The 116909-nt window shown below is 46.7% G+C and overlaps 2 protein-coding genes across 4 annotated transcripts; both read right to left on the bottom strand.

The window, feature by feature from the left end:
* Positions 1-4233: 4233 nt before the first annotated feature.
* NAA10 (N-alpha-acetyltransferase 10, NatA catalytic subunit) lies at positions 4234-18791 on the bottom strand. 2 transcript variants are annotated; one of them, XM_073590785.1, is made up of 8 exons: positions 18634-18791; positions 17081-17179; positions 16375-16433; positions 14306-14351; positions 13679-13794; positions 13468-13512; positions 11575-11659; positions 4234-4633 (listed from the first exon to the last, which is right to left on the bottom strand). In XM_073590785.1, exons 1-8 carry the CDS (start codon positions 18652-18654, stop codon positions 4394-4396), a joined length of 711 nt encoding a protein of 236 aa, XP_073446886.1. In that variant the 5' UTR covers positions 18655-18791; the 3' UTR covers positions 4234-4393. The 2 variants fall into 2 exon arrangements, with proteins under 2 accessions (XP_073446886.1, XP_073446885.1); XM_073590784.1 differs by lacking the exon at positions 18634-18791 and adding an exon at positions 18575-18619.
* A 3130-nt stretch (positions 18792-21921) lies between these two features.
* Positions 21922-76629, bottom strand: RENBP (renin binding protein). Of its 2 annotated transcripts, XM_073590788.1 has the most exons (11): positions 76610-76629; positions 47255-47412; positions 45370-45445; positions 44423-44498; positions 43215-43387; positions 40129-40353; positions 39227-39308; positions 38978-39153; positions 35506-35637; positions 24386-24473; positions 21922-22300 (listed from the first exon to the last, which is right to left on the bottom strand). In XM_073590788.1, the coding sequence occupies exons 2-11, from the start codon at positions 47356-47358 to the stop codon at positions 22209-22211; spliced, it is 1224 nt and encodes a 407-aa protein (XP_073446889.1). In that variant the 5' UTR covers positions 47359-47412; positions 76610-76629; the 3' UTR covers positions 21922-22208. The 2 variants fall into 2 exon arrangements, with proteins under 2 accessions (XP_073446889.1, XP_073446888.1); XM_073590787.1 differs by lacking the exon at positions 76610-76629 and having other exon boundaries at positions 47255-47495.
* Between the last annotated feature and the right edge of the window lie 40280 nt (positions 76630-116909).

The following is a 116909-nucleotide window of genomic DNA, read 5'->3' on the forward strand; positions in this document are numbered from 1 at the left end:
CGAACTGAATCAACACTTATTGATAAATATGGTCGAATTGTTGTCTGCTCCTGGAATGGTCTCCATGGGGGTGGGGGAGGGGAAGGTTGGGGGGGGGGGGGGGTTATTTACTGGAAAAATGTAAAACTAGTATGGATATTTGACATGTGATATCTGTATCTAATGTTTTTTGCATTTAATAAAAATGTATCTGATTTAAAAAAAATTAAAAGAACTGGACTGTTGCTCAGTGGTCCAAGGTGTTTTCAGATAAAAGTAAATTTTGCATTTCATGTGGAAATCAAGGTCCCAGAGTCTGGAGGAAGAGCGGAGAGGCCACAATCCAAGCTGCTTGAGGCCTAGTGTGAAGTTTCCACAATCAGTGATGGTTTGGGAAGCCATGTCATCTGCTGGTGTAGGTCCACTGTGTTTTATCAAGACCAAAGTCAGCGCAGCCGTCTACCAGCAAATTTTAGAGCACTTCATGTTTCCCTCTGCCGACAAGCTTTTTGGAGATGGAAATGTCATTCTCCAGCAGGACTTGGCCCCTGTCCACACTGCCAAAAGTACCGATACCTGGTTTACAAACAACAGTGTCACTGTGCTTGATTGGCCAACAAACTCGCCTGACCTTAATCCCATAGAGAATCTATGGCATATTGTCAAGAGGAAGATGAGAGACACCAGACCCAACAATGCAGACAAGCTGAAGGCTGCTATCAAAGCAACCTGGGCTTCCATAACCCCTCAGCAGTGCCACAGGCTGATCGCCTCCATGCTATGCCGCACTGATGCAGTAATTGAAGAAAAAGGAGCCCCGGCCAAGTATTGAGTGCATTTACTGAACATACGTATCAGTAGGCCAACATTTCAGGTTTTAAAATCATTTTTTCAAGCTGGTGTTATAAAGTATTCTAATTTACTGAGATAAAGACTTTTGGGTTTTCATTGGCTGTAAGCCCTAATCATCAACATTAACAGAAATAGAGACTTGAAATAGATCGCTCTATTTGTAATGCCTCTATTATATGAGGTTCACTTTTTGTATTGAAGAACTGAAATAAATTAACTTTATGATATTAGAATTTTGTGATAGATATAATTTATATATACACATACATATACAGTGCCTTGTGAAAGTATTCGGCCCCCTGGAACTTTTCAACCTTTTCCCACATATCATGCTTCAAACATAAGGATGCCAAATGTACATTTTTGGTGAAAAATCATCAACAAGTGGGACACAATTGTGAAGCTGAACGAAATTTATTGGTTATTTTAAATTTTTGTGGAAATTCAAATACTGAAAAGTGGGGCGTGCAATTTTATTTGGCCGCTTTACTTTCAGTGCAGCAAACTCACTCCAGAAGTTCATTGTGGATCTCTGAATGATCCAATGTTGTCCTAAATGACTAATGATGATAAATATAATCCACCTGTGTGTAATCAAGTCTCCGTATAAATGCACCTGCTCTGTGAAAGTCTCAGGGTTCTGTTGGAAGCATTGAGAGCATCATGAAGACCAAGGAACACAACAGGCAGGTCCGTGATACTGTTGTGGAGAAGTTTAAAGCCGGATTTGCATACAAAATGATTTCCAAAACTTTAAACATCCCAAGGAGCACTGTGCAAGCGATCATATTGAAATGGAAGGAGTATCATACCACTGCAAATCTACCAAGACCCGGCCGTCCCTCTAAACTTTCATCTCAAACAAGGAGAAGACTGACCAGAGATGCAGCCAAGAGGCCCATGATCACTCTGGATGAACTGCAGAGATCTACAGCTGAGGTGGGACAGTGTCTATAGGACAACAATCAGTCGTACACTGCACAAATCTGGCCTTTATGGAAGACTGGCAAGAAAGCCACTTCTCAAAGATATCCATAAAAAGTGTTGTTTAAAGTTTGCAACAAGCCACCTGGTAGACGCACCAAACATGTGGAAGAAGGTGCTCTGGTCACATGAAACCAAAATCAAACTTTTTTGCAACAATGCCAAACGATATGTTTGGTGTAAAGGCAACAAAGCTCATCACCCTGAACACACCATCCCCACTGTCAAACATGGTGGTGGCAGCATCATGGTTTGGGCCTGCTTTTCTTCAGCAGGGACAGGGAAGATGGTTAAAATTGATGGGAAAATGGATGGAGCCAAATACAGGACCATTCTTGAAGAAAACCTGTTGGGAGTCTGCAAAAGACTTGAGACTGGGACGGAGATTTGTCTTCCAACAAGACAATGATCCCTAACATAAAGCAAAATCTACAATGGAATGGATCACAAATAAACGTATCCAGGTGTTAGAATGGCCAAGTCAAAGTCCAGACCTGAATCCAATCGAGAATCTGTGGAAAGAGCTGAAAACTGCTGTTCACAAACAATCTCCATCAAACCTCACTGAGATCGAGCTGTTTGCCAAGGAAGAATGGGCAAGAATTTCAGTCTCTCGATGTACAAAACTGATAAGAGACATACTTCAAGCGACTGGCAGCTGTAATCGCAGGAAAAGGTGGCACCACAAAGTATTAAGTTAAAGGGGCTGAATAATATTGCACGCCCCACTTTTCAGTTTTTCAATTTCCACAAAAATGTAAAATAACCAATAAATTTCGTTCAACTTCACAATTGTGTCCCACTTGTTGATTTTTCACCAAAAATTTACATTTGGTATCTTGATATTTGACGCATGGTATGTGGGAAAAGGTTGAAAAGTTCCAGGGGGCCGAATACTTTCTCAAGGCACTGTATATATTTTGTGGTGTGCTTCAGTCTTGTCCGATTCACAGATTTAACAGAACTAGTGCAAGTAAATGTAGGTGGCTCCTGCACTTCTCGGCTATGCAATTTGCAGGCTTGACTTGCCCATGTGAACGCAACCTTACAAATCCGTCCTTCATGTCTGTGCTCTGCACATGTTTTTTACATACAGTATAACACATCATATTATAATCTAGAGGGCTGTTCATGTGTCAAGAGAGGGGGTTGGTCCGGACCGATTGTCCACAAGAAAAAAAAAACAATATAAGGAAACTTGTCCATTTTTTTTTTTTAATCTCATTTGCAGATCAATCTCCCCCATCAAAGTGAATGGGGATCTGAAAGAAAATGAATAGTGTGTGTCACCGGGCATTTTTTACTATTAAAACGGGAAACTTTTTTTTTTTCTGCATGAGAACAGATGCCACAGTGATGGCAAAAATTGACACGTGGATGAAAATCGGATCCAACATACTGATGCTTTTATTGTATGCAGTCAAAAAAAAACAAAACAAAAACAATGTCTGAATGAGGCTTTAAAGGGAACCTGTTCATGCTGCCTGACCTACGGCCCGCATGAACCAGAGACATTGCAACCAAGTATAATTTACCCTAAAATGCCGCACCAGCCCAGACTATAGGGAGGTCCTCCCCTGACCCTAGTCAGCTTCTCCCCACTAGAAATGATTGACAGGGGTCTCCTTATGTGTGTACATTCATGGGGGGAGCTGACAGGGAGAAATGTGCAGAGTAAAGATACTGGCGACTATGGGTCCTGACGTCAATAGCCGCAGCGTTGCACAAACGTGTTTTGGCCGCCGTTAAGTTTCAGCCTAAAGGGGTTTTCCAACCATATTTTTACCAATCCCCATGCACCATTGTGCCGTCTCTTTCCCGATCTCCCTGAGCTCTTTGTAGTGATGATGTATTGACACAATAAAAGCCAGTGACTGGCTGCAGCGGTAATGTCGTTATCAGAGGGGCACAGGAGCAGCAATGCATTAGTATTTCTCCTTTTGTATTTTTTCATACTATTGTAAGTAAAAAAAAAAAAAATCATGGGGGTATTAACTTTTAACATTTACTGACCTATATTTACGTGTCTTTATGCACGCGTTAATATTTAAAGGGGCACTTCACTTTTCTACAAATTTCTACTGCTTACATGAACGATTGTGTAAATGCTTCTATTTTCCGACTTTTAGCGGCACAATGTTTTCTCCTCCGTTCACACCTAAAGCTAAATTCTAGATCTGCCAATTTCCCTGTAACTGGCAGCCACGTGTCTGACAGCACGCAGGAGCTGATCTGCTGTTTCTAAGGGCGACCCAAAGCCATTGATCAGACTGGACAGTTATGAAACCGCTCGAAAGCAAAATAAAACTAAATGCTCAAATCTTAAGCAGATGTATAAAAGTGGCGTTACCCTTAAATTCTCCGTACGAAAACCGAATCTGGAAACTGGCGCTATTCAGTAACTGTGACGTTATCAGATCAGAGATTTTAATATCCTTTAATATTTACAGATCTGTCTTGGTTTCAAGTCAATTATGTTCACGTTATGTAGAGATGGGAAGAAACGAAACGTAGAAGCAGAGTCAGAGCAGGAAGTAAACTGCAGGTAGGTGGGAGCCCCAATGTGCAGACGATGCTCTTAGGAGGCAGAGTCCGAAGCCTCGGAGCTGTCCTTCACGTCAGTACTCTCTGTGGCCTCGCTGACATCTTTGCTGTCGCCGCTGTCCTCGGTGCCCTCACGCTTGCCGGCGTTGCTCAGACACTTCTCATCGCGGCAGCAGTCGCCCACGTGCCCCGATCGATTGTCGGATTTATTTTGTATGGAGCTCAGCGGCTGCGGCCGACTTCTATCCTTCAGCTCCATCTGTTTCCTCAGTTGCTGTAAAGACAGAAAATGATGACGATTCATCGACTATCTGCTACATACAGAGACATCTAATGGCCTCAAGTCTAAGCATCCTCGCCCCCACAATGTATTACCCGGACCACCATTGAGTTCAAAGGTCGCTGTATGATGCAGCATCTCATTTTACTTAGTATGTGATGACATATCCCAGGATCGCTTAACGATTACTAGGGGTCCAACCTTCACATTTACTTGGAGGTTCAGTTTCCCTACACAGTCGGTGGCTGTAGGAGGTTCAACACTGCTTTCAGAATCCGTGGGGGTCCCAAAGGTCAGACCCACAGTGAATATTTGAAATGCCATCACTTACGACGGTGAAAAGCCGGATTACTTACCGGTAATGCTCTTTTAATAAGTCCACAACAGCACCCACTGGAGGTATCGGATCCGCCCCACTTGGAACAGGAAACCCTACAGGAAGATAAAAAGGGGCGGTCCGCCTTTCCTCCTCAGTTTTGTATTTCAGAGTACCAGGAGGACCGCCAAAGGTTAGGCAATGTCTTTGCTTTTCTAAATTTTACTTATTCATCCTTAGCAGATACACTATTATTGCTATCTTAGCAGGGAGGGAAGTGAGCGGGTGCTGTTGTGGACTCATTAAAAGAGCATTACCGGTAAGTAATCCGGCTTTTTACCCTTCGCCACAACAGCACCCACTGGAGGGATTCCAGAGACCATCACCTGGGTGGGACCACTGTGCCAAGGACAGTCCTGCCAAAGTTTAGGTCAGAAGTTGATGAAAGGTCAAGTCTATAGTGATTATAGAAGGTAGAAGGGGTTGACCAAATTGCTGCCTTACATATGGCTTCAATTGGAACGTCTCCCCTCTCGGCCCAGGAGGTTGCCACTGCTCTGGTGGAATGTGCTCTGATGTTCTCCGGAGGCTCTTCATTTTTCGCGGAGTAGGCTAAGTGAATGGCATGCCTGATCCATCGGGAAATGGTGCTCTTCGTGACTTTTTTACAGCCCTGAAAAGATATGAACAGAGCCCTACACTGCCTCCAGCTCCTGGACCTCTCAATATATTTTAGGACAGTTCTTCTAACGTCCAAGGTGTGGAATTTCTCCAAAGAAGGTCGGGAGAAGTATCTCTTGAGATCTATGGAACCTTGTTGATACCGTAGGCAGGTATGAGGGGTCTATTTTTAATATTAACCTATCCTGGTATATCTGAAAAAAGGGTGGGTCTATGGATAGGGCTTGGATATCACTCACTCTCCTAGCCGACGTTAGTGCCACTAAGAGGGCCGTTTTGAGTGACAAGCATTTCAGGGATATCGTGTCTATCAGCTCGAAGGGTTCTTCCATAAGAGCGTCTAAGACCAGATTTAAGTCCCATGCAGGGATTGCAGGTATGTGAACCGGAGTTATCCGTTCGCAAGATGTAATGAATCGTGATATCCACTTATTTCCTGCTATATTATGGCCGTACAGTGCGCCTAATGCGGACACTTGGACTTTCAGCGTGTTTACTGCCAGGCCCAAGTCCTTCCCTTTCTGTAAAAATTCCAAGATAGGAACTATCGGAACTTCTGTGGTATGAGGCGCTGTATGAAACTGCAGGAATTTTTTCCATATCCTTGTATAAATTTGGGTAGTGGACTGCTTCCTGCTCTGTAGGAGCATAGCAATTAGTGTTTCAGAAAACCCTCTCGATCTTAGTAGCTGCCTTTCAAATTCCACGCCGTCAAGTGTAAGCTGTCCACTTGGGGTGGAAAAAAGGGCCTTGGGAGAGTAGGTTGGGAATCAAAGGGAGGACCCAAGGATCTGTCACCGACATAATTCGTAGCCATGAGAACCACGGTCTCTTGGGCCAGAATGGTGCTATCAAAATTACTCTCGCCTTCTCCTCTCTGATCTTCCGAATGACCTGTGGTAGAATTATCGGAGGGAAGGCATATGCCAGGTTGAACTTCCATGAGGCCTGGAGGGCGTCCAGTATGTCTGGATGATCTGATGGGGACAGGGAGGCAAACGCTTTTATTTGTCTGTTTTCTTTTGTGGCAAAGAGGTCCACCTGAGGTTGCCCCCATAGAGTTACTATGTCCTTGAAGATTCGGCGATTGAGGCACCACTCCCCTTGCCGAAGTGTGTGTCGGCTTAAGAAGTCTGCCTCCTGGTTGTTCTCTCCCCTGATATGGAGGGCCGAGAGGGACAAGAAATAACTTTCGGCTAAGTTTAAGATTCTTGCCGCAGAAGACATCAGAGTCTCTGATCGAGTACCTCCCTGCCTGTTTATGTAGGCCACTGTAGTGGTGTTGTCCGATAAGATCCTGACATACTTCCGTTGGAGCTGTGGAAGAAAATAGTGTAGAGCATAATATACCGCTGTCAGTTCTTTTAGATTAGACGAGTAGCCTAGTTCATCTCCATTCCACCTTCCTTGACAAAAGCTATTCCCCATATGGGCTCCCCAGCCGTGGGGGCTGGCATCGGTGGTTAGGATACAAGATGGTAGTATGACCCATGGGACTCCTGTGGACAGATGGTTATCATCTAGCCACCATTCTAGAGAAGCCAAGACCTCCTGTGACAAGGTTATCTTGCTCTCGAGGTGACTACTATGTCGCCTGTCCTCTTGGAGGATCTGATGCTGCAGTGTGCGGACGTGATAATGGGCCCACCAGACTGCCGGGGCACAGGAAATGAGTGGCCCCAATAGCGACATTGCCCCTCTCAGAGACATACGTGGTTTACTTATGGCTGCCTCCACCCTCTCTTTTGTGAGTGTAATTTTTATCTGAGGGAGTAGACATCTCTGGGTTGTGGAGTGTAACTGGAACCCTAAGAAAATCTGAAGGGAATGCGGAACGAGTCTGGACTTCTGGAAGTTGATGATCCAGCCTAGATCCTGCAAAGATGAGACCGCGTCAGCCACACGTCTGGTACACTGGGTGACCGAGTTCCCGATAATTAAGAAGTCATCCAGATAAGGCACAATTAGAGTGTCTTTCTGACGAAGATAGGCCATCACCTCTGCCATCACTTTGGTGAAGATTCTTGGCGCCGTAGAGAGGCCGAAAGGCATGGCCGTATACTGAAAATGACGGATCTTGCCTTCGAATACCACCGCGACCCTTAGGTACCTTTGGTATTTATCATGAATAGGAAGATGATAGTGAGCATCCTTCAAGTCAATCCCCGCCATTACACAGTTTGGAAAGAGAAGTTTTATGGTGGATCTGATTGATTCCATTTTAAACTTATAATTTTTTATAAACGTATTAAGCTTCCTCAAATTTATAATTGTCCTAAACGTACCACCTGGTTTGGAAATTAAAAATAAAGGAGAGTAGAACCCTCTACCTTCCTGTCCCTCTGGGACCTCTACTAAAACCCCCTTGGATAGTAGGCTCCAAATTTCTACTTTGAGGGCCTTTTGTTGTACTATAGAGTTAAGGCGGGTTATGATAAAGAAATCATAAGGGATTTGAAGGAATTCTATTTTCATTCCCTCTTTAATTAAACTTAGGATCCATGGACTCGAAGTTATTTGTTCCCATTTTGAAGAAAAAAATTTTATTCTACCCCCTACTGGGAGGACTGATTTTTTAGTATTTATTTTCCTTTCTGAATGTTGAACCTCTAAACATGCTACCCTTTTGCTTTTCTTCCTTTGTGGGCCATCTATCTATCCGCTTGTCTCCTTCTTCCAAACGGTCGCCTTTTAAAGGTTCTCCCTCGCACGGGGTTACGCAAATCTTAATTTTGATTACGCGTCCCCCTTCCAGTTCTTCATCCATAGTGCCCGCCTGGCGTTGTTTACAAGACCAGCTGATCTCGCTGCCAGCCACAGAGTGTCTGCTGATGCATCGGCCATGAAGGCTGCCACCCCTCTAATTAAAGGAATAGCGGCCCGTAGTTTTTCCCTAGACACCTTCTGCTCGATTTGTTGATCCAATTGGTCCAACCACACGAGCATAGACCTGGCGGTGCATGTGCTGGCTACTGCTGGCTTAAAAATGCCTGTGGTGGACTCCCAAGTCCTTTTTAATGATGACTCCGCTTTACGGTCTAGCAGGTCCGCCAATAAGCCTGCGTCCTCTACTGGAATAGTAGACTGCTTCGAGGTAGAGGCTTTGGAACTTTGGTCCATTTTAATAGCTCATCATTGCTAAATGGATACTTCCTCTTTGAGGCCGATGGGAGAAAACTTCTTTGATCGTGTTTTTCCCACTCTCTCTTTATTAGGGCCTTAACTGCCGGTATTAATGGAAACGCTCTCCTTTTCTTTTCTGCCAACCTCGCAAACATTATTTCTTGTGCGGTTTGGGCGCCCCTTGTTTCCTCACACCCCATAGTGTTCCTCACACCTCATAGTGTTCCTCACGGATTTGACTAAGTTATCCACACTATCCAGGGGAAAACAAGATCGTCCCTCAATGTCTGATGATGACGATGATGCGAGTGAAGAATCAGAGATTATCCCCTGTTCTTCCTCTGACTCTGAGGGTCACCTGTTTTTTGCTCCTAGCTTCTGAGGGAGTACTAGTACGGGTGATAGCCTGTATTTCCTCCCTAATTATGGCCCGAATGTCCTTTGAAGACACTTCCGCTGGGGATGACATGGCTTCCTGCCGCTAAGCTGCGGCGCTTGTTTAAATAGATCTTTTTTTTTTTCCTCCCGGAAGTCGCTCCTCCTCCCCGGGTTCACCACGCATGCGCCGTTGCGCTCCTCAGCCATCATGCCCCGGAAGTTCACTCATTACTTCCGGGGCCTAGGAGCATCTGCGCCGGCGCTTTTGTATGCGACCCGCGCTTCTCCCGACGCTGCCACCACCGCTGCCTCTCTCTTTTTCCTTTTTTTTTCTTCGCGCCACTGGTGCACTTACCGCTTCCCGCAGCGATGGCTCCTGCGTGCTTGGTGCCACCTGGCGCGCCCCTAGGTGAGACCGGGCAGCCCTTCCCGGACCCGGTCATCACCTCTAGCCATCAGACGAGTGGGGAGCCGTCTAACGGAGTCTCCCCCGACGGCCCCTGCCGTTCTCATGGACACCGCGCAGTCGGCGTGCATATGGCCCAGGTACGTCTTCCTGAAGGATCAATCCTGAGGTTCCCTGGGAACAGGAAACCAAAACTGAGGAGGAAAGGCGGACCACCCCTTTTTACCTTCCTGTAGGGTTTCCTGTTCCAAGTGGGGCGGATCCGATACCTCCAGTGGGTGCTGTTGTGGCGAAGGGTAAAAAGAGAATTTTTGGTAGTCACTGTAAAATCTTTCTCGAAGCTTTCATTGAGGGATACAGGAAACCATAAACGTCTGCTGCCACCTGGAGGATGACACTTAAAATACTTGTTAAAGGGGTTTTCTGGGTCTGTCGTGAAAATCTGCAGTTACTCTATGTGACTGCAGACTTCCGAATTCCCACATCGCATGCTGTCAGGATTCTTCAGTGCTGGGAAGTCACAGTGATCGCAAGTATATTGCATACTCTCAGCCAGATTTCGACTAGAAGTGCACGTCTAGTTAGAATGTGGCCAGGAATATGCAGATGGCATACTTGCAGTCACATGACAGTTTTATTCAGGCGCCAAAGAATCCTGACAAAGTTTGTTGTGTGGATTCACAAGTCTGAAGTCACAGATTTGGTGCAAACCTGGACAACCCTTTTAAGAAAAGAGTCAACTCCTCCCCAACAGGCTACACCTAGCTTACCAACACTCAGCTAGTCAGTTTAGTTTAGTCATAAAGCCGCTCCGCTTTTCCTGTGTCTCCGAATGAAGTGTCTGTGACAATGAGAAAAAGATCTCTTCTTTGAGGTTTTAACACACCTTCTCATATGCTTGCACCTAGGACAGGTGATTACTTCCCATTAAATGGGCAATCTTGTCTCCTATCGTCATGAACACACCGCTCCTCTGCCTCCTGGCTTCTTTCTGTCCCAGGAAAGGGGGGGGGATGCTCCTGTTGATGGACAGTTTGGACCAGCAGAATGAGAGGCAGTGGAGCGGTGTGGTCCTGATGACGGACAGTTCGGACCAGCGGCATGAGAGCAATGTGCTCCCAATGATGGACAGTTTGAGTCAGCGGCATGAGAGGCAGGAGAGAGGTGTGCTCCTGATGACGGACAAATAGGACCAGCGATGTGCTCGCGATGATGGACAGTTTGGACCAGCGGCATGAAAGGCAGGGGAGCAGTGTGCACCCGATGGACAGTTCGGGCCAGCAGCATGTGGAGCATGGAGTGGTGTCCTCCTGATGATGGACAGTTCGGGCCAGCAGCACGGTTAGGCATAGGTCTAAGTTGTGCACTCTCAGGAGCAGCATTGGAGAAGCGCAAGGATATGACAGCTGGCCAGATTGAACTCTCTCCTTGTCTAGGAAAGTGGCCACCTCTGATATCAGACTGAAGTGGTGGCCAGTAACCTAGGAGGAACGAGCAGTAAAATTAAAAATCCCTCCTTTCTTGAGAACAGAAAGGATTTTTAAGTACAGTTAAATTGTCAAACTATTTGTTTTTAGAAGCATTTTGCAATTTTACCCATTTAACAGGATGAGACAACCCCAACTATTATTTACAGACAGAATGAACATCTACAAAGTAACTGTGTAAATATGCTGCATTACTTATCTTCAGCTGCATTAATAATTCTGAAGGCTTCAGAGCTAAAATCTCACAGCATTCCTTACTACTTGAATGGTAATTTGTCCCATGGAGAGTCTTTACACCGGGCGTTGCATCGTTATCTGATATAGGAGCAATGAGCAGCCCCTAGGTAAAGTTGCTAGGGATGAGTCTGATGGCAATGACATTCAGCAGAATTATGAATACAGCTCTTGACTAGGATACGGGGTAATAGTCACACTGTATTGGATGCCAACACACGTGTCTCATGATAGCAATTCAAGGCTCTAGTGCTGAAAGCCCTGATGTACAATTCTACATGCCATACTCTGACGGACCCCACCGCCTCACCTCTTCAGCCATCTGGGTCAGATCCCGCTTCATGGCGTACGCATCTTCACCATCAGCGTAATACTTTGGCTCCACTTCACTGATTCTGTACAGAAATACAGACACTGGGTGAATTGCATAAAAAGCCTCCAGAAGACGAAATCTCCAGGAAACAGCCTCTGCGCACTATTACAATGGACCACGTGTAATAATACAACTCCCCTGTGGAGGGGGTCATTGTCATTCTTGGGATTGGCAGGGTCCCAGTGGTAAGACCAACACTGACATCACATTGTTGGCATACCCCAGGTATATCTCCAGAGTGTCAAAGCTGAAAAAAAAGAAATGAACGGGTTTTGGCCTTTTTCAATCGGCTGAAATGGGAAACGCAAGCTTGTCCTGTTCTACAGCTGTAAAAAAGGGCTGAAGGGGTCTTCAAATTTTGGAAAACTCATCTCCCAGCTGCAATCCATTAAGAAAAAAAAGAAAGCAAATAATCATTGCCTTACCCACCCTCACCAGGTCCAGCAATGTTGCCCTCAGTGTGTTATTGTAAACCAGTGAGCTCACGGGCTCCACTCAAGTAGGTGGCACGAGTCTCTCAGAGCTGCTGAAATCAATGACTGGCTGCAGCGCTGTGGACATGATTTCTTCACTGTAGACCCAGACTCAGTGCTGGACCCAGGGAGGAAGAATACAGAAAAAATATATACAGTAGATTTAAAGAAATAAAAAAATTACAGCTGGCGGACATGTTTTCTGAACCTGGAAAACTCTTTTAGGCTGTGTGCTCACGATGCGATTTTTAAGCGTTTTTGCCGCGATTTTCGGCGCAAAAACGTTTAAAAATCTTGTACCAGACGCCCCCCATGCATTCCTATGGCATTCCGCACATGCTGTGCTAATGCTGTGCTTTTTTCCACGGCGGAATCGCATTGCGGAAAAAATCGCAGCATGCTCATTCTTTTGTGCGGAATCGCAAAGAATTGCCGCGATTCCGCACCCATAGGAATACATGAGAATCGCTTACTTCCCGCATGTGGCTATGACCACCATGCGGGAAGTTAAGCGTCTCATGTGCGGTTGGTACCCACGGTGTGGAGGAGAGGAGACTGTCCTCCAGGCCCTGGGTACCATACCCCTGTAAAAAAAATAATAAAAAATAAAAAATCGGGGTATATTTACCTTCCGACGTCCCGCGCTGCATTCCCGGGCCTCAGCGTTCCCAGTAATGCCTTGCGGCAAGATCCTGTGATGACGTAGTCTCGCGAGATCGCTATAGTAACGCGAGACCAACGTCATCACAGGTCTCGCAAGGCATCACTGGGAACGCTGATGCCCGGGATGGCAGCGCGGGACATCGGAAGGTAAATATACCCCGATTTTTTATTTTTTTTAGCATTTTTCACATTCTATCTTTTACTATTGATGCCGCATAGGCAGCCTCAATAGTAAAAAGCTGGTCACACTTGTCAAACACTGTTTGACGAGTGTGACCAACCTGTCAATCACTTTCCAAGCGATGCTTCAAATCGCTTGGAAAGTGCTTGAGAAAATCGCGGCAAAATCGCAAACAGAATCGCGGTGAAATCGCGTGGAAAAAAACGCGCAATTTCTGGGAAGGAGTCCGATTTTCATTGTGCGTTTTAAAACGCTACGTGGGCACATAGCCTTAAGCCACTTTTCATACAGATTTGAACTGGGGACTTGGAAGAATCCGCTCCTGTGGCGGTTTCACCTCCATCATTCAATATGGGAAGATTGTTTTTTGCTATTTTTAACAAACTACATGCAGGGATTGGGGGGGGGTGCATTGGTGTGTATAATATATATATAAATAATATTATACACACACACACCAAATATATACATATACACACATTTCAATTACGATAACAACAAACAACTACTTACTGGAAGTTCAATGTGTTGGAATATAAATGTAGAGCTGCTCGATTGCTGTAAAGCGAAATCACAAAGAGATGAAATGGGAACAAATCCCCCCAGACTCCGACTCGTATACACCAATAATTTTCAATTGGCTTTGGCGGTTTTTTCCAGACAACACCCCCCACTGATAGTTTCTTTGGAGGTGAAGAAATCACAAAAATCCCCAGTATGTTACCTTTTCCGCACATGTAAAGACACATATTTGGCGTTGAAATTTTCGATCATTGCTCTGGAAGCCTGGTCCATTAGCTTCTGAGCCAGGCCGAGTCTTCTGTGTGAGCGCTTAACAGCCTGGGCAAAGGCAACCACTGATTAGGACATCCATCCCATACAACCGAGGGGATGTCCACCACTGGGATATTGATGACCAGCTATAAGGGTATGTCCACACAAGAGTTTATTTCACATGGATTTTGAAGCAGATCCGCATCAAAGAACATTCCGTGAAGTGTGTTTTTATGTGGATCCGTTTCTACTTAGATTCTATGTGAACAGTCAGTAAGAACAGCTTGGTTCAGTGCAGTCTGCAGTGTCCGTCCTTGGGTACTGCGACTAAGCTTCTACTGTAATGCATAGGTGCTGAGATGCAGTACCCGACACATGGTATGCAGCTACACTGTTCCGGCTCAGTACACTGATTATTTCCAGCTGCAAACAGCTGATTGGAGGGGATGATGGCCCCACACCAATCTGAAGCGTATTCCCTTATCCCTTAGATAGATCATCAATATACAAGTGGTGGCCAAACCCCTTTAAATCTCAGACTAATGTGCAGACATGACTAACACAAAGGTTCACTTACTAATGAGGTGATATGGCCGTGAGGGACATCATCTGGATCTTCCTCCCTGCACAAGAGAAGAGATAAAGCATCAGGATTTTTTTTTTTTTTTTTTCAGATTCAGGTCTAGAATCTATATCCCAATATAAAATTACAGCTAAAGGGATCCTCTCATCAAGATCTCAGAGCGAGGGACCTCATTGGTAGCAACAGTGTACTGCATCCAAAAAAAGTAGATGCCTTTATGAGAAGAGTTTGGAAGCAGTGATGTGCAGTGGCACCCCATTCACTGACTATGTGTCTGGAGAAGACAGAAGAGCGCAGTACCCAGCTATCTCAGTCAGTCCGCAGTGGTGCTCCATTCACTACTATGAGTCTGGAGCAGAAAGAAGAGCGCAGTACCCAGCTATCTCCCTCAGTCCACAGTGGCACTCCATTCACTGACTATCAGTCTGGCGAAGATAGAAGAGCGCAGTACCCAGCTATCTCCATCAGTACGCAGTGGCACTCCATTCACTGACTGTGAGTCTGGCGAAGATAGAAGAGCGCAGTACCCAGCTATCTCCCTCAGTCCACAGTGGCACTCCATTCACTGACTATCAGTCTGGCAACGATAGAAGAGTGCAGTACCCAGCTATCTCCCTCAGTCCACAGTGGCACTCCATTCACTGACTATGAGTCTGGCAACGATAGAAGAACGCAGTACCTAGCGATCTCCATCAGTCCGCAGTGGCACTCCATTCACTGACTAGGAGTCTGGCGAAGATAGAAGAGCGCAGTACCCAGCTATCTCCATCAGTACGCAGTGGCACTCCATTCACTGACAGTGAGTCTGGCGAAGATAGAAGAGCGCAGTACCCAGCTATCTCCATCAGTACGCAGTGGCACTCCATTCACTGACTATCAGTCTGGCAATGATAGAAGAGCGCAGTACCCAGCTATCTCCCTCAGTCCACAGTGGCACGCCATTCACTGACTATCAGTCTGGCAAAGATAGAAGAGCGCAGTACCCAGCTATCTCCATCAGTACGCAGTGGCACTCCATTCACTGACTGTGAGTCTGGCGAAGATAGAAGAGCGCAGTACCCAGCTATCTCCCTCAGTCCACAGTGGCACTCCATTCACTGACTATCAGTCTGGCAACGATAGAAGAGTGCAGTACCCAGCTATCTCCATCAGTACGCAGTGGCACTCCATTCACTGACTATGAGTCTGGCGAAGATAGAAGAGTGCAGTACCCAGCTATCTCCATCAGTACGCAGTGGCACTCCATTCACTGACTATGAGTCTGGCAAAGATAGAAGAGTGCAGTAGCCAGCTATCTCCCTCAGTCCACAGTGGCACTCCATTCACTGACTATCAGTCTGGCGAAGATAGAGGAGTGCAGTACCCAGCTATCTCCCTCAGTCCACAGTAGCACTCCATTCACTGACTAGGAGTCTGTCGAAGATAGAAGAGCGCAGTACCCAGCTATCTCCCTCAGTCCACAGTGGCGCTCCATTCACTGACTATCAGTCTGGCAACGATAGAAGAGCGCAGTACCCAGCTATCTCCATCAGTACGCAGTGGCACTCCATTCACTGACTATCAGTCTGGCGAAGATAGAGGAGCGCAGTACCCAGCTATCTCCCTCAGTCCACAGTGGCACTCCATTCACTGACTAGGAGTCTGGCGAAGATAGAAGAGCGCAGTACCTAGCTATCTCCATCAGTCCGCAGTGGCGCTCCATTCACTGACTGAGTCTGGAGCAGATAGAAGAGCTCAGTACTCCATCACTTCCATATACATTAATAAAGCAAGGGATTTGTGACAGTCACTCTATTCAAACTTGTCTAAAAAAGGGCTTTGGTCCCCTGTTCTGGTGATTAGTGGGGCGCCGCAGCATACTTTCATCGCCTCTCCTGTCGCTTAGTTGATAACTATAGGTGTGTTTTCAGTTTTGAAAAAGTTCTGTTCACCAGATGCAGTTTCTTTTTTATTTTTAACCCTGTGCTTTTCTCACCCTTCCGAGACAAAAAAAAAAAACCCTTTAAACGATAAAAGCAAAAATGATCACAACTCCATGTGTAATATTGCCAGATAAAACTCACATTTTTGCCAGGACATAGCCGACAATTTTTCCATTTTCATCCTCTGCGATGTACGACAACTGCGAGGGGAGAAGAATGAAAGAAACCTTATGAGTACCAAGAATTAAATCTGCAAACACTGGTGACACAAGGCTCTGTATAGATGAGATGCTTTACTATCCCCCCCCCCCACCTACCAGGCCCGAGTCTCACCTTATAGAAGGACACGTTCTATAAAGGACAATCGTCCAAACTTTTTTTTTCTTAATTTTTTTGCCATTATACAAAGGTATTTAATGTCGGGAAAACCTGGACACAAAGGTGAGTTTTCCCTCTAGTTTTCCAGTGTTGAAAACATGACTTTCAGGCATAGTCAGAAAACCCATAAGCCTATTTACATGGGGCTGATTCCTCCCTATAATTGACTGACTATATCCATAGCTTCATTACTGTCTACGGGGCTTCTGAGCTTGGCTTTTTCCATTAGTCCCCTGTTGGGGATAAAAATGCCCTGTTCTGTCGATCGCTGTGGGTCCTAGCGGTTGGACCCTCGCCAATCAGTTCCAGAACCATCTACCAGCCGCCTACATGGAACAACATTGCACACGACAAAGAAAGTGCTGCTTGTGTGCAGCGTTATTTATTGGAAGGGTCTGGTCCCGTGCCCTTCCATCAGCAACCATAGGGAAGATGCTCATGAGGGCACCGCCGTCTGCACAACACGCACCTGCGGCCAGGACAGTCCGTGGTAGAAGTAGTATTTCATCTGATAGTTCTCCGGCAGGCACAGCAGATTGCAGTGCTGCATATTCATCAGGTCCTCGGGCTGCGGAAAAAGGAGGGCAAAAAAAATTAGTGATGGAAAGAGGGACCACAAGTACCATAGTGAGCGATACGGACCCTCCATATGGACCCCTACATCCATCATCATGGCAGCGTTCCCTGCAGATCACGAAACCAGGAATATTGCATGAAATTTTCAGAAAGTCTCGTCATTAATTTAAACCTATCGAAGACTGAAGCGTTTTCATTCTTCACCATCTGAGTCAGTGAATTGGAGCACCGCCGGTTCTGCAGCTCGGCTTCTATTCAGATGAACGGGACCAGAGAACGGCCACTACAATGTATACATCGGGGGCAGCAGGCAATTTATCAGTGGATGTGTGGGTGTCATACCCCCAATACCTGATACTGTGATACTGAGGTAGGCCATCAATAATAAAGTGGTGGACGACTCCTTTAATGATCCGACCTCAACATCCACAGATCCTGAGAATTGAGGGGCTTCAGTACTGTGCTGCGACCCCTTTCACAGGCGGCCGCTGTGCAGAGAACAACGAAGGGTCCGCAGTGCCAAATTGTCATGGCAGCCCCTTCGTTCTCAGGACGGTAGAGCAAACGCAATTACCCCTTTAAGGGACTGTGCACACGGAGGCGACTGGCGAATCCTGATGTCTGCGCTCCGGTCACCCCGATATTTCAAGAATTTACTGTTTGTTAATTTGTCAAGAACGGCCGCAAACTTTAACACTTTTATTTTGCTTACAGCTCGTTGCCTAGGAGACAGACCACCGCTACTAGACGGGCAGCATTTACTCCCTCTTTTCTATGGAGCTTGTAAGCGCTGGTCTGACCCTAACCAGGAGCACGGAGTTCCCCCTAATCTTCAGGGCGGTGCTTACAAGCTAGGCAGAAGCGGTGGTCGGTCTCCTCGGCAACCAGATGTAAACAACAGAGAAGTGATAATATCTCAAGAACAGCTGCATATTTAAATAAGCAATAAATAGCAAAAGTGCTGGTATTTCTGAGCTCTATCCACAGACTATAAGGGGAGGGCACTGGTATACGTGATGTCAGGCATCGCACGCGCCTAAAAATGAAGGGGCGCTCGGCACAGGATCACACGACTACTCTGCAGAGCGATTCCCCCTGCACTGGTCATTGTGGAATTGCACTTCATGCAATTGCCTGCTGAGCTGCAAATATGGTGACGTCAGCACAGCCCACAGTGCATGCCGGGAATCAGCCATTGATTCTTCCCCTGTCCGCCTATAACGCCATCTAGGGGTGACTACAAATGCCAAAACGCCCTTCCCATCACAACACCCAGCGCAGAGCAATGCATCAGGGGAGATTCAGCCATAACCCCCTCACCCCAACTAGATATAATACATATTCACACGCTCGGTAAGTGACAGTGATTTATTCCGAAAGAACCCACGTCTCCCGGCTGATCCCCAGCACCCTGCATGGGAAATACACCCCGAATTCGCCGGTTACCCGTGCGTTCCGGATATTCATGGCGCAGGTCTCGGAGTCACACGTTCTTTTTCGCGCAGGCGCAGAAGCGATTTAGCCGTACAACGCCGAACAACCAATCACAAACCAGTTGCCATGAGCGGAAGCCAATCAGATAGCGAGGAGTGTAGGCCCATGCTGTCAGGAGACTGAGCCAATCAATGCTGCCGTTACCATGATTGACTCTTGGATCAACCAATGAATCTTGTGTTAGAGGGCCTAGCATGTTGATTGACTTATCAGTTAGACAAGGGTTGGTTGTACTAGCACTTAGCTGGTATTATTGATCACTCAGCAGGGGCAAGATTCCAGCTTTGAGGAGAATTTACTGATTTTTTTTATTTTTATTATTTTTTTTAAAGCATATATTTGGGGATAAGTTACATTTTTTAATTATTTTTAATGCATGTATTTGGGGAAAAAAAATATAATTTTTGCCGTTGAGTTTCATTAAAAATTTTGCATGGTTTTATCTTTTACCGGCTTTGTGTCAATACACATTCAACTGTGGTCATAAATCAGCAGAGAGGAGCTCAGAAAAAGGCATTAAAGTCTTAGTAAGGAGCTCGCTGATAGATCCTCAGTTGACTCATTCAGCAGCCGGCCATAGACAGTGCAACACAGCAGCTATAGGAGGCAATCAGTGCAACATGTCTCATAAAACCCAATTGCAAACTATTTTTTAACCCCGTTTACATGTATTTAAGTATAAATATAGTTACAAAAAGTGAGCGACCTCTTCCCATTGGAGCCAATCCGTTTTTTTTCTCCCCTTCTTATTTGTCCTTCGCTGTTGTTTTTTGAGGTTTTGGAAGATTCCCTTCACTATAATATGTAACGTACTGAAATTGGGGGAAAAAACAGGAGGAATTTGGGCGGTTGGATTTTTTTCCTTTTCAGTGCTAATTAATTTTCTATTTTGATCAGATCTTTAATGACGTTATTAATTTCTTTATTTTTTCAAATCTTTCGATTTTTATTAGTGTTTTGTTTTTACCTTTTCACGACCTTGGGATTTTTGTGTTTTCGTTTCTTGCTCCCCCCTTCTTTCCAGAGCCATAACGTTTTTATTTCTCCATCACTATGGCCACGTGGGGGCTTGATTTTTGCGGGGCGAGTTGTATTTTTGAACAACACCATTGATTTTACCATATAATATACTGGAAAACGGGGAAAAAATTTCAAGTGCGGGGAAATTGCAAAACAAAGTGCAAGTCTACATTTTTTTTACTAGATTCACTAAATGCTAGATCTGACCTTCCATTATGATTCTCCAGGTCATTACGAGTTCACAGACACCAAACATGCCTAGGTTCTTTATTTAAGTTATGAAAACAAAATCCAAATTTTGTAAATAAAAAAAAAAAGCATGGAGCTGATGTTTTTATTGATACCATTTTAGTGTAGATGAGATGTTTTGATCGCCTGTTATTGCAATGTTGCGGCTGTCAAAAAATACATAATTTTGGAGTATTGATTTTTTTTCCTAGTTGCGCCATTTACCGATCATATTATTATTTTTTTTTTAATATCTTGATAGATCGGGCGATTCAAAACGCGGCGATGCCAAATGTGTTTATTTTTTATTTTGTTTTATTATTTTATGTTGAATGGGGCAAAAGGGGGTGATTTGAACTTAGATTTTTTTAAATGTTAATATTTTTAGAAACTTTTTTCCCTACGTTTTGCTTGCTTCAGTAGTTTCATCTGATCGCTTGTGCGACACATAGCAGGGCTTCAGCTCTGCTATGTGTAGTCAAAATCATCGGGGTTCTTAGGAGGTTTGCAATGGCAAGCAAGGGGGTCTTCTGCAGACCCTCCAGTTATGTAAAGTCAAGCCATAGGCGCCCCGCAATCATGCGACAGGGGCACGGATGGGCAGGGTTTTTGACGGGCTCTTGTTAAATTCCACTTTCCAACACTGACAGTGGCATTTAACAGATTAACAGTCACGGGTGGACCTATACATCATAGGTCGTGAAGGGGTTAAATCTTTTTTTTTTTTTCACTTTACAGTCTAATTTTCTTCTTTTCTCCCCAGTAGGAGACTTGACCCTGAGACTGACCACTTTTTACATCAGTACTGTAGTATACAGCAGTCTCCTATGATGTCCAGCCTGCGGGTGGGCTTAGTACCTACCAACATGATGGCGATGAGGGCTTTCACCATACTCCCGGCTACTATGGCAATCCTTTTGTACGCCCCTTATGATCACGCATTGGGGGGTGACGGGTGCCCAGATGGCTGCGCTACAACCTAAAATGTCATTGATTGGAATCGACAGCGGTATTAAGAGGTCGTCCACTACTTTATCACTGATGACCAATCCTTAGTATAAGACCTAGGTGATAACTTTGGGTTTTGATGCTGGAACCTCCAATCACAAGATCCGGCTCTGAAAAGTCCTACCAGAATAGAACTTTATTTATTCTCTATGGGAACAGTGGGAAGAAAAAAAAAAGACAAGTACTGTGCCCAGCAATGCCATAGAGTTCGAATGGAAAGTGGTGGCCCTCCTGCGTTTCGCCTTTCCTTCCTCACGGGGCTTTTTAGATCCTTGCTCTCAGGACCAATGAAGGCCCCATCGCCGATCTGCAAGTTGTCCCTTTATAGGTGATAAGTTGTAATGATGGGAATACATTTTTTTTTACATATTCCTTGGATAAATTTTGAGGATCCGATTAATCATTTTCGTTCTTCTTTAAGTTACTTTTCTGTGTTTTTTTTATCCTGTAGGGTTTGCTGACTTTTCATGAAACTTATGCAAAATCAAAAACGCTCTTTCATTTTTTTACCTTTTAACCAGATTATTGACTCCTGAGAGCAAAAAAGTCACACATTCTGCTAAAATGTCACAAAATTTGCACTGGAATATAGCTGGCGTCTATAATATTACTCCAGTGGGGGGAGGGGAGACTGGAATACATTTACGTCAACTTTTTAAAAAGTTACAATTGATGAATAGGTCGAAAACATCAGGAAACTCCAAACCTCGCCCTCAATGACAAAGATATAAATATAAACGTGTATAAAGACTGGACCCCACATATCACAAGATCGTCCATTTATCATGCACAGGGCAGCTCTTATACATTAATGGAGCGGAACAGTAATAAAACTGATCCAGTGTACTACATGGTGCTGTGGTGTCAGTGGATTGGTGGGGCTACTGGGTGCTGGACCCCCATTGATCTGATATTGATGACCTACACTTATCACATTTTTTGGACATATCACAAATATACAATGAAATAATTGAGACGATTCCCTTTTTTATGTAAAGTTTTTAATTTTTTATTGTGTATTTAGTTGAACTTTTTGATGTGGAGCTGTACAGGGGACATTCACACCTCTCCTGAGATCTCCCAAAAAAATATCTCTTGGTAAATCACACGACTACTCAAGACATGGTGCGCCAGGTAGACTACTTCATAAGAAGCCGACAACTAAAAGACTCATCAGTAGCAAACCTACTTGCTGATGATTTCTGCATAGTATTCTAGACAATTAGGTCTTATTCAATCAATTTAAGGTAAATGAAGAAGTTGGTGAAGACTCATTTTGGGTTTGCTCCATTGTCTTCCTCTTCTATGAGCTTCGTCAGCATCTCCTCGCACATGTACAGACATCGAGGGACATGGAAACAACCTGCAAGAAAAATTAAAAAAAAAAGGAAAAACTGCTGTCAATTCCATGGAGAAAAATCAACATCTTCCTGAGGTGGCGAGGATCAGCATATGTTTCTCTATCAGTATCTCTGAAATTTTTAGGATGAGGCATTTATTTGTCCTCCTGAAATAGCAGAAATTTTGGCACCAAAAAGACGGCATAAAATACCAGTGTTTTTTGATCCATAGTTTTCCCTATTCATTTGGAAAGGTGAAAAACATTGCAAAACTGCTAAAAGAATGGACATGCGCTGCAAGGAAAAGATAAGCAGCGTGTGCATGAGGTTTCAGGAATTTCATACAATTACAGAATCAGCAAAAATGCTGCATTGTTTTGCTGCAAAATGAAAATTGACCTAAGGTTCATATTACTAGGATCCCACTGAGCATATCACTGCAAGAAGCTCCTCCAAGGCACTGCTGATGGAAGGCACCTAAAGAGAAGCTGTCACCTGGTATTTGCCAATACATCTGCGAGCAGCATAAGACAAGGGATTCCAGTGATGTGTCACTTACTTGGCTGCTTGCTGCAGTTTTGAGAAAATCACTTTTATCTTCTGCAGATGTAGCAGCGCTCTGAATGCGGAGCTCTTTATAATCTCACCCATACCACTGATTGGAAGCTTTCTGCCTACGCACAGTGTGCCAATCAGTGGTGGGGGGCGGGACTGGACTACCTGACAGCAGGTTACTAGTCCTCTAGTGATGATCTCTTCCTGATAAAATCATTATTTTATCAAAACTACCGCAAGCAGCCCAGTAAGTGGCACATCGTCAGAATCAGGGTCTCTGTCTCTACATTATGCTGCACTCTTATTATACAGCAAAAACCTGCTGATAGATTCCCTTTATGATATAACTGCAGGAAGCGCCACCAAGACATCTCGGACTGGAATGATCACACTACTAAGGGGACGATAATGACATTACATGAAAAGGGGTCAAAGTCTTTACAGATCTTTAAGGCTATGTGCCCACGTAGCGTTTAAATCCGGACACTGAAAACCGGACTCCTTCCCAGAAATCGCATGTTTTTTTCCGCGCGATTTTACCGCGATTATGATCGCGATTTTCGCGTGCGATATTCAAGCACTTTCCAAGCGATTTGAAGCATCGCTTGGCAAGTGATTGACAGATTGACAAGTGTGAGCAGCTTTTTACTATTGAGGCTGCCTATGCGTCCTCAATAGTAAAAGATAGAATGTAAAAAATAATTTAAAAAATCGGGGTATATTTACCTTCTGACGTCCTGCGCAGTCTCAGCGACGCTCCCGTTCCCAGCGATGCCTTGCGAGACCTGTGATGACGTAGTCTCGCGTTGCTATAGCGATCTCGCGAGACCGCTAGAGTCACGCGAGACTACGTCATCACAGGACCTTGCCGCAAGGCATTACTGGGAACGCTGAGGCCCGGGATGGCAGCGCGGGACGTCAGAAGGTAAATATACCCCGATTTTTTATTTTTTATTCTTTTTTTTACAGGGGTATGGTACCCAGGGCCTGGAGGACAGTCTCCTATCCTCCACACCGTGGGTACCAACCGCACATGAGACGCTTAACTTCCCGCATGGTGGGCATAGCCATATGCGGGAAGTAAGCGATTCTCATGCATTCCTATGGGTGCGGAATCGCGGCAATTCTTTGCGATTCCGCACAAAAGAATGATCATGCTGCGATTTTTTCCACGATGCGATTCCGCCGCGGAAAAAAGCGCAGCATTAGCACAGCATGTGCGGAATGCCATAGGAATGCATGGGGGGGCGTTCTCAACACGATTTTTAAACGTTTTCACTGCGTTTTCAAGCTGAAAATCGCGGCAAAAACGCTTAAAAATTGCATCGTGGGCACACAGCCTAAAGGGGTTTTTCAGTAAGACTGATGGCTTAGTGATTGTGAATAATATGGGATCAGTGGCTTGCGAAGCAATGGATAAAGTCCTGCAATCTCTTCGACGTTTGCTCTGTATATCTGCATACTGCCCTAGGCATATGGAGCCATCCATACTTAGGTGGAATAATGCTGTAGCACCCGGCACAACTACAACTAAGTGTTAACACTAAGGTTACCTTTAAATGGCCCTCCTTTGATGGTGAGTGCCACCTTCCCTTCTTGAGTCAAGTAGCCAAACCACTCTCCGTGCTCCGGGTCCGAAAACTGAATTCAAAAGCAGATCAGGATAGAGAAAAATCATCATATAAAGACATCTCCGTTCTAAAAACCCAAAGAAAGATTCACGTCCATTACCCAAAGCCAAATGCAAAACTGCAGGAGTGGCACCAAAATGTATTTATGGGTAAATGCTGCACAAAAACGTGTGAATAGGTAGGAAACTGGGGGACAACTCCGGTGGCGGCCATTAGTCAGCACCTATGTAGGAGGCCAGAATAATGCAGAAGTAATGACCATGGTAGGGGCATGGCAGTATGGGACACACCTTCACTCTTCTGTGGTCCTATGTGAATTATCTGGCCTTCCTAGTCTATACGTGGGATGACCACTGACAGCCATGGTCTAGGCTGCCCAGCAGATGACACATTGGTTTCCATAATTAAAAAGGGGGCTCAAGGTGGAGAGGGAGTGGATCCTAAAAATGCATGGTGCCAAGAAATAGAGAAAAGCCAAAACAAAGGGATAGTGATCCTCACTTGATTTGGAGATTAGTCAGTGCTGAGTAGTCTCCTACCTCGGACCACGTTTTGCTATAGTGCCCTGCCCCATGGTGATGTGGTGTTACACGGCAGCCAATTAAAAGGAACACCTGCACAAGCGGAGGATACTGAAGTGTAAAACACTATGGAAGATGCCCATTCCTGTACCGAAATTTGGCTTTTCTTTATATGCAAATTAGGCTCGCAAGCGCACCTATCGACGCATCAGTGCACTTGCAGAAAATGGGAGACGGAGATTGGTGCCATCACAGATGATGAGTGGGCTTCGGTGCAGGAATACATACCCAATCTTTCGCTTAGTGAGCCCAAACAACTCTCATAGCTGTCATTCACAGAATAAACAGATCACCTGAAATGATGTTTAACACGGGTCTTAGAAATGATTCTAGATGCGCACAACAGGAAGCAGGAATATTGCACGCTATGGTATGCCCGTGTCTGCACTCATATTGGGGAGCAGTTTTGGGCCTTAAAGAATCAGCCTATGGGTGCGTGGTAACTAGTAATCCTCTCACCTGCATACTGGGATATGTAGATGAACTGTTGAGACTGGGACACTTGCCATAACTCGATTACTATACAGTGGGTACGGAAAGTATTCAGACCCCTTTAAATGTTTCACTCTGTTTCATTGCAGCCATTTGCTAAATTCAAAAAAAGTTCATTTTTTTCTCATTAATGTACACTCTGCACCCCATCTTGATTGAAAAAAACAGAAATGTAGACATTTTTTGCAAATTTATTAAAAAAGAAAAACTGAAAATGGCTGCAATGAAACAAAGAATGAAAAATTTAAAGGGATCTGAATGCTTTCTGTACCCTCTGTACATGGCTAGTGTTATGGTTCTGCAGTACAGGACTAGGGTAGGAGGGGGAAAAACTGACCCTGCACTGCGACTAGGCTGATGCTCTACGATGGAGTGGGCGACCCATTCATTGTGAATAGACACACTGACGATCCTAGGCTAATCTCAAGTGAAGACCTATAGATAGGGGGAAGGGGGTCCCTGAAAGATCTAAGGACTGGGTGCAAAAACAGGTCACCTCCTAACAGAAAACACAAAGAAGGCTGCAGAATCTAACGGAAAACAGAAACTAAGACTAGCAGAACCAGGGTTCCCAGAACTGCACTAACTAAACACACAGAAGGCAAAGCAAGGCTCCAAACCAGACTTCAAGCGATTAACACTGCTGTCCAGCAAGGAATGGGAGACAGGTGCAAGCTAATAAAGGGTGATACAATCACCTGACCAAAGGCAAACCCAGCACCAGGGGAAAAAGACCAGCAGCCAGAACACTACAAGAAATGGCGGATAGTCACAAACTGAGCAGATTCTAAGGCTATGTGCACACGGTGTGGATTCTGCTGTGGATCCGCAGCGTTTCAGGCTCTGCAGCAGATTTAGCTGCGTTGTACAGTACCATTGTTTTCAATGGTAAACTGAAAAACGCTGTGCACAGGCTGCAGATTTTTCCGCGCGGATTTGCTGCGGGTTCACATCCGCAGTATGTCAATTCTTTGTGCGGAATCCGCTGCGGTTTCACACCTCCATTGTAGAGGTGTGAAACCACAGGCTAATCCGCAGGTAAATCGCAGGTATTTTGATCTGAGATTTTACCTGCAGATTTTTCCAAATCCGCGCGGAAAAATCTGCAGGACCTAAATCTACGTGTGCACATATGTCATGTCCCACGACTTGGGAAATCATTTAATATTTGCATTGCTTGTGTTGTATCCTTGTTGCTAGGCAGAAGTTTGCCTTTCTCTGTATTTTGTCCCAACTCTCTCCCTGTAGTCCTGTGATGTATGTTTGTTCCCTCCCTTATTCTCCATTTTGTGATCGTCCCTCCATCTGTATGCATCTTCTTACATGTCCTCTGAAGAGTATTCCTTTTTACCTGCTGCTTTCATCATAATACAAGAATTTCAGTTAAAGCATCCCTCTTTTCCTGGAGTCTTCTTACATGAGATCGTGGCTGAGTTAAGCTGTCTGATTAATCGGTATGAACGTGAGTACAGGTCGATACGGAAGGGGCCCAGAAAGAGAGGTCTATCCAGGCACCATACGTTCTACATATCCATGAGTCAGAACAGTAAAAAGGAATAACCTGCCTTCAGAGACAGTAACTCAAGGTCTGTGCTGAATCTCAGTGGAAAAGGACATTTTCCAGATAGACTGTAACCCAGTTCCAGCCAGACCCCAGCGTGCATAGAAGCCACACTGCAGCTGAACAGAGAGGAATATAACTCCCATCATTACGCAAGACCCTGCAGCTGCTCCAGCTTTAGATACAAAGTATCAACTCTGTGCAGAGTCTGTGTATTTCCTGTTGCTGAACAGTGAGAAGTATAACCCTCATCATCCACTCTTCCTGCCTGCAATCTAATCATGTCTGAAGCAAGGAATACAATGTCCCTACCAGACTTACAAGCACAGGAAAGAGACCCAGACCCCCATCCACCATCTAGCGAAAGGGGAAAACGTACAGTCAAACCCACATGGAAAGTCATGGAGAATTTAGAGACTGCAAAATGTGAATTATATAGTGATGTGTCTTCAGTATGGAAGAAAGTGCTGAGTCATATAGACACTGCATCAAGGCCTGCTTCTCATGAGTTACCACCAGAGGGAGTCCTAGAACAATTATGCACAGCATACCAAATGTACATGCAGAAGAGTGACCAATATATTATTCTCCGGAAGAAACTGAATCTCCCAGAGACTTTAAAGGAATTGCAAGGTTTCCAGCAGCTTAATTCTGAAAGAGACTGCACTGTACGTGACACTAAAGTCAAGATAGAGGCTAGAATCGCACGAACACCAGATGCATCAACTCGCTCATCCAAATCGTGTAAGCACTCAAAACGTTCATCTAGGTCAAGTTCATCAAAATATTCTACTCTCACTGAGCAGCTTATAAGAGCACGTGCTAAGGCTGAAACTACTAAGGTACAAGCTGCCTTTGCACAAAAGAGAGCAGAAATGGATGCAGCTGCTGCACAAAAGAGAGCAGAAATGGATGCAGCTGCTGCACAAAAGAGCAGAAATGGATGCAGCTGCTGCACAAAATAGAGCAGAAATGGATGCAGCTGCTGCACAAAAGAGAGCAGAAATGGATGCAGCTGCTGCAGAAATGGATGCAGAAGTGGCACGCATGAAAGCGGAAAAGGAAGCTCTAGAGAAGGAATGTGAGCATGCAACAGCCATGGCAGAATTAAAGGTACTCGAGCAGGCTATCAGTGGGAGTCAAAGAGACAGCGTCAGTTTGTGTGAAATGGAGGCAGAAGACCCTATTGAACGCACAAGAGACTACGTGCTAAGCCAAGATGGCGAACCGCAGATCATCACTAACACACCTGATGGTGTTGACGCTTCTCCAGAGCACCAGGATGCCGATCCACTTACAGAATCCTGCATTCAAGGTCAGTACAATGCTCCCAAACTTGAACTTCCTTCATATTCCAGTATGCGCCAAAACCCTGCATCTCACCAAACTCCACTGGCTAATACCTACATGCAACCCAATATGCCGGCAGGTCATTATACCCTCGACAACCACACAGTGCCACCTCCGCAGGTAGCAGAAACTATACCCACCAAACCAGTTGCTGGACTAAATGCATATGCCACTCCATACTTCCCCATGTTTCAAGGCCAAGACGTCTCCACCTCTATGTACAACACCGCTCAGCCTACAATTGTGCATCCTAAGTCAGAAAGAACAGACATGTCCGACTTCGCAAGGTACATGATTCGCCGTGAACTTACTAAAACCGGTCTCACAAGGTTCGACGACCAACCTGAAAATTACAGGAGGTTGGAAAAGTGCCTTTAGAACCGTAACTGGTGACCTCGGCATCACTGCTGCGGAAGAGCTGGACCTGCTGATCAGATGGTTAGGACCACAATCCACAGAGCGTGTCAAGAGACTCAGGTCTGTACATATCAGTAATCCAACGGCTGGTCTCATGGCTGCATGGGAAAGACTAGAGAGAAACTTTGGCAGTCCAGAAGCCATAGAGGATGCACTGTTCAAGCGACTACAGAGTTTTCCAAAGATATCCAGCAAGGACAGTTCAAAGTTCCTAGAGCTCAGTGACCTGCTGTTAGAGCTCCAGCTGGCCAAGGCAGACACCCACCTACCTGGCCTTAGCTACCTGGACACTGCTCGTGGAGTAAACCCCATTATCTCCAAGCTACCATACAATGTACAAGAGAAGTGGACTGCAATAGGGTCAAAATACAAGAAAGACCATCAAGTGTCATTTCCTCCGTTCTCCTACTTCTGTGAGTTTATAAAAGACATTGCAGAGCGTAAGAACGACCCAAGCTTTTCCTACGGAGAATCCAGTGGCCCAGCTTCACCTAATTCTAAATACGTGAGCACACGCTCGAATGACAGAAACCGCAGGAGTCCAGTTTCAGTGAAGAAGACGGATATTCTTCCCTTACCAACATCAGCCCCAGGCAAGAGCAACAAGGGTGAAAAGATAGAGAACCCAAATCGTGAGTGTCCCATCCACAAGAAGCCACATCCCTTAAAAAAGTGCATCGGCTTCAGGAAGAAACCGCTCCAAGAACGCAAGGAACTTCTAAAGAAGTTCGGGGTATGCTACAGATGTTGTGCTTCTACTGAACACTTTGCTAAAGACTGTAAAACTACAATTAAGTGTATGGAGTGTGACAGTGAGGATCACGTACAAGCACTCCACCCATACCGTCCTGACTCTACACGTACTCCTTCCCCCACCACGAGCCATGACGGGGAGGACGCAGCTCAAACTGCAAGTCATACCACAATATCTTCTTCATGCACAGAAGTCTGCGGAGAAGGTCTCTGGGACAAGTCCTGTGCGAAGATTTGCCTGGTGAACGTATATCCCAACGGTCACCCAGAGAAAGCCGTGAAGGTGTACGTCCTCTTGGATGATTAGAGCAACCGATCACTTGCAAGGTCAGAACTCTTTGATATGTTTAACTTAAAGGGAAATGCTTACCCTTACACCTTAGGCACCTGCAGCGGTGTTACAGAGGTCTCTGGGAGAAGGGCCAGTGGTCTTATAGCGACATCCCTCGACAACACCGTAGAGATACCCTTACCTACACTTGTCGAGTGCAACCAGATTCCATCCAATCGAGAAGAGATCCCAACGCCAGAGGCTGCTCTTCATCACCCACATCTCAAGGGGATAGCAAACAAGATACCAGCCCTCAACAACAGCGCAGATATCCTGATTTTGCTTGGCAGAGACATTCTCCGGCTGCACAAGGTACGTCAGCAAATTAACGGACCACACGACGCACCATTTGCCCAACGCTTTGATCTAGGCTGGGTAATTATAGGCGATGTTTGCATACACAAGATGAAGAGACCTAGTAACATCTCCTCTTACAAAACACACATCTTGCCAAATGGTCGCAGCACTCATTTTCAGCCATGCCCACATCATTACTGGGTGAAAGAGAAAGTGAGCAACACCAAGAGGCAACAGGAATCCTTCAACAACATGAACACGCTCCAGCCCTGGGACGAAAACCTCGGGTCAACAGTGTTCGATTCCACAAGTGAAGACAACAAGTTAGCACCCACAAGGGAAGATAAAGAATTCATAAAGGTTATGGACAAAGAATTTGTTCAAGATGACTCCAACAGTTGGGTAGCTCCTTTACCCTTTCGTTTCCCAAGAGCGAGGTTGCCGAACAACCTGCAGCAAGCAACTGCAAGGTTCTCATCCTTAAAGCGTACCCTAAAGAGGAAACCAGAGATGGAGAAGCATTTCATTGACTTTATGCAGAACATCTTTGACAGAGATCATGCTGAACCTGCGCCACCACTGAAGGAAGGAGAAGAATGTTGGTACCTTCCATCCTTTGGTGTCTATCACCCTCACAAGCCTAACCAGATCAGAGTGGTGTTTGACTCCAGTGCTCAGTATGAAGGCCTCTCTCTCAACAACCTGCTACTAACTGGACCCAACCTGAACAACAGCCTCCTTGGAGTATTGATCCGCTTTAGACAAGAACCTGTTGCTATAATGGCCGACATTCAGCAGATGTTTCATTGCTTCATCATGAAGGAAGACAGCAGAAACTATCTTAGGTTCCTATGGCACAAAGACAACAATGTCAACAATCAAGTCATAGACTACCGGATGAAGGTCCATGTCTTCGGCAACAGTCCTTCACCTGCTGTGGCGATCTACGGACTGAGACGGACAGCCCAGGAAGGTGAGAGCGAGTACGGATCCGATGCTCGTCAATTCGTAGAGAAGAACTTCTACGTAGACGACGGGCTCAAGTCCTTGCCCACAAGTGAAGAGGCAATTGACCTACTCTCCAGGACACAGGAAATGCTATCCACATCAAACCTCAGACTCCACAAGATCATCTCTAACAGTCAAGAGGTAATGAGCGCGTTTCCATCTGAGGACCATGCCACGAACCTAAAGGACCTCAACCTAGGTTCTGATGTTCCTCCCACACAGCGCAGCCTTGGTCTACTGTGGGATATCAAACAGGACACCTTCGCCTTCCAAGTGTCGCCCTGTGACAAACCCTTTACCAAACGAGGAGTCCTATCTGTCATAAACAGCATCTACGATCCTCTCGGGTTTGTAGCACCCATCACTATTCAAGGCAAGATACTGTTAAGACAGCTCACTGCCGAGAACACTGATTGGGACACCCCGCTGCCGACTCAGAAACAGTAAAGGTGGGCGACATGGAAGAAGTCCTTGAAGTTCTTAGAGCAACTCCAAGTCCCACGTTGTTATTCTCCAAGATCATCTTTGGCTGCAATCAGAAGAGAAGTCCATATTTTCTGTGATGCATCTACAGAAGCCATAGCCGCAGTAGCTTATCTGAAGACCTTAGAAGCTAATAAGGTGCATTGTGGTTTCATCCTGGGTAAGGCCAAATTAACTCCAAAGCCTGCACACTCTGTACCCAGACTCGAACTTTGCGCTGCAGTACTGGCAGTAGAAATTGCTGAAGTTGTAAGAGACGAAATGGACATTGCAATTGATTCCTTTACCTTTTACACAGACAGCAGAGTGGTACTCGGGTACATACACAACCAAACAAAGCAGTTCTATGTATATGTGAGCAACAGAGTAGAACGCATCAGAAGTTTTTCTACCCCCGAGCAGTGGCATCACATCTCCACCGATCTAAACCCAGCTGACCGAGGTACAAGACTTACATCTGCTTCTAAGTTTGGTGACAACATGTGGTTTATGCCTCCCAGTCTCCTGTACGAAGATTTCTGTGCGAGCAACACCAACAATGCTTATGAGCTGGTGGAACCAGAATCTGATAAGGAAATCAGACAAACTATCTCTGTTCACTATACTTCAATGACACCTAGGCAAGGGTTGAAGTTTCACCGCTTCGAACGCTTCTCTAGCTGGTCCTCCGCTGTACGAACTATAGCTCGTCTCATCCACATTGCTCGCTGTTTTACAAAAGACAAGCCCTCAGGGTGCCATGGTTGGCATGTGTGTAAGAGTCGTCTCACTGCCGACCACATAGACCATGCTGAACATGTCATCATCAGGTGTGTGCAACTAGAAGAATATTCACACGAGATTGACAGTATTACCAAGGGAGTCAGTATGTCCAGAAACAGCACTCTGCTTGACTTGAACCCAGTAGTCGATCATCGCCAGTTACTAAGAGTGGGTGGACGTTTAAATAAATCTGATGTATACGATAAGGAGCAGAACCCTATCATCATTCCAGGTCGACATCACGTCACTACTCTGTTGATTCGGCACTATCACGAACAAGTGCAGCACCAAGGCAGACATCTTACTGAAGGTGCCATCAGGTCTGCTGGCTTGTGGATCATGGGGATGAAGAGGTGCGTCTCCTCAGTTCTCCATAGATGTGTCAAGTGTCGAAGGTTACGAGGAAGACACCAACAACAACAAATGGCGAACCTTCCAGCAGATCGACTGAGCACAGACCAACCATTCTCATACGTTGGTGTAGACATCTTCGGCCCATGGTCGGTTGTTGCCAGAAGAACCCGTGGAGGAGCCGCAAACAGTAAGCGGTGGGCTGTCCTATTCACCTGTCTCAGTATCCGTGCAGTTCACATCGAGGTAATTGAATCCATGGATACCTCTAGCTTCATCAATGCTCTAAGAAGATTCTTTTCCATCCGGGGACCTGCCAAGCAACTCCGGTCCGACTGCGGCACCAACTTTGTAGGAGCCTGCAAGGAATTGCAGTTTGACAATTTCTTGTCCGACAATGGATGCACTTGGGTATTCAACCCTCCACACTCTTCACACATGGGTGGATCCTGGGAACGCATGATTGGAGTTGCACGAAGGATCCTTGACTCCATGTTGCTGGACCATAAACTTCCCCTTACTCATGAAGTTCTGGTCACTTTCCTCGCAGAAGTGTCAGCCATAATAAATGCTAGACCTTTGGTCCCAGTATCATCTGACCCTGATGCTCCAATAATCCTTACCCCAGCTACACTTCTTACACAGAAGATCGGAGCTGCTACAGTTCCTCCCGGGAATTTCGATAACAAGGACATTTACAAACGTCAGTGGAAGCAAGTACAACACATAGCTAACGTGTTTTGGCACCGTTGGAAGACCGAATACTTGCACCTGCTTCAAAACCGTCACAAATGGCAGACACCCAGTCCCAATCTCCAAGAAGGAGACCTTGTTCTCTTAAAAGACAAAGAGGCACATCGTAACGACTGGCCAATGGGTCTTATCACCAAGGTCATGCCCAGCGAGGATGGAAAGACGCGTAAGACAGAAGTTAAGGTGACAAAAGGGGGCTCTACCCGAACCTTCCTCCGTCCGGTCACCGATCTCGTGCTGCTACTGTCAAAGGAGGACGTCACATGAACTGAACATTGCTCCTGGACGTTGCTCACGGCGGGGAGCATACCTCCTCATCCCCCAGTTTTATTGAACATTGACATTTTCCATTGGATTGAACTTTGAACATTGCCATTGGATTGCTGGGTTGGTGGAAGAGTTGGCATGTTTGCGGCTTCCCCAATCTGAAGATGGGTTTAATAGACTTGGACTTATCTTCCGGTGTGATCTACGGGTCAACAACAACGAGTTGGACTTTAAAAATGTTTGATGTTTATTATTGCATGCATGTTTTTCTTTTCTCTTGTTTTTCAGGTTCGAACGACTTCGAAGAATTAAGGACATCGTGAAATCCAAGAATTTCAGGCGGGGAGTGTCATGTCCCACGACTTGGGAAATCATTTAATATTTGCATTGCTTGTGTTGTATCCTTGTTGCTAGGCAGAAGTTTGCCTTTCTCTGTATTTTGTCCCAACTCTCTCCCTGTAGTCCTGTGATGCATGTTTGTTCCCTCCCTTATTCTCCATTTTGTGATCGTCCCTCCATCTGTATGCATCCTCTTACATGTCCACTGAAGAATATTCCTTTTTACCTGCTGCTTTCATCATAATACAAGAATTTCAGTTAAAGCATCCCTCTTTTCCTGGAGTCTTCTTACATGAGATCGTGGCTGAGTTAAGCTGTCTGATTAATCGGTATGAACGTGAGTACAGGTCGATACGGAAGGGGCCCAGAAAGAGAGGTCTATCCAGGCACCATACGTTCTACATATCCATGAGTCAGAATAACATAGCCTTATAGCTAGAAAGCGGATTGCTAAAAACTGGATTTCTGCAATTCCCAAGACAGGCAGAGTTTATTACTCAAGTTGAGTCCCTCATATCATTGGAAAAAGGGGTATATCTCAAAAGAGATAGAAGTAAATATTTTGATAAATTATGGGGTCCCTGGCTTGGAGGTAACCAGCGATCAGCCTTGATATGATCTTGTTAGATGTGTATCAGTTGCTATGGAATCACTACACATTGCGCTTACAAATGCCAATCGGCTGTGTGCCTTTTGACTCGGCTGGTCTTGACCGGCCTGATTTACTCTGTTTTGTTTGGTCATAGATCTATGATATGGTATTCTGAATGACAAACATTCTGGGGGGGGGGTTAAACACCTTTGGTTGAGAATGCTATATGTATATGTGTAACTGTTATAAAATTAATAAAAATTTAGTTGATTAAGAAAAAAAAGAAATGGGAGGCAGCGCTTCCTGGAAAAGCAAAGAGGAGCCATAGACTGCAAGTGCAAGGATACGCCCACAAGTGCACTTGTGAGCCTAATTTTGCATATCAAAAGAATAATTCGGGTGCAGGAATGGGCATTTTCATACATTTTCACACTGCCCTATCCGGCATTACCTCTTCTTGCCCAGGGGTAGTGTTAGTGGCAGACCATGCGTTATCTGATTGTGCCAAGTCCTCTACAATATAATGTCCAGGGGTTGTCCTTATGAGATGACCTCTTAGTAAATTTTACTGTAGGGGAATCCATTGAACGTGGATTATGAGCAATTGCACCTTAGTTGCCCTTATTGGTATTATTATTTTAATAATATACTGTATATATTTATTAATATATATTATTTTTTTATATCACTCCGCGTTTTACAAACCCGGCTGAATGCATATTCATAAACGTTCTGGAAGTTGTCAAGCAGTCGTGGATCCTTTGTTTCCATATAGCCAAGCAGGAAGGCGATGAGGGCTTCTGTGTGCGGCCACCACATTTTCATGCTCCACTCAAGCTGGAGAAGACAAAAAAATGGTTAACTGCACACGTTATATGGCCAATTAAATTATCCATCTATCTAAGGAACAAAGAATGGAGGCAGCGTACCAAAAAAGTATGGCAAAAAAAACATGTGGGTTATTAGCCCATAGTGGTTGGCAAAGTTTCGGTTCCGAAATGCGAATTTTCATCAAGCAGTGAGAAAATACAAACGCCGTATATTTAAAAGGCAAAGCAATTGTATAACCATTACAAATATGTAAAAATATACAAATGAAAGTCAGTGTATAGTATATAAACCACCATGTACATATACAATAAGGTACCTGCAAGTGAATGAAATAATATAATGTGCAAAAAGCTGCAGTAATTAGATTAAACTTGGATGATTGACCCCCTAGAGTAAGAAACTATTAGCGTATAAATCTACATATTCGCCATTCTAATTAACCAAATTTGCATGGCAGAATAAGGGACCAGGTGTATTGTGCATTTTTGCACATGCGCAATAGAGAAATGAAGTTACTAGCGCCATCTCTCAATCAAAGGAATGGGATACTACGCATCATCACATGCAGGGAAAGCCAAAGGTAAGGCTAAAGGTTAGATGATGTTGAAATTGCCATCTTGCGAAAGGGCAAATCTAAAGGTAATAACACCATCCATTAATAGGCAACATAGATCCCAAGCTCCAAAATAGGTATACAAGATAACCCAAAGAATCCAAGAGAACCCCCAGTAACTGGGGCTGGTACATCTGAGAGATGTGGATATGTAAGGAGGCAGTGGCATAACTAGAGTCCGATAGGCCTGGTACAAAATTTGGACCTTCGCCCTCGCATGTTGGTCAGATGTATGAGCCCTTTTAGCATTCTAAATCCTATAATAACATACAAATTGCCCTCCCCCATTATTTAATTATGTTCACAAATTTTGGGCTTCTTCCTGGTATATATGTGTCCCATTCAGGTATATTTGACCTCCATCCTGGTATATGTAGGTTTCCCATCCTGGTATATATGCTCCCCATTCTGGGCCCACCCTAGTGTACATGTTCACCATCCTGGGCCCCATCATGTTCACGTTCCCTATCCAGAGCCCATCCTCATATACATATGTCCCCCATCCTGGTATATATGTCCTTTATCCTGGGCCCAATTTGGTATATATATCCCCCATCCTGGGTCCATCCTAGCATATATGTCCTTTATCCTGGATCCATCTTGGTATATATGTCCCCCATCTTGGTAAATACTGTATGTCACTTATCCTTGGCCCCATCCAGGTATATACTGTATATCCCCCATCCTGGCATATATGTCCCTTATCCTGGGCCCCATCCTGGTATAAATGTCCCTTATCCTTGGCTCCATCCTGGTACATATATTCCCCATCCTGGTATATATGTCCCTTATCCTGGGCCCCATCCTGGTATATATATCCCCCTTCCTGGTATATGTCCCTTATCCTGAGTCCCATCCTGGTATATACTGTATATTCCCCATCCTGGGCCCATCTTGGTATACATGTCCTCCATTCTGCCACTATTCTTTAATGCATAGGAAAAAAAAAATAAGATTCCACTCACCTTCTCCCCCATTCCCTAGCCGTGCGGAGTCCTATTCTGAAGATGGCAGCTTACTTCAGCGTGCAAATGACGGGAGCGCATGACGTCACTGCCAAGTACCCCCAGTCATGTGTATGCCGATGTGGTGCCCCTGAGGCTCAGTTGCCACAGAGGTACTGCACCTTCTCCTAAGGTGTAGTGCCCCACCATCCAGGTAAGGTGGGAACTCCTTTCCACGCTCCAACACTTGCACCCCACACAACAGGGTAGTTCTGCACAACCACATTGCGGCTCAGTGCTTAGAGAGTAGCAGAGCACCTCTGGTGGTTCACTGCATGGAGCACTGGATGTGCTGGGAGGTGGGTGGAGTTGAGAGACATAAAAGAGTGGGAAAGTATAGGATTAGAGGTTCAGTCTGACAGGAAGTCAGCGAGGAAGGAAGCCACTCGGGAGGAGTGGGGATCCCTGGAAGAAGGGATGGAGGAAGGAGTGCTGCAGCTGCCCCAGTGATCTGAGCCAGCTGGCACGGAAAGGAACAGAAGGCGAAAGACGTAGAACTGCAACCTAAGCTTCCATAAGAGAGAGAAGGATTAGTATGGAACGAAGGAGTAGGAGAACAGAGAGGACGTGGGTTGGAAGAGGAACCCTGCCTATAGGTTCTCAGAGCAAGGCCGGGGCCCGGTCCTCGAGGTTGTATGGACACTTATGGTTCTGCAGCAGACACCGGTGGAGTAGTTGGCTGTAAATGCACTACTCCCAACTAAGACTCGGGGCACAACAGCAACTGAATAGAGAGCCGGGACTCAGGAGAAGGGAGTCCCCGAGAGAGGCTACAGCTGTCTGCCATACGAGTAGAATTGTTAGGAACATATGACAGGAGGAACTCCAGAGTACCACGGTACTGGGGACCTTCACACCTTAAGGCGCAATAGAGGAGTCGTTCAGGAAAGGTACATGTTAGCGGAGTGTTGGAGAGGAGCTTTCCATCTGGCCTGAAGGTTGGCTGAATCTCTGACCCGGAGGACACGGCCGGAGGCAGGCACCCTTGGGTACCGCAGACTGTGAGTAAAGCTTTGGAACTGCAAGCCTTGGTGTCCTCCATTCATTCTTGCGCCAACCCGCTCAGCACCGCTTCATCTGGGTACCATCCTTTACGCTCCCTGCGCCTTTCCACAGCCATTACAACTACACTGCCCTGGGACATCAGCCCTGCCTGTGGAGGGCTATACCATCACTGCTGCATCCTACCATCTGTCCCAGAGGATCCGTCTGCAGCGTTGGCTTAACACCTCCCTTGCCGAGCACCACAGGTGGCATCACAAATTATTCCATTCCATTAACTACATATACATTCCGCTATTGACTTAGGCGCCCAGGGCCACGGTCCGAGTCACCGCTGCTGTGACACATCCCCCTGACACCGGCCCGGTACAGAGTACCCCGCAGCCCTGGGAGGGCGACCCACCGATGTCAGCTGCTGGCCTCTGGCCGGCAGTGTATATTGCAGCGCATGGACCCATCCATTCATTGTTTCTTGTCAGGATGTTTTGGTTTTTGCCAGGGAGGCTTTGCACTCATACTGTCTTGGTGCTGCTCCTATTTAAAGGGAATCTGTCACCCCATTTTCAACTATATATATATTTGGCATAGTATGACATTTATGCTATTATTCAAGAAGGTATTTTTTTGTCGAAACCCACCAAATAGACAGGTCTTCATTCATTAATGCGTATTACAAGTTGAAAACATGAGGTGAGGTTTTGCATCTGCCCATAATGGCATTACTCACCTGTGTAGGGCAATGTCCATCCACATCCTGGAAAGAAAACAGTCCTCCATGCTCCTGGTCCCATCCTGATTCAAAGGGTAGAAGTACAAACTTTTCCACAGCGATCTTCCCCAAGTTATAGTCATGGTTTGTGAAGGATCGCCGTAAAAGAAACCAGCCAGCCTCAATGGCATGTCCTGTGATGGAGACAAGATATTAGGAAAGGACGGCAGCCACACAGCAGAGTATCAGAGCGTGAACTGACCATACCAGGGTTCTGGTGTCTGCCCATGCACCCTGGGAGCTCCTTTCCATCTTCAGAAACATTCTCCAAAATGGCCTGACCATCACGCTGCAGAAGAACACGAGGAAATAGTCATATGGACAAGAATCATAAGGGTAAGGTTTACTGTTCAGATCCTAGTGGCGTTAATTGATTTTCTTGTACCAAACAATGCCTGCATCCTTTGAGGGACCTTTAGATTGCTCAGGCCTTTAAGCCACTGTCAGATCCCTCATACATTAGCCAGAAGAAAAGATGACTACAAAGAGCATCTCTTGCTCTGGAGGACCTGACTATGTAGTACTTCATTTCCCCTGCGGTGGCACTGCAGGGAAAGTAAACCAATGTTATTAGCCTCCTTCAGAGATAACCTATAATTACTGGGGGTCTAATCAGAGATAGAATCCCTTCAATTACTTTCTTCAATATTAAAATAGCAAATGACCAAGACTGCAGCATATCTATCTAAAGGCGCAGCATTAGCGTCTGCAAATGCAGAGCTTGTGCAGGATATGGCAGCGTAAAACATTATGAAAGATACCCATTAGCATTGCTGAAATTTGTTTTTTACTGATATGAAAATCAGTGTACTTGCAGCCTATGGCACTTCTTCACTTTTCCCATCCAGCACTGCCCTCTGTTTTTTGATTGACAGTTGAGCGCAGTACAGTGGCCTAGTGCCAAACGTGGCCCAATGGCCACACTTGAAATATTGGTGGAAGGATCCAGAGGCTTCAAATTAAGTTTGCAAGGTCAGATCAAGGTGACCGTTGTGGTTTTGGATGGTCCATGAATACACTATTGCCCATGGGGTGGGCAAAATCATGTTGAAATTCTCCCACCCCTCTACCATAGCTGCCATCTGCTGTTCGTTTAGTATATATGGTACCTGTAAGTGCTGCAGGATCTTCTCCACACTCCAGGTTCCCAGTTCTGCATACTTCATTGCTGCCTCTTCATCATCCTCACATAACTGATCCACCAGATTCAGCAGCATCATTGGCACCGCCATAGAGTTCACTGGTTCAGCTCCAGGCAACTCCGGTCTTCCTAAATTAGATGGATCTACTCGCACCCAGTGAATTATTTGATCCATCATCATCCGTGCTTCTCTCTATATGAAAATAGACTTCATTACTAAATATCTTCAAATTTCATAAAAATGTGCAATATGTAGAAATCCAGTTGTTTGCAGCTGCTTATGTCTCCCCAAGGGGGTTGTCTCAAAAACAGCATATATACCATTTCAAGGTGATATATATAAAACTTGGGATATGACTGTTGGGACCCCCACCAATCATCGGAACTGGGGTCACAAAGTCTTCATGTTGAATGCAGCCGTAAACAGGTATGAAACAACAATAATTTATTCGATTACACAACTGGGTAAGGTGCCAAAGGCACAATGCAAAAAGGGGAAGGCAGTAAATTATTTTACAATGGAAATTCGGCTATTTGGCTAGATAGGATTTTAACACAATCCTAATCACACTCTTCTAATACGAATAGACAACTATCATCAAGGCAGTATTGCAGGATATCCCGGGTCTAAGTGTGCCTTCCCTATTCCTAAAGCTAGGTGCGCTTTAGCTATCCCTGCTCCTCGTATTACCTCTGATGGTGAAGACACTGGGGCAACGTACCTTGCTGAGCTCCTAAAATCAGCCCATATCTGTCCCTTCCCCCACCCAGGGAAGAGGGGAGTTGTAGTGTATAAGAATACACAAACTAGACTAACAAGGGAAGAAATACACGGATAAATGAAAATACCAATCATACAAATATGCACTCACAAACAATAGAGTAGAACCCCGGGAAGTAAAGTAAGGAAAAAAATCAAATTGGAGATAATGAGGATATGCACACAGACAAATCAACAAGCAACAGTATTCTGAGCAACACTCCAAACGCGTCCTCAAACAACCAACACCTCCAACTCCATAACCACGCAGTATGAAACTAACACTGGCAATACCTATTTGCCAGAGGTAAGTATATATAATGGAGGGGAGTGTCCAACACTGAACAGCTGAGACCATCAAAGCAAAAAAGCTCCAGGAGCGATTAGCAGAACAGATTAACCCCTGAACTGCTAGCAGAAACCTGCTCTGTTTAATACGAAGGTGAAGTGCTTCTAATTAGTGCAGGAGTACTAGAAATCAGACACAGCAGTCTCTCTGTCGCGGTAAACCTGTGACAACTATTACAGTCAAAGGTGTCTTGGTCATAATGTAGGGAAGGTGACCTGATGGACGGACTTGTCGGTAGGGAGAGAAGAGATGGTTGGTGCACTGAAGTTGCATGTTTGTAATAGTAGAAGGGAAACAGCTGTGGAAAATGGAATAGGAGTGCAGTACCTAAGTTTGACCACAAGATGGCAGGGGGCAGCATGAGAACAGGACTTTACAGCAGTTTAGGGCTAAGAAAACGCTTAGTCATGGGGGGCGGGGAGATAGGAACCCAGGAGGGAAATTCCCGAGGAGGGAGATAAATAGGACAGGAGAGGGTTCCAGTCCTGGGAGGAGCTCAGGAGGAGAAGAGACAGTGAAGAAGAACGAACAGTAGAGGAGAGCTCGACCAGGGGACTGAGGAGAAAAGAAGTCAGGTGGGTGGCCCCGACACGAAGAACCGCAGAACAGACGAGGCCCCGAGGGTACCAAACTGACGACGACCTCGGACTGGTGAAGCGCTGGGGGTAGATAGGCCTAGGGCAGCCCCAGTGAAAGAGCCAAGAGGAACATCACTACGACAGAAGAGAGGTGCAGGTACCCGGGCCTGGATACGGAGAGCTGTGAAGGTGCTACGGTGTATGGCTACGGTCGTCAGGAGGACGGCCAATAAACTGGGACCTGTTGTACCCGAAAATCTGCCTCCGTCTCGTCTCGGTGTCGTCTGTGTGTGGTAAGCAGTGGGCCACCCCCCAATCCGGGCCCTTACTACAATAATGCCCTAGGTGAAAGTATTATCAGTTAAACTCATGCTTGTCGTACTCTCATTCTTTTTACAATACTAATTGTACAGAATCCACCACTACTCGGGTATACTACACAGTTAGGCTGCAAGTCCCTGATTGATGAGATGCTTCAATCACCTGACACGCTGAATTCCTCTGTTCCCTAGTCCCCTCAGTACCGTAATTCCACACTTTGAGTCGCAGCTCTCATGACTGTGCCCTTCCTGTTATCCGCTCCCACGGTTCTAGCTTTGTACTCGTCACAGGCTCCTCTCTTCGGGTTCTGGACATCCAGCTCTGGTTCAGTTCCTTTGGTCATCCTAGTCACTCAATTCTGGTTATTCAGCTCTGGTTTGCTAGTCTCTGGTTCCGCACTTGCAATGGTGGCCATAAGCTAGCTTAGCTACTTCCACACGTCTGTTCTGTGCTGACTCTTCCCCTCTGCCTTCCTGGGCTTTTTATAATTCCTAACTGTGACACAGCTATCATCTGACCTGGTGTCTCTTCTAATTCCTTCCTATTAGGACCACACGCTGGGCTCTACCATTCTTGTTGGCACAATTCTATTTTCTTCCCTTCGCTTACAGATGTCCGTTCATGCATTATCTTCACTTCCTTACCCAGCGATACTGAGCATGTGCAACCACAGTCCTTTTGTTGTCTATAGGAGTACTGGTCGGGTCATACATGTCTTGCTTATGGCACATTCCTTTTAAAAACAAAAGGATTGGACATGTTGAGCCAGGAGATCACCACGCAGCCAGTCTCACTGACGTTCATGTATATAGCCACCTTTCACAAGGCAAAAGTTTATAGCCTGGTCCTAGAATTTATCGATTGTGCACCTCATTGGTGCATCCTCAGATGTTGAGGTTTTTCCTAACAGGAAATTCTAATTTTTCTTAAGTATAAAAGGAAATCAAAGTTTTGTCCATTTTATTAGCATATTGCATTTTTATGTTTTATATGAAAATTAGACACCGCACCCACACAACCCTGGCAATCCCACCCCTCTCTTTCACCTTATACTTCTCTTTTTGAGTTGTTCTCCATAGTTCATCCATCGCCAAGATGTAGAAACACTCACTGAAGATGGTGCGCTGGATCTTCACCGCTCGACCATCACGTGTCACCACGAAAGCACATTTTAAGGAGTCAGATGATGGGCGAGCATGAGTAATAAGGAACTCTCCCCCTGATTACCAAAGGAAAAACAAATAACATGGAGTATATTATTTCAAATCAATCTCCAACTTAAGGACCCTAAGCGTATTAGATAAGAGTTGTCTGAACCTGAAGATTTCTCCATTTTGCCTGATAGATGATCCTTTTACAAGCTGCTGCCAGATGATTCTGTTATCGGCTTACTTTGCTCTCCCATTAGAGAGCATATCAATGCTCAGAAAAGCCAAACGTTAAAGCACCTTTATAGAAGATACGTCACCACTCATCAGGTCAAAAATGGGCAGTTTTTGCCCTGATTTTATTCCACCATATGCTTTCATATGGCGGAGGACCTTTTTATTTAGGGCTAACTTTTATGGTCTCTACGGGGGCATAGCTCATAGGATCCTCAGGGGCGTGTATTTAGGTTGCTCTGCATTATTATCCTTTGAGCACTGCCCCTTTGGTAAAAAAAACATAAAAATTAGCACTAAATAAAAATGCCCATATCTCTGGAACCGTATAATGGATTTATAAAGAACAAAAAGCGGAATACTCAGGGGAGCAGCGGGAATAACATAAGAGCAAAAACTGGTCACTTTTGACCTGGTGACAGTTCATCTTTAAAGAAACACCTAGTGACACCTGTTGCATATGGTTCCACGAGTGTGATCATAGGGATTCAAAGAACATTAAGAGAGCGAGTTCCTTTGTTATGCTCTGCCCTCTCAAGCAATTATTTGTCCTATTCTTAGAGGAATCAATCAGTTTAAGATCAGAGAGGGAATGGACTTTTGGCGGCCCCAGCTTATCAGCCATTTATAGGGACTCTACTTTAAGTGCCTCTTTGCCTTCATAGTTTACCAGACACAGCGCCATACTTTTTGTAATGGTTGTGCCTGATATTGCAACTTAAAGTGACGGCGGTCTCATCCACACTACACAGCCAGTACTAAAAGTACAAAGCTGTTTTGGGGTATGAAAAAAAAAAATCAGGTGAAGCATTACTTGGTGGATTATAGGTCAATTTTAATGTTCTTCAAAACATTAAGAACCCGAAACTTACCAGCAATGGCAGAATTAAGTAGTTCCTCATTGTGGAATCTGGGCACCTTCCTGTAAAGACGGCAATACATCCAAACCTAGGTTAACCAGAAACCAGTGGAGGTCATACTCATGTGAAGATTGCCAAATTAGTTTTTATATGTATATAATAGTGTGATTAGTTCCTATACTGAGTCAGAAATTGTGAATTGGGCCTGTTCACCCTATCGGTCGTATTACAGATCTGTGGGTACTTCATATGACTCTGTATAGTCACTCAAAGACAAATACAGGAAAACAAATATATATATATACACACACATAACTAGAAAAAATATATATAAATAAGAAAAAACATCATAAAGAGAAAAAAAAATTGCAAGGCAAAAAATTCAATAAAATGTCATCAGAAAATAATTTGTACCCCAAAATTGTACCATTGAAAATGTCAGACACGCAACACAGAACTCCATCGACAGAAGAAAGAAATAGCTCCAGGTCACACAACTATTTTTATTTTTTTTTAACCTACTAAAATAATAAAAACACTATACAAGTTTGGCATCACCAGAATTGTGCACACCTGAAGAATCAGGTTGCAAGATTATTTTAACTGTCAGAAAAAAAATGCAAAAAAGCAACAATAGAATTGCAAATTTTTTTCTTCCCCGTTTTACCCTTTGAAGAGATTTCCCGGTTTCCAGTACGTAATATAGCAAAGTGATTGGTGTCACTAAAATGGCAACTTGTTCCTCAAAAAACAAGCAATCATACGACTATTTTGATGGAAAAATTAAAAGAAAAAAGTTATTGCTTTTGCAAAGCGGGGTGGAAAAGGTGAAATCTCAAAAACAAAAACTGGTCCCTTCAGGGTAAAAAATATCATCTCTAATGAGCACCACGGTCACTTTGTACCGCCAGGACCTGCACCGATTACATTGATGACCTACCACATTGCAGCCTCCTTACCTGTCTGCCCTGCAGCCATATGTACTTCAGTGGATCATACACCGCTCCTTCCAGACTGAGGCAAGTGAAGAATCCCCTGATGACATCAACCACAGTTTACTATCAGATAGTCAATGTAGATTAATACATACAGTTATGCTTGTATCTCAGAAACAGCGCCACTCGTAGCACAGGGTTTGTCTGGTATTGCGGTTAAGTCCTGTCAACTTTAATGAGATAGAACAGCAACACCAAACATAGCCAACGGTGGTCCTGCTTCTAAGGAAAGCGTCTCCAAGTAAAGGATCATCTTATATAGCGTACATATACCAGTAAACAAATATCATTCACCTTAAAAAATATCATAATGCATAGATTAACCATTTATGCTTTTTTGCAAGTTTATAAAAAAAATAAGTTAATTGATTTTTGTATTGAATATATAGGTTTAAATGCCCCCACAATATGACTTTACATAATATGATCATGTACATACATTAAGTCCTATATTGCTGCAAGCGTTAAGGTACTTTGTTAGCGTTTTTTTATTTAAAAAAAAAACGCAAAAGCTATCCAACCTCATCAAGGTGACCTTTAAATATGGATGGTCCCCAGAAAAGGGCTTAGCATCCACCCATTTCTTTCATATAAGGTTTTAATTGTGAGCTATGCCTGGTTTCCGTTTCATTCCACATTCACATGAGGCTGTTTTGGCACACAGAGAGGTAAGAAATTTAGCGGCTAGGGACCATCCATATTTAAAGGTCATCTTGACGTGGTTGATTGACTTTTGTGCTCTTTGATAAAAAAAACCACTAAGTACCTTTACAGCAATATTGGAGTTCATGTATTCATTAGTCGCACTGTGCTGATGCATCATGTATGTATATGTTAGTATAGTGGACACAGAGCATATTTGAGCACTTGTACATTAAATTAATATTAAAGGTGTGCTGATACTATTTTTTCTTTTTTGAGTTCTACATGATATGATGTCTTCACAAGTGGATGATACCCACTCCACACATTATCGTGCCTCCACAATCCCCTCTTGCACATATTGATGTCCCACATACACAGTATGATGCCCCAGCAGTAGATAAACCCCGGGAGCGTACCGCTCCTACCGCCGTTCTTACAATACGCTGCTCTGGTCTGTGGAGCATGTAGCTCTGTGTAGCCGACGCGATCCAATGACCTCATTGCGCCTGCAACTCTGAGACTCAGACTCACAGGTTGAGTAGTGGAGTAGAGAGCGGATGGCTCCCTTCTCCACCATTGTAGTCAACTGTATCTGGGTCTCGAGGATACAGATATCGTTGAAATCAGGACATATTCCCCAACTTTCAGGAATAACTGTTTTTTGGGCAAATGCCTTTTTGGGGCGGGTATGCTCAGTAAACCTTCAGAAAAAGTGGTAAGTAATTGGTAAAAAGAATAAACAAATGCATTTGTATGTAAGAACGACTTGATGCACATGTGTTCCATCTTTCGATATTCTTTTAACTGCTTCACGTTTGTAAAGATGCGGAGCGGTTAAAAGCAGTGACACAACCATTCAGATGGTTTCAGAAAGCCGCTACTCAGTATTTTATCCATACAGGTATTTAAAAAAAAGCAGACAGTGAATTCGCCGCAATAAACGACTGCATCTTCTGCTTCCAAGACTCAGTGGGTAAGTATACCAGTGGCTAAAGTACATATGGTGGTTGTACCCTTAGGATGCACAGAAATACTAATTATTTTTCCAGATACATTTCAGGGATCATTTCCAGGTTTGGAAGCTGAAATGAGCAGTCCGGTGACGGCAGATACGTGCAAAGTCATCATCGCAGATCAGAAGTAAGTGGCACCGTACAGCCCTTTGCTCATTGGAATATGCCGATGTTTAATAAACCATATTTACCCAAATTCCTTGTCCTCGGAGTGCTGAGTCCAGAACTTCATGACTCTGTTCAGCTCGGTACTGATCCGCTCTCTCCACCGCTGTAGGCGATTTCTCTCTCCCATACTGGAACTTTTTCCAGATTTTCACTGCAGTCTCTGCTCTGTCAGCTCTGAACTCTGCAGCCAAGGAAGGAAATCAGTGATGAGAACCACAGCCATCAGCTGACTGCCAGTCATGTGATTCATGCATTGGAAGAGAGTGAATGCTGAGTCTTACAGAAATGAGAAATCCTAAACAGGTAGCAGCGGTAGAGTCTTAAAGTGCACCTGCCATGCCGTCTTCAGAAACTTTCTTTCGTCTCAGTTGTGACTCAATAAGGGTATGTGCACACGCTGCGGATTGTAGTGCGGATTTGGCTGCGCGGATTTTGTAAAATCCGCAGGTAAATCTGCAGGTCAAAAGACCTGCGCTTTTACCTGCGGATTACCCTGCGGTTTTGCCCTGTGGTTTTTCATCTCCACAATGGAGGAGATGGCAAACCGCAGCGGAATCCGCAGAAAGAATGACATGTCAATTCTTTCTGCGGTTTAGAAACCGTGGAAAAATCCACACTGTCTGCACTGCGGTTTTTAATATCCATAGGATATTATAGCACTGTACACCGCAGCAAAAACTGCTGCGGATCCGCAGCGGCCAAATCCGCTGCGGAACCGCAGCAGAATTTGCAGCGTGTGCACACACCCTAAAGGTGCCACATCAGCGAAGAAGACATTACTTTTAAACATGAGTACATTTCTTCGAGTGCAATTGAGTGCTCCTTAAATTTTGCAAACATCCACATTCTCCTGAATAAGAATTATTTTGCAATTCACTCTGCGCAAATTCAGCAAAATGGCGGACTGCTGCGGCCACCATTCCAGACATTGTGATGGGGCTCACAATCTAAATTCCCTATCGGGGACAGCGATGATAATGTGTGTGCAAACTGTAAAGCACTGCGGAATATGTTCGCGCTATATAAATAAAAAGATTATTATTATTTTACTCAACCATAGAAAGTCAGGCAAAGGGTTAAATGAAAAAACAAAAACTTTTCAATGATCACTTGTCCCGCCATCACCGTAGCCCACTGTCTGGTCCTCGGCACCTCTTATTTTCTCCTTTCCCCATCGTGTGTATTTTTTTCAGCCTCTTTAATCCTGAGGCTTGTGGCTTCACTAGGTCCCGGATGTCAGTACGAAACAACACGCAGTGCCCAAAGAATTTCCGAGGCCTATTCAAGCCGTGGTCTGGACTGAAGAGACTGAAGACAATATGCGCAAAGGTGGAAGGGGGAAAGAAGCCTTGCCTAGGACCAGGCAGCGGGGTCTGGAGACGAAGAGACAGGTGAGCGGTGAGTAATAATTTTTCCTTTTCAGTTTTAGACATCCTACGTTTATTATGTTCTGAGAGTCTCAAGAGACCTGATTGCACAATAAGGAACTGCTGCAAAACAAAATTTCCTGTAAAATCCATGCGGTCTGGTGAATTACTGTACATTCTCTGCAGATCCACTCATCTCTAATTTCTGTGCTTAGTAAATGGGATCAGCAACCTCCGGCACATGAGCTGTTGTGAGACTACAACTCCCAGCATGCCCTGAAAACCATGGTTGAACAGTGGGAGAATACTTTCCCTTACGGAGCTTGCCACACATTTTTAGAAGTCTTTGTATGTAATTAGGGGCACATTGAGGTACTGTATGACCTCAGTACTACTCAGAGTTTATATTACACCCATGTGAAAAAAGCCTAAACAGGACATCTTTTTGTTGCCCATAGCAACCAATCAAAATGCAGCTCTCATTTTACCAGAGCTGTTTAAAAAATGAAAGCTGTGCTCTGATTGGTTGCTATGGGCAACAAAGACAGTTTCTCTTTTTACCTTTTAATAAAAAGGGTTATATTTATCTCCTATCCGGTTCCCTGGGATCATGCGCAAAAAGAAGAATAAGGGTTGCACTAGAAGCACATTTACTTCTAGTAGAAGCACATGAGACTATCCTGTCCTGTATGTTTTAAACTGCAGTGACGGTGAGCGCAACCCTTATTCTTTTTGCGCATGGACATTTGCTTTGTTTTTACATTGGGCTGGCACCCGTGAGCCCTGGACTAGAAAGCCAAATAGCGGTCTGGACACATACAAAAGGTTTTGGACATTGGTGCTACAGTGGTGCGGGGCTCTGTACCTTAATTTTTACCATTCCCACTTATTGTACGACCTTGATGATGAGAGCGGAGAGGAAATGCTTTAAAGCACATCTGTCACAAGATTTCACAAAAGAAAATGGCATCCATTATTAACTCCTTCCCTCATAAGTGTGAAACTGTTCAGATTGCAAGTTGGTGACCTGCCCCGAATCGCAATTGTCCTAGACAGAGGCCAGCAAACCTCGCCAGCACGTGTGTAATCAGAGCGGCCCCCGTGCCTGCCATCACTGGGGTTGGCCAGTCAGCCATCACCAAACATTTTTGTCACGGAGCTCGTTGTAACTGCTCAGTGAGAAGAAGACCTAAGAAGTAAACAAAAATGCTCAGGTCGCCCAGATCACCACCCTTACCACAACACTATGACCACTGCAGGCAAAGCAAAAGTGTCAGCTGTGACTTCTACCACAGCAATTGGAGGTCACCTTTGCAAGAAGCAGCCCGATTGTGTCCTACCTCTAGATTGCTCCCTGTCTGAGTTTCTGTTAGCAATGCCACCTGCCATCTAGATTACTCCTGAATACATAGTGTGCCACTTACAGCTGGTGTCGCTGGTCAACTCACTAGTATCGGTAAGTCTCAAGTCTGATCCGCTCCGACTGAGTCGCCAGTCCGGTTTGTTCCTACTGATTCACCAGTCCGGTTTGCTGCTACTGAATTCTGGTCCGCTCCTACTGAGTCACCAGTCGAGTCCACTCTTAGTTATATAATCAATATAAACTTAAAGTGCAGACTCTCAGCTTTAATTTGTGGGTATTCACATCCTAATTAAAGTAAGGGTTTAGGAATTACAGCTCTTTAAGATGCAGCTGTCTCTTTTTCTTGGACCAAAAGTAATTGGACAATTATCTCAAAAGCTCTTTAATGAGCTGCATGGGCTATTCCCTCATTAATCCATCATCAACTAAGCCTGTAAAAGGTCTGGAGCTGATGCTAGGTGTGGCATTTGCATTTGGAAATTGTTCTTATGAACTCTCAACATGCCATCAAAGGAGCTCTCAATGTAAGTAAAGCAGACAATCATTAGGCTGAAAAAAAGAAGAAATCCATCAGAGAAATAGCAGAAATGTTAGGAGTGGACAAATCAACAGTTTTGTACATTCTGCCAAAAAGTGCGCATTGGTGAGCTCTGGAAAAAGGCCTTAATGTTCTCACAGGGTTACCATGACAGAGAGAGGCCAAAAGACCCCATCATCTGATTGTCCCTACTCTTGCGCTGAATAGAAGCACTTCACCTTCTTTTAAATGGTGTAAATTTCTATTGGGAGTACGGGGGATAATCGGCTATGTTGAAAGCTTTGGGAGCTAGCGCTCTCAGTTGAACATGGTCAGTCACTCCTATTTCCTATATAGTCTGGGTTCTGACTGACACACATTGTCACAGATAGCTTATGCTGCATGGCTGGGAGGATAGTAGTGGGTTATTGGAGTAGGTATTTGGTGGATTTATCTGTGAATGTTGCTAGGTTTTGAGTGTGTGATAATTTCCTTTCTTCTTCTACTTTGGTTTATCCACATGACTACCTGGTGCATTTCTCTGTTATATGTGTGTGTATATTTGTATGCCTGGTATTTTCCGTTTCCCCTATTCGTGTTATCTTGTTCGTCTGGTTGGTGTACTGCGTTGCACTGCTACTCCCCTCTTCCCTGGGTGGGGGAAGGGTACAGAAGGAGAGCAGATTCAAGGTATAAGGCAAGATACGTGGTCCCTGTATCTTCACCTTCAGAAGTAACCCAGGGAACAGGTAGAGCTAGGGCGCCCCCTGATGTTAGAGTAAGGCAGGTAAAAGGATGCAGTAACGCAAAGGCGCAGAGCAAGGGTTAACAGGAGTGCGGTTTAATTAACAATATTGAACTCCTCGCAAGGAGATAACAGGGAGGAGGAAGACAGGTTAAACAGTATAAATGAAGTTCAGCGCAGCAGTCTTTCTATAAACTTTAACTTATCGTGACTCTGCTGTCTTTTAGTCACCTGTAGATGATGTAATGCCAGCGAGGGCCAACACTGTGTCTTCAAGCTTTCCTGCCCAACACACAGTCACACTTCTGGCGGCAACACACCCGCCGGTACCTGAACACCTGTGTCCAACGGTACCCGGTAGTCCGCAATGTCCCCATCCTGTGTCTCTGATCTGTGCTTCAACTTGCTCCGCAGCGCGCAGCCGATCCCTGCTCTCCCTCTCCTTCGGCTGGAAATTTCTGCTTTTTCCAGCGCTACACCCTGCCATCTCCCCTTGCTTGCCGTGTCCCCTACTTTCAGGTCAGGTTACTGATAGGAGGCGAGGGGATATTTTGGTCCGAGGAGCCTACCGGTTCTGTCACTTCAAAAGGAGGCACCTCAGTGCTCACTTCCCTGAATTATTAATGTCTGGGGGCTAGACTGGCATCTCTTCTTCGTCAAAGTCAGGAACTGTTGAAGTAGGCTCATCGGTGATGTTCAGTGTTCTTTTCCTTCTTCAGGACCCTGGGATAGGCAAGGCCGCAACATGCTACTATGAACTATCCAGGTAGGTGCTTCTTCCTCCCGTTCAGGCTGGACTTCATACACCGGTCTGTCAGAACCGACTTGGTGGGTCACTCAATGCAGGGTCTTCTCCCATCAGTGTTCCAGTTTTCCTCGGGGCCGCTTGTTCTGGATCAACACCCGATCTCCTGCTCTCAGAGATGTAGGCGTCGTTTCATGGAGCTGGAGTTCTCATAACCTCGTCTGCACAAGCTCCATTCCCCTGAAAATGATAGGGCGTAGTCCTTGACTTCTCAGTCCGGTACAAATGATGTAACTTTCACTCGACCTTGGAAGCAAGTGCCTTGGTCAGAAAGGATCCTTTTCGGGCAACCGTACACCTGGATGAAGTCTCAGCAAATGGCCTGAGCAACAGACTCAGCAGTCTGGTCCCGGGTCAGAGTCACTACAGCGAACTTGGTGAAGTGGTCGGTCATCACCAGACAATGTTCATACCCAAGATGTGCTGGGCCTACAGCTAAGTAGTCAGTCATCAATACCTCCATGGGGGCAGAAGTCACAATGATCTGCGTCGGGGCCCTTTGGTCTAGAGCAGTGGTTCCTAAACTCCAGTCCTCGCGGACCCCAACAGGTCATGTTTTCAGGATTTCCATAGTGTTACACATGTGAGAGAATTCCTGATGCCTTGATGATACTTCCATCACCTGTGAAATACTAAGGAAATCTTGAAAACATGACATGTTGGGGTCCGCGAGGACTGGCGTTTGGGAACCACTGTTCTAGAGTTTTAGCTAGTTCACAGCTCCGACATCTTTGACAAGCCTACTCTACTGCAGTTCTCAATCATGGTTGATACACCAGCCTCTGTAGCCACTGGAACATCTCAGGACCGAAGAGAGCCCCTCTCTCATGGGCCTCCGTAGCCACCATGCAGATCAACTTTTTTGGGAGCACTACTTGCCAAGTGACCCCCAATTCTCATAATAGCTGTACTCTTCTGTATAGCAATTCGTCCTACAACTGGAGCCTCTCCCACTGTTTTAGAATCTGCAGGGCTCCTGGGGACAGAGTGTCTCTCTCTTGTCAGCTGGGAAGCTGCTTCAGAGCCACCCACTGCCTCAGCTGGGCAAGTTCTTTGCTTGCTGGAGTTGCACCCAGTCATCCCGAGGTCGTGCCAGCACCCATTCTCCAGATGCCTCTCCAATCTGTCCCTGCATCGCAACCAATGACCTAGCAAGGTCCTAAAAAACAGGAATCTCTTCTGCCTCCAATTCTTCAACTCTGTCGCTCTTGAGTCACTCGAGAGAGAGCGTCAGAGTGTGTATTCTCGCCCTAGCCCGGTAAGCTATCTTGTATCGCTACTTCGCCATGCGGGCCACCCATCGTTGTTCCAAGGCCCCCAATTTTGCATTTTCCAGGTGAGGTAGGGGAATATTATCGGTACGCACCAGGACTTCGGACCCCAACAAATTAACTGAAAACTTTTCGGTCATTGCCACACCAACGCCAGCAGTTCCAACTTGAAGGAGCTGTAAGTGTCCGGTTTTCGTTCCGAGTCGAGAAGAGACTGGCTCGCGTAGGCTATCACTTGTTCCTTTCCTCCCTGCATTTGTGATAGAACGGCCCCTAGACCATGTAGGCTTCCATCCGTGTGAAGGATGAAGGGTTGTGAGAAATACATATAGGCGAGTATTGGGGCCTTTGTCAAGGCCATTTTCAATGCTCTGAAGGCTTGTTCCTGGCTGCTTCCCCATTGAATAGCTCGATTCTTCGAACCCGATAGCACTCCCTTTAGTAATTCCAATAGTGGATTAGCGAGGTGAGTGAAATTCTTCACGAATCATCGGTAGTACCTGGTAAGCCCCAAGAAGGCCCGCACATCTTTCACTGTTGTCGGGGTGGGCCACTCTTGCACGGCCGCTATCTTTGAATGCACAGGCCGCACTCCTTCACCGGATACAGTATGTCCCAAACACTCAATTTGCTTGCAGAAAAGGTGACATTTTTGAGGCTTCACCTTCAGGCCGTGACTCTGCAGCCAACTCAACACTTGCTCCAGTCGCTGAAGATTTTCTTCAAAGGTGGCCATGTAGACGATGTCATTGAGGTAAATGAGTTTTGCTTCAAAATTCAAGACTCCCAAGCATCTCTCCATCAACCGCTAGAATGTCCCAGGGGTGTTGGTCAGGCCAAAGGGCATCCTTTTAAACTCAAACACTCCCACAGGCAGTATGAACGCCATCTTTGGCCGGTCGTGTACAGCCATGGGCACCTGCCAGTACCCGCTGGCCAGATCCAGGGATGAAAAGTACTTCGCCTTTTCCAAGGCAGACAGTGATTCCTCAATTCTGGGCAATAGATAGGAGTCCCGCACTATACAAGCATTCAGTCGTCTGTAATCAACACAGAAGTGCAGAGTTCCGTCCTTCTTCCGGACTAAAACAATGGGCGCTGCCCACGGGCTCTGACTTTCCCGTATGACCCTGCTTTGCAGCATGTGAGCCAGCATCTCCTTTACTTCTTTATACATCTGAGGAGATATCTGCCGAAGTATCTGCCGATATCTTTCCCGATCTGGTGCAGCACTTCCTGTAGGAATTTTGTGGGTCATAGCTTGAGTGCACCCAAAGTCATCTTCATGACGGGCAAAGACCTCTTGATATCGCTCTAACACAGCTTCCACCTGTTGCACCTGCTGGGGCGAGAGTCCCGTCAATTCGTCCTGCATTTGCTCCAAGATTCGGCGACCCTCCTTTGTGCTTCCAGGCGGGTGCTCCGGTGTCATTGTAACGGCTAGGGTCCAGGGATCTCCTTGCATTACTGTCAACTGCACGGCCTCCGGTTGCACCAGTTCTTCTGGCATTCCTAGGCCCTGAGCCACTTCGCTCTTCGATGAAAGGGTGAGACTATCTTCTCCCAGGTTGATGACCCGCACTACAACGTTACCGTCATGGACTGTGGCTAATGTCTCAGCTACAGTTGTGGCCAAAAGTATTGACACCCCTGCAATTCTGTCAGATAATACTCAGTTTCTTCCTGAAAATGATTGCAAACACAAATTCTTTGGTATTTTTATCTTCATTTAATTTGTCTTAAATGAAAAAACACAAAAAGAATTGTCCTAAAGCCAAATTGGATATAATTCCACACCAAACATAAAAAAGAGGGTGGACAAAAGTATTGGCACTGTTCGAAAAATCATGTGATGCTTCTCTAATTTGTGTAATTAACAGCACCTGTAACTTACCTGTGGCACCTAACAGGTGTTGGCAATAACTAAATCACACTTGCAGCCAGTTGACATGGATTAAAGTTGTCTCAACCTCTGTCCTGTGTCCTTGTGTGTACCACATTGAGCATGGAGAAAAGAAAGAAGACCAAAGAACTGTCTGAGGATTTGCAAAACCAAATTGTGAAGAAGCATGAGCAATCTCAAGGCTACAAGTCCATCTCCAAAGACCTGAATGTTCCTGTGTCTACCGTGCGCAGTGTCACCAAGAAGTTTAAAACCCATGGCACTGTGGCTAACCTCCCTAGATGTGGACTGAAAAGAACAATTGACAAGAGATTTCAACGCAAGGTTGTGCGAATGTTGGATAAAGAACCTCGACTAACATCCAAACAAGTTCAAGCTGCCCTGCAGTTCGAGGGTACAACAGTGTCAACCCGTACTATCCGTCAGCGTCTGAATGAAAAGGGACTGTATGGTAGGAGACCCAGGAAGACCCCACTTCTTACCCCGAGACATAAAAAAGCCAGGCTGGAGTTTGCCAAAACTTACCTGAAAAAAGCCTAAAACGTTTTGTAAGAATGTTCTCTGGTCAGATGAGACAAAAGTAGAGCTTTTTGGGCAAAGGCATCAACATAGAGTTTACAGGAGAAAAAAAGAGGCATTCAAAGAAAAGAACACGGTCCCTACAGTCAAACATGGCGGAGGTTCCCTGATATTTTGGGGTTGCTTTGCTGCCTCTGGCACTGGACTGCTTGACCGTGTGCATGGCATTATGAAGTCTGAAGACTACCAACAAATTTTGTAGCATAATGTAGGGCCCAGTGTGAGAAAGCTGGGTCTACCTCAGAGGTCATGGGTCTTCCAGCAGGACAATGACCCAAAACACAATTCAAAAAGCACTAGAAAATGGTTTAAGAGAAAGCACTGGAGACTTCTAAGGTGGCCAGCAATGAGTCCAGACCTGAATCCCATAGAACACCTGTGGAGAGATCTAAAAATGGCAGTTTGGAGAAGGCACCCTTCAAATATCAGGGACCTGGAGCAGTTTGCCAAAGAAGAATGGTCTAAAATTCCAGCAGAGCATTGTAAGAAACTCATTGATGGTTACCGGAAGCGGTTGGTCGCAGTTATTTTGGCTAAAGGTTGTGCAACCAAGTATTAGGCTGAGTGTGCCAATATTTTTGTCTGGCCCATTTTTGGAGTTTTGTGTGAAATGATCAATGTTTTGCTTAATTCTCTTTTGTGTTTTTTCATTTAAGACAAATTAAATGAAGATAATAATACGAAAGAATTTGTGTTTGCAATCATTTTCAGGAAGAAACTGAGTATTATCTGACAGAATTGCAGGGGTGTCAATACTTTTGGCCACAACTGTATGAGGAGTCCTGGGAGTACCTGATCCACCGATGTCGGCTCTATCTGCACCTCCACCCTTTCGAGGGGTGTACAGGCTTGTACTGGCAACGTGAGCACCGTCTGACCAGGCAGTAGAGTAAGTTTACCATCACCCTTCCTAGAACTTTTCCTCCACTTGACGTTTTCGGAACCTGTGCAGCTCGAGCAGCTGCTGAAATACCTTTCTTTGAGGAGTTTGCGGGCTCCAACAGTCCAAAAAGGTCTCTTGATCAGGAGAGATCTGATTTCTTTCAGCACATTCATCCCGAGTCACTGCAGGCCCGCCACCGACATCCCCAGCAATCAACACCACCCCTTTTCGGCCTACATCCTCTCCACACACTCTAATCTCCATCCAGACCACCCCTGTGACCGGAATGGGCGACAGGTTGACGGCCGTCAGTCTGACCACCGGGCCCCACTCCGGCCGCGCCATTTCTGGAAAATGATGTCTAAAGTAAGCTTCTGGCATGGTGGTCACTTATCAATTAAGTAATGAACCACTTTCCCATTCACTTCAGTCCAGACGATAGGGCTCATAGAGATTAAACCTCCGTGACTCCTGTGGAGAAACGGGGTTAGTGGGTGCTGGCTTGGCTGTCTTTAGCAAGACTGCAGGACCAGGGCTCATACCACTGAACGCCCTCTCTATCTGCTTGTGGGCAGTACACTACACAGACAACACAGGGTTAGGGTAAAACAGTGTGGCCAAGCTTTATTGAACCACAACACCAAATAGCAAACAAAACAATTCCAGCAATTACCCAAAATGGTGCACACCACAGGGTCTCACCACCTCCGCTGACTCACCAAGATGCTAGTGGATGTTATGTCAGAGCTCCCAGGTTCGCTATTCCACCTGTGATAACACACAGCGAGGAGGTCACGACAAGTGTAGGGAGATAACCGAGAGCAGTCCAGTGTTCTTTCAGCCAAGTCTGATGCACCCTCAGCGACAAGCGTAGGGAGATAACCGAGAGCAGTCCAGTGTTCTATGTGATGAGATGAGACACCGTATCTCTGTCTCAGGGTCTTTTATACCCAAGGCAGGTAAGCTATTTTTAGAATTACCCAGTGTCTTTCAGTATACCCTCACAGCCGTTCCCTATCTACAGTAAACAAACTGATTCCAGAATTTAAACAAACATCAGATAAGCACACACTATGTTACATGGTATATCATTGTGCAAGCCAGCCTTCCTGACCAACCAGAATCCACACTTAAATCCACAAGCCAAATATACAGACGAAAAGTCAATTCCACCAGGCCTGTAAAAACATAGCTGTCAGGGCAATTAAGATATACTCTGGTTTCTTCACAACTCCCAATTCTCCTCACTGGTCTTTCAGGCTCCAGGCTGCACCCCCCAGCCACAGAGCCCACTAGTTTAACGGCTGCCGTGGTAGGGACCGTCCCCGTCTCGCGCAACCTCAGGCATAGTGTCAAGTATTCCCACACTTGAAACAGGTCAGATTCCATTCTGCACAGGGCTGTCTCATTCCCATACGAGGCTCAGCGAGCAAGCAGGACTCTCTCGATGCATTTTGGGCTGGAGCGAGCACTCTTCTAAGGCTAGTACACTCTTTTCTCATTTCCCGTATTTCCTTCTGGATTTCCCAAGCCCACTCTGGTTCTGGGCACCTCATTGCTCCGGACCATCCCTGTCAAGGCCGCCGTCCCCTGTTCTTGCTCTCTCACGGGCACTTCTGCCCCTATTTCTAGGAAGGTCATACGCGGTTTAGTGCGCAGGCTCTCGCAAATCTTGTTTAAGCAGCACATCCATGAAGCCACCACAAACTGATCCCTCAGTATTACATCAGGGGGTACCGCTTCTATAGCCCACACATCATCTCGTTTAGCGACATGTGCATTCACTTCCTGCAGTACATTAATGTACTGAGTCACAAACTCCCATTCCCTCTGGACAGTCGCATCTGTAATTCCCCAACGTTGGTGGGATCCCCGTGCATCTCTTCCAAGATCTGCATCACCTTGTCCAGAGCACCGAGGTTCACCATCCAGAGCCATCACAGCAATCTCCGCTTGCATAGCAGGGGGCATGGGATGCATTATCAACATGCTTTTAACCAGATTGGTCCAGTCACACAGCATTATATTAAACCCTGTAAATTTTGAGAGATTGTTGAGCATGGCCCCCAGTGGCAAGCTGGACCTCGGGGCACTCATGATGGATTAGTCTGCGTTCATGGACTGCATCCTGCCGACTACGCCAAAATGTAAGGCAGGTAAACGGATGCAGTAACGCAAAGACAAACAGCAAGGGTTAACAGGAGTGCGGTTTAATTAACAAAAATTACCTCCTCGCAGGGCGATAACAGGGAGGGGGAAGACAGGTTAAACAGTATAAATGCGGTTCAACGCAACAGTCTCTCTATAAACTTTAACTTATCATGACTCCGCTGTCTTTTAGTTGCCTGTAGTCCAATAGATGATGTATTGCCGGTGGGAGGCGACACTGCGTCTTCAAGCTTTTCTGCCCAACATACGGTCACGCTTCTTGAGGGAGCAGGCATTCTCCGGTTTTGCCCGCTGAGCCCCTAGTCCATTGAACGGCAGAGCCGAATTGTGAAGCTCCACACAAGTCTCTCCTCGGCATGTGCTCCCTTGCGCACCTGCCAACAACTGGATGCACGCACCGCGATGTCTCACTTGGTGCTCGTCCCTCAGTACACCCGCTGGTACCTGAACACCTGCACCGTGCAGCTTTACCCAGCGCCCGTCTCTCTGTGAGCCCAATGATACCGGGTGTTATTGCTGACCCTGTCCTGTGTCTCTGCTCTGCGCTTCAACTCAGTCTGCAATGCGCAGCCGGTCCCTGCTCTCCATTTCCTTCCGCGGGAACTTTCTCTCTTTTCCCACTCTAAACCTTGCTGTCTCCCCTCGCTTACCACGCCCCCTCTTTTCAGGTCATGGGTTCTTTCCGTCTCTTCTTTCCTTCCCCCCTGCAACACTGGACGCGGCCTTCCGGACCTGACGGCTCAGAAATACTCACAGCCCCGTTCTCTTCCTTACATTAGCTTTGACCAAAACTGTTGTTTGATCCATTATGAATCCTATTACTGCTCTGACAGGGGAACTGCAGCAGCTCAGCCTGGAGATGGCAGATCTACACACTGTTGTTTTGCAGCACAATGATACATCAGGTTTGGGAACCATGAGTCCCAGGCAACCCTTAGTGGAACACAAGATCACTTTACCTGATAGGTTCTCTTGGGGATGTGACAATTCCACTGTGTACTAGGAGGCCTGTAAACTACTTTAGGTTACATCCTTGTTCCTCAGGAACAGAGGAGCAACATGTGGGGATAATAATCTCGTTCCTTCAGGGGGACCCACAAGCTTGGGCATTTTCTCTTCCGTCTGATTCCCTGTCGCGCTTCAGATGGTGGAGGAATTTTTTCTGGCGCTGGGTCATACAGGTACTTCTCACAGAATAAGAATATAATCAAAAAGTTAATTTATTTCAGTTCTTAAATACAAAAAGTGAAGCTCATATATTATATAGAGTCATTACAAACAGAGCGATCTATTTCAAGATCTATTTCTGTTAATGTTGATGATTATGGCTTAAAGACAATGAAAACCCAAAGTCATTATCTCAGTAAATTACTTTATAACACCAGCTTGAAGGCTATGTGCCCACGTTAGCGTTTTTAAACGCTCAGAAAACCGGACTCCTTCCCAGAAAACGTGCGTCTTTTTTCCGCTCGTTTTTTGCTTAAAAACTGCACGTTTTTGATGCGTTTTTTTACGTGCGTCTTGTGGACTATAGGAAACGGCTAAAAACGCGGACTGAAGTGGAAAATAATGAACATGCTGCGTTTTTAGTCGCTAAGCGTTTCCTATGCGGAAAAAAATGCATCAATTGGAACAAAAATGTCTGTGTCTGTCTGCAGGTGCCTGTGTCTGTGTGTGTGTTTGTCTGCAGGTGTCTGTCTACGGGTGGCTGTCTGTGGGTGTCTATCTGCATGTGTCTGTCTGCGGGTGTCTGTGTCTGTCTGCGAATGTCTGTGTGTGTGTGTCTGTGGGTGTCTTTGTGTAGCCTGGCATCGTCTGATGGGACTACTACTCCCATCCGGCTATGTCTGCTGTCACATATAACAGTTACAGCATGAGCCAATGATGGGACAGTAGTGTGCAGAATTATTAGGCAAATGAGTATTTTGATCATATCATCCTTTTTATACATGTTGTCCTACTGCAAGCTGTATAGCCTTGAAAGCCAACTGCCAATTATGTAAATCAGGTGATTTGCATCTCTGTAATGAGGAGGGCTGTGGTCTAATGACATCAACACCCTATATAAGGTGTGCTTAATTATTAGGCAACATCCTTTCCTTTGGCAAAATGGGTCAGAAGAAAGATTTGACGGACTCTGAAAAGTCAAAAATTGTGAGATGTCTTGCAGAGGGATGCAGCAGTCTTGAAATTGCCAAACTTTGGAAGCATGATCACCGAACAATCAAGCGTTTCATGGCAAATAGCCAACAGGGTCGCAAGGAGCGTGTTGATAAAAAAAGGCGCAAAATAACTGCCCATGAATTGAGGAAAATCAAATGTCAAGCTGCCAAGATGCCATTTGCCACCAGTTTTGCCATATTTCAGAGCTGCAACGTTACTGGAGTATCAAAAAGCACAACGTGTGCCACACTCAGGGACATGGCCAAGGTAAGGAAGGCTGAAACATGACCACCTTTGAACAAGAAACATAAGATAACATGTCAAGACTGGGCCAAGAAATATCTTAAGACTGATTTTTCTAAGGTTTTATGGACTGATGAAATGAGAGTGACTCTTGATGGGCCAGATGGCTGGATCAGTAAAGGCCAGAGAGCTCCACTCTGACTCCAGCAAGGTGGAGGTGGGGTACTGGTATGGGCTGGTATCATCAAAGATGAACTTGTGGGACCTTTTCGGGTTGAGGATGGAGTGAAGCTCAACTCCCAGACCTACTGCCAGTTTCTGGAAGACACCTTCTTCAAGCAGTGGTACAGGAAGAAGTCGGTATCGTTCAAGAAAAACATTGTTTTCATGCTGGACAATGCTCCATCACATGCATCCAAATACTCCACAGCGTGGCTGGCCAGAAAAGGTCTAAAAGAAGAAAAAATAATGACATGGCCCCCTTATTCACCTGATCTGAACCCCATAGAGAACCTGTGGTCCCTCATAAAATGTGAGATCTACAGGAAGGGAAAACAGTACACCTCTCCGAACAGTGTCTGGGAGGCTGTGGTGGCTGCTGCACGCAATGTTGATTGTAAACAGATCAAGCAACTCTATGGATGGAGGGCTTTTGAGTGTCATCGTAAAGAAAGGTGGCTATATTGGTCACTGATTTTTTTTTTTCTTTTGAATGTCAGAAATGTTTATTTCTAAATTTTGTGTTGTTATATTGGTTTACCTGGTGAAAATAAACAAGTGAGATGGGTATATATTTGGTTTTTATTAAGTTGCTTAATAATTCTGCACCGTAATAGTTACCTGAAAAAACAGATATCCTCCTAAGATAGCCAAATCTAAAAAAAACCCACTCCAACTTCCAAAAATATTAAGCATTGATATTTATGAGTCTTTTGGGTTGATTGAGAACATAATTGTTGTTCAATAATAAAAAGAATCCTCTCAAGTACAACTTGCCTAATAATTCTGCACGCAGTGTAAAACAAAAAAAAAACATTCATACTCACCAAACACCTAATCCCCAAAGCCCGCGTCTCCTGCAACAAAAATAAAGTAACTTACCTTTCCGCCGTAGTCCATTTAAAAACGAATGTCCCACGACGATCTCATGTGTAGAACAGTCACATCGGGAGATGTGACCGCTCTATCCGGGCTCCGGTGATACACTGACAGGAGGTGATCCTCCCTGCACCGCTGTCAGAGTTCATCGGAGTTCGTGCTATCACTTGCGGCACTGCTGCGTGAGAAAATTCTCACACAGTGGTAGTGCTATAAGTGAGAGCACGATCTTCGGTGTGCTACCATTGATGCACTGCAGGTGCTATTATCTCCTGTCAGTGTATCTCCCGATGTGACTGTTCTACATGTGAGATCGTCATAGAACACTCGTTATTTAGGACTACATCAGACAGGGAGTATTTGTGTTGGATTATTATTTTATTTTGTTGTAGGAGATCGAGGGATTCGCGGTATAGGCGATGCAGTAAGTTTGGTAAATTAAGATTCAATAAAGGAGTATGTGTGATTATTTCAAATAAAGGACTTTATTCTGGCTGTGTCTTTATTTTACCATATAACTATAGGATTAGTAATGGATAGGTGTCTAAGGCTGGGTTCACATTGCGCTATGGCAGTCTGTCTAACGGACACGTTTTTAAGTAGCCAAAACACAGTGTAACGGACATTGTAATGCACCCATAGACTTGCATTAGTGTGACGCATCGCAACGCATGTCAAAATTGGCATGTGTTTGCAACAGTCTGTTTTTTTGTGACGCACCTTCCAACGCGGGCTGCAGAGTTTTCGGGTCCGGTCCAGCTAATGCACGGGTAACGGAAGCGTTATTTCTGCCATTGAAGTCTATTGCAAACGCAGCCAGACGCAAATCAAGCAAGATGTCCAAATGAAACCATGCGTTGGATTGCGTTAATGAGGGTTTTCCATGTGGTCATGTGACAGGAAATATGATTTCAGCCATTTTGGAGCATACTCTCTGCAGACACAGTCTTCAGAACGCCAGCTGCACAGGGTGTCTAGTGTGTGAGCGACCTGAGGCAATGTAAGTACAATTATATATGTATATATACATCCTTTGACTGTGTAGTGGCCGTCCGATGTATGTGTACTAAATGTATGGTTTTGTATGTACACAGATGTCAGAGAGTGAGGGATCAAACCACAGCAGCGTGTCGGCCGTCTTCTCATCGGAATCGGTAAAGGCTTGCGATTTATAAAAAGCCCAAAAAATTGTTGTGTGGCACTGAAGTGTATTGAGGGGAATCATGTGGGGGAATCATGTGTAATCATGTTTTTATTGCAAATTATAGGAATCTTCAGATCCGAATCCGACCAGGCCACCCCACCAAAAAACAGCGGCCAAAAAGGTACATGGCAGAAAATATGTTTTTTTCAACATAAATTGCTACATGAATCGTAAAACTTTTTTTTCTACATTGTAGGTTGTTCAAAAAGAAAAAAAAACAGCCTCGCCGTGTTTCATCACCTCACCTTGAAGTGGTAATTATCACACAAAATATATATTTTGAACAAACCAAAATTAAATTTATTTTTTTTTGTTTCACCAAATCATTATAGATACAAAACATACAAAACACATGAAACACCACAATATAACAACGTTTAAAACCCTTTTTTTTAAAACTACATTCATTTCATAACATTAACCAAGCAAACAGTACATGGACACCCAACAAACATATTACTATAAACAAATAACATTGCAATATAATTTTTAAAAAGCTGAAAGTGTTAAAAATGTAAAAATTGATAAAAAGTGGCCTAGATTGTTGTTTCGGGGATGTGATAAACGTATTCAGAGCAAACCAACTGAAATATTTTAATAAAAAACTTTGTGTTTACATAGTCCAAGCAGCCCTCCAAAAAAAAGGCACATTGATGTTGACGAAGAGCCCTTAAGGGCCCGTTGCACGTAGCAATATCGCTAGCAATATCGCTATAACGTCACTGGTTTTGTGACGCAGCAGCGATATTGCTAGCAATATGGCTATTTGTGATACTTACCTCCGACCGGCTCCCCCGCTGGTTATCGCTGATCGCGAGAGAATGTCCTGGGCCGTTTCTCGACGGCCACTTCCTGCTGGGCTTCCTGTAGCGCCAACGAGCGTCGCGTGGACGCGGGTGGGAGGACGTCAGGATCGCCACGTCTGACAGGTAAGTAACGACCCCCGACCGCTGCTATGTCGCTGGTGAGATCTGCCTGTTTGGCAGCTCACTAGCGACCATTTAGCGATGCACCAGCGATCCTGACCGCGTCATATTATTGTCGGGATCGCTGGTGCATCGCTAAGTGTAACGGTACCCTAAGTCATCGAAAATGAGACACTGATAACAATAGTGGAAGCGAATCCGTCCATATGACATCAAAGTGATAGCTCGCACAATGATATTATTAAAAACCGGAGGTTGTGGGAGAAGATAATTTGCGAGTTGGACCCTCGGTATCTGGAGAAGTTTGCCTCCTCTCAAAAAAAAATTGGTAATTAACGGTTAACTTAAATTGCTAAGATGTTCAGATTGTTAGAGAGAAAAAATTTGGGGGGGTTTTTGATTTTTGATTGTAGCCGATGCAATTCATACCCGGTGGAGATCCATTAGAGATCGATTTGTATGTGACTACCGGAACAGCCAAAACACCCCGCAGTGGATCTGCCGGCAAACGAGTCACCCCGTATGTTTATTACGAGAAATTGATGTTTCTACAAAAAACATTGTCCCAGCGATCGTAAGTAAACATAATGCTAATGTTTGTGTTGGTAAAATGTGAGAGAGCAACAAGTGTTTCTTAAAATCTCTCTCTATATTTTTTTGGGTAGAACGATCTGCAGTGCAGCTGCGCCTCGAGAGGCTGTGGCATTGGAGCTATCTCGACAGGAAACAAGCCAACAGACGGGCACTGAAGATGTGTCAGTCCTGAGCGAGCCACAATCAATGGACAGTAGTACTGTGGCTCTTGTTGTCAGTGCCCATTTGAAAGCACAGCGCGGACGCAAGCATTCATCTGCCAAAGAAGAAGTTGATGCCATAATTGTCGATGGACTCCAACAGTTAGAGGATCTGTGTCACAGCGAACACAGAGATATAAGGCGGGAAATTAAAGAATTGCAATCATGGGAATCAGTATATGCAGCCAATAAGTGGAAGTTCCTGTTTTTACCGCATGTCCCTGTAGCCCAAAAGATTCTGCTGCACAGAAATTTGCTCTTTAGGCAAACATTTCATGATCTATTCGAGGAATTTTTGGCCCCGCAGGAACCCACTTCCTCTAGACCAAAAACCATGGACATGCCGCCATACCAAGCACAATTCAGAGGCCAGGGTGAACCTGATATGGAAATGCACAGGCAATGTAGCAGTCCAGTGTACAGTTGGGCCGACAATACGCCTGCGCAATACCACAATCTGTAAATAATTTTTAAAAAATGACATCATTCGGCAATATAGCCTTGAAAAGTTTTGTGTAACCAAAGTTAATTTTGAATATTTTTTTTCATCTCTATGGGATCGCATATGTTAAAAATGTCTACCAACATTCTGAGTGGAAGACCATTGTCTTCCATAATTTTTAGTAAACTTTTGTGTTTTTCAACATTTCATAAGATTGTATAGATTGAATTAATTTTGAAAATGTATTAAGGTTATAAAAAGGAAAAAAAACAAACTAGCCACACTCATAGCACATATACCAATAAATAACACGTTTTAAAATTATCACACATGGATGTTTTGCCATGGAACAAGACCTTCATTGATGAAATAATTAGCAAATTGATCACGAATTTGCACAATCTCAACTGGACACCGAGTAGTCGAATCAATGCTCATGAGGTTCTACTCACATTCATTGGGGTCAACTAGCAGGGGTTTATGGCTGCACACAAAATTGTACAGGCAGATGCAAGCCTTCATTTTCAGGTTGTAGTTGCATGCAAGTTAGTAAGATATGCCATTTTGAGGTCAAAAAACCAAAGGTACATTCCACATAATGTCTTGCCCGGCTCAAGCGATAATTGAAAATGCGTCTTGTGTAGTTTAGACTACGGCTTGAGTACGGCTTTAGGAGATTTCTTCCGAGTTGGAATGCCTCATCCCTAACTAAAACATAGGGTGTCACGCCGTCTCTGCATACTCACCCGGCCATCACTCCCACGCCGCAGCCCCTTGCCGCCCGACAGCCACGGCGGTCACCTCTGACAGGCGCGCGGCCGACGGCGTCTTTGCATGCAATGCGCATGTGCCATAGGCCGCGCCTCCCTTCTGCTTCTTGTGCTCCGGCTATGCCCTGACCCGGAAGCACCCCCTGACCAATGGCAGACCAGACAGTGGCATATCAGGCCGCTTCCCTCTGAGGGAGGCGCCTGATTGTTGTGTTTCATAGCACACTGGGCCTCGCTTCTTCGTGTGCTCTCTGCAGTCTCACAGTCCCGTTCTCATGTGCTCCTTGCAGCAGCCTCGCAGTCCGGCTATCCGTGTCCCCTGCTGTACTCCAGTCCTGCCTCCGGTGTTCCTGTTCCATCTTGCTCCAGTCCTGCCGTTGTACTCCAGTCCTGCCTCCGGTGTTCCTGTTCCATCCTGCTCCAGTCCTGCCGTCCTACTCCAGTCCTGCCTCCGCTGTTCCTGTTCCATCCTGCTCCAGTCCTGCCGTCCTACTCCAGTCCTGCCTCCGCTGTTCCTGTTCCATCCTGCTCCAGTCTTGCCTCCGGTGTTCCTGTTCCTTCCTGCTCCAGTCCTTCCGTCCTACTCCAGTCCTGCCTCCGGTGTTCCAGTTCCATCCTGCTCCAGTCCTTTTGTCCTCCTCTCATCCTGTCTCCTGTGTTCCTGCTCCAGCCATCCCTCCGCGTTCCAGTCTACTGTCTTACTCCATTCCTGTCTCCTGTGTTCCAGCTCTGTCCTGTCATCTACACTTCAGTCCCTCAATGTTCCAGTCTACAGTCTTACTCCACTCCTGTCTCCTGTGTTCCAGCTCTGTTCTGTCATCTACACTTCAGTCCCACACTCCTACTCCAGTCCATCCTGAGCCGCCCCTTTCGGTATCGGCTACTGTGGTACTCGAACCCCTGGGCCTGCTCCTAACGGTCGAGTGTATAGGGGTCGGTTCCACCTGGCAGCTCGCCCAGGGCCCCTCGGTGCCACTGCCCAGAGGGTCCACTCCTGGAGATTCCGGCTCCAGACCAGCACGCTAACAGTACGATCAGGCCATGGACTCCGCCGGTACTACTGCTGCTACCCAGAAAGATTTACTCTTCCTGCGGGAGAATCAGGGACGCATTATGTCTGTCATGAAGTTTATGGACACCCGTTTGTCGGCCCTGCAGGTGGCCGATCCTGGAACTGCCAATCTACTGGCCAGTCTTCAACAGGAGCTGGACCAGCAACAAGATACTCTAGCCCATATTTTGTCTTACATGGCCTCCTTTGATAGCAGCTTGTCGGTCCTCCAGTCTGCCGCCGCAACTCCAACTCCTCCCTCCGCTCCTGCAGCTCTCCCGACGCCCCGCTTCGCCAAACCGCCTCGCTTCACTGGGGATCCCAAGCTCTGCAGGGGGTTCTTAAATCAGTGTAGCCTCCACTTTGAATGGTTGCCGCAGCAATATCCCTCTGACCGGGCCAAAGTAGCCTTTATTATGTCCCATCTGGAGGGAGAGGCTCTGTCCTGGTTGAATCCTCTCTGGGAACGTGACAATCCCGTTGTCTCAAGTCTTCCGGTTTTCTTGGATACTTTTCACAGGGTCTTCGATGAGCCGGGTCGGTTAGCCGCTCTCACCGAGTCACTCTTTAACCTACATCAGGGTTCTCTCATGGTTGGACAGTATGCTATCCGCTTTCGCACTATCTCCTCCGAGCTCGGCTGGAATAACACGGCTTTGGTAGGGGCGTTCTGGCGCGGTCTTTCAGGCAGAATAAAAGATGAACTCGCAGGTCGAGATACCCCGCCCACCTTAGAGGACCTTATCTCGCTGGCTACCCGCATTGACCTACGCTTCCAGGAGCGCGCTCGGGAGTCAGCGAGAGACAGGAGGTCCACCAGGCCAGCCTCCCTTCTCACCCGTTCTGCCAGTCCTCGTTCGGCCGGGTCCACTTCTTCCTCCTCGGTCGAGTCCATGCAGATAGACAGCCTCAGGATGGCCGAGTTGCATCAGCAAGAGAGGCGGGCACAAGGTCTGTGCCTTTATTGCGGAGGTTCATCACACTATATCCGCACCTGTCCTAAGAGACAGGGAAACTCCTCCGCCTAGGTCAGGTAAGAGAGGCCTCCCTAGGTGATGATGATCCCTCGCAAACTCTTACTATATCTGTTCTTTTCCTTTCAGGGGAGAAACGTGGGTCTGAGGTGGCCTACGTGGATTCGGGCTCAGCAGGTAACTTCATTCGACCTGAAGAATGGATGGCAAACCGCTACAGGTGACCGTCACCTTGGTCACTGAAGAAGTGGAGTTGCAAGTTGGTGCTTTACATCGAGAGAAGATAGCCCTTTACGTTTTGTCTAAGCTCTCCCACGCCATTCTACTCGGTCTCCCATGGTTAAGGACTCATCAGCCTGTTCTCGACTGGTCTTCTGGGGAGATACTCCGCTGGGGGCACCCATGCCAAGCTCGCTGTCTGACTCCTGTCCGCCTGGCGGCCGCTCCTCGGCCACCCCCAGACCTTACGGGTCTCCCTCCAGCCTACAGTTCCTATGCCAATGTCTTTGATAAGAAGGAAGCGGAGGTCCTTCCTCCACACCGGCCTTTTGACTGCCCACTTGAACTTGCTCCCGGTTCAACTCCCCCAAGGGGCAGAATCTACCCCCTGCCTCCCGCTGAGACCACAGCCATGTCCGAGTACGTCCGGGAGAACCTCGCAAGAGGCTTTATACGGAAATCCTTGTTGCCCGCGGGAGCCGGGTTTTAATCCGTCAAAAAGAAGGACGGAACTCTACGGCTGTGCATTGACTATAGGGGTTTGAATGAGATTACCATCAAGAACAGGTACCCTCTTTCACTCATTCTGAAGTTGTTTGACCATCTCAGAGGGTCTCGGGTCTTCTCTAAGCTGGACCTCAGAGGAGCCTATAATCTGGTCCGTATCCGCGCTGGAGATGAGTGGAAGACGGCTTTCAACACTCGAGACGGCCATTATGAGTACCTGGTCATGCCCTTTGGTCTCTGCAATGCTCCTGCGGTGTTTCAAGAGTTCGTCAACGAGATCTTCCGGGACCTCTTGTACTCCTGTGTGGTCGTGTACTTGGACGACATCCTCGTCTTCTCGCCGGATCTCTCGTCCCATAGAAAGAGTGTCCGCTTGGTGTTACAGCATCTTCGGGAGAACCGCCTGTATGCGAAGATAGAGAAATGTCTCTTCGAACAGACCTCTCTGCCATTTCTGGAATACATTATCTCCGACGCTGGACTGAGAATGGACCCTGAGAAGTTGTCTGCCATTCTCAAATGGCCTCGCCCGTCGGAGTAAGGGCGATACAACGATTTCTCGGATTCGCCAATATTACCGTCAATTCATCTCTCACTTTTCCGCAATCACAAGACCTATTTCTGCTCTTACCCATAAAGGGACTACTCCCAAGGATTGGCCTCTGTCCTGTCATCTACACTTCAGTCCCTCCACGTTCCAGTCTACAGTCTTATGCCACTCCTGTCTCCTGTGTTCCAGCTCTGTTCTATCATCTACACTTCAGTCCCACACTCCTACTCCAGTCCATCCTGAGCCGCCCCTCTCGGTACCGGCTACCGTGGTACTCGTGGTACTGGGCCTGCTCCTAACGGTCCCTGTATAGGGGTCGGTTCCACCTGGCAGCTCGCCCGGGGCCCCTCAGTGCCACGGCACAGAGGGTCCACTCCTGGAGATTCCGGCTCCAGACCAGCCACGCTATCATAGGGCAAACTTGGGCCTTCTGTGCCCGGAAGAGGTCATGCTGAGGGTATGTTGAAGCGGTTGCTGTACAAACATTTCCCCATGTTGCACTCTTTGAAGACTCGTGAATCGTTCGTACGTCCATATGTACGGATATCCACAGCTATAAACCGGTATCTAGCATCCGCAATAGCCATTAATATCATAGAAAAGTATTTTTTATAGTTATAGTACAGGGATCCACTATGCACTGGTTTCTGAATCCGAATGTGCTTCCCGTCCATGGTACCAATGCAATTCGAGAAAATAGCCACATCCTCAAAATTTTGGGAAATCGATAGCCACATTTTGGGTCGGTAGTACAAGTGGTTGTAAGTTGTTCCAAATGGCATCACAAGTTTCCCGAACTAGTTGGTGAATGGTTGATTTCCCCAGCCGAAATTGAAAATGCAGTGACGCAAAAGTTTCTCCCGTATACAGATATCTATCGACAATCAAAAAAAAAAAATTAGGAGTATGGATATATTCTACAGATTTTTACGGACAACAAAATGAAAGGCAACTTAAAATGGACTAGGACAATTGGGTACGTGTAGAAAATAAAAAGACATGCACAACGATAAATTACATCCTGTCTTTGCCAATAGAACAATGTTAAGAAAAGGAAATTTACCTCAGAGTCACCACTAAACATTCTTCCGCACAAATACTTTCCCGGAAAGTGCTGCATTGTTGATGTATCTCATCCTTCACATGTGAGAGCAGAACTTCAAAGGTTTGGATGGACATCCGCACATAACATTGAAATTTAAAGGGATGATCCCGAAGCTGAACATACAGGGTGTGAAAGGCACCATATGTATTCTGAAAAAAATTCACTTCATGGATCCAATATCTCCTTTGAGAAATACGCCTTCTCTGACGACGTCACAGCTGCATCAAGCGAAATCTAACAAGCTAAGACACAAACATCTTGCTTGCAGCAGAGGTTCACACAATGCTTCCAAAATGGAGAATGTTTGTCCACCCACACTCGACGCTGACAAAAGGCAAAAAAAAACATGAACAACTTTATCAACAGTGCCTGAAGGCAGACAAACGGTTTCTTCACGAACGGACATCAAAATGACAAAACGCAGTCACATGCGCTAATGCAAGTGTCAACGCGAGGGCAAATTTAGACAAAATTTGGCTCATTTCAGCACATCCGTTTAACGGATCCGTTAAACGGATCCTACTAAACGCAATGAGAACCTAGCCTTATTGATGCTTCTCCATTACTAATTTGTGGGCTTGTTGTCACCGAACAATACAAAGGTGACATCAACCCCACAAATATTACCCCACTGACTAAGTGCCAGAATTTGCGCATCTATAAGATGTGCCATTTCTGAGGCGGCTGAGAGCTGATGTTTTTGGCCTGGGGGGGTGCCAATATACATGACACCTTCACAGGCTATTAATATCAGCCCGCAGCTGTCTACCTAGCCTTTGCTGGTTTGATTTTATAGGGGATCTCATGTCAATTTTTTCTGAGTTTCTCCTGTAAACTAGCCAGTAAAGGCTAAGCAAACATTTGTGAGCTGATAATAATAGCCTGGGTACCATTATGGCTATCCTTCCCAGAATATTAACATCAGCCCTCCGCATTCGGCTTTCCCTCTGCTGGTTAAGAAAATTACGTGGGAACCCACAAAAATTTTTTTTTTTACATTTTTAAAAAAAATAAACAGATATATATATATTCGCTTACCGTATATACGCGTGTATAAGCCGACCCGTGTATAAGCCGACCACCCCTAATTTTGCCACAAAAAACTGGGAAAACTTATTGACTCGCGTATAAGCCTAGGGTGGAAAATGCAGCAGCTACTGGTAAATTTCAAAAGTAAAAGTAAAATTAATTGAGACATCAGTAGTTAAATGTTTTTGAATATCCACATTGAATCAGGAGCCCCATATAATGTTCCATACAGTTCATGATGGCCCCATAAGATGCTCCATACAAAATACACCCCATATAATGCTCCTGAAAGGTTAATAATGGCCCCATAAAATGCTCCATAGTATAATATGCCCCATATGCTGTTCCATAAAGGTTATGCCCCATAAGATGCTCCATAGATTATGCCCTCATAAGATGCTCCATAGAATAGGCCCCCATAAGATGCTCCATAAGATGCTCCATAGAATATGCCCCATATGATGCCCCGTAGAATATGCCCTCATAAGATGCTCCATAGAATAATCCCCATATGCCACTGCTGCAAATAAAAAAAAATTACATACTCACCTCTCCGTCGCTGGGGGAGAGGTGCCGGTGTTGCTGCTGGCTCAGGACCTGGAACCTGAGATATTCACCTGTCCCCGTTCCCACGTTGCTTGCCACTGGCTGCCATGTCATCTGTCAGTGACGGTCAGGCAGCAGTAGGCACGGCGCACACTAACCACGTCACTGCGCCCTCTGACCTGAACATCACTGACAGAGGATGCAGCAGACAGCGGCGAGCAGCATGGAAACAGGGACAGGTGAATATCGCATATACATATATGTCTCTGCAGCCCTGTTCTCCCACGGTCTCCAGCGCCTGCCTTCAGCGGTCATGTGATACCGCTCATTAAAGACATGAATATGGCCATATTCATGTATTTAATGAGCAGTACCATGTGACCGCTGAAGGCAGGCCCCTGAGACCTTGGGACAAGCAGGGGGGCTGCAGAGATGCGCTGGGGGGGTCAGTATGATCTGACACCCCCGCTCCCCCTCCCCACCGACCCCTGACCTATATGACTCACGTATAAGCCGATAGGGGGACTTTCAGCCTAAAAAAAATGGGCTGAAAATCTTGGCTTATATGCGAGTATATATGGTATCAGGACTGCCATCAGGGCATTACTGCCCTGACTGGCGTATGGGGCCCGGTGGGCAGAGGGGGCCTGCATCGGGCCCCATCTCTTCTGCTCACCGGTGCAGGACGCAGGTTCAGTTAAACTCTATTGCCGTTCGGGCCTGCAGGTCAATAGTTAAAGCCGCCAGACACAGAATTAGAGACACGGGGGGCAGAGAGTGCGAGACACAGGGGGCAGAGCGTGCGAGACACAGGGGGCAGAGAGTGCGAGACACAGGGGGCAGAGAGTGCGAGACACAGGGGGCAGAGAGTGCGAGACACAGGGGGCAGAGAGTGCGAGACACAGGGGGCAGAGAGTGCGAGACACAGTGGGCAGAGAGTGCGAGACACAGTGGGCAGAGAGTGCGAGACACAGTGGGCAGAGAGTGCGAGACACAGTGGGCAGAGAGTGCGAGACACAGTGGGCAGAGAGTGCAAGACACAGTGGGCAGAGAGTGCGAGACACAGTGGGCAGAGAGTGCGAGACACAGGGGGCAGAGAGTGCGAGACACAGGGGGCAGAGAGTGCGAGACACAGGGGGCAGAGAGTGTGAGATACAAGGAGCAGAGAGTGCGAGACACAGGGGCCAGAGAGTGCGAGACACAGGGGGCAGAGAGTGCGAGACACAGGGGGCAGAGAATGAGAGACACAGGGGCAGAGAGTGCAAGACACAGGGGGCAGAGAGTGCGAGATACAGGGGGCAGAGAGTGCGAGATACAGGGGGCAGAGAGTGCAAGACACAGGGGGTAGGATGGGAGACACGGGGCAGGATGAGAGACACGGGGCAGAATGTGAGGCACGGAGGCAGAATGTGACAGTGAAACACAGGAGGGAGCAGAATGTGAGACACAGGAGGGGGCAGGATGGGAGACACGGTGCAGGATCATGGGGCAGGATGGATATGATGTAGACAGATGGGGCAGGATGGGGAGATCATATGGGGCAGGATGGATACTCATGAGGACAGGATGAGAGAACATATGGCTGGAGCCAGGATTGAGACACACGGGGGCCAGGATAGGGGATATTATTACCATAGGGGCTAATTAAGGGATATTATTACTGCAGTGATGTATTTATTTTATTTTTTGAGTATACTGTTTTAAATGGGGGGAGGTCCTGTTACTGTGCAGAGTGACACTATGTTGCCTTTTTTTTCTTCATCTGGTGTAGTGTAGAAGTTGGGAAAAAATTACTTAATGTGTTCTGCAAGTGGAGCTCTAGATAACTGTGTTATTTCCTGCAGAGAGGAGCCCTGGCTGGAAGACGTGATGGCGGCCTGTGCTGGATGAAAGATGAAAAGCAAAGATGAAGGACTTCACCTAGAGACGTCACTGGTGAGTCAGTGTGTTAGGCTGGTTTCACATTAGCATTTTTTGCGCAGCACATCGTGAGCGTCCATGCGCATGCGTCATGCGTACCTATGTTTAACATGGCGTGCGCATGGTCTTGCGTTTGCACGTATTCGTATGCGTTTTCGTGGTCATGCGTTTTTTCAAGGTGTGCGCCTAGGCACGCCAGACGCAACCTGTTGCATTTTTGGGTTCGCCGAAAGGCGTAAAAAAACGCATGCGCACGGATTGCAGCAAAATAATGCATTACAGTCTATGGGAACGCAGGCGTGCGCATGGACATGCATTCGCCTGCGTTTTTGTGCACATGCATTTTTGGCGTAAAAATGTGTAGACACTGGTTTTAACCCCTACAGAATAAATGTGCATAAAAAACGCAAACGCATGCAAAAACACATGATGCACAGACACTGCATACTAAGTACAGATCTCCTGTGTATAATGGCACTTATGGTGATAGTATTGTGTTTTTTTTTATTAATGCTCAGTATTGCAGTATTCAGTCACTGTGTGGTGGTAATATGGTGTCTTTTGATGGTGCAATGATATTTGTCCCTTGTATGTGCTATTATTCTGTCACTGTGGTGGTAATATGTGGTCTGGTCATGGTGTGGCGGTATTTGTTCCTTGTATGTGGTATTATTGGTCACCATGTGGTGGTAACATGTGGTCTGGACATGGTGCAGTGGTATTTGTCCCTTTGGATGTGATATTATTGGTCATTTTAAAATTTGAAAAATAAATAAAATACCTAAGTTGTATTGGATATTTTAACAAATGTTTAATAGGATAGAGTAGAGTAGAGCTCGGCCAAAAGAGCCTACCTTGTCGTGGTGGCAGTTTTAAAAAATCTTTTGGCCAAAACAAGAGCTGTCGGCTATATGTGTGATCTGGTGATGGGAACTGTTAATGTGTGATCGGTAAGAAGTAGAGCTTTTCCAAGAGAGAGCGGTAGGACTGAGGACAGTTCAAGGGGTGGAGCCTGGGCGGAGTCTGAAGGGGGGCCCGAAAATTTTGCCAGTATGGGACCCTAAAATTCCTAGTGGCAGCCCTGTACGGTATATTTGTTTTTTGTGTGGAAACATTATATTTGAACATGGTATGTAATGATATTATGGTCTTCAATAGAGACTGTAAAAGAAGAGGTTGGACAAGGAAATTACATCACAATTCTTTTTTTTTGTTAAATAATATATCTTGTTTAACTTGCAAATCCACAGACAAATCCGCATAGAAAACCACATGAAAATCCGCATGAAATCTGTATCAACACCGCGTGGGTTTTCTGCTGGGTTTTCTACCAAGAGGAAGAATCTGCGAACAATTTTAAAACAGTAAATCCGCAACGTTCGCACATACACTTATGGAAGCCCAATGTCATGGTCATGTGTGTCGGGACGCAGATGATACCGCAAGGCGGACCCATAACACACGTGACCCTGGATACACCGCCTCCAGTGGGGCGCATTTAAATAATAAAACGTGCAGGTGGATACGCCGCCTCCACCTGGCGAATTTAGGTATTACACGTTATACATACAATAATCAAATAATAACGGGGGAACCTGGGAAACTTTAACAATGGTGGGCCCTGCGATAGGGAATGGGGAAATGGAGACCTCCTAAGCTCCCCTGAGCCAGTGTCCCTGCACTCCTTACATTCCCTAAACAGGCTCCGCACCTGTCGCCGCACGCGTACCTTAACGCCCTTGCTCACCCTGACCCTAAACCCTCACTAGGGAATGGGTCGGTGCAGAGACTAATCCCACCACTGCACTAATAACACACATGAGGAAAGAGACAATACAGGGGAAACACCACTTAGCTTTGCTCTGTTGCGTGCGCTCCTAGCAACAGAGCCCTCCACCTGAGTGCATCTTCTCCTCCACCTGGATCCATCACCATAACAGGATCCTTCACCTTAGTGCAGCCTTGGAGCAGAGTCCAACACCAGTTGCAGCTGCTTAGTACCAGAGTCCCAAGGAAGTGTTCAGCTTCTGACACGAAGTCAAGCATGCTTGAGTCCAGCTCAGCAACCAAGTCCCACATGGTGAGTGCCACTCTCCATAGTAGCCACTCCACCAGCCCATGCAGACACTTCCCGCTGACACCATCACTGCGACTCCACCACGCCATGCCAGCCCTTCGTCCAGACACCATAGCTGATACTCTTCCCCCCTGGCTAAGCTGCGCAGGACTCCTCACCAGCTCCATTCCTCCAGGCTCTCCAACTCAGAGTGAAAACAATCTCACAATATCACAGGCAGTGATTGCACACCTCTAGCACACCTTTATAGGGTGTCACACCTAATACCTAATTAAGTGCACAAAAACCCAAAGTGCAATACCACAACCACCACCGGGGACAGTCAAAACACCAAAACACCTTTGAACTTAACCAAAGTAAAAAAAGTTCACTTTGTGCTTTTAATACCGCCAGATCCAACACTGGATCATGACAGTACCCCCTCCTTAATGAGGGGCCTCTGGACCCTCAAGACCACCCCTAATTAGGGAAACACCTACAGCGGGGACGCCCAGATCCTGAGTTCACCCCACCATTACCTGACACTTCAGGTTCATGACAAACACCGCTGGTATTGGCAATACATGTTCATTTTGGAGGCACCACTCATCTCCACAGCGCCGACCTGGGGAACGAGTTTATGTATGTGTATGTTTGTTTGTTATGAGCTGATCAGACTCCACAACACATTTCCAAGATGTTTTTTGGTGGCACACATACACGCTCGTTCACACACAGGTCCGGACCTGAACGTTTATTACACACATTCGTTTGTCATTTTTTGGTGAACTCACTCTGGACTTGACAACAGAGGCGTCCCCCTGTGTCACCACACTCACACCCCCACTATTCACCAAGGGACACCACCCTCCAACCCTTTCACCATGAGGACTGCGCCTCCCAGGGTTGGTTAATGGCGAGGGTAGAGATTTGTCCCTACTCCCCAGCAGCACACCTGCTGCACACACCAGGAGGAGAAGGGGACCGGGAAATGGAGGAAATATACTCTCGCTGGTCGCCTCCACACGACCAGGAGGGCGGCTTCTTCGATGGCATAGAAGATATGGCGTAAACCCCGCGGACTATCACACCAGTCAGCTCACCACAGGGGCGTACCCCTTCACCTCGGGGAATACCAGGCAGCTCCGTGGGGCACCATTCCTCCCACCTGCCTGGGTGCGCCCGCATGCATGAACCAGTCCCACTCCCCAGCAGCGACTCTAGGGGGTTTTAGTACCATAGCCGCAGGAATATGGAGGAAAATATATATACTCGCTGGTCGCCTCCACACGACCAGGAGGGGCGGCATCGAAGATTTGGCATGAGCCCCGCGGACTATTCACCAATCTGCTCACTACAGGGACGTACCCCTTCACCTCGGGGAATACCAGGCAGCTCCGTGGGGCACCATTCCTCCCACCTGCCTGGGTGCGTCCCCTGTAAGAGCAAGTCCCGCTCCCCAGCAGCGACTACACACCTAGTCTGCTCACCACAGGGATGTACCCCTTCACCTCGGGGAATACCAGGCAGCTCCGTGGGGCACCATTCCTCCCACCTGCCTGGGTACCTCCCCGTGCATGAGCAAGTCCCGCTCCCCAGCAGCGACTCTAGGGGCTTTTGCCAGACCGCAGCCGCCATTTTTGATTTCCTGGTTACCTGAGCAGAGGCCCCAGACCGTGATAACTGCTGCTGCAGCGGCTCTAAACACCTTGCCGCTCCCCACTCACCTCAGTGAGGCCCGGCAGCAATAACTCAGCGGTCTCCACATGGCCAAAGCGCACCAGAAAAAAAAACTGTATGGCCTGTGATAATGTCATGGTCACGTGTGTCGGGACGCAGATGATACCGCAAGGCGGACCCATAACACACGTGACCCTGGATACACCGCCTCCAGTGGGGCGCATTTAAATAATAAAACGTGCAGGTGGATACGCCGCCTCCACCTGGCGAATTTAGGTATTACACGTTATACATACAATAATCAAATAATAACGGGGGAACCTGGGAAACTTTAACAATGGTGGGCCCTGCGATAGGGAATGGGGAAATGGAGACCTCCTAAGCTCCCCTGAGCCAGTGTCCCTGCACTCCTTACATTCCCTAAACAGGCTCCGCACCTGTCGCCGCACGCGTACCTTAACGCCCTTGCTCACCCTGACCCTAAACCCTCACTAGGGAATGGGTCGGTGCGGAGACTAATCCCACCACTGCACTAATAACACACATGAGGAAAGAGACAATACAGGGGAAACACCACTTAGCTTTGCTCTGTTGCGTGCGCTCCTAGCAACAGAGCCCTCCACCTGAGTGCATCTTCTCCTCCACCTGGATCCATCACCATAACAGGATCCTTCACCTTAGTGCAGCCTTGGAGCAGAGTCCAACACCAGTTGCAGCTGCTTAGTACCAGAGTCCCAAGGAAGTGTTCAGCTTCTGACACGAAGTCAAGCATGCTTGAGTCCAGCTCAGCAACCAAGTCCCACATGGTGAGTGCCACTCTCCATAGTAGCCACTCCACCAGCCCATGCAGACACTTCCCGCTGACACCATCACTGCGACTCCACCACGCCATGCCAGCCCTTCGTCCAGACACCATAGCTGACACTCTTCCCCCCTGGCTAAGCTGCGCAGGACTCCTCACCAGCTCCATTCCTCCAGGCTCTCCAACTCAGAGTGAAAACAATCTCACAATATCACAGGCAGTGATTGCACACCTCTAGCACACCTTTATAGGGTGTCACACCTAATACCTAATTAAGTGCACAAAAACCCAAAGTGCAATACCACAACCACCACCGGGGACAGTCAAAACACCTTTGAACTTAACCAAAGTAAAAAAAGTTCACTTTGTGCTTTTAATACCGCCAGATCCAACACTGTATCATGACACCCAGGTTGCTTTGATACCAGCCTTCAGATCGTCTGCATTGTTGGGTCTGATGTCTCTCATCTTCCTCTTGACAATATTCAATAGATTCTCTATGGGGTCAAGGTCAGGCGAGTTTGCTGGCCAATCAAGCACAGTGATGCTATTGTTTTTAAACCAGGTATTGGTACTTTTGGCAGTGTGGACAGGTGCCAAGTCCTGCTGGAAAATGAAATTTCCATCTCCAAAATGCTTGTCGGCAGAGGGAAGCATGAAGTGCTCTAAAGATATGTTCCCACGGTCAGTAAATGCTGCAGGTTGGACGCTGCGTACAAGTGCAGCATCCAACCCGCAGCGGCTAGATGTTACAGCATAGTGGATGGGATTTCATGAAATCCCATCTCCACTATATGTGTAGAGACACCTCCGGCTTCACTGCGTAACCGGACATGTGGCACGTCTTTCCAGACTGCAGCATATGTATTTATCTTGCAGAGACGCTCAGTCTCCACAAGAAAAACATCACCGTCCAATGTATGGGACGAGGTGACTCCGCAGGGTTCAATGAACACATGCGGAATCACCGGCATTCAAAAGTCGGCAGCGCTTTAGACGGAGTGGACATGTGCTCCAACCAAAGCACTGCTGATTTCTGCCCGTGGGAGCATACTCTAAAATTTCCTGGTTGACGGCTACGCTGACTTTGGTCTTGATAAAACACAGTGGACCTTCACCAGCAGATGACATGGCTCCCCAAACCATCACTGATTGTGGAAACTTCACACTAGACCTCAAGCAGCTTGGATTGTTTGTCTATCCTCTCTTCCTCAAGACTCTGGGGTCTTGAGTTCCAAATGAAATGCAAAATTTACTTTCATCTGAAAACAACACCTTGGACCACTGAGCCACAGTCCAGTTCTTTTTCTCCTTGGCCCAGATAAGATGATTCTAGCGTTGTCTATTGGTCATGAGTGGCTTGACACAAGGAATGTGACACTTGAAGCCCATGTCCTGGATACATTTGTGTGGTAGCTCTTTAAGCAATGACTCCAGCAGCAATCCACTCCTTGTGAATCTCCCCCAAATTTTTGAATAACCTTTTCTTAACAATCCTTTCAAGGCTGCGGTTATCCTGGTTACTTGTGCGCCTTTTTCTACCTCACTTTTTCCTTCCATTCAACTTTCCATTAATATGCTTGAATACAGCACTCTATGAAAAGCCAGCTTCTTTAGCAATGACCTTTTGTGGCTTACCCTCCTAGTGGGGTTTGTCAATGACTGCCTTCTGGACATCTGTCAAATCAGCAGTCTTCCCCATGATTGTGGAGCCTATTGAAACAGACTAAGGAACCTTTTCTAAACGCATAGGAAGCCTTTGCAGGTGCTTTTTTTTGTTAATTATTCTAATTTACTGAGATAATGACTTCTGGGTTTTCATTGGCTGTAAGCCATAATCATTAACATTTATCAGAAATAAACACTTGAAATAGATCACTCTGTTTGTAATGACTCTATATACCGTATTTTTTGCTTTATAAGATGCACCTGATTATAAGACGCACCCTCAAATTTGGTGAAGAAAAAGAGAAAACTTTTTTTATGTTAAATGGAGGTGTGTCTTATAATGCCATTGTCCTTTTTTCAAATCATACATATGTCTCTCATCCTGGCACATTACCCCCTTGTGCTGGCACATAGGCCCCCCGCGTCCCATCCTGGATAAGGCCCCCCGGTCACTATATGCCCTCCTGCTGGCACTCACATGGCCCCCCCTCTCTATATGCCTCCCTGCTGGCACGCACACGGCCCCCCGTCTCTATATTCCCCCCTGTTGGCATTCACACACCCCCGTCCCTATATTCCCCCTTGCTAGCATGCACACGGGCCCCCCGTCTCTATATTCTCCCTTGCTAGCATGCACACGGGCCCCCCAGTCCCTATATTCCCCCTTGCTGGCATGGACATGCCCCCCCTCCCTATATTCCCCCCTGCTGGCAAGCACATGATAAAATATCAAACACTTAACTCACCTTCTGATGATGGCTCCTGCTCCCAGCTCCACTATGGCTTTCCTGTGTCTGTGCTGACATCCTCCTCCTGCGAGGGCACGCGCAGGAGCTGCTCATTCAGGCACTTCATCGTAGCTTCAGGACCTTCCTTCATGTGACCAATAGGACCTGCGGTCACGTGCACACTGGGAGTCACGTGACCGCAGGTCCTATTGGTCACATGAAGGAAGGTCCTGAAGCTATGATGAAGTGCCTGAATGAGCAGCTCCTGCCGCACGCCACGCCCTCGCAGGAGGAGCATGTCGGCACAGACACAGGAAAGCCAGGGGGAGTTGGGAGCATGAGCCATCATCGGAAGGTGAATATAGTGACGGGGGGAGAGTGCAGGCACATGCAATATGCGCTGCTCCCCTGTGTACCAACTCGGCGCGACTTCAGCACCGAGGTTATGGACAGCGAGTGCAGTGAATATTACATGAGCCTAATGAGCGGGAGCACGTGACCTCCCACTGTCCCTGCAGCCCGTAGCCAGCCCACCCCAGCCCGCTGACACCATGCCAGAGCTGCTCCCCCCCCTACTCTATAATACAGCAGCACACAGATTCGGATAATAAGACGCACCCCCCGCTTTCCCCCAAATTTGGGGGAATAAAAGTACGTCTTATAATCCAAAAAATACGGTAATATACGAGTCTCTCTTTTTGTGCTAAAGAACTAAAATAAATTAACTTTTTGATGATGTTCTAATTTTGTGAGAAGCATCTGTATATACGATGACCCCCACTACATCTCCTTGGCTGAGTCTACACTGCGTCAGCATCAGCAGAGAGACCGACAAGTGGAGGAGTATTGCTCCGACTTTTGGAGGTGGACCACAGACACTAAGTGGAATGACCTCGCACTCCGTAGCCAGTTCTGTCAGGTGCTATCGGTAAGGGTGAAGGATGCCTTAGCCCTGTATGAGACTCCAGTTTCCCTTGAGGCTGCCATGTCTCTGGCTATCCAGGTTGATAGCCGTCTTCGCCAAAGACATAGGGAGATATCCCAATTTATGGGAGGTCCGGGATGAAGAGAAATTGGGTCTGAGTCATCTGCTGAAACCAATTAATGGGGGCTGAGGCATTTCATCCTGGAAAGCAGTATGTTGATCGACGCAAAGGGGAGTGTGCTTTCACTGCGGTGAAAAAGGGCAATTTCATGGGCACATGTCCTTCCCTATCTCTCTGTAAACAGCTGCCGGAAAACTAAGAAGCCTGGGTTGTGGGGAGGTTAGTACTTATCACCTCTGTGGGTAGGACACAATTTTTTCTGTCAGCTGAGATTGATCTGGCTGAAATTAAGGTGGTGGTGTCTGCATTTCTGCACAGTGGGTCGGAGTTTAACTTGATCGACTCTAGGTTCGGCCAGGGCCTCAATCCACATACACTGTCCAGACCCATACCCATAAACGCCATTTACTCCGCACCCTTGAGACAAGGGTATTTTACTGAAGTCATCCAAGGGTTACATCTACGGGTAGGGGCCTTGCACTCTGAAGTTATTGAGTGTTATGTGCTAGAGGGTCTGCCCTGTCCTGTGGTTCTTGGACTCCCTTGGCTCACTCATGCTCAATCCTGTAATAGACTGGCAGACTCAGGAAGTGGTAAATTGGAGTCAGTATTGTCAAGGACACTGCCTGGGTACCCAGCTTGCAAAGGTGGATAGCCAGTCTGTGCCTAAATACCTGTCTGACTTTGGGAATGTGTTCTCGAAGCAGGGGTGCCAAGAACTCCCTCCTCATCGTCCTTATTATTATTATTAGAGTTGAGCGACTTTTGGTTTTTTAGGGTCGCGTTTCGTTTCGTGAAACCCGACTTTTCCAAAAGTCGGGTCGAGCAAGATCGTCCGATTATAGGGAAAAGTCGGGGTCGTCCCGAAACACGAAACCCAATGTAAGTCAATGGGGAATAAAAGTCGGCAGTGAGAGGAGGACAGGAAACACACCTACAGTGCCCATTTGAATGCCAAAAGCATCAATTCTTCTTACTTAAGCTTGTCAACCTTAAGTAACTTCATAATACAAGTTACGCACTGAAAAATGGGGGTTATTTGGCTAAAGTTGTGGGGGGGAGGGCTGGCTGCAGGTTTTCATGTGCCCTGGGCTAAAGAGCGCCCCTTTAACACATACCACAACTCATCATGCTCCGATACGGCAGAGAAATAGCGGTATAGTACAATGAAAAATACCTCACTTTTTACATCTCATGACGAGGCCCATCTATTTCTCCATACAGAATCATTGGTCCCATATAATGTTTGAAACAGTATATGATGAGCTCCACATAATGCTACAGTATATGTTGGTCCCCATAGATGAAGCTCCACTGTCTTATGGGCCCAAATAATGCTCCAAACATAATGGGCCCCATTTCTAATGCTCTAGTGTATAATGGGCCCTGTAAATGCTGCTCCAGTGTCTGATGTCCACCTTTGGAATGTTCCAGTGTATGGTGGGCCCCATCTATCATTCTCCAGAGTATAGTGCTCCCCAAAAATTGCTGTCCCAACATTGAAAACAATCAAATAAGTCTCCTCCCTAGGGAATCCCTGTACTTGTCTGGACTCCTCGTCGTCCCCATCTTCCATCTCACTGCACAGTATTTCAACTTTGCAAGTGCTGTGATCCTGGGCAAGCAGGGGGGGCCCACTCGTTGGCGACGGCACTGGCACAGGGCCCCTGATAGTACGGTGGTGTGTCTGATGGCGGGTGGGCCGAACCTGCACTTTCATCTGCAGCTTCCTCTTTGTCACCGTGTAAGATGGATCTGTACACTCACTGGCCACTTTATTAGGTACACCATGCTAGTAACGGGTTGGACCCCCTTTTGCCTTCAGAACTGCCTCAATTCTTCGTGGCAGAGATTCAACAAGGTGCTGGAAGCATTCCTCAGAGATTTTGGACCATATTGACATGATGGCATCACACAGTTGGCGCAGATTTGTCGGCTGCACATCCCTGATGCGAATCTCCCGTTCCACCACATCCCAAAGATGCTCTATTGGATTGAGATCTGGTGACTGAGGAGGACATTTGAGTACAGTGAACTCATTGTCATGTTCAAGAAACCAATCTGAGATGATTCGAGCTTTATGGCATGGCGCATTATCCTGCTGAAAGTAGCCATCAGATGCCTGTTCTTAGCTGAGAGGAGTGGTACCCAGTGTGGTCTTCTGCTGCTGTAGCCCATCTGCCTCAAAGTTCGACGCACTGTGCGTTCAGAGATGCTCTTCTGCCTACCTTGGTTGTAACGGGTGGCAATTTGAGTCACTGTTGCCTTTCTATCAGCTCGAACCAGTATGCCCATTCTCCTCTGACCTCTGGCATCAACAAGGCATTTCCGGCCACAGAACTGCCGCTCACTGGATTTTTTTTCTTTTTCGGACCATTCTCTGTAAACCCTAGAGATGGTTGTGCGTGAAAATCCCAGTAGATCAGCAGTTTCTGAAATACTCAGACCAGCCCTTCTGGCACCAACAATCATGCCACGTTCAAAGGCACTCAAATCACCTTTCTTCCCCATACTGATGCTCGGTTTGAACTGCAGGAGATTGTCTTGACCATGTCTACATGCCTAAATGCACTGAGTTGCCGCCATGTGATTGGCTGATTAGAAATTAAGTCTTAACACACAGTTGGACAGGTGTACCTAATAAAGTGGCCAGTGAGTGTATATGGGAAGGGTAACCTGAGTTTCATCAGGGTCAGATTCAGGTCGTGTAGCATGTGAGGGGAATGTAGTGGTCTGGGTCAATGTACCAGCAGATTCATCGAGCAGTGGCTGGGCATCAGTGCACTTGTGTCGCCCCCAGGAGTACGGTCACCACAGTGGCATTACCTTCTTCCTAGGGAGTGTGATGTCATGCTTGGGAGCAACGAAGGATCTCTCTAGCAGGTTAACTGATTGGGCGGCGTTATTCCCACGAGTCATGACCCTCCAAACAGCGTTCATGAAGGCAAAGTGTTTGTTTTACGTGGGCAGTATGGTTGCAAAGCTGAACCTTAAAGGAATGTCCAGAAGGGCACCACCAGGAGTGGAGCCTACAGTTAAATTCGACTCCACCTGGGAAACATCAACCATGCCAGCTACAGAACAGATGCACACATTGCAAGCTTAATTCCGTTAACGAACGAGACTCCGTCATGCCCGCGGTCCGAGTCCGGCTTACTAGAGGGACACGTGAGGCTCTGGCACATGAGATTGGCCAATAACTGGTGTGTCATGCCCTTACATGTCCGTGGCTGCATGTGCGTTACACTGAAAAGGCCAGCGTTTGTCGCTTACAGGTGCAGATAACCCGCTGAACAACGTTAGTGATGGGGATCACTGATTACAATTATTACCCGCGAACAATGATTTCCCAGTAAGTGCAGGTCAACCGCAGTTCCGGAATTAGGCCTAACCGTCATTCCTGAAAAAATGAAAAACTTACGTGTGCAAACCACAGGTGCTGTAGCTTGCTTAACAGCTCGCCAGCCGTTCTCACGCCCAGTATGGATTACACGTGATTGCACAAAGGTGAGAAAGGGTACCGTATCCCCAGATAACATGTATGGATAGCGTACACATTCAAAATATATGTCTCAGGAGGCAGGCTCAGACGGTGTTAGGCCCAGTATGGATTGCACGTGATTGCACAAAGGTTAGAAAGGGTACCGTTTCCCCGGATAACATGTATGGATAGCGTACACATTCAAAATATATGTCTCAGGAGGCAGGCTCAGACGGTGTTAGGCCCAGTATGGATTGCACGTGATTGCACAAAGGTTAGAAAGGGTACCGTATCCCCAGATAACATGTATGGATGGCGTACACATTCAAAATATATGTCTCAGGAGGCAGGCTCAGATGGTGTTAGGCCCAGTATGGATTGCACGTGATTGCACAAAGGTTACAAAGGGTACCGTTTCCCCGGATAACATGTATGGATAGCGTACACATTCAAAATATATGTCTCAGGAGGCAGGCTCAGACGGTGTTAGGCCCAGTATGGATTGCACGTGATTGCACAAAGGTTAGAAAGGGTACCGTTTCCCCGGATAACATGTATGGATAGCGTACACATTCAAAATATATGTCTCAGGAGGCAGGCTCAGACGGTGTTAGGCCCAGTATGGATTGCACGTGATTGCACAAAGGTTAGAAAGGGTACCGTTTCCCCGGATAACATGTATGGATAGCGTACACATTCAAAATATATGTCTCAGGAGGCAGGCTCAGACGGTGTTAGGCCCAGTATGGATTGCACGTGATTGCACAAAGGTTAGAAAGGGTACCGTTTCCCCGGATAACATGTATGGATAGCGTACACATTCAAAATATATGTCTCAGGAGGCAGGCTCAGACGGTGTTAGGCCCAGTATGGATTGCACGTGATTGCACAAAGGTTAGAAAGGGTACTGTTTCCCCGGATAACATGTATGGATAGCGTACACATTCAAAATATATGTCTATACATCAGGAGGCAGGCTCAGACGGTGTCAGGCACAGTATGGATTTGACGGCCCAGATTACACAGCGGAGGAGCAGGTAGAGGTAAAGATTGCAAATGCTGGGGCCCTGCCCTAGCAAGGGGGGCCCACTCGTGGGCGTCGGTACTGGCACTGGGCCCCTCATAGTACAGCGGTGTGTCTGACGGCGGGTGTGCACCACCACCATCAGAGACACTTGATTGCACTATGAGGGACCCTGTGCCAGTGCCCGCGCCCAAGAGTCGGCCTACCCACCTGTCCAGGGCAACGGCACTCGCACGGTGTCGTGCGCTAGGTGGTGACCCCGGCCATGGGGGGGGAGGCAGCACAGTTAGGGAGTTTTAGAAAGTGGCATATGTTGATGATGGACATTCAGCTGATGCAAAAGGCGAAATAGGTAAAGTCCCAGGAAGAGGTGGACCAAAGCAAGCCATTTTTCTGTCACCCTATGTGTCATCAGGGGAAGGTGGGACAAAATCCTTGGAAACCCATGCATGGTTCATTTTAATGAAGGTTAGATCATCCACATTTTGGGTTGACAGACGGGTCCTTTTTTCTGTCAGGATTGATCCAGCTGCACTGAAGACTCTTTCCGATAGCACACTTGCAGCTGGGCAAGCGAGCTCCTGTAAGGCATATTGGGCCAATTCAGGCCAGGTGTCCAGTTTAGCGGCCCAATAGTCAAAGGGGAATGACCTGTGTGGGAGAACATCGATATGGGAGGAAAAGTAGTTTGTAACCATAGTTGACAACTGCTGTCTCCTGTCACTTTCCATCGATGCAGTATTACCAGTTGTGTGAGCGGTATTTGAAAAATCAGTCCACAACATTGTCATGAAACCCCTGTCTCCAACGCCACTTCTGCTGTGTGCACCACGAACACCTCTGCCAAGCTGCCCCCGGCCCGTACGGCTCGTGTGAGAACCATCACCGCTGCTGTGTGCTGGGAATGCCTCAAGCAACCGATTTACCAGAGTTGCTTGTTTATTAGCCAGTATTAGGTCAAGGTTCTCCTGTGGCATGATGTTTTGTAATTTGCCTTTATAGCGTGGATCCAGGATGCTGGCCAACCAGTAGTCGTCATCGTTCATCATTTTGGCAATGCGGGGGTCCCTTTTTAGGATCTGCAAGGCATAATCTGACATGTGGGCCAATGTTCCCGGTGTCAATGATGCACTGCGAGTGCTGGGTGGAGGAGCACTTTCTGGCAAATCCACATCCCTCCAGTCACGCACAAACCCTGTACCAGACCTTGCCACGCCAACATTTTCACTTGCCCCACGAGATGCATCCTCCTCCCCTAAGTAATCATCCCCATCATCATCCTCCTCCTCCTCTTCTTCCTCCACCTCGTCCAGGAGAGGTCCCTGAGCAGACAATGGCTGAATGTCATCAAGGATTCCCTCCTCCTCTTCCTCCTCATCAACATTGGCTGCAGACGCCTGCTCCTTAAGGTGCGTCAAAGTTTGCATGAGCAGACGCATAAGTGGAATGCTCATGCTTAGGATGGCGTCGTCTGCGCTTACCAGCCGTGTGCATTCCTCAAAACACTGAAGGACTTTACAGAGGTCTTTCAGCTTCGACCACTGCACACCTGTCATCTCCATGTCTGCTCTCAAAGTGCCTGGCCGTGTATCCTCCCACAAATGCATTATGGCCTGCCTCTGCTCGCACAGCCGCTCCACCATGTGCAGGGTGGAGTTCCACCTTGTTGCAATGTCGATAATGAGGCGGTGGTTGGGAAGGTGGAGCAATCGCTGCAGCTTCTGCATACGAACGGAGTGTACAGGCGACCGGCGGATGTGCGCGCACAGTCTTCGCACCTTCTGGAGCAGGGCTGTTAACTCCGGATTATTTTTGAGGAAGTACTGCACCACCAGGTTCAAGGTGTGAGCCAAGCAAGGTATGTGGCTGAGTTTTGAAGGGGCTATGGCTGCCACAAAATTACGGCCGTTATCACTAACTACCTTGCCTGCCTCAAGATGTACACTGCCCAGCCATGACTCAGTTTGTCGCTTCAAGTACTCGGCCAGCACCTCGGCGGTGTGTCTGTTGCCCAAACACATCATCTGCAACACAGCCTGCTGACGCTTTCCACTAGCTGCTCGATAGGGGGACACATCGTGTGCAACAGTGGCAGCTGCAGATGGAGTGCTCGTACGACTGCGCTCTGTGGACGAGCTTTCGCTTCTGGAGGAGGAGGAGGAGGAGGGTCGAACGCCTACAGCCAACTGTTTCCTATACCGTGGGCTAGGCAGCACTGTCCCACCACCGCTGTCCCCTGTGGACCCTGCATCCACCACATTAACCCAGTGCGCAGTGATGGACACGTAACGGCCCTGGCCATGCCGACTGGACCATGCATCAGTTGTGAGGTGCACCTTTCCGCTCACTGACTGCTTGAGTGCATGGACAATGCGGTCTTTCACATGATGGTGGAGGGCTGGGATGGCTTTGCGAGAGAAGAAGTGGCGACTGGGTAGGTCATAGCGTGGTACTGCATAGGCCATGAGTTCGCGGAAAGCTGTGCTTTCCACCAACCGAAAGGGCATCATCTCAAACGAGATTAGTTTGGCAATGTGGGCGTTCAAACCCAGTGTACGCGGATGAGAGACTGAGTACTTTCTTGACCTACTCATAGTGTCTGGGAGGGTGGGCTGGACTTGAGAGCTGCATATGGTGGAAGTAGCGGTGGACAGGGCGGACTGAGAGAGGGTTGATGATGGTGATAGAGTTGGTGTTCTTTCTGATGGCCTAGAATCAGTCTTTCGTTGATATAACAGTGGGATTCCCTGACTGCTGTGGCCTTGCAACGACACCTCAACATTTGCTGCTGTGCTAACCGGTGGGCTTACAGTGGGGGAAACAATGTAGCGTTGCTGACTACCTTCGTTGTGATCAGTTGCACATGTGGCACTTGAGGTTTGGTGTTGTGTCCACGCTTGCAAGTGCATGCTGGTAAAATGTCTAAGCATGCAACTGGTATTCAAATTTTTCAGATTTTTCCCTCGGCTAAAGGTCTTTGCGCACTTCTTACAGATAACCTTGGCCTGATCATGAGGATTTTGTTCAAAAAAGTGCCACACTGCACTCTTCCTACTTTGGCAGACATTTTGCGGCCTAGCACGCTGTGATCTTTTGACCCTCTGGACAAGCTGTCCAGCAACTCTTTTGATTTTTGGAACCTGTCTTTGGAGTGCTCCGGGCCTGCCAGATAACAGCTGTTGCGATGTCGATGTCTGCTGTGGATGCTCCTCATCTGAGCTATTGGAAGCAGCACCCTCTTCCCCCAATGGATGCCAATCTGGGTCAACAACTGGGTCATCCATCACCTCCTCTTCTATGTCATGTGCACCTTCCTCTGTGTCACCGTGTATGGTGGTATAGTGTGCGGGAAGGGGCACCTGAGTCTCATCAGGTTCAGAATCTGGCTCTGTACACTGCGAGGACAATGTAGTGCTCTGAGTGAATGTACCAGCAGAATCATCCATCAGCGGCTGTGCATCAGTGCACTCCATGTCAGATTCATCTTGGCCTGGGTAATTCACCATTTCACTTGATAATCCAGGCATGGTATGTGAAAACAGCTCCATGGAGTAATCAGTAGTATGGCCTGCGTCATCCTTCAATCTTGGTTGGGGTGAAGGACACAAGGAAAGGTGTGGTTCATGAACATGAGCCTCCAATGACGACTCAGTGCTTTTACTTTTTACAACTGAAGAAGAGGAGGCGATAGAGCTGGAGGCTGAGTCAGCAATGTAAGACAAAACTTTTTCCTGATGCTCTGGCTTTAAAAGCGGTTTGCCAACTCCTAGAAAACTAAGCGTTCGAGGCCTTATGTAGCCAGACGATGACGCAGGCTCAACACCTCCTGCATTCGGTCCTATTTTGCTCTTGCCACTACCATCAGATCCACCACCAACACCATCATTACCAGCTGCCAACCCCCGCCCAATTCCACGGCCTCTTCCACCAACCTTCCTCATTTTTGGTAGAAATGTAGACAAAATCCAACAAACTATATAGTAATGTAAAACAAGGTACAAGGTGTCTATAGGACAGGGGAGATTTAGAATTTCTGCAGACACTTGTGGACACTGGACACTTTTGGATTGTGTGAGGCCCACTGATATCTGAGCGCTATGTGACAGGCTCGATGGCACAGCTGTGACCAAAGTGACTAGAGGATAAGGGGATTTTGAATCTCTGCACACACTTTTGGACACTGGACACTTTTGGATTGTGTGAGGCCCACTGATATCTGAGCGCTATGTGACAGGCTCAATGGCACAGCTGTGACCAAAGTGACTAGAGGATAAGGGAGATTTTGAATCTCTGCACACACTTTTGGACACTGGACACTTTTGGATTGTGTGAGGCCCACTGATATCTGAGCGCTATGTCACAGGCTCGATGGCACAGCTGTGACCAAAGTGACTAGAGGATAAGGGAGATTTTGAATCTCTGCACACACTTTTGGACACTGGACACTTTTGGATTGTGTGAGGCCCAATGAATATCTGAGCGCTATGTGACAGGCTCGATGGCACAGCTGCTGTGACCAAAGTGACTAGAGGATAAGGGAGATTTTGAATCTCTGCACACACTTTTGGACACTGGACACTTTTGGATTGTGTGAGGCCCACTGATATCTGAGCGCTATGTGACAGGCTCGATGGCACAGCTGTGACCAAAGTGACTAGAGGATAAGGGAGATTTTGAATCTCTGCACACACTTTTGGACACTGGACACTTTTGGATTGTGTGAGGCCCAATGAATATCTGAGCGCTATGTGACAGGCTCGATGGCACAGCTGTGACCAAAGTGACTAGAGGATAAGGGAGATTTTGAATCTCTGCACACACTTTTGGACACTGGACACTTTTGGATTGTGTGAGGCCCACTGATATCTGAGCGCTATGGGACAGGCTCGATGGCACAGCTGTGACCAAAGTGACTAGAGGATAAGGGAGATTTTGAATCTCTGCACACACTTTTGGACACTGGACACTTTTGGATTGTGTGAGACCCACTGATATCTGAGCGCTATGTGACAGGCTCGATGGCACAGCTGTGACCAAAGTGACTAGAGGATAAGGGAGATTTTGAATCTCTGCACACACTTTTGGACACTGGACACTTTTGGATTGTGTGAGGCCCACTGATATCTGAGCGCTATGTCACAGGCTCGATGGCACAGCTGTGACCAAAGTGACTAGAGGATAAGGGAGATTTTGAATCTCTGCACACACTTTTGGACACTGGACACTTTTGGATTGTGTGAGGCCCAATGAATATCTGAGCGCTATGTGACAGGCTCGATGGCACAGCTGCTGTGACCAAAGTGACTAGAGGATAAGGGAGATTTTGAATCTCTGCACACACTTTTGGACACTGGACACTTTTGGATTGTGTGAGGCCCACTGATATCTGAGCGCTATGTGACAGGCTCGATGGCACAGCTGTGACCAAAGTGACTAGAGGATAAGGGAGATTTTGAATCTCTGCACACACTTTTGGACACTGGACACTTTTGGATTGTGTGAGGCCCAATGAATATCTGAGCGCTATGTGACAGGCTCGATGGCACAGCTGCTGTGACCAAAGTGACTAGAGGATAAGGGAGATTTTGAATCTCTGCACACACTTTTGGACACTGGACACTTTTGGATTGTGTGAGGCCCACTGATATCTGAGCGCTATGTCACAGGCTCGATGGCACAGCTGTGACCAAAGTGACTAGAGGATAAGGGAGATTTTGAATCTCTGCACACACTTTTGGACACTGGACACTTTTGGATTGTGTGAGGCCCAATGAATATCTGAGCGCTATGTGACAGGCTCGATGGCACAGCTGTGACCAAAGTGACTAGAGGATAAGGGAGATTTTGAATCTCTGCACACACTTTTGGACACTGGACACTTTTGGATTGTGTGAGGCCCACTGATATCTGAGCGCTATGTGACAGGCTCGATGGCACAGCTGTGACCAAAGTGACTAGAGGATAAGGGAGATTTTGAATCTCTGCACACACTTTTGGACACTGGACACTTTTGGATTGTGTGAGGCCCAATGAATATCTGAGCGCTATGTGACAGGCTCGATGGCACAGCTGTGACCAAAGTGACTAGAGGATAAGGGAGATTTTGAATCTCTGCACACACTTTTGGACACTGGACACTTTTGGATTGTGTGAGGCCCACTGATATCTGAGCGCTATGTGACAGGCTCGATGGCACAGCTGTGACCAAAGTGACTAGAGGATAAGGGAGATTTTGAATCTCTGCACACACTTTTGGACACTGGACACTTTTGGATTGTGTGAGGCCCAATGAATATCTGAGCACTATGTGACAGGCTCGATGGCACAGCTGCTGTGACCAAAGTGACTAGAGGATAAGGGAGATTTTGAATCTCTGCACACACTTTTGGACACTGGACACTTTTGGATTGTGTGAGGCCCACTGATATCTGAGCGCTATGTGACAGGCTCAATGGCACAGCTGTGACCAAAGTGACTAGAGGATAAGGGAGATTTTGAATCTCTGCACACACTTTTGGACACTGGACACTTTTGGATTGTGTGAGGCCCAATGAATATCTGAGCGCTATGTGACAGGCTCGATGGCACAGCTGCTGTGACCAAAGTGACTAGAGGATAAGGGAGATTTTGAATCTCTGCACACACTTTTGGACACTGGACACTTTTGGATTGTGTGAGGCCCACTGATATCTGAGCGCTATGTGACAGGCTCGATGGCACAGCTGTGACCAAAGTGACTAGAGGATAAGGGAGATTTTGAATCTCTGCACACACTTTTGGACACTGGACACTTTTGGATTGTGTGAGGCCCAATGAATATCTGAGCGCTATGTGACAGGCTCGATGGCACAGCTGTGACCAAAGTGACTAGAGGATAAGGGAGATTTTGAATCTCTGCACACACTTTTGGACACTGGACACTTTTGGATTGTGTGAGGCCCAATGAATATCTGAGCTCTATGTGACAGGCTCGATGGCACAGCTGTGACCAAAGTGACTAGAGGATAAGGGAGATTTTGAATCTCTGCACACACTTTTGGACACTGGACACTTTTGGATTATGTGAGGCCCACTGATATCTGAGCGCTATGTGACAGGCTCGATGGCACAGCTGCTGTGACCAAAGTGACTAGAGGATAAGGGAGATTTTGAATCTCTGCACACACTTTTGGACACTGGACACTTTTGGATTGTGTGAGGCCCACTGATATCTGAGCGCTATGTGACAGGCTCGATGGCACAGCTGTGACCAAAGTGACTAGAGGATAAGGGAGATTTTGAATCTCTGCACACACTTTTGGACACTGGACACTTTTGGATTGTGTGAGGCCCAATGAATATCTGAGCGCTATGTGACAGGCTCGATGGCACAGCTGCTGTGACCAAAGTGACTAGAGGATAAGGGAGATTTTGAATCTCTGCACACACTTTTGGACACTGGACACTTTTCGATTGTGTGAGGCCCACTGATATCTGAGCGCTATGTGACAGGCTCGATGGCACAGCTGTGACCAAAGTGACTAGAGGATAAGGGAGATTTTGAATCTCTGCACACACTTTTGGACACTGGACACTTTTGGATTGTGTGAGGCCCAATGAATATCTGAGCGCTATGTGACAGGCTCAATGGCACAGCTGTGACCAAAGTGACTAGAGGATAAGGGAGATTTTGAATCGCTGCACACACTTTTGGACACTGGACACTTTTGGATTGTGTGAGGCCCAATGAATATCTGAGCGCTATGTGACAGGCTCGATGGCACAGCTGTGACAAAAGTGACTAGAGGATAAGGGAGATTGGATTGCTTTTAAAAAAGCAGTTTGCGGAGCAGTGGGTAAACAGCAATGCCAGCCTGTCAGGAAGCCTTAAAAGGCAGCCCAACAACCAACACCACTGATACACCACAATATAGCCTCCCCTTGCACTGCACACACAGTGACTGGTGTGTTGTGCAGGCCAAATTGCTAGCAGCAGAAGCAGTTTTTTTTTCTTCTCAGCAGGACAAAAAAAAAAATTGGGATTGCTTTTAAAAAAGCAGTTTGCGGAGCAGTGGGTAAACAGCAATGCAGGAATGTCAGGAAGCCTTAGAAGGCAGCCCAACAACCAACACCACTGATACACCACTATATAGCCTCCCCTTGCACTGCACACACAGTGACTGGTGTGTTGTGCAGGCCAAATCGCTAGCAGCAGAAGCAGTTTTTTTGTCTTCTTCCCTGCCTAACGCTCTCCTTACAGAATCAACAGCAACCTCTCCCTATACTGAGATCGGCAGAAGTAAGATGGCGGTCGGCGTGCACGCCCTTTTATACCCCCTGTGACGCCCACCAAAGCAAGCCAATCACTTGCATGCCCTTCTGAAAGATGGTGGTGACCCCTGCCTATGTCATCACGTTGCCCACAGTGTCCGTGGATCCTGATTGGCTGAAAAAGAGCGCAAAACAAACTTTTGAAACGCGACTTTGGCGCGTAAGTCGCCGACCTCGTGGCCGACCTCATCCTAGGATCGGGTTTCGTTTCATGAAACCCGACTTTGACAAAAGTCGGCGACTTTTGAAATTTTTCGACCCGTTTCGCTCAACTCTAATTATTATTATTATTATTTATTTATATAGCACCATTGGTTCCATGGTGCTGTACATGAGAAGGGGTTACATACAGATTACAGATATCACTTACAGCAAACAAACTAACAATCACAGATTGATATAGAGGGGAGAGAGGACCCTGCCCTTTCAGGCTTACATGCCACAGGATGGTGGGGAAGGAGACAGTAGGTTGGGGGGTTACAGCAGTTCCAGTGATGGTGAGGCGGTAGCTCCAGTAGTGGTGAGGAGGCAGCGGGGATCACTGCAGGCTGTAGGCTTTCCTGAAGAGGTGGGTTTTCAGGTTCCGTCTGAAGAATCCGAGTGTGGTTGATAGCTGGACGTGTTGGGGCAGGGAATTCCAGAGGATGGGGGCTATTCGGGAGAAGTCTTGGAGGTGGTTGGGTGAGGAATGAATAAGTGTGGAGTAGAGAAGGAGGTCTTGGGAGGACCGGAGATTCCTTGAGGGAAGGTATCTGGAGATTAGTTCAGAGATGTATGGAGGAGACAGGTTGTAGATGGCCTTGTAGGTCAGTATTAGTAATTTGAACTGGATACGCTGAGGGAATCGGAGCCAGTGAAGAGTTTTGCAGAGGAGAGAAGTGGAGGCGTAGCGAGGAGAGAAATTAATTAGTCGGGCGGCAGAGTTGGGAATGGACTGGAGAGGTGCAAGGGTGTTAGCAGGGAGGCCACAGAAAAGGATGTTGCAATAGTCGAGGCGGGAGACGATGAGGGCATGCACAAGTATTTTAGTAGATTGAGGGTTGAGGAAGGAATGGATTCTAGAAATATTTTTGAGCTGGAGGCGACAGTAGGTGGAGAGAGCTTGGATGTGCGGTTTGAAGGACAGGGCAGAGTCAAGGGTTACTCCGAGGCAGCGGACCTCCGGTACGGGGGAAAGCGTGATGTTGTCAATTGTTATAGAAAGGTCAGGTAAGGAAGATCTGTGAGATGATCAGTTCAGATTTGTCCACATTGAGTTTGAGGAAGCGAGAGAAGAAGGAGCATATGGCTGATAGACACTCTGGGATTCTGGAGAGCAGAGAGGTGATTTCTGGGCCAGAGAGGTAGATCTGAGTATCATCGGCATAAAGGTGGTACTGGAATCCGTGGGACTTTATGAGTTGCCCCAGACCAAGTGTGTAGATTGAGAAGAGTACGGGTCCTAGAACAGAGCCTTGGGGGACTCCAACAGAGAGAGGGTGGGATGAGGAGTTAGTGTGGGAGTGGGAGACGCTGAATGTAAGGTTGGAAAGGTATGAGGAGATCCAGGTTAGGGCGAGGTCTTTGATGCCAAAGGAGGAGAGGATCTGTAGTAGGAGGCAGTGGTCAACTGTGTCGAAAGCAGAGGACAGGTCTAGAAGCAGGAGTATAGAGTATTGTCCGTTAGCTTTGGCTGTATGTAGGTCATTGGTAATTTTGGTCAGGGCTGTCTCAGTGGAATGATGGGGGCGGAATCCAGATTGTAGATTGTCAAAGAGCAAGTTAGATGAGAGGTGGGAGGAAAGTTCAGTGTGGACATGCTGCTCCAGGAGTTTAGAAGCGAATGGGAGCAGCGGCAGGTTTAGATTCAACCTACAGTCTCCTTATTGGACCCCGGTATAGCGATTTAGATGCCTGTATAAGCTACATGAATTATGCTTCATTTAGTGAGGATAGAACATAAATGTTTGACCAAATATAATTTATTATTTTGTGTGGCCCTCAAATAATGGTTGAAGTTTCCAAATGACCCTTGGCAGTAAACAGGTTCCCCACCCCTGCTGTAGAGCTTGCCAACAGCATTTTTAAGTTAGCCTGACCCTTGGCTCCGTCCAGCTTTAGACCCCTCTGGTTCTCCCGTACTGCAGAAGTAAACTGTCTCTGTTATCATTTTTGGGGAGTGCTTAGTTCAGACCAGCGGCGTGACCATGCTACTGCCCAAACTGTCAATTTTCACTGTACCCAAGGCGGGGAGCTGTGCGCTACTGAAAATAAAACATTAGAACTTCCTTTTAACCTTACTTTTTTAATGAACAGAGGATAAACTTTAATTTTGAAAAGTCTGGTTTACTTATGTAAAAGTGGCCTAAAAGTAAAAAAAATACAGCAGGTTGAAGATAAGAAGTATGAACTTTGCTTATTGAATAAGTATTTTTTTTTACCCCAGTGTTATTACTCTAACATAATATGTTAAGAACCTATGACCTTGCTTACATGACCTGCTTAGATCACAGAATAAAGTTTATCCTTCAGTAAAATAATTACATGAGTAATCAGAACACTGCCTGCAGCAAAATCATCCCACTCATCTCCTGCTGCTCTGTCTGATGATATCCTTGGCTACACATTCTTCTATTTTGGCCCCTTTCCATCCAGAATTGTGGGTTATTATAGCTCCCCACATATATATTAGGCCAAATGATTGCTCAAACGGCAGCTTTCTCGGCTGACTCCTCCATACACAAGAGCGCTCATAAAGCCGAGCGCCCCTGTATTCTCTCTGAGAGAGCCGCCACCAGACGTGGTTGGTAGCGGCTTATCTCTGAGAGACAATAGGATCAGTACTCCAAAACTGGATATGTTGAATGGATATTTCCCCCAAAAATAAATTGTTTGAGGTTCCTATACATATTACATTGTTTAGACTAATGTGTATGGGGGCTTAAGACATCAGCATATTTAACACTTATGGACTCTTAAAGAGTGACCGCCATTCAGACATTTTTAAAGTTAAGACTGACGGTTAAGCGTTTGTAAGTGATATGGTTTTTAGGTAGTGTTGTGGAATTTTGGAGTATGGTCCAATAATTATGCTACTACCTTACATCTCTGGCATACAGAGGGCACTAGTGGATATTGCTCCACAAGTTGATCAATAGAGCCCACCCAGGAGCAAACACAGTGTATATTGCTCCAACCATTGAACAAAAGGATCCACCCATGAGCAAACTCTTCTCTTCACTAGTTTTTGGAACACCAAGATCTTTCATTCCAATCATTGTAGAACCTTACACCCTTGACCTCGTTGTAATTGTGGGGTGACATTTGCTGTCTTTTACACGCTCCGCAACTAAACATAAAATAGGATGTCTTGGGCTTGGTTTCTTCCCTTAGTTATGACCATCAGACCACATATGGTGAATCAAAACATTTGCAAAGCTTCCCAGATGTACATTTTCAATGACAAGTTGGATAGGTCCCATGCTGATGATGATGATCAGCTGACATGTGGTGGAGAACTTTGGACATCTCTGTTGGCTCTCCGGAGGTTCTCCCTTACCCTGAGGAACTCATGGACAACCGGACCTTCACTTGGTTTCTGTTCTCTCTACAATGTTAAGAGACCAAAGAAAAAGTAGAGCTTGTGTTTATTTAACCTTTTTTAATATTAGTTGTCATGTTAAGAGGTAGAAGGAATGATTAGAGCTAGGAAGATGAGCAATAGGGAGATTGAGACTAGGATAATGGATGCAAGTTTGGGATTACTAGGTATAAGGAGAGCCAAATTGAGGAGGTTTGAGGTTGAAGGCTGGAGTTAAGAGGCATGATGAGAGCTGAGGATAGGCAGTGTGATGAGAGTTGAGATTAGGAGGTATGACGAGAGTTGAGGTTAGGAGGTATGACGAGAGTTGAGGTCAGGAGGTATGATGAGAGTTGAGGTCAGGAGGTATGATGAGAGTTTAGGTTAGGAAGTATGATGAGAGTTGAGGTTAGGAAGTATGATGAGAGTTGAGGTTAGGAGGTATGTTGAGAGTTGAGGTTAGGAAGTATGATGACAGTTGAGGTTAGAAGGTATGATGAGAGTTGAGGTTAGGAAGTATGATGAGAGTTGAGGTTAGGAGGTATATTGAGAGTTGAGGTTAGGAGGTATGATGAGAGTTGAGGCTAGGAGGTTTGACTGACCACAGCTTAGGTTTGGAGGTATGAGCGTGGAATAAGAGAGAATAAGAGATATGTTCATGTTGTTGGGGGAATTATTTGTATAATACTTTTTTCTGTATTTGATTTATTTGAAAAGTTTAATAAAAAATACTTGATTAAAAGAGTAAGAGAAATGATAAAGAAGTGGGAGATGGATGTGAGATCTATTTACTGGAGTCTGTTACAATCTTCATGAGATGTTTGTAGATATACCTCTTCTCTTCGCTGCTGCCATTTGTGCAGTTCTTGTTGAAGGGGGCAGTGAAGGGTCTTTGTGTCGTGACCTTCCTCTCTCTGAGATCTTCTCTTCTCCAAAACGCGCAGTAGTTCGGGCTTACTATGGAGGACCAAACCCCTGCATAGACAGAAACCGACCAAACTGCTCAACCTCTGGAGAAATCATTTTGTACAAATCTTGACTTTTCTATTACTGGGATTGCTGCCTATGACTAAGTAGGTTCACTTACTTCTTGTATGTGACCAACAGTTCACGGTGCAGCTCCTGGTGAGTTCGTGAGGATTTCATGGGGTTGTCAGGCTTGTAAGGAGTAAGGATTTTGGGCAGCATGGAGTCACGACATCCTTCTTTCCCTGAAGCTATAAGAATAAAAGTCAGCAAAACTTGGGATCCCAACCATTGTACTAAGCCGGGACTATAGAGGGAAACACGGGTATTACATACCTGGTAATGTGTTTTTTCATGAGACATGACGGCACCACGAGAGAGGGGATCTGCCCAACAAGGACAGGAAACCTTCAAGATAAAAGTGGCAGCTCCTCTCTCCGCATCAGTTGTTTTAGAGAGCACGAGAGGAACTTCGCAGGTTAGTGTACATATAAATAATACATCCCTTATACTACTACTTTCCAACACCCAAGGGAGTTTATAATGCATCCCGCTAAAGATGTGATCAATAGGGAGGGAATATAAGGGTGCCGTCATGTCTCATGAAAAAACACATTACCAGGTATGCAATACCCGTGTTTTTCCATAATACATGTCGGCACCACGAGAGAGTTACAGAGATTTGTATTCTCTTTAGGGAGGATCACTGCTTGTAACACTCTTCTCTCGAATGTGAGATCAGAGGTAGCAAATAGGTCTAATCTATAATGTTTGACAAAGGTATACGGAGAGGACCAAGTGGTCGCCTTACAGATTTGGCCAACGGGAGCGCCTGCTCTCTCCGTCCCGGACGTCGTCATGGCCCTTGTGGAGTGGGCTTTTATACCTTCTGGAATAGCCCTGCCTGCACTGCTATATGCTAGCATAACGGCATTTTTCACTCATCTAGCTATAGTCTGTTTAGAGGTTTCTGAGGCCCTTCCTTGCCCCTTGGAAAGAGACAAATAAAGCCCTCCGTTTTCTCCAAGGTCTCTGTTACAGAACCCCCCAGCACCCAGAATATGTTGTGCAGTTATATGGATGTATAATAGGTTCTATGACCCTAATGCATCAGCATTACCCTTTTATCCGCCCTCCCCCCACCTTTGTCATTTCCACAGTAAACATCGGCAGGCTCCGGCCACCTGTGGCTTTTGTAATGCATGTCTGGCCTGCCCTCTGTATTTGTGTGATATATTCTGTGTCCTGTGAGTAAAGTGTTGTCAGACTGGAAATACATGGAGAAGCAGTGATCTTTTATATGCGCCCATGCACTCAGAGGAATTCCAGCCAGCGTCATTCATTCAGACTCCAGCCAACGCAGAGCGGACCTCCGAAAACACGGGGTGGTACTGAAAGAGGTACCCCAGCTTGGAAGACCCCGTTACACTGGTGGCAGACAGCGGGATTTGATACCCCTTCTACAGGAGGAAAGGAATGAATGGAAAATAACTACCAGAAGTTAAAGAGGACTACATTAAAAGATCTGGTGGAAGCCCGAGGGTTGATCGCCAGCAACAAAACAAAAGCGGATTTGATAGCAGCCATCATGGAACACGAGAGTGCAGCGCCCCCCAATGTGAACGCGGAATTCCAGAGGGAGGTAAAGAACAGACTGGCGTTCTATGGCCCAAACCCTGCGGTAGAGATCATACGAGAGGTGATGGCTGATGTGCGTACTGATCTGAAGGAAAAGATGGCCGAGCGGACCAGGATAGAGCTAGCCAAGATGGAGATGGCAGAGCGGACCAAAGTGGAGCTGGCCAAGATGGAGATGGCAGGGCGGAGAGAGAAGAGCCAGCGAGCAGGGGGAGCTCTGGCCTTCGACCAGGTACCTTCAACAGTAAGCCACAAAAAGATCCAGTATAATGCCTTCCGACAGTTGGGGGAGGAAGACATTGATGGCTTTCTGCAGGACTTTGAGCGGCAGTGTGCCCTTCATCAAGTGAAGCCGGAGGAACGGGTTCAGATTCTGGCCAGCAAGCTGACAGGCCGGGCAGCGGACGCCTATCGCACGGTACCTGATGAGGACTGTATGGACTATGAGCGGATCAAAGAAGTGATCTTGGCCCGGTATGCGCTGACACCAGAGGCCTATCGCCAAAAGTTCCACGGACTTATAAAACGCGTAACCGATACCCACGCTGAATGGGCCTGTAAATTACGGCGGTCACTGCTACAGTGGGTACAAGGGAGCCAAGCAACCACTAAGGAGGACGTCCTCCAGCTCTTCCTGTTAGAACGATTCTTTAATGGACTAAACCCCGAGACACAGGAATGGCTTCGGGACAGGCGGCCAACGACTCTTGAGGAAGCCGCTCGTCTGGCCGATGAACATCATGATGCCAGGAGGCCGCAGTTCTCCAGATCAAAGGTGGTCACTAGGGGCCCGCCCATGGACCTGGAGGGCCCCAAACCACCGAAGATTGTAAGGGGATCAGCTAGAAACCCGGCCTACCACAGTCCCCCTGGGGCGCGATGCCACACCTGCCGTCAGCTGGGCCACCTGCAAAGACAATGCCCCAACCGGACTCAGCATACCCAATGGCCAAAGGCGGGAACAGCTACCTTCAGCCGGGCTGCTGTACACTGCTACCAAGGCGAAGCTGACCCGGCATTGGGGGCTACGACTAACCAAGGGGTGGAAGAGATGGAGGAAGTGCTGCATGAAGTAGACCTCGTGCAGGCAGCCTGGGCAGATAATCGACAACAGCATCGACAGGTCGTGTGGGTTAATGGGAAACGTATGCAGGGACTAAGAGATTCCGGAGCAACTTTGACACTTGTGAAGCCTCATCTCGTCCGGGACCAAGAGAAGACGGACCGGACAGTGGCAGTCCGTGTAGCAGGGGGAGCTATACATCGACTACCCACTGCCAGGATTCACCTGAACTGGGGAGTCGGGGATGGCCTTGTTGAGGTCGGCTTGATGGAGGATTTGCCTGCAGACGTCTTGCTGGGAAATGACTTGGGGCGCATGTTGTCTGCATTCTCGGTGGCCCCTCTGGCTGAGACCTATCCTGTGACCACCCAGAGACAAACTCGAGCTGCGGAGGCGGAATCACACTCAGAGGAGGCCCAGGTAAGACATCCCAGCACTGCACGTATTCCCATAGCCAGACACATTTCTTGGGCCACCCCAGATGAATTTAAGAGGGAGTTACTTGAGGATCCTTCATTAGAGGGATATCGTGGGAAGGCACAGGAGGGGAGAGTACTGGAAGGGGAACAGTTTGTATAGAAGCAGGGACTCCTCTACCGGATCACAGAGCAGCACCACACAGGGACGAGCCCCACTATAAAACAACAGCTGGTAGTTCCCAAGAAGTATAGGCAGGAGCTACTGTGAATCTCTCATGATATACCCTTGGCCGGGCACTTCGGCGTCAGTCGCACCAGGCATCGTCTGACACAAAACTTCTTTTGGCCGGGGGTAACCTATGATGTTCGTCAGTACTGCCAGACCTGTGACAGTTGTCAGCGCATTGGCAAGAGGGGGGATCGATGCAAGGCCAAATTACGCCCCCTCCCCATTGTGGAGGAACCATTTAGCCGAGTAGCGGTTGATCTGATAGGGCCGTTAGCCAAACCCAGTCTGTCAGGGAAAAAGTATATATTGACCGTGGTAGATTATGCCACACGGTATCCAGAGGCAGTTGCGTTACCTAACATACTGGCAGAGACGGTGGCGGCCGCCCTGCTCCAGGTTTTCTCACGGGTTGGATTTCCCCGGGAGATTATCTCGGACCAGGGTACCCAGTTTACAGCAGAGGTGACCAACCGACTGTGGAAGCTGTGCGGCGTAAAGTCCATTAGAAGCGCCCCGTACCACCCGCAAACCAATGGGTTGTGTGAACGCTTTAACGGGACATTAAAACAGCTCATTGGGACTTTTACCAGGACCTACAGGGACTGGGAGAAATTCTTGCCACACCTCCTGTTTGCCTATTGGGAGGTGCCCCAAGAATCCACGGGGTTCTCCCCGTTCGAGCTGGTATACGGGAGACGGGTAAGGGGACCCCTAGACTTAGTGCTGGAACACTGGGAAGGGGAGGGCCTCATAGAAGGGGTACCTATTGTACCCTATGTGCTGGAATTCTGGAACCGCCTACAGGAGCTGACTCAGGCTGTACGTGAGAACATGCAGGCGACCCAGCGGCGCCAGCGCATATGGTACGATCGGAGGGCCAGAGAGCGCACTTTAGAAATAGGACAGAAGGTCCTGGTGTTAGAGCCCACTAAGCAGAATAAGTTTCAAGCTGCATGGCAGGGACCCTACCAGGTAGTGGGGAAAATAGCCGACAACCTATAATGTCGCCGATTGTGACGACCCCAGGGTTATCCGCATGTTCCATGTGAATATGCTGAAGCCCTACCGGGAGCACCCTGAAGAGGTAGTGGCCATCTGTGCACCTGAAGCAGAAGATTTAGCCGGTCTTCCCTTGCCGGATGTCTTAGGGGAAAGGACTCAGTCTAAAACATGGGACCAGGTACACTTGGGTGAAGACCTAGGCCCCTGGGAGAAACAGCAGGCGGAGGCGTTGTTGAGGCTGCGACAGAGGATGTTTTCAGAGAGACCGGGGTACACTCGCCTGGCACAACACAAGGTTGAGACCCAGGATCAGATCCCCCTTCGACAAAACCCCTTCCGCGTCCCTGAGTCTGTACGAGAGGGGATGCGACAAGAGATACAAGAGATGCTGCGTTTCAGATAGTCCCTGGGCATCCCCCGTAGTGTTAGTGCCCAAGAAGGATGGGACTACACGGTTTTGTGTAGACTATCGTAAGCTCAATGAGAAAACAGTGACGGATGCATACCCCATGCCGCGTGTGGATGAGTTGTTAGACCGGCTGGCGGGGGCAAAGTATTTGACCACCATCGATCTATGCAAAGGCTACTGGCAGATTCCCCTTAGTCCTGACGCTATTCCCAAGTCGGCATTTGTCACCCCGTTTGGCTTATTCCAGTTTCGAGTTATGCCATTCGGGATGAAGAATGCCCCGGCGACCTTCCAAAGGCTGGCTGACCGGCTTCTGGATGGTCTCCAGGACTATGCTTGTGCCTACCTAGACGACATCGCCATCTACAGTGCGACATGTGAAGAGCATCTAAATCACCTAGAGACAGTATTGGACAGGATCCACCAGGCCAGAATCACCCTGAGCCCAAACAAGTGTCATGTGGGTAAAGCAGAGGTTCAGTATTTAGGGCATTGGGTGGGAAGTGGGAAACAGCGACCAGAACCAGCCAAGATTGAGGCCATAGCCAAATGGCCCATCCCACGCACTAAAACCCAGGTCATGGCGTTTCTAGGGACAGCCGGGTATTACAGGAAATTCGTTCCCAATTACAGCAGCGTAGCCAAGCCCCTCACTGATCTGACCCGTAAGAACCAACCTCGCCAGGTAACCTGGACCTCAGAGTGTGAGGAAGCCTTCCGCCAACTAAAGGACGCCCTCACCAATACCCCTGTATTGGCCGCACCCGATCCAACTAAACTTTTCCTTGTTCATACAGACGCTTCTATGTTTGGATTGGGGGCAGTACTGAGCCAAGTCGGGCCGGACGGCCAAGAACACCCGGTAGCTTACCTGAGTCGGAAACTACTGCCCCGTGAAGTAAGCTATGTGGCCATCAAGAAGGAGTGCCTGGCGGTAGTATGGGCACTCAAGAAGTTGCAACCATATTTGTATGGACGACAGTTTTCCCTTCTAACGGACCATAATCCCGTAGTCTGGCTTAATCGGGTCTCCAGAGACAACGCCAGATTACCGCGGTGGAGTTTAGCCCTACAACCTCTGGACTTCACCATCCACTACAGACCCGGCAAACAAAACGGTAACGCCGATGGACTAAGTCGACAAACGGAACTTGTACCAACCCCATAAACTTCGGTCATCCCCAAACCGATCCGTTGAGGATCAGACTGTGTATGCCGATCACGTTGCTGAAAAGGGGAGCCGTGTTACAGAACCCCCCAGCACCCAGAATATGTTGTGCAGTTATATGGATGTATAATAGGTTCTATGAGAGATGCATGTCCCTAATGCATCAGCATTACCCTTTTGTCCGCCCTCCCCCCACCTTTGTCATTTCCACAGTAAACATCGGCAGGCTCCGGCCACCTGCGGCTTTTGTAATGGATGTCTGGCCTGCCCTCTGTATCTGTGTGATATATTCTATGTCCTGTGAGTAAAGTGTTGTCAGACTGGAAATACATGGAGAAGCAGTGATCTTTTATATGCGCCCATGCACTCAGAGGAATTCCAGCCAGCGTCATTCATTCAGACTCCAGCCAACGCAGAGCGGACCTCCGAAAACACGGGGTGGTACTGAAAGAGGTACCCCAGCTTGGAAGACCCCGTTACAGTCTCGTTATCTCTAAATACTGCAGGAGACATCTCCTCCCATCTAGGCAATGATGCCTCTCCTCCTTCTGGTAGTTAGGGTTAGAACAAAGAGATGACAAGATTATCTCCTGAGCCCTATGGAATTTTTATATCACCCTGGGAAGGTGTGCTGGATCTAATTTTTACACAACTCTATCGCCCATGGCCTGAATGTAGGGAGGGTCTTGTTGATAGTGTGAGTAAATCCTCACCCTACAGGCCAATGTAAGCGCCCTTAAGCCCCCGTTACACACTGCGATATCGCTAGCAATATCGCTGTAAAGTCACCGATTTTGTGACGTTGCAGCGATATTGCTAGCGATATCGCTATGTCTGATACTTACCTCCGACCGGCTCCCCCGCTGCTCATCGTTGGTCGCGCGAGAAACTCCTGGACCATTTCTCGTCGGGCGCTTCCTGCTGGGCTTCCTGTGGCGCCGACGAGCGACACGTGGACGCGGGCGGGAAGACGTCAGGATCGTCGCGTCTGACAGGTAAGTAGCGACCCCCGACCCCAGCGATGTCGCTGGTGAGATCTGCCTGTGTGGCAGCTCACTAGCGACCACTTAGCGATGCACCAGCGATCCATATCGTTGTCGAGATCGCTGGTGCATCGCTATGTGTAACGGTACCCTAAATAAGGCTGTTTAAAGTTAGAACCTTTATCTGATGTTGTGTTTAGTGGTTCAAACGGATTCTCTGTCAGAGATGATAGGACTAAATTTGGATCCAAGGAGGAGGAGTAGGGGACGGAACAGAGGCAGCTCTAGTACAGGCCCGGATAAACCTGGCCACCCATCTGTTTTTTGCCAGGTCGCAGTTGAATAAGGCTGCCAGGGCTGAGACGTGTACTTTGAGGGTACTGACAGCTAACCCCAATTCTAACCTTTCTGCAGAAATTCCTGTATTGCCACTATCGGGACTTTCCCTTCCCGTATTGGGCCTGAGGTAGATAAGAATTTTTTCCATAGCCTCCTTAAAAATTTTTTGTAGTCACTGGTTTTCTGCTACTGAGTAAGGTGGATATTAACCCTGCTGAAAATCCCTTTTCCTCTAGTAGTGACCTTTCAAATTCCAGGCTGCCGAATTGCAGGGACCCTGTGTTAGAAGGTCCTAGACCTCTGTCACTGACATTACTCTCATCCAAAAGAACCATGGTCTTTTCGGCCAAAAGGGAGTTATCAAAATCACTCTGGCTCTGTCCCCCTGATCTTCCTCAGAACCGCTGGTATGAGGTATATTGGATGGAAGGCATACAGGAGACCTGATGCTCACTCTATCCTGAAGGCGTCTACTGCCAACGGTCTGTCTGCTGGACTTAGAGAGCAGAATTTCTGAACCTTCCTGTTGGCTTCTGAGGCGAAGGGATCTATACTGGGTTTTCCCCACATGTGCATTATCCGTTAAAAAATGGATTCTTTTAGGCACCCTTCCCCTTGTCTCAAGTAGTTCCTGCTCAGACAGTCTGCCTTCAGGTTGTCTATACCCCGGATATGCAGGGCCGATAATGAGAGGAACCGGTGTTCTGCTAGAGTCCTGATCTGGCCTCAAGCTGCTTAGTGGAGGCCCTCTGACGAGAGCAGTCACCTTTAGCCTAAAATGGCCAGTGACTATCTGCATCAAGGACTGCGAACGGGTGTCTCCCTGGTGGTTTACCTATACAACCACTGCTTGGTTGTCTTGATAGGACTCTCACGTGGTGTCCTCTTTAAGTATTGTAACAATTCCTCTGGTGTTTTTTCGATTGTTAGAAGTTCTCAATCTGTAACCACCACCTGAGTGACTGGAGTACAGAGTCCGGGAGGATGAGCTTCTGCTCTAACCGTTCCTGAAGTTCCAGGTTATGCCGCACACGCCCTTACAGTTCCCTTGTGTGGAACTGGGCCCATTTCACTGCTGGTATGCAGGAGGTGAGGGACCCCAACACCGACATGGTCCTTCAGAGAGCCATTTTTGGCTCTTCTTTTTTTTTTATTACCCTTTCCTCCTCTGGGAGGTGATATTCTTGCTCCATCGAGTCCACAGTTAACCCCGAGAAAGTTCTGGATCATTGCTGGTTCTAGCTTGGATTCTTTGAGGTTCAGCTGCCATCCCAGCGTCTGTAGTGTTTCCATCACTATTCTGACTTGTTCTCAACAGTAAAGCCCCCGTCACACATAACGATGTCCCAGTGATCCCACCAACGATCCGACATGGATGGGATCGCTGGGACATCGTTAGGCTGATCGTTGGTGAGCTGTCACATAGACAGCCCCAGCAATCAGGACCAGCGATGCTGGACGCTGGTTTCTAATGTAAACGTCGGGTATCCAGGAGTCGCGGCTCCTGGATACCCGCTGTTTACCTTGGAAACCGGCGTACACGCTGGTTTCCAAGGTAGACATCGGGTATCTAGGAGCCGTGCGACTCCTGGATACCCGCTGTTTACCTTGGAAACCAGCGTGTACGCCGGTTTCCAAGGTAAACAGAGGGTATCCAGGAGCCGCGGATCCTGGATACCCGACGTTTACATTAGAAACCATAGTCGCTGATCGCTGGTCTCTCGCTGCCACACGCAGCGATGCGTACTGGGCAGCGGGAGACCAGCGATAGAAAAATGGCCCAGGCCGCTCGAAAACGACCAGCGATAACCGGCAGGGGGGCCAGTCGCTGATCCTCATCACACACAGCGATCTCGCTGGCGAGATCGCTGATGTGTCACAAAATCAGCGATCTCGCTAGCGAGATCGCTGTGTGTGACGGGGCCCTAAGGGAGACATCTAGCCACTATCAAGAAGTTGTCCAGATATGGTATTGTAGGGAAGGTGACCTGACGGACGGACTTGTCAGCAAGTAGGAAGGAGGGTTTGCACATTTTAGACAGATAGCAGTTATGACAGTGGGGAAACAGCTAGGAAAGTATAGGTGACGTACAGTACCTTGGGTTGACCATTAGATGGCAGGGAGGAGTGTAAGTTCAGGACTCAAAAGCAGCTTAGGGCTTTAGAAACCATTGGTCATGGGGGTGGAGTTACAGGGAAACGGGAAAGTATAAATTTGACAGGAGGGTTCCAGAAAGTTCCAGTCCCCGGGAGGTGCTCAAGAGACAAGGAGTCTGTGCCAGTGTGTTTGCTGTGAGGAGAGCCAAACCAGGGTACTGAGGAGAGAGAAAGTCAGGGGGGTGGTCCTGACATGAATTACCGCAGTACAGATGAGGCCCCGGGGAAAAGCATACCGTATTGAAGACGAAAACTGACCAGCAAAAGTGCTGATGGTGTACGGGCCTAAGGCGGCCACAGTGTCTGTGCTGACAGGATCGTCGCTCAGTGAAAAAAGGGAAGGTATGTGTGTTTACTTCCCTGGTGGAAAAGTACGGTGTGGGTAGCGAGGCCTGGAAACGGAGGCCCGTGAAGGTATTACGTGTACTGCTGAGGCCGTCAGTCGGACGGTAAGGAATAAACTTGGACCTGTTGTACCCGAAACCTGCATCCATCTTTTGTCTGTGACGCCTCTGCGCGGTATAAAGAGGGACCACCCCCCAGCCCGGCCCACGACTCTACAGTATCACCAGAGTATCTTTTTCTCTGAGGTGCGCTGTGACTCCTGTGATTAATCTTGTGAAAATTCGAGGGCTATCACTACTGCACAGGGCAGAGCCCCGTATTGAAAGTGACGCCACTGAGACCCATCTGGACTACCACTCTGAGACATTTGCGGCCTTATTGCCGGATCAGAATGTGGTGATAAGTGTTCTTGAGGTCCAGGACTGCTATATAACACTGAGGAAGGAGGAGTTCTACTGCTGACCTTGTCATCTCCATCTTGGAAGACGGGACTATCAGAAAACCTGTTGAGGTCTTTTCCGATTTATAATTGTCCTCCAGGAATTGTCTGGGGTTTGTGTTTTTTGTTTTTTTTTAAATAGGGGGGAGTAAAACTCTATCCTTCTACCAAAATCTCTTCTAGGACATGTTTGTCTAGGAGTGGGATTGTTTCTCCTTCCAGACTGTTTTTCTTGAGAGGACTGCATATATCCTCGTGAAGGCCAGTGGTGGAACCTTAACTCCAGACCTGATCCCACAATTTGCCGGATCTAGGTGTTGGATGAGATCCGCTCCCAAGCTGGGAGGAAGTGCACCTGAGAAGGCCTGTTACTGGGAGTGTTTTTTTGGCGTCTTTGGAGGGCTTGTCAAAGTAGAAGCCTCTCCCACCTCTGGATCGCTTGTCAGAGTAGTTTCTGTCTCGATCCTTATATTGCCATCTCTTGGATTTCCGGCCCTTCTGAAAGCAGCGCCGAAAAGGCCTGAAATGGCTGGGGTTTTTTTTTAAAATATTTTCTTTTTGTTGTCTGTCTTTCCTAATACGTCATCCAACGTCTGACCAAAATAGGAAATTTCCCTCACACGGTAAAGAGCAGAGTTACATCTTTGCCTGTGTGTCCCCCGGCCAGCATTTAAGCCATCCTGTACGAGGTCACACATTAGCCAAAGCTACTAATTTTGCTGCTAGCCTTGCTGAATCCTGCAGAAGTCTCAGCTAGGAATACTGCAGCTGCTCTTATGGCTGGTATTGCCTCTAGTATAGCCTCCCTGGGGACTCTTTGCTCTAGCTGATCCTCCAGGTTATTAATGCATATCTTAAGAGATCTAACCACACCAGTGGCTGTGAAGAGTGACCTAAGTGCTCCAGTCGAGGCCTCCCAGGCTGTTTTAAGACAATTATCTGTCTTTCTGTCAGAGGTTCTCTCAGGGAACCTAAATTCTCAAAGAGCAGGGAGGACTTTCTGGCAACCTTTGAGATCGGTACGTCAATCTTTGGAGCCCCATCCCAGGATGAGGATGTCTCTTCCTCAAAAGGGTACCTCCTTTTCAGGAAATTGATTATCTGGGACTTCCTCTCTGGTTTTTCCCATTCCCTTTTAATGAGTCCTTGGCACTGTTAGTTAATAGGGAAGGCTCTACGTTTTCCTTATAGCCAGCTGTCGAACATGAGTTCTATGGCCTTCGCATCTATCAGCCCCATGGTAGGCCAGACTGCTTTAATAAGCTTGTCCGTATTGTATCCTCCACTAGGAACGTATCTTTGTCATCTGAGCTACTTTCTCAGTAGCGAGATTTAACTGAGTCCTCCTCTGATCCCTATGGAGTCCTCCTGAGAGATCAATGAGGGGCTAGCCTATCCCTTGCTTTGCTATCCATATTCGTTGACTGCAAAGCCCTTCCTGATTTACAGACTTCTGACTGGATCAGGGATCTCAGGCTCTCAGCAAAGAGGGTGTCTCTTCCGCTACTGTTTTATCAATACAGGCCTGACACAACCTCTTATTCCTAAGGGACTTTTTTGCATAAAGAATATTCCTTATTCTTAGCTTTTGATTTACCCCTTTTTTAGGGACCTCCAATGCTCTACCCCACTAATGTATGTAAAAAGAGGGGAGAGAGGAGACAAGAGAGAAAGAGAACAGACATTATCGTGCTGGACTTTCTCAAAGCTCATTTTTCCACTCGGACGCTTTACAGAACGGGTACCGGATCTGGAGGCTGACTGGTCTGTTCACTTGTCTCCCATCGGGACTATGGACCCCTCCATTTTAATACCATGATGATCCGCCCGTACGCTGTCCGAGCGGCTCCCACTGTAGTTATGGTGCGTCTGGATCTTCTCATCTGAGCGAGACCGCCTCTCCTGCACCTCCTGGTGTGGCTGTAAGTGGTCTGGCGAAAGGCTCTCAAATTTAGAAGCTGCTTAGCTGTTGCTGTTCCTGATGAGAGCAGTCACAATCAACCTAGAATGGCTGGTGACTCATACCAGCACTTCTGACAGCAATACCCCATTGTTTTTTGTTTTTTTTTATCACCTTGTAGATCCTGCACCTGCCTGCCGCTTGCGCATGCGCTCTGCCACATCTGGTAATCAGTGCACGCCGCTTATGCCGGCTTTGAGGATCGTGCATGCGCGCACCCTGACTGCTTTTGGTGTGCGCATACTGCTATGTGGGCGCACCACGCGACCTAACTCCCGTGCGCGCTTTCAGCGTCCCTGCAGCTGCTCGAGCTCCCGGGTGTCATGGATTCTACTTCCGGAGTGCGCGCTCCCGGCCTGCAGATGACTGGCACTCGCCGCAAGTTCCCGGGAATACACGGAGATTTTCCTCTGCCCGGGCACCCATGTGTCTCACGGTCTGCATGGCCACCACACGTCAACAGGGAGGGAGCACAACAAGTGGCCTCCGTGGACTTCTATGGGGTATGTCGGCATCTGGGAGGGTACACCGAGGCTCTAACTTCACCCGGGCATTCGCCTCATGGGCTGTGGCCATGCACTCGCTCAAGGGGGCATAGGAATATATGACCCCTGAGGGAACTACCGGTACCTGGTGATGGGTGTAGCAGACCGGTGCCTGCCAGTAACCCCCCGACCCAGGCATCCTCTTCTTTTTTCCAGAATCTTCAAGAGGTTTCATCTTGAGGGTTCCCCATCGAGGACAGGAAACCAAACTGAAGCGGAGAGAGGAGCCGCCCCTTTTATCTTGAAGGTTTCCTGTCCTTGTTGGGCAGATCCCCTCTCTCGTGGTGCTGTCATGTATGATGGAAAAACAAAAGTTTAAAACAAAAACGTTTTGTAGTAGATTTTGTTAGAAAGAGTCCAAGTCCTGAGATTCACAGGTTGGGCTATCTAGTTATACGGTAAAATTGGTAGTGTCACCCACCTTTTTTCAGAACTGGTAGACTGGTTCCAATACCAAAGGGCATACGCAAGGAAGACAAGACTTGGCATTTAGCCCACATCCATAATTCTTGTGATATCCTGCCGATATAGACACGACAAGCTCTTCATAGACAAATCTCCTGATCCCCCATGCACATGCACACTCGTCTTGCTTGAGCATTGATCTATATGTATCTCACGAGCAAAAGGGGAGTAAGCTGCTATCAGACACCTCTGGCAACAGTTTATTCCCCCATATACATTAGATGAGTGACTGGACATGATGAAATCAGTGGGTCCTATCAAAATACATTTAATAAACATGGTCAGCATAACAGGACTCTAAAGGACACAAAAACAAAGACCACAAGGTGGAATGTATCACAGAAGAAGGCAATGACTCAACCTTGTTTGTTTTCATGTCCTTTGCTATTGGATGGAAAGAACACCTGCAAGACTCTCCCCTTAAAAAGGACCTGTAACTTACCCTAAATATGTATTTTTTTATTGTAGTTAATGCCACTGTTCTCCTGAATCCGGCGATGTTTTTCTTTTGTTTCTGTTCCTCTCCATTCCTGAGATATGGCCTCTATCTTACCTGGATATAAATCTAAAATTTTAGTCAAGTGGGTGTGATTCTGAACTCTTATCTGTGGGTGTATTTACGAGGACCACACCCACTTGTGTAAAAAGACTAGATTTTTTATATAGAGAAGAAAGGGCCATAACTCAGGAACAGAGAGCCAAAGAAACAAAAGAAAACGTCGAATTCAGGAGAACAGCGGCTTTTACACCAGATAAAAAAATACTCATAGTAATAAATGAATTGTCAGAAAGCAGGGTGAAAGAAAAGTGTCAGGAAGAAGTGTCAGAGTGGTGACTACTCCTACATAGGGCAGAACCGGGGCAATTTCTTGACTCTGGGATGTTATTTTTTTTGTAACTGTAACATATTTCTAGAACCCAATATATATTTTTCCGCAGTTATCATTCATTCATTCAATCAGTCATGCATTTATTCACATCACCATAATTGCTGACGGATCTTCCTTCATCTGTTTTCTGTCTTACCTGCACTGCGGTGGGATGGGGGGATTCATTCTCCACTGCTGGTCTCTGTATGGGACAAATTAAAGACTTTATGTGGAACATTAAAAAAAACAAAACTCAATGACAAAGTAGAAATATACAAGTCATTGGGCAGGATTGTGTACAACGTGGGCACCTCCCCTGCCTGTGATGGCACGTCTGTAGCCACGACGTTACAATAGCCATTCACCTACTACAGCGTCTACATCTAGGAAACTTCATCCAGATGTTTAATAATGGATTCGGAAGCTGAGATCTCCGGTTTCACTGCTGTGAATCAGCCATGTCTGTACAGAATCCAGCACATCCCTAAACCAAAGTTGTAGCAAAATCCAGACCGCAGCCACTTCAAGGGGACCTGTCACTTTCCGGGACAAAATGTTTTAATTTACCAGGTGTAAATGCCGCTGTTCTCCCGAATCAGACGATATGTTTCTTTTCTTCCAGCTCCTCTCCATTCCTGAGATATGGCCTTCTCTTCCATGTATATAAATCTAGTTTTGGTAGGCAAGTAGGTGTGGTCTGAAGATCTCTGAGGGTGTAGTCATGAGGCTCACGCCCTGTTGGCTATAAAGTCTAGATTTATATACAGGGAAGAGGAGGCCATATCTGAGGAACGGAAAGGAGCAGAAGGAAAAGTAAAACATTGCCGGTTTCAGGAGAACAGCGGCATTTATGTCAAGTACAAAATATATACTTATGTAAATTTTAGTTATGGAAAGTAACAGTCTGTTTGCCTCCTCCATCTGCTGTTCCGGTATTCTGGACAGTTTTCCCTCTTTCCAGGAGTCTAGTCAGAGTACTAGCAATGTAAGTATATTATCCCTGGTGGTCTAGTGGCCTGAATAATCCTCAGTGGTCCAATATCCTGTTGACCATTGAAGCTTTGGGTACTAAGAGTAACAACGTTTGCTTGTTCAATACAAGCAATTGTTCTTTTTTTAGCCATGTCGGGCTGGTAAGTGACTGTATCTTTCGTTCTGAGAACTTCCAGACATATATAAGTATGACTGATAATAGCAGATCATTTCTGAGACCTCCTATGATCTCAAAAAAACAAGAGAGTAGAAGTCCTGCTCTCTCCTGAGACTCTTGGTGGGCCCATAGACCTTCTACTTCGGCTGAGCCCTTCTGGCGTTTCATTCAGCAATTAGTGGTGGTCTGATCACCCCGACTTCCTCTTATCTAAACTTCTCAATGATGTGAATGGAACTGAGCTGCAGTACCAATAAAAACCCATAGTAAAGAGTGGCGCTATTTCTGAAAAAAAAAAAAAAACACACGTTTTTCTAATTATGAACAACTCCTTTAAAAAATGCAATTCTGCAATCTAGGGCCAGTCCTCTGGAAATCAAGAAGGTTGGTAAGAATCCTAGAGTGAGAGCTAGTCTTCAACTCCTCAATCCGCATAATATATGTTTCTGGATTAGAAACAACGCCACACCTGCTTATGGGTGGTATCTGGTATTGCAGCTCACATCCATTCAACTGCAATACCACACACAACCTGTGAACACAAGTGGCGCCATTTCTGGACTAATACAGCTTTTTTCTATTATTAATAATGTATCACGTTTTTACCTGCCATACATGCACAAATGGTACAACTTTACAAATATCTACTCCTTCTCTTATGCCTAGTATTAAGTCTAGCCCAAAATAACCTTGTTGCCTTACTACTGCCATCAAAGCCAACAACTCAAGCCCATTTTCCAATTTTTACCTAAAATATTATAACATCCTGGAAAATAAATTGACAAAAAAATAAAATTTAAGTAGAATAAACATAATTTTAGTCCTATTTTCTGAAAATGTAACAGTTTGACGGCCTTACATGGTCTTGGTGAGGTTTCTCTCCTCTGGGGTCTGTGACATCACCAGACGCTCCTAAGACCCTCCAGGTAGGACGCAGACTGTTAGGGAATGGTCCGTATGCCCGATCGCCGCAGATCCTGACCTACTCTCATTTCTGGCTTCTGTTTTCAGTGCCGATTAATTATTCAATAGCTACGATTGTTTCTAATCCATGGGAAACTCAGAAGTCACAGTCATTAAATCTCATTATTATAAGTCTCTCCCGAGGCAACATACCGCAGAAAGGCGTTATAGTCAAATATCGTGAATACCTGATTAGCACATTAATAAAAATTAATGTAATAAAATAAGCACCCTATGGTTAAATGTCAGGTTATTTACTATGAAATGTAGCAGTTTCCATTTTTAGATCAATATTTGTATCAAAATATCTTAGATTTGCTTACAAAACATTGTTTTATCAAGTTTCCTGCTACTTTAAATAGATGAAGTACTGAGAAAGGAACACTAGATGGCAGCATACACCATCATTTACCCATTCACTCAGAAGTCAGGATCCAGTGACTAGTGATGTGGGCCAGTCAGAGCCATTAAAGGCCAGATCAGGGCCGGCTCCAGGTATGTGTGGGCCCTTTAGAGATTTTTCCTTCTTGAAAAGCTCTAATGTTTTTAGTTTTTGCATCAGTAATGTTGTATGAGAGTTTCCCTTCTTTGCAGTAGGAGCTGTAGGTTTTATCAATATCAGATAATGTAACCACAGTGGCGCTCAGGTATGTGTGAACTCCAGCAGCATAAGTAATAGAAACCAGTCACCACAGGTGTCAAAGATAAAAATCAAATATTAAATTAGAATGGTAATTAAAATCGTCATAAAGATCCCATCTTTATGATGATTTTAATTGCCATTCTAATTTAATATTTACTCTAATTGTCTGGAACTGGTCTATTTGTTTTTATAACCATACAACCTGATTTCCCCCCCCCCCCCCCCCCAATATCAATTTCCAGCTTTTTGGTGTTTTTTTTTTTTTAGGAGGTGAAGTGACCAAAAAACGATTCTGCCATTTTAATTTTTTAAAATATTAAAGTATTTGCACACTGCCAGACATTAAAATCTAAAAAAAAAAATAAATTAACATTCTTGGAAAAGTATGATAACCTCAACATACACGTTTGGGCAGTGCAAACCAGGCAT

This window comes from Dendrobates tinctorius, unplaced genomic scaffold (assembly GCF_039654945.1).
Source record: "Dendrobates tinctorius isolate UK_male_01 unplaced genomic scaffold, ASM3965494v1 ptg000120l, whole genome shotgun sequence".
Taxonomy (NCBI): Eukaryota; Metazoa; Chordata; class Amphibia; order Anura; family Dendrobatidae; genus Dendrobates; species Dendrobates tinctorius.

What these genes read in the sequence shown, in the direction of transcription:
- RENBP (XM_073590788.1), bottom strand. Translation starts at nt 47,358, where the DNA reads ATGGGAGAGAGAAATCGCCTACAGCGGTGGAGAGAGCGGATCAGTACC. An exon ending in ACTTAATTCTGCCATTGCTG is followed by an intron (nt 43,388 to 44,422) that starts GTAAGTTTCGGG and finishes TTTGGTAATCAG; the next exon opens with GGGGAGAGTTCCTTATTACT. An exon ending in AGATCCTGCAGCACTTACAG is followed by an intron (nt 39,309 to 40,128) that starts GTACCATATATA and finishes GTTCTTCTGCAG; the next exon opens with CGTGATGGTCAGGCCATTTT.
- NAA10 (XM_073590784.1), bottom strand. Translation starts at nt 18,604, where the DNA reads ATGCAGGGTGCTGGGGATCAGCCGGGAGAC. An exon ending in GGCTATGTCCTGGCAAAAAT is followed by an intron (nt 14,352 to 16,374) that starts GTGAGTTTTATC and finishes TCTCTTGTGCAG; the next exon opens with GGAGGAAGATCCAGATGATG. An exon ending in TCTTTACATGTGCGGAAAAG is followed by an intron (nt 13,513 to 13,678) that starts GTAACATACTGG and finishes TTCGCTTTACAG; the next exon opens with CAATCGAGCAGCTCTACATT.